Genomic DNA, 144,179 nt, shown 5'->3' with positions numbered 1-144,179 from the left:
TTAGTTAAACTACAATCTGAAATTAGAAAAAATAATGAAATAAAATTAGAAGAAGATATGGGAATACAAAAATCATTGGCTGATTTTCATGAGCCTTTAATCAATCAAATGGAAAAACTAGAAACCTCTAGAGAAAATCGTTTGCAGGGTATAAAAGAAGCTGTTGATGATTTGTCTCTAACCATGAATGATTTTTCTTTTAAAAATTTACCTCAGATAGAGAATAAGTCAGAAGAAGATTATACTGAAGATGCAGGAAGTATGTTTTTAAAAATAGATATAGACAGAGATGTTGATAAAACTGTTCTAGAAGAACTAGAATTTGAATTACCTTCAATAATGTGGAATAAAACTGATGAAGATATTGATGAAGTTATCGATAGGGCGAAAGAATACAGAGATAAATTTAAAAGAGAGAAAGGAAATGAAAGTAAAAATAAAAATTTTGCAACTAAAGAAAAGAAAGTAGAATATCAAAAAAAGATTGACATTGCTGATAATAAGATGAGTATGATGAAAATATATATAGATGCTTTATTAGCTATTAAAAAAGGTAGATATTACACAGGAAATGGTTTAGAAGATAAATTGAAAATTTTAGCTGATTTGACCGATAAAATTTGTAAAGGTTCTAAAAGTAAAAAATTGTATAATAAAACTGTTCACTTGTTGGATTTACTTTTAAGAGAGAAATCTTTAACAAATGAACAGGTTAAGGAATACTATGGAAAATTTCTTACTAAATAAATGAGTAATTATATTGTAAAAAAAGTATACTTGAGCGACAGTCAGATTTCTAAATTGAAATCAGCTTATAAAAATGGTGAAGAACTTAGCTTGCAAATAGATAAAAGTAAGACACCCAACTTTGATTTACATTTAACAGCTACACAAATTAACCAAATTGCTAAAGGTAAAAGAATTAAAATATCAAAGACTCAACTGAAAAAGAATGGTGGGTTTTTACCTTTTTTAATTCCGCTGCTTTCAACTTTAGCATTAGGAGCCGCTAGCGGAGCAGCTGGTTGGGGAACCAAAAAAGTGTTGGATAAAATTTCAGGATCAGGTACGACTAAAAAAAAAAAACCTTGTGGAAAGGGGGTATATCTTCCCTCGGAATATCCAACAAAGTAATACAAGAAAATATGAAAAACGAAAAAGGATTTAGAGGTATATTTACTATAGATATGTTACCTAAAAAGATAAGAAAATTTGAAAACGGAATAATAAATTTAGATATATCTACAGGAAGTGGAACTCATTGGGTTTGTTATTACAACGACCCAAAGTATGATTTTATAGAATATTTTGATCCTTTTGGAGAATATGAATATAACACTATAAAAATAAAAAATGATTTTCTTCCTAAAAATATACAAAATTATTTAAATACTTCTGGAAAAGAAATTAGATATAACGATAGTTTTTTACAACAACCAATTTCTGTAAAATGTGGTTTCTATTGTATGAAATATATAACTGAACGAAATAAGGGTAAATCACCTATCGATGTTTTATATTTGTTTACTCAAGAACCTAGTAATTTAAATGAAAAAATTGTTTCTACTAAATAAATGAAGTATCTTATTTTAGATTCTAAAAATGTAGATAAATCGGAAGATTTTACTATTGAATATTCGAAACCATTTCATTTCAAAGAGGTAGCTCTTCAGTCTTTTTCTATGTATATTTCATGGAATAATATTACAGAGAAAAATAATAAATTTTCATATTTTGACGGTGTGAAATGGGTAGATTTCATTATTCCAAATGGTCATTATAGTATCAGAGGTTTGAATCGTTATATGGTAAAATATTTTGGAAATGATCCACCTATATTATTTGGAATAATTGAAGAAAGGCAAAGATTTAGTATTAAACTCGAGAAGAATTATAAAATTGATTTATCTAAAAGTGAATTGTACAAAATTTTAGGCTTTGAACCTAAAATATATGAAGAAGAAGAGCAAGAAGGTAAATTTATTGCTGATATAGCTAACGGAAACGATAATATTTATATTCACTGTGATATAGTTGATGGTGCATATATAAATCAGTTTCAGTCTCAAGTTATTTATTCTTTTACATCATCAAATCCTCCTGGAAGTTTATATGCTAAAGAATTTGATAGACCAATATTTTTTCCTGTTAAATCTGATTCTACATACAGAATTAGAATGAGAATTACAAATCATAGAGGTGAACTGATTGATTTAAATAAACAAGAAGTGCAGTATAGATTTATTACTAAATAAATGAACAAACATAGATTATATAGAAAGAGTAAAAAAATACAAGGAAGAGGCTTCTTTTCAGACTTTATAAGTCCAATTGTAGAAGATAAATCTAAAGAATTTGTGAGAGAAAAATTGAATGAAATATTTTCCAAAAATAAAAAACATGGTGCTGGATTGAAAATTTTTATTCCTAAATAAATGGATAAAATTTACGATTTGAAAGACACTAGTTATTATTATAATAACGACATTGAAAGTTTTGAATATAGGGAAATAAAAAATGAAAATAGAGATAGAAATAATCTTCATGAAAATGCTACATATAATTTCTTTATCAATGATACAAATGCTAATATTTTATATTCTGCAGGATATCTGCAACAGGAATTAAAAATTGTAAAAGGAGATGGAGGTGCAATAAGTAATGAAAATGTTACTCTAGTGAATGGAGGAGGTCTCATAAATTCAAACAGGTTGACTATAGGAAATACTGAAGTTGAATCCACTATAAATTATAAAGCCATTATGAATCAAGTATTAGGGATGATACACTTCACCCCTGATTATTCAACATCGGAAGCTAGCAACATGTTCTTTTATGTAGACACAGCTGATTCTGCTGATAGAAAGGATTTCAAATATAACGGAACTCTGGTAGAAGCTACCAAAATAACTGATTTTTTTAAAAACCTTAAACTAAATGAAAGTTTTAATGAAGGATTTTCAAAAAGATGTAAATTTACTAAAAATAGTCAAAAAGTAAAAATATGGATTCCTTTAAAATATATATTTGATTTCTTTAACGAATATAAAAAAGTAATGACAGGTTTCCAAGTTAAAATAGAAATTCAAAGAAATGATAGTAAAAATATGCTGTATACAGATATTCAAAATCCAGATTTTAAGGTTCTTGTTGAAGATTTATCACTTTGGTTACCTTATGTTAGATTTAAAAATTCAGCATCTGTAAAATTCAATGAATTAAAATTATCAAATACTCCTATAGAAATAAATTGGGATCATTATAACATTATCAAATCGAATGTATTTTATAAAAATGCCAGTGGATCCTATTCTATTCCTGCTACATCTGATGAAGTTTTGAGTTTATATGTCATTCCACAATATGAAGAAAGAAATGAAAATATGAATCAAAATAACATGATGTTTGATCACTTGGATATGATAGAATGCTGGTTAATGATTAATAACATTAAAGTTCCCACAGTAAGTTATATGATGGACTTTGATAAAAATGATTATAATCGATTATATTATGCTCTTTTAGAATCAGGAATGAATAATATAAATTCTGAAACAGGTTGTATGATAAACTATTCAAATTTCAGTAAGTATCCTATAATTTGTTTCAACTTGGCAAACCATGAAAATTATACGAACTTAAGTAATTTAATGATTGAATTCAATTGGAGGTTGAGAAATAATGCTACTAAAAATTATGTTTTTTACTTCATTTTGAAAGAAAGAAACAAATGCTCTGTGAATATGTCAACTCAAGATATAAAAATAATTAAAACTCTAAAAACATAAAAGATTTTTATTATTTTAATAAATGGCTGCTTATTATCCTCTGGGTGATGAAATAAAAGAAGGTCCATCAGGTCCTCCTGGTATAGGATTTAAAATAACAAATGAGGGTCATTATGATATGGAAAGAAAACTTTTAAAAAATGTATTCGATCCTCGAGAAGATAGTGATTCCGCAACTAAAAGTTACGTTGATAGTAGCTACAAGGAAATAAAAGAAAAAATTAATACTTTAACAAATAAAAGTCTGATTCACGGGGAAGAATTTTTCAATGCTAAACAAAAATATATAAAACATTTAGGAGATCCTAGAGAAGAATCTGATGCTGCAACTAAGAAATATGTTGATGAATTAAGAGATAAATGTTTGATACATGATGAAAATAACTTTGATGCTAAAAATAAAATCATTTCAAATGTAAAAGCTCCTCTAAACAAAACAGATGTAGTTAACAGGGAGCATTTAGAGTATTACTGTATATTATGGGATGTGAGTAAAAGAAATTATCATGCTCATAATGAAAGAATTTCAAATGTAAAAGCTCCTGTAAACGATAAAGATTGTGTTAATAAACACTATGTTGATACTAAGACATTTTGTGCTACCACAAGTAGAGCAGTTCAATTTACGGGTGCGGGATACAAAATGTTTCAATTCGATGAATTTAGTTCAAAGCTTTTGGCTGCAAACTTAAAATTAACTCAAAATATGTATATGAAAATTACCATCTTTTTAGCCTGTGATAAAATGAATGAAAATCCAAGAATACGTTTAGAGAAAATGAAAGAAGTCCTTATTGATAAAGCAATATCTGTCAATGAAGAATCAATAATTGTCTTTGTCTACGGAAAATTAAATGAAAATTTAGTGTTATCGGTATTAACAGAAGGGAACTGTAAAATGAAACCCTATATACATATTGAGAAATTAGAATTTAAGAAAGTGTAAAAATTTTTTGTTAATAAATGGCAAATGAAATAAATTGGGATGACTTTTCTAGAAAGAAACTTTCAGAAGATGTAATTATAAGTTTATCAGATTATTTAAAATGGGAATATGTGTTTCAATATTCTGAATTATCTGAAAGGTTAATAGAACAGCATGCACAACCAGATGATTGGTTCATTATTTCTCAATATCAAAAACTCAATGAATCTTTTATTGAAAAACACACCTCTGATGTAGATTGGGAAAAAATATGTAGATACCAAACATTATCTATCCGTTTTATTGAGAGACATTTAGATAAAGTGACTTGGTATGAAATATCAAGATTCCAAAGATTGAATTTCAGATTTATAGAAAATTATTATGACCGTTTAAATATGAATGTTGCATCTAGATATCAAAAATTATCAATGGACCTTATAAGAAAATTTCAAGATTATGTAAATTGGGATTATATTATACAATATCAAGATATTGATAAAGATTTTGTAATAGAATTTGTTTCTAAAATAGATTTCTGTCTTTTAATAAAAAATAAAAGCAATATATTACCAGAAGAATTTTATAATTCAAACAAAGAAAAGATAGTTTGTATACTTCTTGCTGAAATTTGTCATAATACACGAGTACCGCTATATGAACCATTAAAAGAATAAATTATTTAAAATTAATAAATGGCTGCTTATTATCCAATGGAAGATGATTCATCTACTATTAAAAAAGCTTTGGAAACTTACATGCAAGAAAAAGGTTTATTTGAATCAGATGAGGGAAATTTTGATGCTAGAAATAAGAAAATCATAAATCTTTCGAATCCCTCTAAAAACACAGATGCTGTTCATAAACATTATGTGGATAGAAGAATAAAAATAAATGACAAAAAATCTGATAATATTTTAACAAGAGATAATGATGGATTATATGTACCTTCATTAATAAAAAATGGTACTTATAATTTCAGTAACCATAGAATTACAAACGTGGCAAATCCGATTATAAATAAAGATGTGGCAACAAAAGAGTACGTAGACTCTCAAAATTTCTATGCAACTATTCAAGAGAGACATGACACATATACAACGGGAGGTTTCAAACTTATAAATTTTAATGTAATGAGCTCTAAACTGTTGGAACCTAACTTAAAATTAACAACAAATATGTATATGAAAATAACGTTATACTTACACTCTGAAATATATTCATGGAAACCTTTGATAAAAATTGAAATAGGTAATCAAAGAATATTGTCTGTACCTATCACTGTTAATGCTGAATCTGTTACTTGTTTTGCTTATGGAAAAAGGAACGAAATTCTAAAAATATTAATATCAAGTGACGGAGATTCAAACGAAATAAAACCTTATTTGCATGTTGAGAAAATTGAATTTTTGTAATTTATTAAAAAAACTTAAATATTGGAGTTTATTCACATATCGAAAACAACTTTGTCAAAGTTATATGACTTGTTTTGTCAATTATCTGCTCACATTAGAATGTTCATTTTGATGCTTTTGTTTCAAAGCTTACTCAAAGTTGTTTTTCATAACATAATTTTTTAGTGCTTTTGATTTTCAAAAGTTGTTGTTTTCAAAGATTTTATGTTATTTTTCGATGTTAAAATTGCCAAAAAGGGCTTAAAATGATTATATATATAAGGAGTTTAGATGTGTCCTCTAGCCCCCCCTATATACTACTTGTATGAACTTTTAGTTCTTAATATTGCATTCAAAATAAATTTTCAATGAGTCGAAGTCAAATTAATATTTAACTTTTAAGTAGATTAAGAGACATACGTAGTGCGTTATATTTCCGTCAGTTTAATAGTGTTGAAAAAGAATTACGTATCTTGTTTTTTTTCTCTCTTCCCTCATTCTTTTTATTTTAAAAAAGAAGGAAAAAGAAGAAAAACTTTATTGCTAGTTCATGGCTTAACAGTCTCCTTACAGTACAATGTTATGGCTTTAAATAATATACGACCCAATCCCTTTCAACAGATCCCACGCTTTATAAAAGAACATCGATTTTTATTTACGAGTTATTGAAAAACATTTCTTAAATAACAAAACATCGTTGAAACGTGTTTCCTTCTCAAAGAGAAACAAGATTTAAGTGATGACCACAACAACTTAATTGTTGAAACAGCGACAAGAAACCATTTCTCTAAAAAATGTATTTGTTTCTGCTAAGCGATTTAAATAAATTATATTAGCAAATAAAGGCAGATTTTTATGTCTTTGCGAAACCAAATCGTATTTTATTTTTTAAATTAAGTGAAATGCGGTGTAACATTTTTTCAACGAAATTTATTTGTTGCACCGAGAAAAAATTTTTGTTCGAAACTACAAGATTACGGTAAAATTTACCGTGGCGCTATGGGAACACCAAAAAAGTTCGGTAATGTTTACATAAGTAGTCTGGTAATGATTTTGGTAAAATTAACAATAAAGCATGGTTTTATAGCATGCAATAAAATTTGTAAATATTGCAAATTTGGTAATTTTTATCATGATACTTTAGAGCGTGTCACAAACGCCATTTATTCGGTTAAATTTACTTTCTAGTTTTGTATTTTTCACTGAATGTGTGGTAATAAGAACTATAATTATGAAAATCAGAATTTCAGATAAACCGTTACCATATGGATGGAAGATTACCTATTGAATGGTTCAAATACCTTATATTTTGATTTTATTAACCAAGATTATGTTGTTGCTTTTTTTTTTATCAGAAATGTTATGACTATACACACACACACACACACACACACACACACCAAAATCGGGAATATTAATCAGAGAAATTTTACCAGTTGTCTCATTGAAACCAGTAGATTGGAATAGGCAGTCTTCTTTACGGAGCCCCTTTAAAGTGTATCTAAAACGCTTCTGCCTGTGGAGGCGCAGTGTGGGCAGCACTATAAACAACCAAAGCTAGAATTCCTCATAGCCTGGAAGAGATCTATCTAATAAGAATCTTAAGTTGAAATGGAAGGCAACCAACCTGATTCATTTTCTCGATGAAATCCTGAAGTAATTTTCATGAGAAAATAACAAGCGATGGTGACCACTACTAAACTTGACCCATTAGCCTCTGAATACTTTCTAATTCAAAATACCCTAACTAATAAAAAATTTTGAAAAATTTCTTCAGTTTTTTTTTCTTTTTTCTTTTTCTTTTTTTTAAATTTTGTGTTTGTATTATTTTTTTGTTTTGTTTTTTGTTGCTATATCTTGAAATCGTTTATCTATCTATCTTGTCTCCCCATAAGCGCGGATTTAAATGTTGTTGTGTGTGCATACAGAGCGGTAGTTATATCAAAAAATTTTTTCTCGTGTAACATTTCGTTTATAAATTATTTTCGCATCTTTTTTAGAGAATTTTTTTTAATTTTATTTTTTTATTGAATTGAATATATTACGAATCTTTAACAATATAGGGATGCCACGTGTGCCTAGAACTGTAAAAAAATGGAAACTAACAAAAAGCAAAAATCTGCTAAAAGTGATAAAAATTGACATCTTTATCTAGCATATTTCTTTCAGTTCACTATTGAAAGTGAATGCATGGAATATTTTCGCTTTAAATATAGATAATTTACATAGTAAGTCCTGGTGTTATTTACGCTTAAAACTTTAAATAGACTAAATAAATAAAATGGAATTAAGTTTCATCCACTTACTTCTTGTGATTGTAGGCTCTCGTGTAGTCCCTGTCTCAATAATCTAATATATTTGGATTAATCTATGCTGAATAAAACCGATTTTCTTAATTTGTCTTTAATTGAATTTAGATCTTGGATTGTTATAATGGCAGCAATTGCAAATGGAGTTTTATCTAACACGATTTTAGGCATGAATATACCTGTCATAATAAGGTTTAAACAGTGGTATCAAAAACTAACCAATCCAAATTATTTCAATTTAGGATGCTTTGCAAAAATATTATCCATTTAGATTTATTAAAAGCGTAACATTTTTCATTATAATTAGTACATGACATGAATATAATTTTAAGCTATTGGAACATTTTATATTCTCTCTCTCTCTTTGCTGTAAAATTTGTTCGTGTACTTTAACACCAAAAATGGTTGAAACAATTTTACATCAATCTGGTTAAACTACACCAAAAATAATCTTTTGGCACAACTTGGTGAAAGTGCCCGCTATCATTTTTTTTTTGTATTCAGTAGCACCAAAATAAATAATTGCATTAAGATAAGATACAGATAAGAGTCGCTTATTTTTCCGATACAATATGAAATTAGATTCATTAAATTTGTACACACTGATTCTTCAAATAAAATAGTTTGTAAATCAGACATAGCACAGAGAGAGCATTAAGATAAATTCGAAATACACTTAACAAAACAAAAGCAAAAAGAAATTGCACTTTTCAAACTCACTTAGAGCAGTTAAAAATTAAAATATAATTATATTTAATACATAACTAAAAACATAAATACCTATTTAGTCCCGCAGTGGATTGATCTAAAGAACACTGAAATCAAGCAGCAATGACTACTGTCAGTAAGTAGGTGTTTGACTACTTTGATCATCTTGCGTAGGGACTGAGGGTGCGCGTTATCGGTTCTCGTTAAACTGTTCTACTGTAAAGAGTAAAGTGTTCGACTTCATTCGCAGGTCGTCGAGCTACCAAAGCAGGGGTGCCATCCCCTCTACAGAGGATTAAAATTTCGATGGCATCATCCACAGGAATGTTTCCCAGACGGTCACCAATAGCACATTGAGCTGCTGTACTGCGGCGTAAATTAAGTACTTACCTACATACTGATTTAAACGATAATCTTTTGTTTTGGTTGATGCACAGCAGCGCCGAAGAGTTCCACTAACTCACGCAGCTTGTATTGAAATGTAAACAATCTACAGATGATATTCAAAGCTTACCAACATCTTGTTGGATGTGAAAGAACGAGTGGTTGGTGTAAGAATATTTCATTATAAGCGTTTGGATTTAAATTACACCCTTCAAATTGTACATGAAAGCTTGAATAAGCTCAAATAATTTGTTTCCTTACACAATTGTTAGAATCGTTCAACTTTAAAATGGGAGATAATATTATATCACAGTTTTAACAGTGCAAGGATTACTAAAGAATTAAAAGAAGGAACAGAATTTGCTATTTCATACGTGCCAACTTTCCCGAATTTTTCGGGAGATAATCGCTTTTTCAATTTAAAGCGCTTAAAAATTTAATGATTCAATATTTGATTCTTATTTTAATGAATTTGATTTAAAATGTAAATAATTTAAATAAATGCATAGAAGTCCAATAATTCTTGAGATGCAATTTTTGGTGTTTAGGTTTAAAGTAGTTAGTTGTAGGGTAAATGGTAAATGAAGTAGTAAGAATAAATGGTATCATTAGTAGTAGGGTAATCAATTGTAGGGTAAATGGTAAATGATGTTATAAGGTCCAATGATATCATTAGTAGTAAAAAAATTTGATGTAGGATTAATTTTAATTGAAGTTGAATGGATAAATAGTATCATTAGTAGTAGAGTAAAAGGTAAATGAAGATGAAGGGATAAATTGTATTATTATCAGTAAGGTAATTAGTTATAGGGTAAATAGTAAATGAAGTTCTAAGGTTAAATGGGTAAATGGCATTATTAGTAGGAGGGTCAATAGTAAATTAATTTTTAAGGGTAAAGAGTATCATTAGTTGGGTAATAAGTTATAGAGTTAACAGTGTTTGAAGTTGTGATAGTAAAGGTATCAGTTGGAAATTATATTATTTTCATACATAAAAACCTCATTGCTTCTAAACTATTTATTTTATTGCATTTAACATAAAAAAGAGTACATGAGAAACAATGCCTCTACGTATTTGTATGCTGCACGTTTTATTTTTGCATTTAAACTATAAGGTTTAGTAAGCTTTAAGGATATTTAACTTTTTCTAGTGGTTCAGTCTGCTTCCATGTTTAAAAAAAATATTTTGTAAAAATGCCTTTTCCTGACAGCGCACATCTTAATCTATTACAATGGTTATCGTGAATGAAATTTCGTATTTTCGATACTTGCCCAAGCCACATAAGAGCTAAAAAGAGGTGATTCTTTACAAAGCACCGTTTAAAAATTTCAAATCGGTGCTCTCGTTCTTACTGAGCATTCATCCAGACTTTTACTTTCATAGATAGAGGAGATATAAATGTTTTACTGTTACTCATGATTTGTAAGGATACTCTTACCTTAGTACTCTTTTATCTGTTTTGTAAAACTTAGTTATATTGATACTTACAGTTGATCTTATTCATGTTTCTGTACCATTTTGTTTACTTCATGTATTTTACGAAATTAAAAATGCACTATGTACTTAACCTTTTTATGTGTGTACGACGGAAAATAGGGTTGGATAGAATGGATAGAGATAAATGGACTCTAAAAGCACATTTAATTAAAAAGCGCATTTAAAACAAAAAAATGTTCATAAATTTTTAAGCACTCTTAAAAGTGCTTATTTTGCTTTTGGCAGCTCTCAAAAAGCCTCATTTTTCTTTTAAGAGATGCATTAGTTTACGAAGGAAATTTTATTCATTTAATACAGTCATTGTCAGTGCTTTTTAGTATATTTTTCTTATAATGAAATCGTATTTCATTTTAATTTTTAAAAAATCATGCATTTTTATGCCTTTCTTATAAATCTTTCAAAAGGAGTTAATTTTGATTAAAAATGGTTTAATGACAATTTTTCTTTGATTTACTTAAAACTATATATTCAAATGGTATTGTATTTTTTAAAAAATTACGTCTCCTGATATTTTAAATTGCTCATTATTTTGTTTGCTTTTCTAGAATAATGCCTGTTTAGTTTGAGAAATGTCTCTGAAAATTAATATGATTTGCTTTATCTTATTTTATAAAATAAAAATGTGTCTATTCCTTTAAACTAACTAATTTTGCAAGTATTTTCTTCCTTAAAGATATGTCTTTAACATTATTAACTCAAAATAAAAAAAATTATTAGCATCGTCTTTTATTTTATTTTAATTTATAATTATTAGAGAATTAAATTGATTACAATTTAAATATTTTCTTAATAATTCAGAAAAGTATATATTTATTTTGTCATTTTATATAAACAGCAGTTTCATTGTGTTTTATTGTCTTACTTTATCCAATTTAAAAATTAAAGTGCATATTTGAAAATTTTCAATATTATTACTGAAATAGATTGCATAAAATTGCAACTTTTTTTTGTGGAAAATATTAAAAATTTACCATGCAAATTACAAATATCCAACTAATATATTTCAATCATAATGAATCTATATAGATTAGATGACTTTAACTCTCATTTTTGCAATACCGATAAGATGATGATATGATAATACAAAAGCAAGAATATAGTGATTCATAAAAATAAAAGTTCTTCCAAAAATATTAATGATACTTAAATGAATCAATTGGTTCAATATTTACAACATATTTTATATTCTAACTGGCAAACGCACTTTTATTTTAAAAATTACTCAGAAATTTTAAAATATTTTTGAATTTTGATATTTGCGCTTTGAATTTTAATTAAGATTTAATTTTAAATTAAATTAATATAAATAAAGTTTTAGCAATTGTTTTTAATAAAAGAACAAACAACAGTAGTCATTGATTAAGAAGAAAAAGAATTGAAATAATGGAAAAAAACTTTTTCTGTTAATAATGTCCAAAATAATTTAAATCGCAAATCGTACCTCCCTTTGAACTTCATAAAAAATTGGCTACAAAAAATTTATTTTGCGCTTAAATTTGAAATCATTAGCCACCTTTGAAATTTTACCAATTTAATATTTAAACATTTTTGAACCTGAACAAAATGATCGATACATTTTTCAACTATTTAGATAAAATATTTTTGAAATTATGCAGTTATATTGTGTACTTCTTCAAAGGAAATATTTCATCCTGAATTGAATTACCCATAAATGAATGAACGATGAAAGTGAATTAATAATTTAAAGATCCTCAAAATAAATCTTATCCATTTGTTTTTATAGCATTCAAAACGAAACTTTATCTTTTTCAAATATAATTTAAGGTAATGACGCTTGTTAATTATAACATAAAATTTGAGTTTACCGTGAGTTTGGGTTTATTTTACTTGTTTTCTCTTCAAATTTATGTTTAATTCTATTTAGTCTATAGAGTTCATTGTAGACATCAAAATTTCAACTTATAATAATGTATTAAAGATGCGAATAACTTTTCTTTATCAAGCATGAATAAATTGATTTTTTCTAATAAGTTAAGCTGAATTTGACATTCATTTGTTTCATTCATTTGAAACTAATCTTATTTAATTGTGTTTAGTCCCTGGAAGGCGTTCTGTACGTCAAAGTAACAATTTTTAATAAGGTATTAAAAATACAAACAACTTTTTAGCCAACATGAATAAAATAGCAGCAGTTTTCCAATGAGCTAAAAAAGTCCAAATTCAAATACCTTCATCGCTAACTCTAATTATAGATACACATACATCAGTAAGAACATTTTAACCCTAAAAAAATGAAAAAAGAAGACAATTTTAACTAAAACGCAATGAAACACATTTAATAACTACCCTATTTTGAAGGAAAAAAAAACATTTAATGAAAGAATAATGCAATTAATAAAGAGAAATTTATCGAATATTTTACTTTTAATTAGCAAATGTCAGTTCACTGAGCGAGGAATCGAAAGTTTTCTCATGTATTTACAATTCAAAAAAAGACTCTCATAAGTTGAGTGTCTTTCTGTGCAAAAAAAATGAAGATATTAAATACGACGCACAAGTTTTATTCGTCGAAGCAGTGGAAATGTTGCAGCTTTCCAATTAATCCAGTTCTAAAGACACTTTTATCTCCGGCTCTTCTGAATTAAGTATTGCGCTTACGTCGTCCATTTTATTTTTTAATTATTGAATAAAAATGACCCAAAAAAAGTTTGAAAATAATTAATTGATTAAATAAGGTTAAAGGAAAAATTCATTCAATTTTTCAATGAAATGTTTAAGGAAAGAATATCGAATGTTTTCAACGAAGAATCGAGAAAACGTTGATTGTTCTGTTTTAGGGACATTAAATTCTTTGTTCACATTGTGCTTCTCAAAATGTTTCATTTAAACGATTCAATTTTTAAAAAAAAATTGTTTTTAAAATATTTTAATGCGTTTATAAAAGATGTAAAACAATACCTATATTTGAGTTTTAACGAAAAATCAGAAAAATTGTTCGTGTTCTATTTTGTGGAAATTAAATATTATTGTAAATGCATTGTTCGTACTGTGTTCTTCAAAATTATATTATGTTATGCTTCATTAAGATTGAGTTTATTTTTCAGTAACTGAATAAAAATGACTAAAAAAAGTGTGAAAATAATGAATTAATTAAATAAGGTTTAAAGAAAAAATTTGTTCACTTGTTTAATAAAATATTTAAAAAGGAATATAAATGATTTTAACGAAGAGTGACGAAAATATTAATTGTTCTGTTTTATGGAAATTAAATAATATTTGAAATTAGTAGTTCGTATTTTGCTTCTCAAAATATCTTCTTTAAAGGATTGAATTTTTTTAAATTTAATTTTCGGTATTTTGACTTTTCAAATATTTACAAAAGATGTTAAACAACACCAATAACTGAGTTTTAACGAAAAACCAGAAAACTGTTATTGTTCTATTTCGTGAAAATTAAATAATATTGTAAACGCATTTTTGTATTGTGTTTTTCAAGATTATATTATGTAATGTTTAATTCAGATTGAGTTTTTTTTCTTTTTCATTTACTTGCGGGAATTTGATTTTTAAACGTTTTAATACATTTAAAAAATATATATTATAATAATATAATTGAATATAATTGCTAATAATTGAATTTTGACGAAGAGTCAAAAAAACATTTAGTGTTCTTCTTTTTTGGAAATAAAACGGAATTAATACACTGTTCGTAATGTGCTTTCAAAAATGTTTCATTTAAAAACTAAGCTTATTTTATTTTACATACAGAATTTCGCATTTAAAAATTTTCAATGTGTTTGCAAAATATGTGAAACAATAGGGGACAGTGGGGTCAATTGTAACAGGGTACGATTGTAACAGAGCAAAAATTTCCAGTGTCGGGTTCTAGATTTGGTTCCTAGGTGGCGCACAAGGTGTAATTAATAAATCTACATGTACACCCCTGCTGGCAACCATTTTTATGTACTTTTGAAAGAGTTACATCACAAAAGATATTTTCACTCTACGTAAGTACTTTTTTTGGGCATTAGAATATTATATTGTAACAAAGTAATTTTGTTTAAACAAATAAAAATTATTAACCGAATATCTAAGTGGACACCTTAATTAACATTAAAAAAAGACTAGTTTTGTTAATTAACTAGCATTGTTTTTAACAAATGAAGCTGAAATGGCGTCTTGGGGACGATTGTAACAATAAGTAAAGGGACGATTGTAACAGCTGAAAATAAATAATCTTATGTTTACAAACCATTACTTAACTCTTTCAGAATCACCAATAGTTTCCTATATCATTTATATTATGTTGCATGTGCATTATTTTATTTGCCACCTTTCACAGCATAAATTGAAATTTTTAACCCCGTAAAGTTAAAAGTTTAACCCTTTAGGTCTCTGCTCATTATTATTTTTACTCCTAAAATATCACTACTATTTTGATCAATAAAAAATATATCACAACTATGATAATATGTATAATTAACTATGTTTCAGTTGAATTTATGAACTGTTACAATTGACCCCGTAAGTGGGGACAATTGTAACAAGTGCACGACTGTCAAAAATTTTTAATAACTAATATAAAAATATTTAAAATAAGGTATTTTTTTTTTCTAGTAGAGGATAGTCTACTTTACTCGTCTGTCAATTAATACTAATAATATATGGGATTTTTTGTTAGTTAAAAATAGTTAAGTAAAAAATGTTACAATTGACCCCACTCTCCCCTACTTATAATTCATTTGTAACAAAATGTCAAGAAAACAGCTATTGTCCTGTTTTTTTTTTTTTTTTTTTTTTTTTTTTTTTTTTTTTTTTTTTTTGAAAACTAAGCGATACTGAAAATGTTATGTTCGTTGTTTCCTTCTCAAAATTCTTTATTTATGGAATAGAGAATATTTTATTTTACTTACGGTAAAAAATTAAGTTAATTTTCTTCTAAATATAGAATTCTGCCTTTAAAATTTTTTAAAGTGCTTACAAAATATGTGAAGCAATACTTATAATTTAATTTTAACTAAAATTCGGGAAAGCAGCTATTGTTTTCTTTTTATGAAAATTAAGAAATATTGAAAATGCAATGCTCACGTTTCTTCTCAAAATTGTTTATTTAATGAATAGGAAATATTTTATTTTACAAGTGGTAATTCAGCTTTTGAAAGATTTTTTATACAAACTATGTAAAATCATGTTTACAATTGAATCTTAACAAAATAGGAAAATAAGTTATTGTTCTTTTTTTTGCAAACAAAAAAATATTGGAAATACTCATCATTTGCTTATAATGTGTTTATAAAAATGAGAAACGCTACTTATTAATGAAATTTAACAAACACAGGTTTATAAATGAATTTCAACGGAAAGTAAAAAACAGTAATTCTTCTGTTTTATGGAAGTTAAAAAATATTGAAAATGCATTGTTTAAAATCTGCTTCTCGAAATATTTCATTTAAGAGATAACTTAATTTTCCTGCTTTAGTTTGGCTTTTTCAAATCTTTTATGCTTGAAGCAACATCAATGGTTTACAAGAAACAAAAATACACATTAAGACGCAGAGAAAAAATCTATAAGCTCTGAATTTTTTTTAAAAAAATTGTGAAGTTGTTAATTTTTTTAATACTTTTATTTAGACTAATATGCCTGCAACGCAGTATACTAACATAAAATTTTCTGAGTTGAAAATATGCAAACTTATTTTTTGATAAATGTAAACTTTCATTTTACAATTTTTGAGTAAAATAATCCAACTAAGTGCGTAAAATACCCGATTAAGTTTAATTAAATTAAGAAATATATATGGAATTCATATTGAGAATTTATAAATCTTGTCAAAAAACGAATTTAGGAGAAAAACTTATTAATTAGAACTGCTTATTTTGTCGCGAAAATTGACGTCATTTAATTTCGACGTCATTTAAAAAAGAAAATAATTGAACCGGAAAAAATTGTGAAAAATGATGGTTTAGAAAATTTGAATCTCATTATTCATTTCTTTATTTTAAATTAAAAGAAATAAAAAAAAATGTTGGCAAAATTATTGCTCGAATAATTTTGCAATTAAAGTTTTACGTTTGCGTAGCTCGTACGTTTAATTGAGATATTATTTTCAAGAGGTAGTGAGAAATGCGAAAAAAAATCAATTAATTATAAGATACATTGCTTTGTTAATTATTTTATTGGAGACAAAAGGAAAATAATACATATTTCTTGATTATTTGAAAAAATCTTCATTTAACGTAATATTTTGAAAAGTTCAAAACAAAGAATCCGAAAGCATGAGAAAATACTTAAACAAACTTTAAATGAAGTGTTACTTTTTTTCAGCCATTCATTTAAAATTATTCCCGGAGATCAAGTTATGTAAACTTTAAAATGAAATGAAGTAAGGAAATATTATAAAAACAAATTTGGTGATGTTTTAATTACCTTTTTGATGTTAGTAAATTATTATTATTTTTTGTTCTTTCTCTCAGGCTATTTCCTAATCAGCAACGCCTTAATGCTTACAGGAATTGTAGTCATAGTTTTTAAAATTTATAATTAATTTCATACGAATTTCAATTTTAATGTTATTATTTCTACGAAGTTGAAGCAACTTGTTCTGAAGATGTTTATTCAAATGGAAAAGTTAGATAAAATTTTTAATAATCGCTGAAATTTTTTTTAATAATTTTGCTTTTTTCATAATAGCAATCTTTTAACATAAAATACCTTATTTTAAATTTTGAAGATGAATTAAAATCGAGACATTTTTTTTAATAAATTAGTGTAAAGGCTTTTTTTCAATAAATTGGTTAATAGAGCATTGAACAAAAACTGGAAAATTGGTAATTAAATTTAATAAATCAATAATTTTAAAAAAAATCATTAACTATTTCTCTAATCGATCTAACTTCTTGCGCATTCCAAAGACCGTCCCAAAATTGTTAGATAAACACTAATCCGGTTCATTAATTAACTCTGTTTTCCCACATCAACGTTCCTTAAAGTTTATTTAAATTATTTTAACTCAATTACGCCGGCACTAGTTCCTTGTATTTTTCTTTCCTTTCAATATAAATTTACTTAAATAGCTTCCTGATTGTATCAAAATGAAGACAACATTTCACAGAGAAAAATATTTTGTTTTAATTTAGTGGAATAATAATGGTGAGCCCCAGCAAAAATGAAACAATGACACAAACTGGAAAGTAATTATGTTTAGATTGATCTTCAAAATTGACACCAAATGGCATCATTGATAGTTTTATCTTTAAAGAGAGCTTCTCTTATAAATGAGAACAGAAGGTGGAAAATATTCTACTCATAATAATAGGAAAACATGTTTGGGAGAGAATCTGTCAAACAATGAGTTTTCTTTATCTATCAAATTTCTCGATAACTTCTAAATTAGATTTCACTTTTATTTGATCTACGAATATCTTAAAAATGTAATATAAATTTTTTTTCAAAAAAAAAAAATTCTCATTTTTTGAGTCTGTTGTTATAACTTTTTATCATTCTGTACATTTGTTGTTATGAACTATATAAGATAAACTCTTAAAACGTAATCGATTCATGCCAAACAAAAATTCAGTTTTAGACATACTTATTAAGTATAAATCTTGAGATTACATTACAGCAAAGTAAATGATTTTATAAATTTTGAAAAGAAATATTCTGAAAAAGATAACTGTATAATTTCAAATGTTTATTTACAATTTAAACAATACAAATTTTAATTTTGAAGCTCTTAATCGATATTTTCTTTTATTTTCAATTTGCCTTGCATGCTTCAGGTTGCAAGTGTGCTATAATGAAAAATATTTCAACGCTTCTTTTTGAAATATATTGTAGAGTATAAAAGGAAGGGAAAGTCAGGTTGTAATTATAAAAATAATTCAAACCACATAATAACCAAAAGATTATGACTGATTACATTTTTCTATTTGCATTACATTTTTCTGATGTAAGTTCGCTACTGTAAACAATACTTCTACGCTATTGTTAGTAGAGACACTGTAAAAAACTCCGGATTAATTTACGGTAAAAAGTATCGTCACTGAGGGTACTTAAACTTTCAATCAGTGTCTACAGCTAACTTGTGAGCCGCGACCCACGAGTTGAAAAGCGCTGCTCTTTATTGTTCAATTAATTTTTAACTTTTGTTTAATAAAAATATACTATTTTTCTACATTCGTAAGTAGTTTTAATTTAGTTTTATTAACAATCAATTATTGCCTATTCACAAATGAGGTCAGATATTGGCGGAAGTTTGAGAAATTGTGCCAGTTTGTGAAAAGGGAAGATAAATAGTTTTTAAAAAAAAATGGCAATTTTTCTCCTTGTGTTATTTATTATAGCAATTTTTCTCCTTTTTTTATCTGTATGTTTATAAATAATTATTGCAATTAATAATTCATAAGTGGCATTAAAACAGAATCAAAAAAAAATTTGATGACATAGCGCTTATTTTCTAAAATGCTTGTATATTTTTATGAAATACAGCGTGACATGTGACAAGAGGGGGGGAGGGGTAAAGTGAAGAGTGACGGAAGGGAGGTAAACAATTTGAAAAAGTGATGACACAATTTATGGAATGTTCCCTTATATATCAGACAGATTTTCTACACGTTTTTATGTCAGCGTAATGAACGTGAATGTTATTAAATTAGATATATTTAAGTAAATAAATAAGAATATATATAATATGCAAATGCCATAACTTTTATTGTATGAGCAAAAAATATTCCTGTTATGTTAGAATAATGCATATAATTTTTATTATTATATATATTTTTGAAAATATTCCTAATATATTATTATAATATATCTAATTAATAGTATTTATGTTATTTAAAATATTCTTATAGTTCTATAATAATATAAATAATTTATATTGTACTCAATTTAAACAAAAAAAGATTTAAGTTTATATTTCATTACCTTGATTTACTACATGTTAGATTTTTAAAAAAATTCGGACAAAATAGTAAAAAGATTATTTATGATGGTATCTTGTTATTTAGAATGAAATTTCAAAACTAACTTTTATTCCATAAATAAGGCTTTGTTTTCAATTTCTATTAATTCTCTAGAGAAATGGTTTGATGTCAAAACATTTCCATAACTTAAAAATGAACAGTTAAAAATAATTTAGGTTTATTTTCGAATAATTTAAAATGTTCTGCGTGATCTTTTAAAATATTCCTAACTTTCGATGAATTTCATCATAGATATTATCTCGTTAAATTTTTCGATAACAAGATTCTGATGAGAGATTTTGAAAGATCTTTTATAATTTAAGGTAATTTACGTTCCTCTGAGACAGTGAACTGGAAATTTAAATAGTTAACATGAATAAATAATGAAATAGCTTCATCGTAACTATACTGTTGCACTTTTTATCGAAAACAATTGAAATAAATAGCAATTGAAAATTTATTCGAATATGAAATGAGTTGAATTTACCAAACAAAAATATCGTTATAACTTAAAACAAACGTTCTGAGGCTTTTTTCTAATATGCTAAGTACAAAAATATGTTCGAAATTCAAACTGCAGAAAACATCTCTAGGCGATTATTTTTCAGGATATACATTGAGAAATCACGTATTTCATATGCTTCTTAAATTTTTCTTAAGATTTCATACAAATATAAGATACATTTAGAGAGAATAGATCATGAAAGATCTTCAAAAAGAATGGTTAAGTTAAAAATTAATTTTCTTTCCAAATGTAAAAAAACATAATTATATGAATGAAATTCCATAACTTTTTGTTTTTTGACAACTGGAAGATATTTCCAAAATATAAAAGTATCGTGTTAAAATAAAACTGACAATAATACGTGACTCCAAATAATTTATCTATTTTTTTACGAAAATCTGTTAACATGATTGAAAACATGATCTGTTAACATGATCTGTTAACATGACATGATTAAAATATTTTGTTTCAATTAGAATTAATTTAAACTATTCAATTTTAACTATTTCTAGAGAGAATTTTATTCGAAAGAGAATTTTAAGAGAGAGAGAGAGAGTGAGAGAGAGAGAGATCTAGAACACATTAACTACGCAAGATTTACCTCACCCACTTCCCTTATTTTTTGAATGATAACAAGCGAAATTTTTATCTGTTTATTTTTCTCTATTGTTTTATTACATAAAACTAATTCTGATATTTAATTATTAAATAAGTGCTTACATTAACTGTTAAAAGTAGATGTAGATAAGATTTTTCTTAGTATAAACATAACTTCAGAAAAGATTTCTTTTCATAATTTTTTTCATAAAAGTAAGTCATCTAAATAAATATTTTATGCACCAAACAAAAAAATTGTTATGTTCGAAGCGAATATTCATAAACGTAGTTAAGTTAAAGGGGAACAAAAGCGAGAAAAAAACTATTTCGTGTAAATTTATAAGAAAAAGCTTGCAAACAGATCTCTTTTATTTTACAATTTAGTGAGTTTAATCTTCCAAATTAAGACTGCAAGATATTTTCCAACAATCCTAATCATTACAAGGAAAAGTAAGGTATTCTTTAATAAATTAATGCAAATTCAAGATAATCTCTCTAAACTTTCTTGTCGCATTTAATCCCAGCATCCAAGGATCCATAATAATGCATAATCCTTGTAGTAAGTAATGCAATAAGCTTGTAATAACTATGAATTGCTATTCCTCGCAAGTAGTTCCATAAAAGGGTCAGCAACTCAAGGAACTGAAATCAACAATTTTCAACATTATTATTCAGTTCTTATCGGAGCATTTTAAAAGTCAATTAAAAATGAAGTGCATGAAGGCTGTTTTTTTCAAGCGATGCAGTAATAAAATATATATATTGCTTGTATAATATGTAATAAGTGTTACGTAAAAAATAACTGCCTGTATGCTATAAAGTATATCACAAGTCTCTAATAATTATGTATGTATGTATATCTACGTATATGTTGACCATGTAGTATGACTAAGTATGTATGTCTAAGTAGACTAGCGTAATACTTTGATTTTATGTTAGGAATTCCAAATTGAGATATTCACAACTTCATTAACATAATTGTCCATTATCTACATGAAAAGAATATTGAAGATGAAAGGGAGTGGGTAGGGCGTATACCAATAATACCAAAACTGATCATTTTCAGAAGTGTACCTCTTCTAAGAAACTACCTATGATATCACTTTAAAGTGTTTTGTCGATATTTGAGATTATATCTGTTGTATGCTGTGAAATGAGTTGTATACTGTTTTAGCGTTAACTTACTTTTTGAGTTATGAGAGGTTTTCGATGAAAGTGTTTATAAAAGTTCTTAGTTCATTATTTTTTTTAAAAAAAATTTTCTGCCAACGATATGCATTAACAGTTATCACAGTGTAAACCTGTAAATGTAAATATTTTATGAAAACAAAAACTGTAGCAATTTCTTGTTATGAGGCTGAGAAAAGGTACATCGAAAAATGTCAGTTTTAGCATTATTGGTGCCCCCTACTGACTCCCCTGAACGACGTTCTAAAGAGCGTGAGATTTAGTTTAACCCTCTTACAACCATCAATATTGCCAGACATGGGGGAATTTATACAAAATTTCAAAGTTTTTATTGTTTTTAATTTGTACGACTTTAAAGTGTTCTTAAGGATGGAGTTAAAAGCATTCACTTTTTTCCCCTCTTCTTTTATCTCTCTGCTTATTGTAAATGTATCAAAACATTTTTTTTTATTCACCCGTTTGCATTTTTTTTTCATTTAACACCTCAATTTCTTTTAAAATACATGTTTTAATAAACATATCAATAACACGATATTTTAAGCGAGAAATTATATTTCAGATTAAAATTCTTTTCTAATTACGAGAAATTTTATAAAAATTCTAAATGCATTTTTTGATGTATCTAAGTGAATGTCTTGTAATTTTTAAGACTTGTTTGAAAAATCCACAGTTCTATTTGTTTAGTTTATTAAATTGTTTAAGCATGCAAAATCTTACAATTCTGAGCGTATCTACTAAAACCAGAAGTGCATGAATTTTTTTTGCATCATCATCTGCCTTAATAGGTAAAGCATTTACGAAATATGATTTAAGTTCTTGACGTCTTCAACGCAAAAATTTTTAAATGAATGCATATCAATCTTTGTTCAAACTTAATTCGCCTTAAAGATAATCAAAATGTCTTCAAAAATTCTAAGATATTTTGGAGATAGAGTTAAATCTTAGGAAATTCTTCAGATATCTGAAGAATTTCTTTGGAAAATGATATTTCCTAAAGAAAATCTTAAGATTCTTTCTAATAGGGTGGTGTCAAAAAAAATCTGTTGATATCAGTTCATATATTGATAAGCAAGTAAAATACATAACTGATCAACATCTATTCATACAAGTACCCTACTGATGTCAGTAGACATCAGTTGAAGTGTGAAATACAGACAAGTATATACCAATAGAGTACCTACTGATCAATATCTATTGATACCAATGCACTGCTTATATCAGTTGAAATATCAATAGAAACAAATCCAGACCAATAAAATTCTATTGATCAATATATATTGATATCAGTACACTACTGATATCAGTTGAAATGTCAATAGGAACAAGTACAGACCAATAGAATACCCTACAGTTCAGCATCTATTGATACCAATACTCTACTGATATCAGTTGACATCAGTTGAGATGTCAATCGAAACGAGTACAGACCAATAGAAATCTATTGATATCAATAAATGTTTTTATTGATTTCTATTGATCATTTTTTCTAGGGAAAGCGTATTTTGTTTTAATGTTTTCTAAACACTTTTGGAAATAAAATTCTCACGTTTTGCAATTCAGCAATTCTTGAGCTGTTTTTCGTTCATTTTGAATCGAGTCATTTCGTCACAAAATCACGTGATTTGTGACGAAACGTGAACTCTCAAATATAGGCTGAAAATGTTTCTTCAACTCGAAACCTCATCGTAGTGCATTGTGGGAGATTGTTAACTAGAATGAAGACTAACGATCAAAAGTAACATGACAAAACTAGCTGATTGAGTTGGTCAATGAGTTGATCAGGAAGATTACGGGTTCGAAACAAGATTAGGTCATGAATTAAAATTTCTCTCTCTCTTTCATCTTTATGCTGCCAACGATAGATGAAATGTTTGATGCATTTGGTGCTGCGAGGTTGTGTTTTTCATTTTATTTTATTTAAAAAAATTGAGTGATGAAATATTTCTTTAATTTTGACGAAATTTGTTTCCTGGTTGAAATGTCGAAAGTTATTTCGTCACTTTGACAAAATGTTTGCTCGGAGCATATAGCGGGAAACGGTTTCGTCAAACGCGAAGAAAGTCTTGGGAATAAGTATCTATTTCTTGCAGTAAATAAGATCTCTCATGCAAATTTGAGTGGTCTTGCAGCAAATCTGCTTAGTCACTTTTTTCGATTACCTTATCACATCTACCAAACTTTATCACATTATATAAAAACATATTTTATTGTTAATTTTACCAAAATCACTAATTTTTGATGTTCTCATAGAGCTAGGAAAACGGTAAATTCGACCAAATTATGGTAGTTTTGACCCTATTTTTTTTCTCAGGGCAGTTAGTAGTCGAGGTGGTCATGGAGGTTAAGAATCCCCAAATTTCGTGACCAGCTACATGATAAAATCAATGTAGTCAACACTGCAACCTTTATTTCCCTCTTAAGTTCGTACCCATCTATCCGTGCAGGGCTCAAGTCACCACCGGAGATCAAAGCCCGGTCTTATAGAATGGCGGCCATGTGCTTCAATCACTGTCTCCCATAATTAGTTTTATGAAGAAACTAGATCATCTGTTTAAAAATAAAAAAACTGCAACTCTTCCACCTAAAGTCACAATTAATAAAGCAAAAGAGAAAAAAAAAAGAAAAAGAAAGAAAGTGAATTAAGCACAAATTGAAGTATATAAATGGACATACTGTAGTTTCAGTTCCATAAACAACAACCTTCCTTGGTGTCAAAATGTCAACTGAAGGTAGAGAAGTAAGGAGACAGATCTCTACCTTTATTTCTCTTTTAACACAGAGAAATTCTATTGTTTAAGGAACCGAAATTATAGTATGCTCCTCATAAACTTTCATTTGTACTTTATCCACGTTGTTAAACATTTAGTTTATTGTTTAGGTATTTTAGTAGCACAAAGTATATCCTATCTTTTGTTGATCCATAATAATAGTCACAACATTCTAATAATTGCTTTATTTTGTTACAGAGTATAGTGAAGTACGAATTAATACGAAATTCGGAAGAAAGTGGAATTCGAATTATTATATCATAACTCGAAGAGTTTTTTTTAAAAAAATACTTTCCACTCTCATTAATAATTTTATTCTAATAATTATTACTTAAAACTAATTCTAATGAATTCTACAGTCTAAAAAATAAAATAAATTAGAATTTCATTTTTTAGTTGTAATTATATTCAGAACCATTTTTTTTTAAAATAAACATTTATTCAGCTCATGTAAATCAGATGAAAATGGTATTGTTATTCAAAATGTAATGAATAGAAACGGCTTTTAAGAATAGCATTAGAATTTTCTGGAGTTAATTCCTATTTCGTTCAGAAATTGATGCCATTATTTGAATTTTTAATGACTTATTTTCGCAACGTCGAAGTTCAAATTGGCTTTAGAATACAGAAATTATTCACGGTATTATAAATTGCATTTAAAATGATGTTCTCAAACACATTAGCCGAAATTGAGATTTAGAAAGAATTATTCTTTCATAGCTGCTTGTGTCGTAATCTGAGGGAAAATTCCATGAAATTTGAAAGTACTCGTTACTGGTTTTATAATTTCTTAAACGATTTTTAATTAAAGTATTTTCAGTGTGTCGAGCTTGCCATGAAAAGTTGGGAAATGCATTTACTGACACGACCTTGGGTAATGTCTGACTAAAATTGAAATCTATCAAGTATGCGTATTTGAAAATGAATATGCAAATATAAGAATAATAATATTATTTTCAGTTTCTTTATATATGTTTTCTGAAAAGAAGTTTTATTTTTAATTTAATGCAGTTTAGTATTTAGTTGTAATATAATTTTTTATTTTCAATATTTTCTTTTTTACGGTGAAGCAAAAAAAAAAGCAAAAAAAAAAACTTAATTAAGATATGGAAGAAAAGAACTTCCTTTAAAAAATTTATTACCTATTGTTTCTTTCAATATTTGAAATATCAGTTTCAATTATTGATTTTTGCTTTATTGTTAGTTATTTCATTAATTATATATCTTAGTTCAATGTCGGTCGTTTTTAATAAAATTTTTTTTAAATAATTTGGTGCCTCACTTAACCATAGTCTTAGGTTAGTTAACCATTTATTAAAGTGTGAATCCTGAATTTGGTATTACATACAATAGAAATTATACAATGCAGAAAAAAAAATACTGTTAAAAATTATGAACGGGTCAAATCATAATATTTAATTTTTTGATTAGGCATTCAAATGGTTTTTCGTTTGTTTCGAGTACTTTATTCTAGTAATAAGATATAACTAGGTGGTGTCTATGTTTGATATATATATATATATGTATAACCGTCTTGTATAACACCAAATTTTTTGAGTTTTCGACTACTAATTCTCAGCTCCGTAGCCCTGTAATTTTAAACGCAATCCAGAAGACAAGGGACCTCCTGGATCAAGTATTGAGAGAAATTTGCCTTCGTTTAGGAGTTTTTTAATGGATCTGACCCATATTTACGTTACATGGTGAGGAAAACCACGAAAGCCGTATGCGTATGGGCCTCTCTGCCTAGGTCGTGTATTTTAACTCCTAATTTACTAAATTAGAAATATTGTATTCAATTTTTTTTTATTTCTGAGTGGTATAAATGAAGTTAATTACTTCTTTAAAACAGTTTTAATTCTCTCTTTGTTGTATTATTTTGTTTTTCGGATCAGATAAGACTCGTGACCCGAAAAACATGGTCGACATCAAAAAGGAATTCGTTGATCCACAAAACATAAAATAATTTTCTCAGCAAAGGATTAGCTAAACGGGAGGAGCAGAAATAAGTAGACATTTTTATGAATTTCAAAAATATTACTGGATAAAATCGGGATTTTCTCGTTAAAAGTGAAATATTCTCCAATGTACTTAAACATTGAATCCTCCAGACATTTCTGAATTCAGTGTTAAATCCGGACTCTCGTTAAATCGAATCTCGTTAAAAGCAATTTCGACTTAAGAAGATCATTTGTTAAGTAGTCTCAGTAATGAAAGATACATACTTACTCTGTGCCTATAGAAGCATATTATTCTGAAAATTGTTCCTAAATGAAATAAAGCTCCTTGCTCGGAAAAGATGAAAGAGAGTATTTATTTTAAACAAAAACCATTCATCAATCACAAAAGACGTATACATATTTTTTAAAGCTCCGTTATATGAAGAAATTCTACGAGTATATTGGTGCGGAGAAAAAAATTTTTTTTTTCAAGTTCAATGAAAATAAGTAAAGCGGGGATAATATTTGAACGGAATTTTTAAATTAACTAAACTTTTTTATCTGATAATATTTAATATTTTTACGATGTTCTATTTAAACAACTTGACGTCATTTCGTTAAGGAATTTTGTGAGCCTGCATACTGATGGATAAAAAACATCGATTTTCTTCATTTCTGAGTCTAATCCAGATCATTATGGATTTCTAATAAATGTCTATAAATTTCATAATAAGGGGTATAGTTTAGTTTACTGCAAAAAAGAAAATGAGTTCTTTCTGATCTTTTTAAATAAATGTTTGAGCAGTTTGTTAAAGGCCATTATTACACTGAAAATTAAATAGGGTCAAAACCACTAGAATAGGGTAAAATGTACCTTGTTTCTGGCACTAAAAATCTCGGAAATTTTTAAAAATGGAAACGCCAAAAATCTCGGTAATTTTTTAAGAAGCGCTCTAGTAACGATTTTGGTAAAATTGAGTATAAATATCATTTTTCAACGTGTCATAAATTTTGGTAAATGTAGTAAAATTTGATAATTTCATCGTGATATCTTAAAGCATGCATAAAAACTATTTATTCGGTTATATTTACTTTTCAGTTTTGTATTTCTTATAAGTAATAAGTGTGGTAATATGAACCTTAATTTTGAAAAACAGAAATCCCTGTAAACTGTTACCTGTATGCAAAAATTACTAGATAGTATTAAGCCGTACATTTTGGTTTCATAAACCAGAATTACGTTGTTGTTATTGCCCTATAGTACGATAATTTTACCCGAAATTTTTTCTCCTTTACACGACTTCAAAAGATAAGAAATAAATGCTACAAGAAGCGTATATTCTTAGCGTAACTAACAATGATATTTTAAACTGAAATATAAAAAAAAAATAATTTTTGTAACTTAATTTTTTTTTTGTACAATTGTTATAGAAATGGAAAAAAAAAGAATTTTTCCACTTCTTGTCCAACGCAAGTATTTCTGATTGCTCAAGGAAACACATATTAATTACTTCCACTGAGAAAGATCAATTAATTTTTCTCCATACAGAATTTTTAGTGCGTATATCAGTGGGAAATATCTTTAACTGATGGCGATTAATATATTTTTATGTATCATAATAGTAATCAGAGCATAAGAGCTAAAGAAGAGTTCTTAAGAGTTCTGCAAACATAATGCTAATCCACAGAACAAATTGCATCCGATGAAATTGAACTTACATCAAACAAATGAATCAATCAAAGAAATCAGTAAATGATGATTATTTTTACCAGCAGTATTATCAACAGAGCTAAAGAAAGAGAGAAAATATTGATAAACAATTTTATTGATTTAGTAGAAAGTATTCAAACAAAATTAGAAAAAAAGTTATAATGTTTTTTTTTTATTTATAGATTTTAGGTTGTAATGAACAATTCAATCCAAATTTGTTATGATGTACATCTTTTTAGATGACATCTTATTTGATGCTTATGGTAATTTTAAACCAAAACTTTCAGATGTATATTTTTGCGCACTTTCAGATAGCACTGTCTGAACAAAAAAAGGAAACAAAACTAAAGGTGAAACATCTGGCACCAAATTGGTGTGACACTATGGGGCACCATTTATGTTTAAAATTACTATAGCCAGTTTAGAAGTGATTAAAAAATCTGCATAATTATTTCGAAACTGAGATTTTATTTCCATAAAAAGACAAAATTATTCTAATTAAATATTTAATGTATAACTAACTATTCCACACTTCTTAAACTATCGCTAAGACTACCTTACCAAATAAATCTTAATACTTAACGCATAACTAATTATTTAACACTGCTTGACTTATTACCTGAGAGAACCTAACAAATCGATTTATTATCAATTTCAATATCTAAACTGTAGCGTTGACAGTTAAGATATTGAGAAATAAATATACAGACTAACTGTAAAAACAAGTATTGAGACAAACTTATAGGTGGCATTAATTGTGAAGTTGTCTCCCATTAAAATTTAACTTCATTTTCCAATGGTGACAGAATTTCAATCTTCGATTTGACTTCCATTGAGGATATATTTTGTCAGTAAGGTGGTTTAATGCAAATAATTTTTTTCATATGTGGTAGCAAATTTTTATTTTATAATAAAAAAACAAAAAGTGCAGATGCGTACTTGAATGAAACTATTTGCTACTTTTAGTAATAGAGTGCATCATCCTGGTAATTGCTTAACTTTTTTTATTATTTATAATTTCTGCATTTCGCAAAAAAAAAACAACATCTTATTTTTGTGAAACTTTTAAACTTGAGCCTGGCGAGTTATAAAATATTTCGGAAAATGAAAAATAATATTTTTTTTTTACAATCACAGTAAATTGTATAAACCCGCTAATGCATTCATTGACTAAGCCGTACAAGCATTTATATGCATAAAAAAAATTCTTCCTGCTTAAAATGTGCTTTTTACTAAATATTTAATTAACTCTTGAACTTTAATTCTCGATACAGTTGTTTTGAAAACGAATATCTCTATAATTTTTGTTTGGCAATGCAATGTGTTTTGTATAGTAATTACTATTCAAACCATTTTTTAAGAGAGTTAAAGATTAGTTAAAGATTGTTAGATAAGCAATCGTGTTATACTTTGATGATATTATGTCAAACCCTCTTATTTTATTTTTACTGAAATTTAGATCAGCTCAGAAAAAAAAGCAAAAGAAGACCGATTCTATAAATAAATAACTCGAACAATGAAAAAATTTTATTTCTTCTTTTCGTTTGAAAAAATCACAAAAAAACACTTAAAACTGCAATAACCTTTAAATAAATTGGAATTTAGACAAAAATTGACTGCAAAGAGGCCCAATTTGCATTTTTTACGACAAGTTTAACAGTAATAAATTCTCGAACTGCTTATCGAAATTAAAAATTCCATCGTACTCTTTGCTTATTTTTTAATACCTTCTCATTTTTTCAAGCTGAGAGTTTTATAATTGCACTGAGGGTTAGAATATAGTGCAGCGTTTAACACCCAAAGCAGCTATATTTAATGTATAGATAAGAATTATTATAAGAATTAAAAAATGAAATGAAATGATAAAAAGAAAAGACATCTTTAATGGAAGAGAGTAAACATTTCAAAGGATATACTTTGCTTAAATAATGCAATATTAGTTAGAGATTTGCTTTCAAATTTGGTTAATGGGATTTTTCCTTTGAGAATTAGCGTAAAAGGCCGCAAGATTTTACTAAAATCCCTCCCCTAAAAAATCTCCTAATAGCTGCACTAAAAGAAAGAATTATGATTCGATAAATTTAAGAAAAATACGAATTATTCATAATTCATTTTCTCTTTTCTATCCTTTAAAAACTAATTTTGTTAAAAAGGCTCACTAATAAGTTCTTTTCTTCTAGGTCCTTTTATTCATTAGTAGCAGTCCTCATCCCATGATTATTCAAATTGAAGGTTTAGTAATAGTCTTCATTTAATTATTATTGTATCATTTGCTTGTGAATTATTATGAATTGCATTTTGGCTTTGAAAAACTAGTTTTCAAAAATTGTGCTTAAAATTGAAGAATTACTGCTTTCCTAATTCACTTCTTATATTTAAAATATATTTATTTATTGCTTTTTTTGATTTTTTAAGGAATTTACGAAACTTAGGTACCATGTTTGAGTTTGCTAAATAATTTTATGCTATACCTCGGAGGATATTATTTTTTCTTTTTTGAAGATAAAAGTAAAATTTCTTAACAATTTTATTTGAAGTATTATTACCATTTGATGGATTTTAATAGTTAGCATAATTGCTATTAAGTTGCAAATTTAATATCGTAATAATCTAAAAATTTTATGACGTGATGGCACAAATGGCTTTGAGCTTTTATTGTGAAAGACTAGGGTTCAATCCCCAATCCTGTCAAATAACTTCCTCAAATTTAAGACCGGCGTGAGCCAGCTTAATTGGAAAATAACGGCGGTCAGGCCCATTTCCACTATCAGGCTATCGTTTACGAACCTTGGATGGAATTTTAATCTCCATAACTCTAATGGTCCACAACAAGATTTTGCGGGAATGTTTTAATTTTACTACTTATTCAATCTGGCAACGCTATATGTACTACACAATTTTTTTTGAAGAAGAAAATTATACTTTTGATTTATAATTTCTCCGCCTTCCTTTTTTACCTAAAAAAGGACTTAATAACAATAGTGTTAAGGATCGAGATGATTTTAAAAATCCCTTAATCAAACGCATTTTAATTTCAAACTTATTTAGTTTAAAGTTATTATTATTTTTATTAAATGAATAATCCCAGGACACTGCAGCGGAAAGATATGCTTGATGATATAAACTTAATTTTATTAAAAAAATATGAGAACAGTAATTAAAATTGATACTTTTCAAGCACTCTAAAATAAGCATTCATTCTCAAGACTCCGAAAACATAAATGAGCAAAACAAAACTGATTTGAAATAGAGAACGTAGAATTGCCGAAGAAAAAAAATCGATAATAAAGATGTAATAAAAAATACCTTAAAAAAAGCAGAGAAACAGGAAAAAATACCTACTTTGTCACCTTTATTTATTTATTATTTTCTGTTCCGCTCCTGGCTACCGCGGTTTTTCTAGTTTAGTATTACCACTCTGTTTTCCATTTTTTCATTAGCTTCTTATCGTTTCCTGTTTCAAATAATTTTCCTTTTCCCCATTCACGTCTGCACTATAAAAAATCGATTCTCCAATTTCAAGAAACTTTCTTTGCTTATGGCTAAACTGTTTCCTGGTATATGCTCCGAGCCAAAATTCATTTCGCCACTTTATTTAGAAAAGAAAAGAAATCCCTTATAGAGCCTATTTAGCTTTTCTAATTAGCACTTTATTGTGGGAACCATACAGGTTGATCATCGTATCTCAAACAACACAATAATGACAGGTGGAACAGAGAGATTATATTACACCCAAGTACGAAGCGGGAATTGAACCTGAGATCGTCTTGACGCGAGCCAACTCCTTGATCATCATAAAACCCAGTCGGCTTGTTACGGAACTTTATTTTTGATTTCCCAATCTTTATTTTAGTTAGCAATCTCTCACAATACTCAACTATAAAGCTTTGAGTTTAGGAAACATTTTCGTCATACAATTGAAAGTTCACGCTTCGACACAAATCACGTGATTTCGTGATGAAATGATTCTCAAAATTAGCGATATACGTCTCAAGGATTGCTGAATAGTATAAAGTAGAGTGTTTTATTGTCGAGAGAGGGCAGAATCTTGAGAATAAGTGCCTATTATGGAGCGTTTAAAATATGTCGACTTTTATTACCGTCTTCATATATTCAAAAAACATATGAAGTTTTTATATCATTAAGTGTAACTTTCCACCTCAGTTTTTTAACATAACCATAACTAAAAAAGACATTGATATAATATGCCATTGATAGTTATATTAACTTCTGCATAAATGAATGCTAATATTAAAATGCAGAAAACATTATAAATTGATATATCCGTAAGTTGTTATAAAGATATACTTTAAGAGAATCTGAATATAAATTATGTTTGCCTTGTTTGTGAATCAAATAGAAGCAGAACTTATGACTATCATCCTTACAAAAGGCGTAATAAATGGAAATTCTTTTATTTTAAGAAGCTTTTACGAGAATACATTTTAGAATGCGTCTTAAATTGGGAGTATTATCTTCATTATTGTGCCGAGTCAAATCCATTATCGAATGAAAATATTGCATTTTATTCAAGTTTATAAAAATTAAGTTTAAAAGTCTATATCATCTATAACTGTCCTCTTACAGCAATCAATTTTTTTAAAAATTAAAGGTCAGTTAATTTTTTTAAAGATTCAGACATTCTTGATTAAAGAAATTTATTAATAAAACAAATATGATATTTGATTTAAATTCAATAAAATTTTGTTATCATAAGAATTTGAAATATATATACTTTTATCGCTCTCAATTAATAGCATTTCAAGTAGTGCAATGCCTAAATCTTCAACAAGCATCGACTTTATTTACAGTTTGTCTAATTCAAATCATTCCATTTTATCAATATGAATCGAAAATATTTTTTTTATGAAACAAGTTCACGCTTTATAATTTTCCAGGCATCAAATTGTAATTTTAATCATTAATAATTAACCAAATTATTATTAAAAGATATGTTTCATTTCAAATATTTTAATCAAATCAGAAAGTGTATATCATATAACAAATTATTACATCTAATGTACTCAAATTTACAGCTATGCACTTTCGCATGAAAAAAAAATTTATTTGACTTAAAAACAAATATATTTTACAAATAATAAGAGTATTGTTATGCACTGTTATAAACATAAGTTGAGTTTTGAAAAAAAACTAGAGATACTTTGCATAGAGTTTGTAAACGTAACGCTAACCATATTTAACGCTAACCCTTAACGCGATTTGTAGGGAAATTTTCCAGCTTGTGCTAAAGTTATAAAAATCTCCACAATGTGCAAAATCTCTAAAATCGATCAGGCTTTTTGTAACCTTAACCCACAGGCAGTTTATCAAATGGGCAAAATTGGGAGGATGTTTCAGCCGTATACACTATTTACCCATCTAATATACTATTTACCCATCTAATATACTATTTACCCATCTAATGACATAAAAAAATCGGTTTTGCGATGCGGAAAAGGCATATTAAAATACGAATTTTCACGTCAGTGGGTAAATTTTGTGTTCAGTTAACTATATTATCTCACTCTTTTAAATTTTATTGCATACTGCTAAGTTTCAAATTGAGCAAAAACGTGTTTCTATTTAATAACTAACTAATATTGTAGTCAATTTGAATTGTATTATAGATTAAGGTAACAATACTATGATTAAACGTTGAAATGCTGTTTCCAAAAGTAAATACTAAAGCAAAAATTACATTTTCTAAGTTTTGATGTAAAAATGATTCAACGAGGAAAATATCGCTGTACGTACACGGAGAAAAAAAACTTCTTGTAATTCTAGTATTGTACTGTATAATAATACCATTTCTGGTTTAAAAAATCACTAATTCAAGCAATGAAACCAAAATGTACGTTATTTTTACTATTTAATTGGGGTTGCCCTTTAAGAAAAAGAAGAAGATCATGGAAACCCACACATGTGACCTATGGCGTCAGTGCCAGTTGGTCGTTTATAAGCAGAAAGGCGTGTTAAAGTGGAGCTAAGTTTCTCCACATAATTTCGAATGTTAATTAATGTGAAGTTAATTAAATACAGCACAGTATCGCTCATCTAATTTGTTGAAATATAATTCTTTCTCATATACGTCTTTTACTTAACTTAGATTAATTATTTGTTTATGCATTTTATTGTAACTGTAATATATTTTTGTTCTGTTTGCCTGGTAACTTGGATGCGCAATTAGTTTGCTAATATGTTCTATATGGCTTCGCTCTTGTCTTTGTGTTAAGTCAGAAATATGTAGTGAGAGAATTGAAATCTTAGAGAAAGAATATGTCACTTAAGATAATTGATACTTGATGGGCTTGGCTTACTTAAAAGGGAATGGAAAGAACAGTTGCTAATGTAAGCCACGTTCTAACAGTCAATCAGGATCTCCACACTACATCACTTGCAGATATCCCATTATAAATTTTTTGTTTTTGTTCATATAGTAACAGAAATTTTTGTTTCCAAAATTTGCGTTCTTATATTTAGTAAAAATATACAAAACAGAAAATTAAATTTATGCGAATAAATTGTATTTATGCCACGCTAAGATATCATCACAAAATTATCAAACTCTACCAAATTTCCCAAATTTTATCACATATTATATAAGACAATATTTTATTGTTAATTTTACCAAAATCATTATCAAAGCGCAAAATTATCGAGCTTTTTGGTGTTCCGGCGGAGACAGAAGCACGGTAAATTTTACCATATTCTTCAATATTTGAATATACTTTTTTTTTTTTAGTCTACAAAAAAATTATAAATCGAAAATTGTATTTATCATAAGTAGAAAAAATTATGAAAAAAAAAATTCATACATCAATAGTGCACTGTTAAAAACTTCAAGCCACGTTGCACTAAAAATTGGTATTTATTTGCTGGCTACATAAAGTGGAGTTCCATTTTACGCTATTTTGCTTTTATCACAGGTTACAGACATCAGTAGAAGGTTGCACCAAAAGTAAGTGTTTTTAAAGAGCTCAAATGCAAGCCAAGGTTGTTATTTACCGTAAGTAGGTTATTTTATGACGTACCTCTAACCATTTTATACCGCCAACCAAATTTACAGAGGCTGCATAAGCAAATGAACTTAAATTGATGCAAATAAGACATTCACCGACCTAAATAAGTTGATACTTGAAACAACATTCATTAGTCACCCCACTACACCAAAACCGAGTCTTAAAGAAAACTCGGCGTAGTTAACAAACATCATTCAGTTTAAAGTCATCGTCAAAGTTTTGTGTGTTTAACCAAATTCTGGTGCAGTCAGTTGCACCATGGATTTATTTCTCGTTCCTTCTTCACAATTTATGATGTAACAAAAATAATATTATCTTTTATTTAACCAAACTTTGGGATAATGAGAAACTTTGCACCAAATACTGGTCACATTTTTACCGCGTTATTCTACAGAGTATATGTCATATTCTTCAAATCGAAAAATTAAGTAGAATAAATACTTCACAGTAGTACTTTTCCTCTTCTATATATTTTCAAAATATCTTTCAGTATTCCTATGAAAGTAAAATTGCATCTTTTTCTTAATCTTTAAGCAGTAGTTAAAATCATAAGATGCAAACCATGTATCTAAACACATCTATAAAAATAAAGTTATTTCATACAACAGTAAAACTAATGAAGGTCATTTATCCCTTTGACCCAGAATTTTTATGAAACTTATTTTTCATAATTTTTCATTATTTTGTAATAATAAGTGAAAAATATTGTATTTAGCATTTTAATAATTTATGATTATGAAATACAGGATGAGACACCGGAGTTTTCTGTGTTAAAGGTAAATTTTTTCAAATATAGTTCAATTCCAAACAATAATTTTTCAAATTTGCACTTATTTGAAGTTATTTAGGTCTAAGAGAAACATACTTAATCAGTGAAGTATTTTTTTTTTAATTTACAGGATCAATTATTGATAAATTTTTGAAAAGGAATGAAAAAAAACTTAAAACTTCCTTTTTTTTGGATTTTATATTTTAGTGCAATTACAAATTAGATAATCTAACAGATTTTTTTAGTATCCATAAGTCTGTTTTTAATAATTAAAGAAATAACAAAATATGCTAGCAATTTGTGCACGTCATTAGAGTGCCAGAAAGACACCGTGTAAAAGACACACCGGTGTCTCATCTGCATCAAAAAGTAAATAAAATTCATGCCTTCAAATAACAAACTTGACCTTCTCTATAAAATTCTTCAGTTATGATCAAAATTCTGTAACAGTAATATCAATTTCCATGACATTTAATTACTCCTGCTGGTGCAGAAAAGGATTTTAAACACGTTTCTTTATTTGATTTTCACAATTTTTATTTGGATTCATTTCATTTTCACTTAGGTTTAAAGTAAAATATTTCAAAGAAAATTAATTCTAAACATTACTTGAAACAATGTTGCTGAAACAAATTAATGTAAACATATAAGTTTTATTTTATGCATTTTGCAATTAACTGTTATAAATATTATTATGCAAATTCCTGAACTGAGGAAATTCGTGAAACTAACAGTGACTTCCTTTTCGAGTAAATATTTTATTTCATTTCCCAAATTCAGTATATTGAACAAGCATGAAATAATCGCTGATCTTTGATACATCTTTTAAAGTTCATTGAAATCAAATTTGGGCACATATCTTTAACCTTTTGGGCCCGATGGCAAAACATATAAATTTGAAAAATCTCGAGGGTTTGTTAGTCAATACAGTTTAGAAAAATAAATTTTTAATAGTAAATTTTATCGTAGGTCACAAAACTTAATAATTTTTTAACATGTTCATATTTTTTAAAATAAATAATCCAATGAAACTGAAGCTGTAAAATATTATCTGATTAAAAAAGTTCTTTTGCTTCAAAATTATATAAATAGGAAATAACGGTTGGCATGTTTCTCAGCGCTTAAAAATAGGCACCCATTTTCAAGACTTACCAGACGTGAATGAGAAGATGCAAAAGTGATTTGAAACATAAAAAGTAAAGTTCTCAACGAAAAATTTAAAAATAAAGGTGAGAAACGAAACTTGAAAAACCACGGTAGCCACACTGGAAAAGACATTAGTTTCTCATCTTCTCTCCATACCGCGTGAAATTGTATTATACCCCGATTTGCCCCTCTCGTCCACTGCGGTTCCAGATAGAGTAACTTCGTGCGCGAAACAATCTGATTCGTTGTTATTTATTTTTTGGATGTTATAAAAAGGAACATTTCGGCTCTCTCTAAGCATACTTCTACAAGTGATCGAAACAAGATAGATGTCATCCGAAATAAATCCTTCTAAATTAGTTGGTGACTTTTCCAAAAACGTCACTCTATATACTGCATAGAGTTGGAAATATTGATAATAATTCCAACTTTAACTCTTTAATGAAATAAATATTTAATATTATGTTTGACTTATGTTCTTTTGATGTTTATTTTTATATTTTTCTCAGAACAGGATATGCTCTTTTTTTTAATATTATGAAAATTTCAAATAGAAGATGCGTAAAAGTATAATAATCTTTTACTATAATAGTATGATTTATTAAACAAGAGTTTGCTTTAAAACGTATAGTGTTATTTTTCATTTAAAAATAAAAATGTCAATCGCAATATTCCCTTACAGTTCAATATCTTTAAATAAGCTTTTTCTTTCCATTCTGAAGTCAACACTAACCGTCACTAAAAGTTTTCAGTGTGCCCAAGCAAAATATTTGCTTTTTGAAAACATATATCTTGTTTTATCTGAGATTTATTTATATATTTTACAAAAATACACCTACGGTTTTTTTATGTAAAAAGCAAAAACGTGAGACGTAACATGTTCCTGATTGAAAATTTAAATTTATTAAGTTTACGCACTTTATGCTTTTTTTTTCTAATCACTGTTGGATTAAATGACTAGACATTATGCATTCATTTTTTATTGTTTATCAGACGAAAATTATTTCAGATTCATGCTTTACCAACTTCAACTGTCATTCAAGTTTTTAAAAAAAGTCATTATAATCAAGAAAGAATTCAGATATATAAAATTCGATTTCTCAGTCACCTCAATCAATCTATTTTGTTCTTATTTTGTATCTTGTCGAATATAATTGCATTCTTTGAAATAACATAAAACTTTGTATACCTTGCTTAAAAATATGTTTAAAAATTTTTTTCGATTATCTTTAAATAAAGTAATAAAAATAATAATAAATAATTATTAAAAATTGTTTTTTATGTGGAAATATCTTTGGATGAACAAATTCTATAATTGAGTGCAGACATTTTTCCAAATCGCTTATAATATTCTCGAGATAGGGCGAAATAATCAAAAAGTGTTACGAACATTAAGAAATCCAAACTTTCAACCACTCCACTGACGAGATTATTGGGGCCATATTTACAAAATTTCGGTTTCCCCCCCCCCCCGGTATTTTGGGGATGAGGTTTCAAAATGCATCGAAAAAAAAGGTACGTTTATTCAGAAAAAACATATTTCTGTGTCTGATTTCGTAACTTTAATTATCATCGGCATTAACTAATTAGAATATTTGAGGTTATGCTCTCGAACCATTCATATTGAGTCGTGAAAATTCAGTCAAAAGTTAATCAGGGTGTTTCATTTTTTTTGTGTACACAATGCATTGAAGTTGAATGTAGAAAAATTTTAAAATAAAACTAACTGTAAATTATTATTTTAATAAATAGTGAAATAATAGAATGTGGAATATGATAATAATATCATTATAATTAATAATAAAATGACGTGATTGTAATTAGTAATAACAAATAATAATGATTAATGAACTGGTTAAGTCCTTCAAAAAATAATAAAAGGATAAATAATGAAACAATATTATCATTAACTTACACACAATAAATAAAAATAAAAACAAAAAGAATATGAACATATATATATATATATATATATATATATATATATATATATATATATATATATATATATATATATATATATATTTCAAAACGGCTTTTTATTTTCTCATCATTATTATTCCTTTCTATTTGTTCATTTCCTATGTTAGTTTAAAGTATAAATTCATTTTCATTTTGTATGTAATTTTTAATATGAACTCCAAACTTTCAAACTACCGTTGAATCATATTATTATTATTTTTACAGCAATTTTACGATAGTTTTATTATAACAAGGCTCAGAATTGAGCATTTTTATTGAAAGTATTTTACGGAGAAAAGTTTTCTCAAAAGCTTAGAGTTTTTACGTTTCATTTTATAGGACTTCCGTTGCGCAACAGTATTTACAATTTGTACTTCAAAACAGTATTCGAAGTAACCAAACAAAAGGAATAATAATGTCGAAAATTAAAAATTAAAAAAAGAAAAAAATGCTAAGTGCTGATATATAAGTGCTGATAAACGAAATGAAATGAATTCAACATTTATTGTTTTTACCTTAAATCATATACGGCTACCGATGTATTTACAAATTATACTTCAAAATATTATTCGAAATAACTAAACAAAGGAAAGAAGAATGATAAGAAAATAAAAAACCTTAAAGAATAATGCTATTTTAGGAAAAAGAAAGTAATAATGCTCAGAAAATTCGACGAAACATTTTTCACTTCTCTCAGTTTAAATCAAGACTCACCAAAAGCATGTGCTTCAAAGTTAAATATTTGTTGCCTAAAAATATACTGCTTACCTGATAAAAATAAAAATATTTTTCAAATTTGTGAATGTATTTTTTCGATCGTGAAATGGAATTAAATAATTGATTTTTCGCCTACCTATTTTTCATTTTTATAATCCAATATATTACGAGCAAAATTATATTGTTTCATTTCACTTCATGCAGTGAAAATAGTGCTTTATTTTACACGTTGTATTGGGAATTCTAATTCTAAGCGGATCGTCTGCAAAAATATTTGACATTTTACAATTTTATAGCTTTTTGTCCTTCGTAAATGTTTGCTCTCAACTTGTGTGAGCTGCTCGTCTATAAATATCTATAATAATATGAGGAATAGTGTGTGTGTCTGTATGTCTGTCTGTTTTTTAAATCCAGAACCATTTTTTCTAGCGTCTTGAAACTGAGAATTTAATCCTAACAATTGTTCTAGCATTTTAATTTGTCCATTCGAGAGAGACTATTGAAAAAAGGATTTTTCGGGGGGGGGGGGAATTTATTTGTCTATACGAACCTCTCAAAAAATTGCCACAGTATTATTAACGCCAATGATGCTTAATTATTATTGCAGTAGGTACTATTAGTATTGGGGTCCCTGTGGTGTTTTAATAGGTACAAAATATATTAATCTATGTACCAAGGTACCTGATAGGCACTGTGATAATAAGTTTTTATGGCATCCGGACGAGTACCAGAGAAAATTGCTTAATTGTAGCAAATTTAACTATCAAATTATGGAATGTAGTACAAAAAACGTGTTTTTCAAAATTTGATAAAATAAAGCAGCAGGGAAGGACAACAAATAATAAATAAACGAAATTAGAACAATTTTAGCTTTATTAATTGTGTCGATGGATGACTTTCAGTTTTGTGTGTGATTTCCGTAGTGTGGATAATTGCCAACTTATTGTTTACCAGCTAGCGTTAAATAAATTAAATATATAAACTATAGATTAGATCCGCGATGCAATCTTACTTTATGACGGCAAAAATTAAATATAATTTTATAACTCAAGCTAGTAAATAACCGTCTATTTTATCAAAGTAATTTTTAACTGAAAATGCGAGTTTAATGCTTTTAATTGTTTAAGATGTTTTCCAATCTTATTTTTTATTTGTACATTTGTTTGCCCTTTTCGTGACACATTTCTGGCCTTTATTATAAAACAGGGTATTCTGTAAGCACATCCCTTAGTATATTTTTTATAATTCTCTTCAAGAGTGAAGTCAAAAAATTATTCACAAGGTGTCGCAAATGATTCTTCAAGAAAAGAAAGAAAAAATATTATTGAAATTGGTCGAATCGTTTTTGAAGGAGGGGGGAAAAACTTCAAAATCAACATAGTTAATTACCTTAAGAGACTTGGAGGTATTTCTAATTCCTGTTTTTCAAATTATCTGTTTTCTTCAGCAGTCAAAAAGGTGTTGATGTAATTATTTCCATCTCTTTCTCTAAAAGTGATTCATAGCGTTTTTGTTAGCGTCGAGCTTAGATGTTAATTCTTTATTCGCGATGTGTATACTCTTTTTTAACTTTCTTTTTAACAAGCATTCTCTAAATATAAAGTTGGTTTAAATGCAGTGAGAAAAAAAGTAGGGTCAAAACTTCCAAAATATGGTAAAATTTACGAATTTCTGGCTCTATGGGAGAACCAAAAAGTACGGTAATTTTAACCGAAACGCTTTGGTAATGATTTTGATAAAACTAACAATAAAATATGGTTTTATAATATATAATCAAATTTGGTAAATGTGGTGCCAATGTGGTAATTTTATTATGATACCTTATAGCAAGGTATAAAAACCATTTACTCGGTTAAATTTACTTTTCAGTTCTGTATTTTTGCTAAATGTGTGGTAATAAGACTAATCATTTTGAAAAACTTAATTTCCGTTAAACTGTTACCATATGAATCGAAAAATTACTAAATGGTTAAATTCCGTATATTTTAGTTTTATTACCATAATTATGGTATATTTTTTAAACAGAACTGTACATACATTTTTAAAATCATATCGCCCTTTTCAAAAATAAAACTCTTTTAACATTGATGCTAAGGGAAGCCAATATTTTTTTAAAGTCAAATGCGTAAAAGAAACATTTATACAAAATTGAATGAATCATTATTATGGTTACTTTGAATATGAAATGATCACATTAGTTTTCATCAAAATTGGGGAAGTGGTATTAATTTCTGTTCTTTAAAATGATAAAGAAATCAAAGGCTCTGGGAGAAGTAATTTTTTTTCTAATAAGTGGTTATTTTACTCCGTTAACTACGATTAAAAATTAAGCGGATTATAATACCATCCTTTCAGGTCCATTTTAATTACATATTAATTTTTCTATAATTAATTAAAATTATGAATTAATTTTGCTATAACTAATTAAGAATACAAAATTTATTTATTATAAGTTAGTTTTGTATGCTGTTACTTTAAGTTTCACAGATATATTTTGCGCACAACTATAAAATATTTCTTTGAATGGCTTTAAAATAATGTTAACGGTTTAATAATGGGAGTTATACTCTTTTAAGTCCTGTACAAAGATTTAAGATATTACAGAAAACATTTTTTCGCACAGTTTTAAATAAACACACCCTATTTGTTATCAATACAAGTTGCCGAAACGATCAGTCGATTTTACGAGAGATGCGGGTCTAATTAAGGATTCATTTGCATAATTTTTTTTATTTTCTACTTAACTTAATTTTTAATCCAACACCTAAATACTTTCAGAAGTTTCTTTAACTTTTGGAGTGAACACACATTTAACTCTCTAGAAAACGATTCATAAGTTTTGATATATGAATTGAGTTGCAGTTAAAATAAGAAGCAGCGATTTTTTTAAATTTACCTAATTTATCATCCTGTTAACTCTCCTTCCCAAGATTTTTCATCTAATGTTATTTCCAGAATGTTATATTATATTTTATCAATGACGAATAACCACTTTCACCACTTAAATATGCATGCCTTGTTATTGTCGGGCAGCATTGCACTGAGAGCTTCTCCCTGATATGCCGAAAATCTCTTTTTAAATGAATCTACAGGAAGTGAGTGATGAAGGAAACCGATACATTTCCTTGATTAATTCCTTAATTAATACACTGTGCATTTATTGGGTGATGCATAGTTTTGAATGAATTAAAAACAGTTCGGGTGGATCCTAGAATAGACCAAGTCCAGAAGATCATGTCGCATCAGCAAGTCATAGACAGTCTCTTCATCACTCATCCGTTGCCTCACAGAGGCACCAGTGCAATCCAAGAGATGAGATTGGGGAAGCGATCGATCATCGTCATTCTTTAATTTTTTAACCGTTATTTAATTTATTACTGTTATTATTTAATTTTTTTTGGCGGAAACGGCTGAAAAAAATTTAAATTGTTTTTTTTTTTATTTTTATTAAGTTTTTTTTTAAACAATCGAAAATTAACGTTGACCCCAGTAATAATCGCCAACTGGTTAGATTTAAAAAACTCGCCTAGAGGTGGACTTTTTTAGGATTTTACCAAAATGTTCTGTTGCATCATGTAGGAAATGAGAACCTTTCATCGCCCCTCCCACCCCACAATAAGGAACTTTTTGGGATGCATCGTTATCCTGATATTATCAATTTTAAACAATTAAAAACTTTAAAGCTGCTTTCAAACTCAAACGATGGTCTTAGATATTTACAAACATGTCTAATCATATGTGAATAATTAACACCAAAATAACCTGCACTTAATTTCTAACAATTGTCTTCCATATTCACTATTCTAGAATTATTATATTTAAACAATAATGAACTAAATATCCAAAATTTAAATTGTCAATTAAAATTTAAATAACCTGCATTTAAATGCATACGATGATCTTTTATATTAAATATTCTGGAGTTATACTATATAGACAATTGAATACTAAATAACCAAAAATTAAATTCATAATCAAAACTTAAATAGCCTACATTTAAATTCCAACAATTGTCTTCTATATTATCTATCCTGAAATTGCTTTCGTAATTACTAATTTAAAAAATTAAAAACTAAATAATCAAAAATTTAATTCCAACAATGTTTTAGTATTTACTTATTATTTTTAAGAACCTCAAAACGAAATAACCTGCTTTTAAATTCTAAGAATTCTTCATGTTTACGATCTCGGTTTATGATTTTTAAACAAATAAAAACTTAAGAAATGCGCATTTGAAATCCAAATAGTATAATATTAGTTCAATAGAAAAAATCCAAAAACTGCTATAAAGAAATTTAATCAAAAATTCGAAAATCGGCACTCAAGGTACTTAAATTAGGGACGTTGCTTTATATTATAGCTGCATGTAACATCGTTTGTTCCGGAATTTACACACAAGAGTCAAGAAATGTTTTAAAAAGATTTGAAGGGGAAATAGCAGTTTGTGTCCATTTTTTACATAAATAATGATTAGACCATTTTGAAGATTACTGAATTTTGACAACGCATAGTGGGCCAGAAGACCATGATCTTTGGCCAAAAGTCAAAAATTAAATTTCAGTTAAAATATATTTAAGCAGCTTTAATATCGCCCAAATTAAGTATTCATAATCATTCCAGACATTATAATTTACTGTTTGGACTGACGAGAGTACAAAGTAGTGAAAAATAGGTTTAATTTTTTTTTTAAATGTAACTTTGAAAATTATATTTCATAAAAATATATATAGGAATTTCACCTTTCTGTTACATTTTTATCAGATTGGATTAGTTAATACTCTTGACAAATTTATAGTTTATATCTTATCATTTGACATTTTACAATGTTTGAATCACTTTCGAAACTTATCTCCAAAAAGTTCCACGAGATAATTAGCTAAACTTTTTTTTGTTGCCTTCTTTGATGTTTCTTCTTTCGAAAAAACCTGCCCCATTTTGCCCATATTGCAAAAGTGGACTAAATATACCGAAAAACAAAAATTATGTTTTTTTTTCATGTTTTCGCGTTATTTTGTAATATTAATTGGGAAATATAATTTGCTTTTCATTTTTAATATAAAATTACGAAAATTATTATATTTTCATTGCTGCATTTAATTATTTAAACGTACTATATATATATATATATATTTTTTTTTTTTGCTCGACATATTTCAACCGTCATCTTGTTTTTTTTTGTTGGTATTTTTAGTGTATTTCAAAATTTCAACTATGAATTCAATTTACCCGCGCATGAAAACCTTAAATAAAAACCCCCAAATTTTGAAACAAATTTTATCGAAATACTAATTTTGGCCACGAAACCTTGGATGCTGGCCCACTGTGCAACGTGGAAAACAAAAAAACAACGGTTCTCGCCCAGAGTCACTTTGAAGATTTGCCATGCTGGGGAAAAATTCTTTCTTTCCACACGCAAAATATCTATTTTTCTTTCTAAATCACCTTAAATGGGCATAACTCGTTCCCGCCCCCGTGATCTTCATTTATTATCATCATGTAAACGTGATGTTTGAAAAAGTTTACAAAGAATTTCAAGCTAAAAATATTTATGTATTTTTATGAAAAGTTTTTTTTTCGTTATCCGTTTGACTACTAGCAATCCGTTTATCCAGATCCGTTTATTACTAGCAATTAATTTATTCAGCTAAAAAATGTTTTTCCAATAACAGTTTCCAGGTATCTGACGAGTCCAAAAATATGTTTTTGAGCGAAATTTAGCAAATTTAGTTTATTATAAATTTAGAATTCCCGTACTCTTAGTTTTCTAAAAATACTTTACTTTTGTTTGTACACCAATTATTTACAAACATTGAATAAAATATTGATTTTAAGTCTTTAAATACGTTTATCTCAACAAAGGGTTTTTTCACACTTTACACCATACGATGCATCATACATCATACATACGATACTTCCCTAAATACGATACATCATGTTTTTTTTTTGTTTTTTTCTTTTTTAGATAATTTTCTACAATTTTCCATGAGTATTTATTTTTATAGCACACGTGTTTTGAACTACAGACTAAGAGAAAAAAAGACATTTTTTATGCATGCTTTTTCGTAAAGACAATTGCGGAAATTTTTAAAAATTTGCTTTTTTAACTATATTGATCCCTAAGTCAGTAGTATATGCATTTGCTTTTAAGTTAATAATTCAAAATATAGTTTATAGCTTCCTTAATAAAATCCTCGGAGGACTTTTTACTTCAGGCAATAGAAATTTTTTTACAGTGTTTAGCGTATATGCAAAAAATGCCACATTTTTATTTAAAAATGGCCCTTTGATGAGAAAATAATAATGATAATAATCATTTTACTAGTTTTATAAGTTTTTACATATAATAAACTAGTTTTTTAAAATTTTATATTAATATTTTTTTAAAACAAATTATTGAAACTAGTCGGATACCTTAGTAAAAAAATTAATATTTTCTTTTTATTGTTAAACATTTTTCCTAACTAATTATTTCTAATGGAAATAATAAATATGTTTTTATCTATTTTGAAAAAATATATATTATTGACTACTTATAAAAAATGAGCCAGACTTGCGAAAAAACACCTGCAAAATCCTTTAATAGTAGAGTTTCGAGACTGAGAGTTGAAATCAAAGTACTTAAAAAAAATCAAATATTGGTATACCTGTCATTTATGTTTCTAAAATCTGTATAATTAGGATAAAAAAGAAATAAACGAAATCGAATATTCGAAGTGTTTTCAACTCCTTGTAGAACTAAACTTATCAAAACTTGTGATAGTTTTACTATAAAAAGAATAACGATACCTAAAATCTCGTATTAAAAAGATCCTGTTTTATTTAAACCATTAGTTACAGCCATTAATAGCAAATCTTTTATTATAAGTTATGAAATGATGAAATCGTATTTATTTATTTAGATATTGTTAATGAAACTACAAATGAGTTTCAATATTTTTTAATTTCAGCTTTATTTCAGTATTTATATATAACTTTTCATATGACATTGAGTTAGATTTAATTATAAGATATAATGTAATAAAATTGTTTCATTAGTTTAAAAAAAATATTTAAATTTTATTAGACATGAATATTCGTAATGATTAATAAATGGAGGCATTTTTGAAATCATCTCAACTCTCCTCACTATATATTAAAACGAACAGTCTGGGGTCACCGATTTGGATCGCATTTTTTCTACAGTTTTCATGGGGTGGTTTGTAAACAATCACCGCTTTCCGGCGTCATTCAGTTCGGACTGAAAACGCCAAAAAACCATTGTTACAGTTTATCTTTTCTTAGTGACCGGGGTAGCCTGGTTATCAGGGAGCTGGACTCACATTCATGAGAATGGGAGTTCGAAACCAGCAGGCCGAAGGATCCCCGTGTAGTAAATGGTGGCTGGTGCACGTTAAAGCTACCAGGTCATTAAGTCTTCCATATTCCCTTAACAAATTACACCTCTGGGGCTCTATGTGGCAGATTTGACTTATTTTTATAGCAGTCGTTGAACAGCCGATCCAATTTTAGGTTTATGACCACCAATGTTCAACTCCGTAGTCTTGTAATTGAACTCCGTAGCTTTGTAACCTATTCCAAGAGACAAAGGAACTCATGTATCAAGTACTGGGAGAAATTTGCCTTCGTGGAGGACTTTTTGATGAATTTAACCGGCATTTGCATCACATAGAGAGAAAACCACGAAAAACTCTCTCGGTTAGACTGAACTGGAGATCGATCGTTCTCTGGTTCAGGTCAAAATTATGATTTGTGAAAGAATGAGATCCGATCCGTTCCTTAGATCAAAAGTTATTCAGGGTGATCCGTTCTTTTTTCTTTTTTTGCTCATTGTACACTGATTTTTCAACATGATTTTGCAGAGATGGTTATCAAAAAACCTTTGTATCTTTTGATCTATTCCTTTTTCAGACAAATTTGAATATCAAAAATTAAGTTAAAAACATTTTCTATAAAACAGGGTAAATTATGTGCTTTTACAACCACCTGTTATGATTTTACATATAAAAAAATAGCACTATTAGCACTATTATGTTAATAAAAAAAACTTAGTGTTAATTTTTCTACTTTATTTTTGACAAAGATTCCTAAGATATGTAATAAGGTTTGTTATTACGGATCACCACGTATATCCGTCCTAATCATAACAAAATCATAACTGATGTGTTTAAATGCGGGTAACATAATCGTAAGCTCATAAATTTTTTAGTTCATGCATTATACATAAATAATATGAACTATTTTGCTATGAACAATGGGGCTCCACCACCTAGTAAAACGAAAAAAATTTCCTCAAATATCTTAATTCTAATTAGGATTTAAATAAAAATTACCGCAAGAGATGTAATTTAATAATTAAACAAATAGTAGCAGATTTAACATGTCCATTAAACAACATAAAACCATTCTAAAATGTAAATTCGTACACTAGAAAAAGATTTAAAACGCAAGTTTTTTTCCCCCTCATTCGTATGTCTTCGTAATACATCAAAAACGCAAGACGTTATCGATTTAAGGATGTAAATAAATATTTTTTACTCGATAAATTTACTCTTTCAATTGTAAAAAATCAAATTCGACAATGTCGAAGCAACAAAAGGCATCAGAAATTTATAGCTGAATAAATCACTGTTTTTGTCGCTTTTTCGAATTGTAAAATTCAAATTCCCGCTAAAAATAATTCCAAGTATTCCTTTTTCACTATTTATCATTCTTATTTTTCAGTTTCTCGTCTCCGAATGTCCGAAACTTTATCTTTATTTCTCGAGTGGACATATGTTGCTTTAATTAAGTCCACCCACCTCCAAGGGAAGAAGTGTCCCATGAAATTTAATTCTATCTCTGATGCCCCTCCCTATTTCAACCCCCACTTTTCTGATAGGAAGATTCTCATTGGAGAGTATATAAGTCACGTGAATGCCATCAGAAGTTCACTTCATTCACCAACTCTAAAGAAAACGGTTCCACGGCTCGCACACACCATCGCTGGCTCATCATATCAGGTGAGTTACATTTCAATTTTTTCTATTTCAGTTCCTTTCTTCGAGACCTTAAAAATCGTCAAATTTTCAAAATAGTATTTGTGTCTAAAAAGTAGAGAAAATTTATGTTTTTATCTATAAAGTAATTTTTAAGATATTATTGCAATTATAATAACAATTTTGTGCTTATTTGTCCAAGAGTTCGATTTTTATTGCAATAAGGTAAATTCTATTCATTGTTTCCTACTTTCTTTATATTTTCCTGAAAGTTTGATAGTTCCTTTATATAATGATTTAAAAAGAATGCTAAGAATTTTTTAAATTAATCATTGAGGCAAAACATTTTTGTGATTTGAGAGCATCGAATATTTAGAAAAAAATTTTTTTGCCTAGAAAGTAAAGAAAATTCATGTTTGCCGATTGGTATTTCCCTTTTTAGCAATAGTTTTTGAAGCTATATTTTTACAATTATAAAAGCAATATAGCGAGAATTGGTCAAAGACTTCGATTTTTATTTCAAAAAAGTATATCTCAATTGTTTTACTTTCTTTTTATTTTCCTGAAATTTTGACACTTGCTTTATATGATTTAAAAAATTGCTATAGATTTTTTTAATGAATCATTGAAACAAAAAATTACTGTGATTTGAGAGTGTCGAATATTCCAAAAAGAATTTTTTTCTCCTAGAAAGTAAAACCAAATTACGTTTGTAGTTCGATATTTGCATTTTTAGCAATAAAATTGTTTTTGAAAATATTATTACAAGGGCAATTTTGTGAGAATTAAATTCCCGCCAAAGAGTTCTATTATACCAAAGAGTTCTATTATACCAAAGAGTTCTATTTTTATTGCAATAAAGTATATTCTTTTAATTGTTTTCCACTTTTCTTTGTATTTTCCTGGAATGTTTGTGATTTGATTTATATAATGATTCACAAGATTGCTCGGGATTTTACTTTTCAATTTGAAACGAAACATCTTCGTAATTTAAGAGCATCACATTTTCCAAAAATTTTTTTTTATAAAAAGTGATGAAAATTTATGTTTCGAGTTTGCTATTTATATTTTCATCAATTACATAGTTTTTAAAAAATATTATAACAATTATAAATGCAATTTTGTGTTGATTTGCGAAAGAGTTCATTTGATTTTTTTTACCATTATGTATACTTTTACTCGTATTCTAATTTTTTTGTACTTTCTCATATTTTCTGAAAGTTTGACGTCTGATTTAATGATTTAAAAGACGACTGAGAATTTTTTTTGTTCAAGTTAGCATTACAGAAAATGATGTGATTTGAGAGTACCGAAATGCATAGCTTTGCAAAGAAAGGCATCATTTTTCTTTTAATGTTTTAAACATTGCAAAGTTGAGATCGAAACTGATTTACATTTCGATTTATGATGCGTCCATAGTTTTTTATTTCAATCTTTTACATTTTTATTTAGATGCAAAGGATACTTTTTGGTACATTTTTATTGCTATCTATTTTTTATAAAATTTGCAAGTTGTATCGATTGAAATGTTTTAAAATTGTAATATATTTCTAAAACATGTCAAACAATTCCTAAAGTTTTTAAGGGAAACTCATACCAGTTTAAATAAAAGAAAAATTCTGAAATTTTCATTTTGAAGGTTCCTTCAAGTTCTCTTAATAACAATTTAAGTTAATTTATCAAGTTAATTGAAAATAAACATCACTGAATTTTATGTAATTCTAGACCAGATTTATTTGTGCAGGTTACGTTACTTGAATTTATCGAATTATTTTTCAAGACTTATTTACTTGTCAGTTTAACAAAATAGTTTGCAAAATTGAAGGTTGAAATTTGTATCGCTAAATATTACTGTTGTTGTTGTCGTCGATAGCCATTAAGGCAAGGGGTGCGATTGTTCTTGTTTTCCTGTGGCACTATGGTTCGACTTCGGCCACACCCATACGTCACACCCGTTTTAGGGTCTACCCATTCACACATCCATTCATTCATTCATCCACAGATAGTAATTTTGACCTTAACCAGAGAGGGACCAATCCCCAATTAAATACCCCTAGAGGTATAATTTGTTTTGGGAACATGGAGCACATTGTGACCCGACAGGTTTAACGTGCACCAGTCACACTGGGAGTCTTCGGTGGGTTTGATTCGAACTCCCGTTCTCGCGAACGTGAGTCCAACGCCCTGCCAACCAGACTATCCCAGCCGCTAAATATTACTGAGAACCATTTTTAAAATCTTTCATTAGTTCCTATAACTTAAGAGTTACTCCTGAAAATTCTCTTTTTAATTACTTCGTTCATTTTATTTGAAAACATCTTTTAAATTCAAAAATTAAAATATATAATTAATTTATAAATAATTCCATTCTGAAAAATTAATTTACGTGGTGTTTCATTTCTGAAAAGGGATTTAACAAATTAATTTTTTTTAAAGTAAGGAATAAAAATACGAAGTTTACTAATTATGATGTCTTGTTTGAGAATTTTACAACTGTAAAATTGTATTTTAATTTATTTTTCTAAAATCGCTATTTTTTTTCAAAAGAAATAAACGAACTTTTAACTTTTTGATGCTGATTTTTTAAAATCCGCGTAAGTTAACAAAATCATTCAATTTTGTAAAATGTTGATTTCTTTTCTACATAGGAGTTTTTTAGAGTTTACTTACTCAAAGTAATTCAAGGAATTGTTAAAAAAGGGAGATCTTACACGTTAAAGGAAAATTATTCTTTTTCAAATCAAGCATTCAAGTGAAATTTAGACTTTTTTCTTTAAAATTTCACAAAAGAGAAAAAAATCATAATTGGCAAGGGATTAGTTATATAAACATAATACATATCTTAATTAAAATTATTTCTTTTAGAAAAATTGCAAAATGTTTAAATATTTTCAGCTTTTAAGAGATTGACAAAATGTCTCTTCTGAATTAAAAATAATAAAGATAAAAATACACCAGATTTTGTAAATAAAAATGAATTAGTTTTAAAAGTTAAAATTTATAGGCATCTAGGTCAAAAAATATATAGATATGGGATTTGTTTGAAAGTTTAGTTGAACAAATACAAGTTTTACTTTTGTAAGAGCCATAACACATGGATTATCATTTTTGAAATTTCCTTTAAATAAATAAGTTGAAACAAAATTAGCTTTTTTTATTTATTTTTATTAATTTTAAATAAAATTTAGCTTTAAGCTTGCATAAGTTTTCATTCTGTAAACTGTACTATCTCATCCCAGTTCAAAACTATAAGAAGAAACAGAGTAACATTGCTAACAGCTTTATATTAAACATTGACTATTTTTAAAACATTTATTCCTAAATAAAATCGATACCAAGTTAAAAAATAAAAGATATTCCGGGAGGAGAAAAATTTCTATACTATTTTATGCGATCATATTTTCTATCCTATGCAAGGTGTGACTAAAGCTCACATTTAATGTGTATTTTTAGAAACTTTTCATCAAAAATGAAACCTAGTATTCACATTGGGGGTCTCAAACTAATATTTTACGGGCAAAAACGCTGTAGAAATCAAGCAAAGTTTTGATTGCAGGAAGAATTGAAAGACGATTGCTAGAAACACCTTCAAGTTTCTACTTCCAATTAAAACTGTTTTGATGTTTATTACACTCGCCTTCCTATTCTGTGATATGTCGGATTTCATTAGAAATTTGTTCTTTACTGGTTAAAATAGTAATTTGTTACCCCTATGTGGTGACTTTTGTGTTATCAATCTTGATAAGGATTCTAAAGATGCACATTAAGAGTGATCTTTGCTGATCACCTTATTTATATAGTTACTATATATTGTTATTATATAGTATAAGTATGTGTGTGAGAAAATAAGCTCAATAAATTGAGCAAGTACTTACGTCATAAATAAAAAATAAAAAAGTTACAAATAATTATAATTTAAAGTGCTACTTTGACCTGAGATTTGTGCTATTTGAATAAAACTAAATCATGCATTGAGAGTGTGACATCACAAAAGCGCAGTTAATAGTTACGTAAAAAAAGTTACAATAAATTTTAGAAAAAAGTATTATTTTTAATTCATATTGGTTAACTCGTTCAATAGAAATAACACTGGGAAGATAAAAAGTATTTACCGTTTGAAACATATGTAATACACCGATATGTTTCAAAAAGTTTAACAGCGTCCCAGATTACACCGAGTTAACTCGGGTATGTATATATTGCAAATATTTACTATCCCGAGAAAACTCGGGCGTAGCAGAATTTTTCAGTACGTTTTGTTTTATCACATTTCTACTTGACTGGAAGGATTCTTCTGATTACGAAGATGCGAACATACATAAAGACCAATACTTAACTTTTTTTATTTGCCCTAGATAATCGGAATAGTAAAGTGAGGTTAAATTAAATGCTTTTAACACATTAAAAAATCAAAATTTCAACTTAAAACTTGTGCATCATGTTTTTTTCCAGTTCCTTGTATTTATTAATAAAATAAAAAAATAGGTTGATTTTTTTGCATTTTTTTCTCAAAAAAATTGGAAAGGGAAGCGGTTAAGAAACGTTTTTATTTACTCCTTAAAAGGAAAGTAGAAATATCCTATTTTATGCAACTATTTTTAAAACCTTTCATTTACGTTTCTGTAAAATATTATAATCATTCATTATTAAACCTTCGTACAATGTTTTTTAACTTAGAAATGTCTAAATAAGTACTTTTTTTGTTTAATGGGTATTTTTATCACAACAAATCAGCACTGCTGTAAAAAACCATATGAGAGCAGGAAAGTTTCAATAAAAACATCCCCAAAATGCTTCATTGATGAACCAGATGTTTAATTTATATCCACTACTTCTACCAAATTAAACAAAAAATATCGTTTTTTTCCCCATTGATAATAATAAGAAACGACACATTTTGTTTAGGCTTCAATCTCCTCCAACACTCAGTTTAGGATTACTTATTTTAACATTACTCAGAATTACTTAGTAATACACAAACCACCATAGAAATGTAAGACTTCCATGTATTGCTTAGAAATGTAATGCTTTAAAAAGTTCCATTCTTTTTTTAGCTATTCTACTTTAAGCAACACGGAGCTGAGATTTATTTCTTTATTTTGATTGTATAGTGGCAGTTTCTAACGTAATACTTGAAATTCGAAAACATTTGTAGGTTCGGACGAACTTCAAATTTTTTTTTAAATCTAAATCGGTTGAAATTTAATCCGTTATCTAAATCTAAATCGGAACTAAACTCGGTTCACCATTGTCCAGTTTTGCCATGCAAAGACGGAATATTTCTTTTTACGATCAAAGACGAGATAAAACATGTAATATTTAAAAGTTTTGCACTGATCGAGTTTTCTCGGATAAGAAAAATTTATTGCAATATGTACGAATCCTATCTAACTCGGGACACTCAGATAATGGGTTCAGACACGTTTTCCGAATATATAAAGATTTATTTTTAAATGTTTCTAAAACGTTTCTGATTGACTTCATTTAAAAGATTAAACCATTGAAGCTTTTGTGCTACTGGGGAATGTGTATACGTAGTAACAAATAGGATCGAAATTCAGACTCATACGAGCATCATCTTTTAAAAATGTGTAATCATTTACTTTTTTCCGATTCAAAACCATTATTGCGTCTGAACTCATCCTAATACCCAGTTATTTATTTCGTGATAATCAATTTAAATTTTATTTCTTTATCGTGAGATAAAGTATTGTTAAACTTTCAGATTTTCTTTAAAAAAGTTTTGTTCAACTTCATTCTTAACATTTTCGAAATCATTAAATTTACAACAAAAGGATTAAACTTACTTTGAAATTTTGTTTTGATTTTCTTCATAAAAATTTATATTTTATTGTCTTGTTTTATTTTCTCTAAAAATAATGAGAGAAAGAATAACAAGTTTGAGCTAAGCAATTTTAAAAGACAGCAGATTTTTTAGATTAGTTTTTCGAAGTTCAAATTTTAAACTATACTGCTTGAAAGAAATAAGGAATTTAAAATCATATTTTCCTGATTAATAATTCTACTTGACATGTTGTATTATACATGTTGTATTAAATGTGAAAGCCCATTTAAGTTTTTTTTACAGAAAATATAAATATAGAATTTTCTTGTAATTTTAGCATCAAGAGACAATAGCCATGAACAAAACTTTTCTAATAACTAAATTCATTTGTAATTTAAAATAAAAAATAAAATAAAAATATATATATACTCTTTGATAGTCTTTGTTGTCTAAATTCGATATTTTATAATTTAAAATGATTTATTGTTCTCGAAATTTGATGCTTCACTATTAAAAACTTCAAATTGGCTAACCAACTTATTTAATTGTCATTTTACAATATTCAGACAAATAATCAAATAACCATAAAAAAGATGATATTAGAACTATTAACTGTGAGTAAAATTGTTTATTGACTGTTTTAACCTAATACTCCTAACAAAATCAGAAATATATCGAAACTAGTCCCACCTTATGAAGCCATACGCACCCGACTCGCACCGACCACAGGGCTGTCGTGTAATGTCCTCAGTGGTAAATGGATCGTAGGTTAGAATACCCTTACATTCAGGCTAACAGTAGGAGGTTCTAGTGGTTTTTCGTGGAACACAAATGCCGGTTAGTTCCATAAAAAAATCCTCCACGAAGGCAAATTTCTTCCAATACTTGATCCACGAGAGTTCCCTTGTCTTCTGGATCGGGTTCAAAATTACTAGGCTACGGGGTTGACCATTAGTAGTCGTAAGCACAAAAAAATGGGTCAGCTGCTCAACGACGGTTGTAAAATAAAATCTCATGACCGGCTGAACCCCGGGGTTCTCAAACCAGCTTTGAAATAACAATATTTCTTCCATTCCTTCAACGCATGAAGATTTTCCAATGTCCTGTATATCTCAATTGGCGACTATTGGAATATGGCTTCTAACTTTTGGGGGAAAATTTCTTCCAGTGGTAAATAAGTTTATGTTTTAATGCATGATTCTTTGTTTTGAAATTTCATTTTAAGTTATTTTTCGCACCACTACATGTGATTTAAAAGTTTACATGAAATACCACTTTCTTCCAGCTCTTCAAACTTTTAAAATGTTGGCAAAATTATCAAACATTCTTAGAGCACACTCTATCGCTCAATAAAATATCTTTCAAAAAGAGAGAAACCCTGTTAGAATGCAATAATCTCATTTATGTAAAGATGGCAGCCCCACATAGCTGCTTAGCCCAAAAAGTCTGTTAATGTCTCATTTCTCATAATAGATGGCACTACCAGATAAACTACTTAATCACATTTGATGGTTCATTTGACAAAATACAGCTCAACTCCAATATCCGATGTCACGTTAAAATTCATTTTCACGATTTTGAAACCATGCTAGCTGTAAATGTTTTGAAAAAACGGTGCAGTTTGGTATTCATAGTATTATAGTGATAGCATTGTATTTATAGTTGTAATTGGTTCCGAACCCATAATGGTAAAGCTCCAAACCGCTAACCGTAAACTTTACTGTTAACTGGATATGGAAACTGTTGCTCGTTATTCTACCAAAATTTTAGAAAGAAAATTCTAATCGTGCTCATGAATAAATATATTTAAAGATAAGTAATTGATTTAAATGTCTGCAATGCGTTAAAATGAATAGTCTTATTTATTTTTGCTCTATGTGCTAATCTTATATTTAGTAATAGTGGAATAATATCTGTATAGATATCATTGAATAGATTAACGTCGCGTAGTTCATTTATGGTTCTCAATCAAGATCTTGTTCTAGCGAGGACTAAATGGATTAATTACGCTATTGTTTAGGACAATACATGAATATTCCAGTACATATACATTTATTCAGTACACCTTCAATACGCGATAAGGTCGCCAACTAAATAAGACACTTGCAGCCAAGCATTTTATATTTTGAAATTTAATTTCAAAAACACTGATTAAGAAGCTTCCATTTTATTCCCGGAACCCACACTTCTGAAACCCAAATTTTGAATAATGGTGTAAACTGTTATTTTTACCTGGAAACGTACATCTTAAAGAAATTAACTCATAAATGCCATAAAATATTTTTTTTAAAATAAATTAATTAACTTTTGTAAGGAACTAAACAATTCTCAACAATGACAGTTTTTTAATAATAAGTATTTTTTTGCGTATTTTACGATTTTTATTTGCGTATTTCTTCGTGTTTTTGTCACAAATGGTAATCCTCTAAAAGTGTTAATTTTTTTATTATTAAATATAGAAGACAGCATAATTTCTTAGGTGTTTTGAAAAATGAGCAAAATTGAAAAATTATTTTATCTATATTTTGTTCTCATCATTTATTTGGAACTAATAATAAACATAAAAAAATATCACTAACACAAAAACGCTAATAATCATACATACATTCATTCAGTCAATTTCATTCATTCAAAAGTTTTTCAAAACTGATTGTAAACTTTTGAACACTCAACACTCATTAAGGGCATTTTAAGAAATACTTCCAGTTAAATAATAGTAAAAAAAGAGCCATAAAAAATGTGTGCTTTTGACTCCGCTTAAAAAAAAAAGTAGTTTTTGGAGTGTGATAAAAACTTCATTTACATTGTAACTTTGCATAAAAAAGAATCTATACCTCCAAGGAATATCTCCCCCTCAATTTCTAGAAAAACACTTGCCGATGACTTTGTTGGCGTAATAAAGCAGTTCAATAAAATCATAATAGCTAAGCATTGTAGATACTTTTTTGAAGTACTCTCCTCTCGATGATTAAAAAAATTGTAGTTAACAGTGCAGCGGCATCTTCAAAGATGCCTGAAGGTGTAGTGGGGAAATACGTATTATGCATTTAAAACAAATTTGAGGCGAAACAAGCGCGAGCGTGACATTTAGGAATGTTTAAAGATCTTCATTTTTCTTGAAGTTAAAATGAATCATGATAAAATTGCATTTATGTCACGCAACGTCACACAAATGCATTTGGAATTCATGATCCTCTTTTTTTTTTAGAAACAAATTGATAGTTCTTTGATTTAAAGAAAATAAAAATCCTTTCATTCTAAAGATTTAGGTAATGAAATTAGTATAAGGTTGGTAAAAAAGTAATATTCATTATTTTATATAATTTTCCTGCCTACAAATTGTTTATTCATACGAGGGAATAAGGATTGCAATATATGTTTTTAAAATATATTAAAGAACCATAATTAAAAATTCATGACGATATGGATACAGTTTATGTCTATTATTTCTTCCACAAAGAGAGATATCTCTTAACATTTTATTACTATACATTTTGAGCTCATTATTAGACTCAGAATATCTCATTGACTAGTTTAAATTGATTTATTATTTTTGTATTCAAAATGTAATCCTCATTGAAAAAAAGGATCATCTTATCGATATACAGTCAGTCACAAAAGTCTACATACACCCGCTAATATTCGCAGATCTAGCATTTTACTCATATTTTTGAATATACAACTTTATTTTCGTTAACATCTTTTTTTTTTTCTTTTCTCCAAGCTTTGGACATGTACCTAGGTCATTATGGACCCTTTACCATATAGCCCAAAGCTTGGCTACTGGTCCGGCTCCACTCCAGCCTAGGAACGAGCCCATTCAGCAAGAATTTATTAAGAATTTAGATCAGTACAAAGTCACAATATTTTAAAAAAATACAAAGATTAAATATGGTGCAAGTTAATAACACATAATAACAAAAATAATAAAAGAAGTATAAAAGGAAAAAAAACTTAAAGGCCATAAACTATTTGTTATTGCCTTAACTAAATAAACAATTTTGAAAAAGATCCCCCCCCCCCTTCTCTTTTTCTTTGATTTTTTGTATACAGAAACTGAGGTTGAATACTATATCAAAAAAGTTTAAGAGGTTATAAACACTATCAAGATTACTTAAAAAGTCCGATTTGATTAAAATTTTAATAAGGAGTCATTTTCTGCTAGAAAGTTCATTACGTTAATTAATTTAGATTTTAATGTTTTATTTGTAAGAAAGTTTTTTTGCCAAATATATAAATTATTAATGTTTGGAAGGCGTGTATGCCAAGATATTGTGTAAAGACAAGTTGATAAGTAATGCTCTGGTGTACCTGGATGACCACAGGTACAAAGGTTTGTATCCGAGATTTGCAGGTAATGAAAAAAAGAAGGGAAGGGACCGTGACCTGTTAGGAACCAGATGACTTGTTTAATTGGAATTGATTTGAAGAAGTTGACATTATTGATGATGCTAAACAGACGTCGTCCTCTATCGGAATTATTCCATTGGTTTTGCCAATTACTTGATAAAGATTTTTTAAGAGATTGTTTTAGGTGTGAAACAGGGAGAGGAAAGGAGTAATTTTTAATGTTTTCTGTTGCTTTTTTGACCAATTCATCCGCTCTCTCATTACCTTTTCTATTGTTATGCGCTTTAATCCAAGAGATTTGAATGGCGGTGTCCATTAGTGCATGTTGAATGTCTTTGGTTATGAGGTTGGTTGATCCTGCGTCTTTAATTGATGTTATTGAGGCTTTAGAATCTGACCAGATTATGTATTTTATTTGTCTATTAAAGTTTAAGTTATTTTTGATGTGTTTTACACATTCTAATATTGCCAATTGTTCGGCTTGGAAAATAGAATTGTTAATATCCAAGGTGAAAGTTTTTGAATGAGCTTTGTTAAGAAATGCGAATGCAGTGCCTGTTTTAGTTTTGGAACCGTCAGTGAAGTAGTTAGTTTCTTTTCTAAAATCGTAGTTACCTTGTTCAGTTAAAGAGATTTTGTTTTTAATATAATAAGATGGGTGATAAATTGGCCTTTTTAATTTATTTTCATAGTCCTGATGATTATAACTTATATGATTGAAGATTGCATTTTCTTTTATTTGAGTTAATGTTGTTGAGCATGACAAGAGCATAATCTGGTCTGGAAGAGGGGGAATATTTGTTAAAACATGAAGAGCTGCGGTGGGGGTAGAGTGATAAGCTCTGGTAATATTCAAAAGGAATTTGCGTTGAATCGAAATTAATGTTCTAGATATACGAGGTGAGATGTTTTTTGCCCAAATATTGCAACCGTGTGCCAGAGAAGGGACTATTACTGTGTTATAAATGAGTTTTCTTGCTTTTTGATTTATTCCCCAAGATTTATTATTGATTTTGTAAAGAGATTTGAGAAGAGAGTTTGCTTTTTCTTTGAGGATATTGACATGAGGACCCCAATTTAATTTCTTATCGATTACAACTCCAAGGTACCTAAAATGATTTGTTTGCTTAATTTTTTCGTTGTTAATTTTGAAGATTGCTCCCCTTTTGGTGTTGTAAAAATGTTCGTTAACATCTTCGATAATAACTCATATCTAACGAAACAAATTATGAACAAATTCGTTAAAATATAACAAAAATTAACAACATATTAAATTATATAGCCACAAAAGTCTACATACAGAGACAGAACAATACAAACTTTCAGAATTAAATGCTAAAAAATATAACATTAATACTTTGTAGGACCTCCCTTTGAAGTAACAACTGCCTGAATTCGGTTTGGCATCGACATAACCAGATTTTTGTCGTCTCAGATGTAATTTGAGACCATGCAAGCTCTATTGCCTTCTTTAGGGCTTCCTTGCTTGTTACCGATTGCTCCCGAACTCTCCTATCAACTTCCTCCCAAAGGTGCTCGATGAGATTAAGATCTGGGGACTGTGGCGGCGAATGGAGCTGTTTAGGCGTTTTATAGAGTAGCCATTCCTTAACAATCTTAGCTGTATGTTTTGGGTTGTTGTCTTGCTAGAAAACAAAGTTGTTCCCAAGTCCCAATTTACGAATCGATGGAAGTAGATTGTTTTTCAAAATCTTCAGGTATTCAAATCGATTAATTAGGCCATCGATAAACACTAAATTGCCAACTCCAGCGGCCGCCATTGCTCCCCAAACCATAACACTGCTTCCACCGTGTTTCACAGTCGGAGTCAAATTCTCGGGATTCATTTCTGTGTTTTTTTTTTCCTCCAGATTTTTCAGCGACCATCACTCCCGAACGCGCTGAACTTACTCTCGTCTGTAAAAACAACTGTTTTCCAAAAATAAAAATCTTGGTCAATATGTGCAGAAGCAAAATCAAGTCTCCTTTGTTTGTTAGTACATGAAATGAACGGCTTTCGTCTAGAAGCTCTACCATTGTAGCCGGCTGATCGAACAATTCTACGAACAGTTTCTGGATGCACTTTCTTTCCACTAGCTGTTGCAATTTGATTCGCTAATTTTGGAGCACTAATTTTCAGATTTTTCTCCACTTTTCTTACTATGGTTCTTGCATCACGATCATTAAGTTTCCTTAAACGACCACATCGATATTTGTTAAGCACATTTGCACGCATAACATAGTTTCTGTAGATTGTGTCAACAGTTGACTGACTTTTTTTCACAATTTTTGCGTAAGATTTCTTTTCACATTTCATTCTTACTACCATATGTCGAAGTTCTAAAGATGTTTCCTTTCTCTGACTCATTTTGTTGAAGTTACAATGTCAAAAAAAATCTCGGGAAATGAAGATTAGAATAGATAACGAAACATGTAACCTCAAACTAATACTATCTTCCAAAATAACTTCGTATGCAAATTGTTTTCCGTCCGCCAATCAGGTGTATGCAGACTTTTGCGACTTGATAATTACTATACAAATCACAAAATTACCTAGAAATTATTATTTCTGAATATTTTTATTACAGAAAAAAATTTTTTTAGAGAAAACTGAAGGAGTGATATGATTTTTAAAATTGAAATTTAATTGCTTTTTGAGAAACCTTTATTTTGATCAGTGTATGTAGATTTTTGTGACTGACTGTATGTATTATCATTCACTCCTGAAAATTTTCTTTGACATCCTGAATATTAATTTCACTTTGCATAAAATTTGTCTGGGAATCAATCATATGCTTTTTCCAATCAGAGTCAGCTTCATATGAAAGCCTCATCGCATTCCATTTTTTTTTTTCTTTTTTGCTAAACCAAATTTTTTCTTACAGACAGAAATATTTCACTAAGTATTGTTTCTATAAATTACTTTTCATAATTCAAAGTTAAGCAAATTATTTCAAGTGAAAACACATATACTGCCTACAGCATAAAAAAATTCCGGATCGAATGGAACGGTAAAATGCTAAAATGACTGTACTATTTGATAATGAAATTTTTAAGGAAAAATAAAATGAAATGAAATAAAAACATAATTCTGGTTAATGAAATCCAAAATATACGGTACTTAAACGGTATTTTTCAGCTCATATGGCTTAAATTTTTGCCGAAAATTTTGATTTTCGAAATTTTACTATAATTTTGAAAATCAAAATGAATTATTTATTACAAATCAAAATGATTTATTTTTTACATTTAGTAAAAAAATACAAAACCGAGAAGTAAATTTTACCAAATAAATGGCTTTTATGCCGTGCTCTAAAGTATCATAATAAGATGGGAATAATAGGTAATAAAATAAATTTAAATAGGTAATAAAATAAATTTAAATAGGTAAGTAAAATTAAAGGTAAATTAAAATAGGATATAAGGTATCATAATTAAATTTCACCACATTTACAAGATTTTATTACGTATTATAAAAACATATTTTACTTTTAATTTCATCAAAACCATTACCAAAGCATTTTTGAGATTTTTGGTGTTCCAATGAAGCCACAAACACGGTAAATTGCACCCTATTCTGGAAATTTGGACCATACTTTTTTCCCAGTGAACGGTAAAAAGTATTGGATTATTGAATACAGTTCATTTTACCAAAAATCCATTTTTACCATTTTACATTATATCAAAATTACATAAAACAAATTTTGAAGTATTTGCTGAACATTTGCATAAATTGATTAGTTAACGGAATGAAATTATAAGACATCGTAGTTGATTATTTAATTCTTATACTGATATGTCTTCGTGTTAATTAAAACAAGTATGAAACTACTTACCACTGATTTTTACTTGTATTTTTTACATGTATATTGTATTTTACTTGTACTTGTATTTTAATTGTACAGGTATTTTTTTTGAATACTCAAATATTTAAGAAAATACCTATAATATATGCAAGCATAAATTGATCCATTTTGTAAAAAATTATTTTAGTAAATTTAAATAGTTTTTAAAGGAGCTATGTTCCAAGCCTTCAACAGTTAAAGAAATTTTTTCTTCAAAAAGTTAATTTATAAATTACGTCTCGTGGATCATATTCTGATTGTAGATTTGCAGACCACATGTTAAGGACAGAGGCATTAAAGTTTGAAGCTATTAAATATTATTTTGATTGGCAATTTCATTATTTTTAACTAACACAATTATGCAGTTTCCAAAGAAATCAATTGCAAAACAGTGAAACCTGTATAAATTGTGGGACAATGGGACACCTGCAAGAGATGTCCTGTGGTTATCTCGATTCTGATTGGTTGTTAAAACGTAACATTTCCTTACGTTAGCAACTGTTCTTTCCATTCTATTTCGAGTAAGCCAAGCCCGTTAAGTGGCAATTCTCTTAACTGACACATTCTGAATTCTTTCACAATGATTATTTCTCAAAGATTTCAAATCTTTCACTATATATTTACACAGAGACTTAACACAAAGACAGTATCTAAGACACGTGGAACATAAACAAAATAATTATGCATCGCAGTTGTTAGGTACATAAATCAAAACCATATCATGGTTACAATAAAATACATAAGCAAATAATAAATCTAAGTTAATTGAAAGATGTAGACGAGAAAGAATTATGCTTCAACTAGTGCGATTTGGCTCTGTATTTAACTTATCGTTAATTAACATTCCAACCTATGTGGAAAAACTCTTAGCTCAACTGTAATACGCCATTTTGCTGATAATGATTAGCTGGAGCTGATGTCATAGGTCACATGTGTGGGTATGAGAGGTTTTCTTCTTCTTGAAGTGCAAGTGCCAAATTATTTCATTACCAACTTAGATAAGAGGTCAACTTATAAAGGACGAATTGAATTTACTCTAGATTGAATTGATATTCTTGATTATTAAGATCAACTTAACAAGTTTCACTAAGATTACTATAAAAAATGTAAATGTGTGAAAAATCAGCCTCGAATAGTAGTTGCTATCTAAATAACAAAATTTTCCCAAGCTCTTTACAAATTTAAATTGCTAACTAAAACTCTTGGATCATATACCGAATTCTCTGGGGATACTTGTGCAAAATGCAGATTGAGAATATGGGATCTAAAACTTGGAGTTTATTAATTATTGTTTTGGAGTATTAAATATTGTTTTGATTAAAGCACCGAACATCTGTAGGCAGTTAGCAAAGCAATAAATTATAAAGAGGACAGGCATTGTCATTGTCCCATGACAATTACGAAATTTTATTTATGGTGTTTTGTGGTATTTTAGTAATAACCACTGCTTTCTTTATTTCCTTTTAGAGTAAAGTATTGCATTGACTTATTATTTAGGGCGATAAGGTGTCCCCTGACAACTACAAAATTTGAGTTACGACTTTATGTGTGATTTTTTTAAAGTTTTATTTTTTAAAGTAGTTTATTAATATTTTATTTCTCAGTGGAGCTTAGGGAAATATTTTAATTAATTTTCCACAGAGATAAGCAGTGAAATGGTGTCTACTGTGGTTGGAATCATTTTGTAAAATAGTTTTTGGAAATAATTGTGAAATGTTTTTAATAAAGTTATTAAAGTACATGAAGAAAAAAAACTAGTTTTAAATGCAATAAAAAAATTGAATCAATTGGGATTTAACTTTTTCTAACGATAAATAATCTAATTGCATTGCTTTAATGTGCATTTTTAAAACTCTAGCAAGACTAATGTTTTTTTGCAGAAAATTTCAATATATATATTTTTAATTTTAAGTTCTCAATTTCAAAAAATAATGAAAATGTTTTTGATTATTTAAATCTTATGATTAAGAAATAGCTCAGTGGAGCAATTTCTTAACATAGACTTGTAAATTAATGAAAGCCTCCGTTTCAGTTATATATTTTCAGAATACTAATGGAAGTGAAAGAGAATTTGCAGGTAAGGATTTCTCTCATCATATGGCGTCCTCTTAAGTTAAAACATGTTTCCGTTCAACTTACACCACGGTTAACCATGGTATGATAATATAGTTCAACTTCTTAATAAAGTTACAACAAAATTGAATAATATAGAATTCCTCACACTCATGTTTCCATTGAACTTTCACCATGGTTAACTATAGTGTGATAATAGGGTTCAACTTGAAACTTATTATAGTTACGACACATTTAAATAATCAACACAACACATTTAATAGTTCAACACAATTCCATCTTCCTAACACACTTCCTAATTTTGAAAATCAAATATTACTTTTCATACATTTTACGCAATAATCAGTATTTAGTAAGTGAATTTCAAAATATATTCGTGTTATTTGTCACGTATTCAACTCTCAACAGATCTTCCTCTATGGTCCGAGCGAAAATGGACGTTCTATAATAAAATCACTATATCGTGTTTACACAAAACTAAAGCAAATATTGAGTCATGAATACTGGATTTGTTTCTTCAAGAATATTATCCTGCTTCCTTCAAATTTTTTAATTTCTGTTTTAAACCTACGAGGTTAATGCATAGTTAAGTAAGACGTTAAGCATGTGATAACGCGGATAGCCATTTTCGCTAAACAACAAACGTCCAGTCTAGACGACTACGAAGTCAAAGCAAAAATAAAATCAAGAAGAATCAATGATAAGAATATCATCATATCTGGCTAGACAGCCCAGGGTGGGCCAGTGCCTTCCTTTGAATTCGAATTCACTTCTCTCTACTTTTGACACTTGTTCGCCAGTTTTTCTCCTTTAGAGTAACGAAATCAGTCTCAACTAAATTCAGTCATCTCAGCCTGGGTCGACCTCTTTTCCTGTTCGTTAGGGGTTTGTGTAATAGGATTTTCTTTCAATTTGAGTCATCATTCCTTCTGAAAATGTGAGCTGCCCAGTTCATTCGATTTATTTTTATGAATTTCACAATATCTGGCTCTCTGTAGATTTTATGCAGTTTAGTATTATATCGTCTTCTCCAGGAATTATTTATTTTTATCCCACCAAGGATGGCCCTCAAAACTTTTCTCTCAAAAATGGCAATTTTATTTTCACCAGCTTGAGTTAGGTTCCAGGTCTCAGAGCAATAGGTAAGTATTTTATAGAGTAAAAGTTTTGCATTTTTTTTATAAAAGAGAGGATTTGAAAAAACGTTTTAAACCATAAAAAGCTTTATTTGAACAAATTAGACGACTCCGAATCTCATTGTCTATGTTATTGTCGGCAGTAACTATTGAACCAAGGTAAGTATGATTTCGAGAATGATAAGAATAAGCGGTCCTTTTTCTTTCTGCATAAAAAATTCAAGGTATTTCACGTTTATTGAGCGGTAGCATAGTGGTTCGAATCATTTCCTGAACGTTTTTGCGATATATCGATTCACTGTCCATGAAAAATGTTCAACACCTGTTTCGGGAATGATTTTCTTGGAATGAAGCCTTGTATCGAGCGTTATACTGAAATGAATGGCGTTGACATAACATTGCATCTACTGACTGGAACTTCATGCATCGGTCGGTGTAACGGAAGGATCGCAGTAATGAGTGTCGCCCTGTAGAGTGTAGACTATAACGGCGCTTGTCATCATCGAGAACGCTTGACTCAGAGGACTGGCAGATCTCGTTTGATACGCGTGACTCTGGTTCAAACCCCATCATGGGCTTTGGCTAGTATAATGCACCACAGACATCCCAAGAGATAAATGGTTTAAATGAAATCAGAAAATTCTGCTCGGTTTTGAATTTATCCCTACAAGATTTAGTACCATCCTTGTCTTCTGAGTTATATTCAAAAGTACAAGATTTGGAATTTCAACGGCTAACGTGAAAGCAAGACTTATTTTAATTTTAAGCGTCAAAATGTACAGAGTTAATTAGACAAGTGTGGATTAGTTTATAGAAAACACCTAATTTTTTGTCATGTGATGCTATTGCATTGATAGCATTCTTGCATAGCTATTTATTTATGAACAACTTTTCTTATTTTGGAAATCCAAAATTATTTGAATTTATCCCATGGTTTCCCTCATTTTGGAGTTCCAAAACTACTGTTCGTTCATTTCACGCAATAGCGAATTAAACAATGTAAACAATGCTAGTTTTTAAATGGATCCTTGTTTTGCGATTCTGTACTGGTCTTTGATTTTGGATCGCAGATGTAAAGTTTCGAAACTCCAGATTCAGAGGATGGAATACTTTCTGCTGATATAGATGTCCTAGTTTCGAATCATAGGAAAGGCTAGTGTGCTGCGTCCCAAGTACCTTAAGTTGTACACACTCATCATAAATATGAGGATTAATTTCTATTAAAAAATTCAACCAGAAAGTTTTTCTCAACGCTGAGAGAAAAGTATGGTCTAAACTACCAGAATACGGTTAAATCTATCCTGTTTCTGGCTATATGAGAACACCAAAAAAAAAAAAAAAGAATTTTAAATTTTACCGAACCATTCTGGTAATGACTTTTAGGTAAAATTAAAAATAAAACATGACTTTTATTACCATGTTGTTTGGTAGATAAAAGAAGTGTTTTGAAAAGCAGAATTTCTGGAAACAGCGAATGGTAAAATTACCATATCAATGGTTTAAATACCGTATATTTTGATTTAATTCTTAGAATTATGATTTCTTTTTACAAGAAATGTCTTTGCCCTTCAAGTATTTTGCCAGAATATTTTTCCTTCGTAAGGCAAGTTCTTCCCAACTCTTCTTTAAGAAAGTTCCTCGTCCCGTGTGTCAGATTCAAATCAATGGGTCTTGGAGTTAGACATCAAATTCAGAATTATGCACTGTACAAAATCTTTTTATTCATAATTTTTTAACTGTAAAAATCTATTACTTATACTAACGAACATTTGCAGGTTAGTAACATGTATTTGCAAGTAGGTTTATAGATAAAATGTTTTAATTTCTTTTTCCCCAAACGGGAAAGAATAAACTTCCATATTTCCAGAAAATTATTTCGACAGTTTTTGATTTTAATGGTAATGAAAAGGATAAAGTTTTATTGTAACCGAAGAAAAATTGAAATGAAAAAGATAAAAATAAATCATTTCTCAAAATGCTTTATACATTATTTTAACCACATAATTATGGAAATTTTTCAAATTCTTATTTTTCCCGATCCATGCATTTTGATTTCTATAAGAGTTCAATCTTTTGAACTGCTATAGCAAACAATCTTCTGAAAATTACGAAACAGTTTTTGATTCTAAAAAGATAACAGTAAAAATTTTTAGATTTCGAATAAAACTAAAGTAGTCATCAAGAAAATGTGAAATGCGAATACTTGTATTTATTCAGTCAGCCCACATGCATTTTAAATTCAAATTTTGTTGAGTTTAAAAATAAGAATTCTCTCGATAAAAATTTAAAACTTTTGTGAAACTATCAAGTTTTGTGTCCTGTCATTAGTAAAATTAAAAACCTCGAGAATCTGTAATAATTCTGCAACAGTGAATAAATAACTTCCTAACCGAAACTACATGAAAATGTATTAAAATTGATATATTTAAAAAAATAATATTTTTTTTAGAATACAAACTAAATTTTTATAACTAAACTAACTTTTCTAAAACTATTTATATAACTAAATTTCTATAGATAAATTAAAGTTTTAATGCATCAAAACTGTTACGCATCGAAGCCAAATATTTTAGGATTGACACACCATTAATAGAATATTAATAGTTGCTTAATATTGTTTATAAATTATTAACAGAGAAATAATATTAGTAATAGAATAGTGGTTACAAATTAATAATATTGAAGTAATATTAATAGTATTGGACATTTCTCTGCATTGGGAACAATTTTTTTTCTTCTGATGCTTGAAATTTTATAACTATTTTCGCATCGCTGATTTTAAATCTGCAATTGATTTCTATATACAAGATACAGTTTTCATGCTATTAATTCCCAACGAGGAAATTTTTTAAATTCATTATATTAAATACTAAGTGTTTTCACTCTTCTGCTACGTAAAGCATGGTAGAAGGAAGGCGATAATGTATTTCAGTTTATGATGCAAGACGTTAAGGTCACGTGTTTTGTGTCTTAAGTGTTATGTTCAAAGGAGCAGACAAGTGTATATGTTACTGTATATGAATGTAGTAGGTGGTTGTTAACTTCCGCTGGTGATTGTTGACAATCACAAAGTCGCTTTGGTAAATGTGCAAAATATATACCAGGTCTAGTTGAGAGCTACTGTCCGGTATACACTTGCCCGGTATGCCCTACATCTATGTTTTTTTAAGGCATAATGCATTTAACCGGTACTCCGAGCTCCAATATTTCTCCCGATCTATTCTCATCACATATTAAAATATCGAATAAATATAATGATATCAACGAATAAATTAATATCCAATCGGATCTAGCAAATAATTCGGACATTCACCAAAGCGACTATGTGATTGTCGACATTCACCGGTGAAAGTCGACATTCTCTTGATTTCGGTCATTCACGGTAACATATGTATGTGTTTATAAGCCTATGTGTTCCTTGTACAATTCAGAGAAAAAATAAACTAAACTACAAATACCATTTTGAAAAAAAATCTGTAGCTTTCCGAACAAAATTAATTTCAGATATTAATTCCCAAAACCAGAATCAGGCAAGATAAAGTGCCGATGTAAATGCAGCAAAAAATTGTTCCCTTGTGTTATCAATGCTGAAATTGTATTAATAGTAATACTATATTTCTAATAAATTAGTTACAAATTATTAATCTTGAAATAATATTAATAATAATAATAGAATTGCTGCGATGACTATGAGATGCGGTTCAGGTACTGAGACTTCATTGTGGTGTCATCAGTTCTATCCTCACTGGGGACTTACGTAGCTTCAAATCAATGATTACCAGCTTGTTTGGGAAGCGCAGCACTGACCACAGGGGGTTCGGATACAAAATGAAATGACCCATGTAGCATAGTACGTAAATTAAACGTAAAGTTTTGGGAAATTGGTAAAATCAATACGTTTTATGCATAAATTTTACACAATATTGACGGAATGATATTAACATTGAGATATTTGGTTAAAAAAAAATCAGTATATTTTGTGTCATATTAACAGAATATATTTTACCTACTACCCTTCGGTAAGATTATCGTATAATTTACGTATTATTGACGAAGCAAATTTACCATTTAAATTTCGGTACGAAAGTTGTGTACATTTTTCGCACAAATGTAGACGTATATTTTACCATTTAGAGTTTGGCAAAAAGCTTCCGTATAGTGTACATAATATTGAGAAAATAGATTTACCATTTTATTTCGGTAAAAATATTTTTGTATGTCTTACGTAATATTGACGAAGTAAATTTACTATTTTGATTTAGTAAAAATGCTTTTGTGTATTTTGCGTATTATTGACGAAGCAAATTTACCATTAAAATATGTAAAAATAACGTATTCATTCCTACCTAGTATATATAAAGAGGTTGATAAAATATTTGCAAAATAAACGAATTTGTTTTCTTTTAATTTTGCGTGAATTTTACATATTTTTGGATATCCATTTTATGCTAAAATACGAAGTTTCAGTATTACGTAAATTTTAAGCATGCTTAGTAAAAATTAAGGGTGAAATATACGTATTTTTGACGTTAAATGGATGGTTCTATGTGTTGTGACATTCTCGATCCTTATTCATTGTTTGTCAATATTTCTAAAGATTAATAATGTTGTGCAAATATTATTTTTGTTAGTTACTTCAGTTAGTTAGATTAGTTAGATCTTCTCTTTGAGGTATTTTTACTTATTATGTATTTCTATTAACTATATTCTACAAAAGCTTTATTACGTCTCCAACTGTACTTCTTAAAAATTACATATTAACTCATGTCCGAAAATGACGTTGTAGATAGCTGGAAGCACTTTTTTAATGATGACCCGGACAGAAGTACAGCGCAGAAAGGCTTGATCGTTTCATTCAAAATGAGTTGATCAAAATCAACTTAATTCCTCAAAAACTTTTTCTGTCGAGTTATTATGGAGAAAGTCCATGAAATTGAACCGTCAGAGTATTGCAATTATTTATTTATCCGAACTAAAAGCAATATTGAAGTTTTTACCCATGTGTGAGGCTTCTAGCCAAAATCATAAATATTAGAATTAGAGCAAATATTATTTCAGGATTTTAAGATCTTTTAAAGTTATGAACTGTTTCAGAGAGTAATAAATTTATTTTGGACTATTTGGTTCATAATTTCATTAGTATAGTGTATTGATGTTTAAATTTATTTATAGCATTGTATTATGCTTCAAAATTTGTCTTATGTAAATAAATAAAAAAATATATTAATCGTATTTAAAATAATAATTTTATTATGCATTTACATTCGTGTAGAAAATGCTGTTACTTTTTCAACATTTAAAGATATATAGGTTAGACTGACGGTTTTTAAAAATGAGTAGTATCTAGATGGTAAAGATTAAAGAAAAAATTCGATCAAATTCATGTGACAGCTCATGAATTGTTTTACCCAGAGTTCTTGCTTTTTAGTTCAAAATGTTTTCAACAGATGGTGCTGAAAGTGCTGCACCAGCAAGCAAATCAAAGAAAAATCATTTAAAATCACATAATAAATTTTCGAATGAATAAAAACCCCTTTTACTTTGAATTCGAAATATCCAATATCAGCCACAATTGCGTGTCGTAAACGAAATAAGTAATTTGATCTCATCAAAACGCAACAAAAGAAGGGACTTCTAACACTGCAGTGCTATCTGTCAGACAGTTTTTGAACTAAATTAAGGAACTAATGTGAAAACGAGAACTAATGTGTAAAAAATTATTCCTAGTTCGATGAATTTTATGGAAGAATTTACTTAAATGTTTCGTTTTTTTTTGTTATAAATATTGGAGAATCGGCAACCTAATTTCGGACACCTTAGAAGTAAATAATGTGAAAAGTAAGTAATAGTAAAATTAATTGAAAAGTAAGTAAAGATAACTCGACAGGAAGTAGCCCTAATTTTAATCAACTTTCCAGTAACAGTTAAATGAAGTTATAGTAATACATACCAACTATGAAAAACTTTCTTCTTACAAAGAAGAAAGTTTTCAAGAAATTTGAAGATTTCATGTCAAGTTATACAAGATGTCGCGAAGTTTAAGAATAAAGTAGCATTGATTAAGAAACGCAAGCTTTTAGTTGAAAACTGAGAATATTTTATTGATTTATTAATACAATATAGATTATTATATGAAATAGTATAACTCAATCAATGCTACTTTATTCTTAAACTTCGCGACATCTTGTATAACTTGACATGAAATCTTCAAATTTCTTGAAAACTTTCTTCTTTGTAAGAAGAAAGTTTTTCATAGTATAATCTTGGGTTACATAGTATCTTGGGTTACATAGTTGGGTTTCATAGTATAATCTTGGGTTGGGTTTTCATAGTATAATCTTGGGCTTATGCTAATTTCATAGTATATCTTGGGGAATGTTTTCTGCAAAGAAGCACTCTTCTGTCGAAATTTTCGTTGTTTTTGTTGCATATATGTGGCTAAATTTTAACTGATGAGACACTCAGTTTCATCTTTCTAAATCTGACTGATCATGAGTTTGTTGGCATAAACATTAATATTCCAAAAACTAAATAAATCAATTAATAAATAGAAAACAAAATTCCCGCGGCGTAAATCGTATGACATGAGCTGATAATTCAGATAATCAAAATGGAAAAATACGCGTCCAAAAAATTACAAAACAATTTGTTTTTTTCCAGTAGTGCTCCATTTTTATTAACTATCAGCTGTCGTCGCAAATTTTGTTTTTTTCTTTGGCAACATTTTATATCACAAATAATGGGGAATTTAAGTCTTGCGAATGTTTCGGATCATCCTTTGCGGGGCTTTTGCTAACAATAAGAATTCTTTCAATTTCATATAAGTTTAATTTTGCTATCTAGCGAAAAATTTCAGTAATCACATAGGTAAATATAAAAAAATCATATTAAAAGTACCGAAATCTATGCATTCTAATAAATACAACTATAAAAAGATTACAAAACTATAAAAAAGACCTGCCTTTGCAGGTATTTTAGATTCGATATAAGAATATTTAACCCGATATCCACTGTATGTTGATTTAATAATAAAAATATAGGCTACTGACTTTGAGTTGACTCAATAATATAACACATTCAATTCGCTTATGGCTATATTATTCGAAGGATATGTCATTTTTTTGGGGATAATCAGGCTATTTTTTATAACTTTTGTAACAGTTATTCATGATTGTCAGGGTATGTTTTTTCCGTCTTCAGACAGTTTCCTTCAGGCTAATTATGGCACTAATGCAAAATGTCAGTATAAAGATAAGCCATGGTTTAGGTAAAAGGAAAAGCGTCTGTGAACCAACACATTTGAGGAAATATTTTTCTACCAAAAATAGTTGAAAAATTACTAAAACGCTATATTGTTAGGGCTAAATAAAATTACACATAAATTGAAAAATATTCATCGAGGTAAAGAATTCAATCAAAGTGAAAAAGAAATCTAACGGAATCATCATTTTATAAGGATGAAGTCTATTAATTTTTTTGAGCATTTCAAATTCCGTACCTGCAGCGTAAGTACTTAAAAGAATTTCTTTAAAAGATAGTTTGGCAAGGTAAAGTTGTGTTTGTACCTTGTTAATTAAAGCAAAATGTACACAAAATTTTAAAAAATCTCTAAAATTCATCAATTTTAAAGCGATAAACTAAGAAAATGCTATGTATTTTACAGAAGAACTTTCCCGCACCACGGCTGACAGCAACATTGATTTTGAGTAACGCTATTAAGTAGACTGTTGTAAATCCCATACCATTACTGTTACTGCCACGAATAATCCGTGCTGCACAGCTGCACTTCCCATGAACTTGCCTTCCAACTCCGGTAGGTATCGGAGACACGTAGAAAAAGAAGAAGAAAGAAGGAAAAACACAAAAAGAAAAAAAAAGAATATAAAGAGAAAATAAAAAAGCTTTCAGTGCACTGTCAGTCAGTAACAGTATCAGAAACATCAACACACGAATTGACAGCAATATGCTGCTCGATTCAAATCACTGTTATAAACAGTATATTGTGTTATTGACACAATTACTGTTTATTACCTCTGTAATATTAACAGTACTTTGTGAAATTGCAATCAAGCTTCTGCAATATTTGAAACAGAAACTTATTTGCAATATTTACAGCCGTTTGCTAAAATATTCAAAACAGCATTTTTGTTGTAAATTTTACAATAATCTCTGACAGTCACACTACCAGAAACTTTTATTATAAAATGTAGACGTCCTTTTATTTCTCAAAATGTTGTTGAAAATTCCTTCCTTTCCTCAATTTAATTATTATAATTGTTTTCACATCATGATGAATTATTTTCTAGTCCTTAATAAACCGAAATCAAATAACATTGTTGGTCAAACACAATCCACATTCTTTAAAAATCGAAAAGAAAATTATTAAATCTTGACATATTAAAAACTGAATATTTTTTTCATACATACTAAAAAAAAACATTCTTGCAAGCAAGCAATAAACGTACATTTAATATGTTCATCGTGGTTTTACCTTTCATTATCTAACCGAGCACGACGCGCTGCATTTTTGATGTGATAAGCAAAAATAATTTTGAATAACATGTCGCTAGATTATTTTTCAGTGGAAAAAATAAATTGGTACCTGTAGTACTTACCAAAACAAAAACTGTGCATTCAAAACAAAAGGGATTTGAAAAAAATAATAAATTTCCTGAATAATTTAGATATATTTTTTTCAATATTGACAATTCTTTCTCGCTGCGAGGTTTGAATATTCTTGTTTTTATTCTATTCTTTTTCCTTCCTCTGTATTCTTATTTCCAAACAAATGATTTTAGAGAATATTTTCTTATCCTGATTTGTAGCTTCCGTAGTATTTATTTATTCTGACTTATCATTTGCTGACTGTACTCGCCTTTTATTTTGAAACAATAAATCTGAGATTCGGAGGAATTTAGATTAAATTTACATTTTGAATAAAAATAATAATATTTTTTTAAAATTAATAAAAATCATGTTCATTAGAGGAAACTTTTACATATAGAGCATTGCAAGATAAATTTTTTTATTTTGCTCACTGGTCAGTCCGGAAGCTGCTTAACAAAAAAAAAAAATGGATATATAAAGAAGATAACAAAAGATATGATTCAAATATCCTCTTCTTAATATATATCTTCTTAATCCTCTTCTATATCTTAATAATTGGAATAGGTATATTTAAAATTGCGAACATTTATGTGTAGTTAAGTTGTTTGACGCTGATACTTTCATTACATCTTCCTTTGAAGCATTATAGCATCTATTTACATTAATAAAAAATTTTATTAATCACATAAATCTTCTTCTTATTATTTTCAAACGTTTCAAAAAAAATTTTAGTGCTATTCAATTTTTTAAAAAAAATTAAAAAAAGAATTAAAGGTAAGAAGATGAAAAAATTAAGATTAAAAAATATAAGTTAAGATGAAAAAAATTTCAGTTCAAAAAATTAAAATATTAAAACTTATAATGCTTCAAGTACTACCTATAAAACACGTTTCATACGATATTGTGATATGTTAAATGGATGGAGGTTATGCAATTATATATTGATGATTTCAACTCCTAACAGGTGTATTTACAGTTAAGTTGTATTTACGAATCAAATTTTAAAAAAAACCTAATTAATTCTTAAGCCAATTCCTTTCAACTTCGCATTAATATTCTCCAATAATAATTGAGAAATGAGTTATTCATAACTTTCCCTAGAATATGTGGGCTTTACGTTTAATGCTTTAAACATAAGGGTTGTTAACTAGATTGGTATGGCCATACATTTATTTTCTGTGAGCTTTACATTTCTATTTTTCTTATTCATACCAGGAGCATCAAAATTAAACACAGAAAGTTTTTTTAAATAAAACTTAAGCTTATTATGTTACAAATGTTAATATTACATAAGAAATTGAAATGAGAGTGTTATTTAAAGTTTCCAATGTGACTTAGAACTGTATTTACTACCATTTGAGGTCTTGACAAAATTACATAAATCGGAATAAGTGGTACATGAAAATGTTTTGAAACGCATTTCAATTAGTCACTTCAATGAATTCAAAAATTTTTTTTTTCTATAAGGAAGAAAAATTATGGCATTTCAAGTATATAAAGAAATATTATGTAAGGCTCTCAAATTCTTATACTATGTATTGTTGTTGTTTCTAATGCCACTTGCCAACCGGCAAGCCTGTTTGATGAAACCAAGGGAATTTCAGGCAGAGGGTGCATTTCTTGCGTTTCAGTGACTCCATCTATGGGCGAAGAATACAACTTCAGCCATTCATACATCACAGCTCGTTTATAGGGCGGATCCATTGATGCACCTTTTCATTCATCCCCAGATCATAATGCAATTCAATACTCTCCGTGGTATGATTTGTTGCGGAAACATGGAGGACTTTGTAACCCTACAGATTTGACGTGCACTATTCACCATTTAAATCACGGGGGATTTTGGTCCCGGGGATCGAACTCATAACCACTTGGGCATGGGCCCAACTCCTTACCAACTGGACTATTTTGGCCACAGAAATATTATGTAAGGATTTCAAGTTTGTAAGGAAACATTATGCAAAGCTTTCAAATTTATAGAGAAATATTATGTAAGGCTTTTAAGTTTATAAAGAAATACTTTGTAAAGCTTATAAAGAATTTTGGCACAGTGGAAATGTTTTATAACGGGCAACAGAATCACCAATCAATGGTGTCTTTTATTGTTTCATTCGAGAATCTGAAGGGATGGCAGAAATTAGATTTAAAAATCAAATAAATCTTCCCTGGTTTGCGATTAGTAATTATCACTACTATATTCCCATTGAATAAGGATCTTTTTTATTTCGGCCTGGTGTCCATATACATTTCCCTGGTATGTGACTAAATATAGTAATCTTGTGTGAGTACTATTCCAACATTTTCATACATGTAAACCAACAGCTATAATACGCGAATATTTATTGTTTAGATATTGAAACAATAAAGACCCTTATTCTTTCAATAACACAAAATTTTGTTGCATTTGCACAAATCTTGCCTTATTCGGGTGTAGAGATTTCTAATCTGAATATAAATTTTTTTTGTAGAAATGTACAAATGTTATCTATAAGAAGGGTCGCGTAAATATTGCCAGAAACTTCTAGGGGAGTTAAGGCACAGGATTGAAACTACATAGGAACCCACAAATGAAGTTGTCTTATTATGACCTGAACAGAAGTGCAGTGAGCAAAAGAAAGAAGAAAAAAGGACTATTCTGAATTACTTTTGATCGAATCATCGGATCTTCGCGTTCTAGGACTCAATCTTAATGAATCGAAGGGGTGACCTCAAATATGCTAATGAATTAGTGCAGACGATATTTTAAAATACGAAATAAGACACAAAAAAGTACTTTCTCTGAGTAAACATACTTTTTCTTCTACGGATTCACATTTCTGACCCCCAAAATACAGGAGATAGCAGCAACCTGGGAATCCATAGTTTGGTCAGAATGGAGCAACTAAAGTTTGAACCTCTAAATGTTCATTTCTTTCTTTGCGTATTTCGCCAGATCTCGAAAACTTTTTAAGCGAATTGAAAAATGTTTGCACACAATTATAATAAATTGAAAAATAATTCGATGCCAAAAAAGTTCAAATATAATTCGATGCTGAAAATATTTTTTAGTAAACATTTATTATTTTTTATTATTATCTTCAATTTTAGTTGAGAAATTTTGAACAATAAAGTCTACAATTTTTTTAATAATTTAAAATATGTAATTTTACATGACAAAATACAAATTTTGTGCAAAATTGGTGGAATAGTTTCTGAGAAATTGAATTTTAAAAAGTCATGTATTTAAAATTTGATTTTTCAGAACGATAATGAGTGATTTAAAACTGTAGGGACCCACTCTATTAAAATGGGGGAACAGCTTACCTTTCCAAAAAAGAAGCGTAATAATCAGGTGGAGTATCATTTTGACAATAAAGTTGATTAACAGTTCAGAACCATATCATAAGTGTTGAAAGGTAAGAGTAAGTATAAAAAAAAAAAAAAATCGAAAAATGAGTTTAAAAAAAAGTTGTTGCTTATCCTCACTGTCTGACGGGAGTCCGACAAGATCCACGAATTCGTTGACTGAAAGGAAGTCGAAGACTTGGAGAGGATTGCTAAAGAGATCCTCCTTAGAGAGTCTCATGCAATCCAAGAGGTGCTCAGGAGAAGCCTGATGAATTTGGCACTTGGTGACGAAGGTTTTCTAGCCCTCGTTGAAAGTGAGGCACTTGATGTGACCGTTAGAAAGCCGTGATAGAACAAGTCCGGGTAAGTCTGTCACACTGGAGGTCAAGGGACAAACCCGGTTTTGATCTCTTGTACCAATTATGGGTTGGGGTGTTTTCCACTCCTTCGAGATTTTTGATTTTTCTGGAGAGTATAAGAGTATAACTCCAAAAAAGTAGAAAAAGGAAGAAAAAGTTAAGTTGCCATATTGGTAAACAACAATGAATGACAAAAAAATTTGATGTTACAGTTTTACTCCGTTTATGATTAGAGTAAAAAAAGAGAAAACCCGTTTCGTCAAAAAAAAAAAAAAAAAAAAAAAAAAAGAAAAAAAAAAAAAAAAAAAACAGTTTTAAATTGTTAAGTATACAGAGAAAGTAGGTGGGGGAAAAAAACGGGAAATCATTACATTTTGCGGATAACGGTTAAAATCAGAGAACATCTGTATTTTTCTTAAGGAAGTTTTTTTCCCTATGCAAAATATGTTTTTTTATGTGAACTTTGGAGTTATTTTTAGTTTTATAGTGTACAGTAGAGTCTAAATTTCAAAGTGTACAGTACAATTATAAAATACTCTATTGTTTGGAAAATTTAGCGATTAATATTCCATTGTCAAACAATAATCTAAAAATATTTATATCTAATTTTTTAATATAAGTAATTAGATTTGTGTTTTATTTCATTTAAGTAATGTTACGTTACCTAATATGGATATAGTTTTGGTATTGTTGAGTTATACTAATCTAAGAAATGAGCTGAAGATTAAAATAACTAATTAATTCCTGCTTTAACTTTTAATATTAACGATATATTCTCATCGAGATGTGTTTGCTTTATGCTCGTAGAATAACATTTATACAGTCCTTACTCATTCAAGAATTTGAAACTTATGGATAAAACTTAAAAATTGAAGTTTGTGTAACCTGTTGTTTTAGTAAAACTCTCACGCTGTCTCCTTGAATAATGAGAAACTAATATTTTATGCAATGAAACGTGTAGTATATATATATATATATATATATATATATATATATATATATATATATATATATATATATATATATATATATATATATATATATATATATATATATATATATATATATATATATATACATATACATGCATGTAAAGAAGAATGCTAGAAATGTGTATATTTTTTCCTCACACAAAATACTCTACTGTCTTTTAAGAAAAAGAACGTTGTTTGAAAAGCATGTACTGTAAAAAAAAAAAAATCTGGATTCAATTACGGTAAAAAGTACCGTCACTCAAGTACCAGTACTTTTTATCGTAAAATTTATTGTTGCCGCAAACTTGTACGGATTAAAAATTTGATGTACCGTAATTTTTATAGTAATATACAATGATTTTTACAGTAATATTTACTGCACAAATCACTAACAATTAGAAAAAATTTCAAAATTTGTGTTGTCAAAGTTTTTACTGTAAATTTATACCGTAATTTATACTTCAATTTTTATAGTAATTCATACCGTGAAAATTACGGTGTAAATTTTCAAGCTAAAAATGGTTTTGTTTAGATATTTGTATTTAGATATTTGTTAGATATTTAGATTTTTGTTATGCAAGTTTTCAAGTAAATAATTTTTATCTTAATTTGATTCAGGACTTTTAACAGTGTATTTATAGAACTTTAATTGGTTTGTATACATATTTAAAAATATTAATAAGAAATGTTTTTATATAGTAGATATATAGTAAAGGATTAGAGTTCTTATCCTGATACCAGAGCTATGTAAAAAAAACTTTTATCAGAAGAAAAATTAATGAACTAATGAATAAAAAAATTCAATCATTTTCATTAAAAAAAAAAGCCTAATAAGAATAACTTCTTTAAATAAGTCGAAGTCTTTAAAGCCTTAAATACTATTTGTAACTATAAAGTCTGTTTATATCGGGGGAGGGGGTGCTTCGGAAATACGGTAATTATTCAAATTTTAATGAACTGTCACTAAGAATTAAGTATTGTACTTAATAGTTTTTTTACTCTACCTCTTCATAAATGTAAGAAAAAATAATTCTAATATAATTTCAGGTTATGAAATTATAAAACAATATGCTTATTATGGCAGGGAGATAAAACGTAAATTAAGTTAATTTAGGTCCATTACAGTTTTCTCAGCTGCAGTTTTTTTTATTATTATTTATGTAAAAATGTTGTTTTCTTTTATATTCAACATTTCCTAATTACTTCCGTAGTTAAGAATGTAAATGGTATTTTTTTATCGCTAATTACCCGAAATAATAAAGTGTGTTTTTCTGTTCCGTGCATAAACTTTTGTAAAGTGTTATTATTAAATCGTTTAAAGGTCATTTTTCTTTTATTTTGTCAGAATGCGAGAATTCCTCGCGCAGCTTTTAATTGTAATTAAATTCAAAAAAATTAAAAGCTAGGTTCATTGTTAAAATTTCCTTTTCATTTGTGTATAATATAAGGAACCTGATCTTATTTACAAGAACTGGTTTAAACGTTGCTTATTTTATAATCTATTTATATCAAAACGAATTTTTGAGAATTAAATTATAAACATTTTACTTAATACTAAAGAGATTTATAAGTTAAGTGATTAAAATAGCAATGTAATTTATATTTAATACGAAAAAAATTTTCTCAATGCTTACCTGGAGAATGACCTTTCGTCATACAAGCATCTGAAGGGCTGATTTGTTGGCCACTCTTTCAGGGGCACCCTATTAGGTGGGCCAACGTTGCTCCCACAGTTAGGACAGGTAATATAGAGCATTCATGACTTGCCCGGGATTCGAACACAGAACCTTTCTGATGCAATCCCAGTTCCCTGACCCCTACACACTTAATAGAATAAAAAACACATAAAATAACAAAGCTAGTACCCTCAAGTACTCATTTTGAATCTTGCCCAATCTTTCAGATTATACTTATTGCATCTATGTTTTGGATGTAATTCACATTTAATTATGTAAATTATTTATAAGATAATAGATTTAAAATATTTATAGTCCATTTTCTTATATAAATGCATCTATAAGCATTATTTCCGAAATTTTTCGTTCATGATAAGAAAATTATTAATGCCTCTCCGTTTATCAACTGTAACTTTAACGTGCATATTCTGCTGCATTTGAAACTTATTTGGTGTCAATCTCTGGTATGCGTATCTGGTACATATTCGCAAATCCAACTTTCTTTAGTTTTTTCTTGTTTATTGACTGTTTAAAATACATTAACTTCGTGTTTGAAATCTATAAACCTATAATTTATAAACTTTTTTTTGCATACATACCTATTATAAAGGTTTAGAAATTTGTAAAATTTGGAAACAAAATTTCATGTCTAATTTATTGTATCATTTAAAATTATTTCTATAAACTAATTATTTCATTTTTTAATTCAAAAACAAGCTTGTAAAATTAGTATTTTTTCCGTAATAAATAAAAGTATTCAAACTTAATACTCTCCCCACTTCAAGGAAAAAGATTAGTGTTATAATATATAAGATTAGTGTGCAGAAAAAGGACTTCAAAAATTATTTAACATAATCCAAGCATAATTCGACTGGAATCCTTTCATATTTCACCTTTTTCAATATATACTAGAATAGATGAAGAATAGAATCTAATTTATGATGCAGCTTTCATTTATTGTGTTTTTCCCCTTAAAAGAAAACGCCTCAGCAAAAATTAGCTCTAGCAAACATTGATTTTTAAAAAAAAAATTATCCATGAGCTCAAGTAGACGTAAAAAGGAATACACTTTACGGACAACACTCTTATTTCTCTTGCGAAATTTTTTTTATCTCTCAAATAGCTATGACAGTAGACAAAATTTCTCCACCTTGTTGTAAAATGAACCACTATGTCGGACTTCTCTAAAATGAAAGGAAAGTTACGATTTCCCCTAAGATTTTAAATAAAATTTAATTTGACCCAAGCATGAGAAATATCCTTTTTTTTATATTAAACCTCTCTATTTGAGTGAAATTTCAAAAAGAACCTCAATTTCAGAAACTTTTTCTTATTCTTTTAGTTTTCCAGATGTTGTGGTGACTAAAGTATAATTTTGTAAGTGAACATTAAGTTCCTGTCGAGATGTTTCCAGAAAATTGCGATCCTAGATTTTTAAAAAAATTATTAGCACAAATAGTCTGAAAACTTCTGTATAAAATTTCATATCGTCGCAATATCGACTAATTTCCTATAGTTACAAAAATATGTAGATATAGCTTTGACCTACTCAAATGTTTATTTATTTCTTTTCACGAATAAGTTGTAATAATTTTTTTTATTACTCAGCAGATGTTTTACTTCAAACAATGTCCCTACAAAATATGTTTAATAATGAACTAGACGCTTTACTTCTAACAATGAAATTAGAAGCATTTTCTAAAGAAAGAGACATTTAACTTACAACAATACGACTGGAAAAAAAGAGAATTTTTTTTTTAATGAATGTGTCGTTTTACTTCTAACAATGCGATTGGAGAAAGTGTCTTTTAATGAATGAGACGCCTTATTTCTAACAATGCGACTGGAATTTTTTTTTTAATGAATGAGACATTTTACTTCTAAAATGCGACTGAAAAAAGTATATATATTTTTAATGACTAGGATGTTTTACGTCTAATAATGAGACTGGAAGGGAGTATTTTTCAATGAATATGACTTTTTACATCTAACAATGCGATTGGAAAAAAATTTATTTTTTACTAAATAAGACGTTTTACTTCTAACAATGCATTTGAAATTTTTTTTTTAATGAATGAGACGTTTTACTTCTAACAATGCGACTGACGAAAAGTATTTTTTAATGAAAAAGACATTTTACTTTTAAAAAAGGGACGGGAAATTTTTTTAATGAATAAGGAGCTGGAAAAAAGCATTTTTTAATAGACGAAATTCTTTGTTTTTAACAATACGCCTGAAAATAAAGTATTATGTTCAAAAATGCTTAATAAAAAACTTAACTTTAATAAGTTTATTTTTAAATCTTATTGCTTATTTACAAAACTCTAGAATATTATGTTACGTTTAAAACATATTATGCGATAGGTTATAAGAATAAAACATTTAGTTTTTTATGCAAAATTCTCTAATTGTTTCAATAAACTTTAAAGTTGATTTTATCAAATATCATTCGGCATGCACATTCACTAAGCTTTTTAATGTTTGCCATACTATTTTTAAAGTTATTAAATGTCTAATTTGTTCAGCCATGTGCAAAGCATATATGGCAGCGGTGATCATTATTTCAAAATTTTAGTGATAGTTCAAGTACCATCAATGACTTTTGGCAGTTACAGATACATCTTCATTTGGATGTAATATAATGAAAGTTATCTCAGAGAAATTAATGAGATCGTTTAAGAAAAATTGATTTATTAAGTATTTAAAATGGCCATAATACAAAATTTAAAAATGAAGAAAATCCTTCAAAGGGATCAAGAAAAATCATTCTTTTCATATTGAGAATTTCTTTTAAGATTGATATTCAACGGTTGGGACTGGGAGGCTCAAAAACGACCCCCAGTCGCCAAAAATTGGAAATTGAAAGTGAATGATTTATTCCCAACTGACAATTAGGAGCATGGGAAGAGATCCAAGATTGGCGAATTATACATAGCCAAAAATAAAGCCAACCCTCCAAAATCAATATCAGATTTTGAAATGCTTTGGTGATTGCGAATCGTCAAAAATTAATATAACCATGTAACTGAAATATATTTGTGGTAAGAAATAAAGAATAAATTGTTTTAAATAGATTTTTGTTTTCGATGAGTCGCGACAGTGAGTGAATGAGTCTTACAATAGTATTGAAATAAAAAGTTTTGCCGTTACATTGATCGATAAGAAAAGAATAAAATATTTTTTAATCTCTTTTTATAAATTTTAATAAAAATTTAATAATTGATTTAATTTAATTCAAATTCGATTAAGAATGATTAAAAAAAATAAGTTTTAGAAATTAAATAAATCTTAAAAGCAAAGAAATATGTATAATGCCTATTGTAGCATCACAAGATGTATAGTTAAAAAAAAAAAAAAGGCGAGAAGAGTCTTTAGATCGGATTTTTAACAAAGAATACAGAAAGGGGAAGAAGTCCAGCTCTAAGGCGGGGAAACATTCGGTGAGGTATGCTGTAATAGAAAAACAACTTACAGGGTGAGCAACATGCTCAGATTTAGCAGGGTGTCATTTGAACTTTGTTCCGGCGCATATGCATTAGAAGCAAAGTGACTGTCAGGAGTAGGACTGAGCGATATAAGAAATTTTATATCGTGATGCATCGTCAGTTTTGCATCGCGATATAGTATTTTTGAAATTAATTTACTTGTAAGGCGCAGAAAGTCGGATTTCTATCAAAACTTCATACTCAGATTGATTTAAATCAATTTATGAATTTGATGTATATGTTTTGCTTAAGAAAGATATTAATGTCATATTTTCTAAAAATGATCGCGCAAATAACGAGAGATTTCTTAGTTTAAAAAATAAATAATAAAAAAATAAATAATATTGAAATTTATCAATATATTTACCTAACAATATAGAAAGAAAATTTAAAAAATAAGTTCGTTAAAAACTATTTGTATGCTTAAAACAAAGTGCTAAATAAATTAAACAAAAAAAACACTTTCAAAACAACACTATTTTTTATCATTAATATTTCACATAAATAATGCAGTTAAATTGAATAATTACCGAATTCTGAACGAAAAAACAAAGTAAGGTTTAATTTCTTAAGAATAAAAACAAAATAATTATGATATTCGATAATATATTCAACTGACAATATTGAAAGAAAATTAAAAAACACGATTATACTCTTTAATAAAACAAAGTGCTAAATGATTTTAAAAAAAGAAGTTGCAATCGCAAACATTACTAATTTTTTTGAATAAACAAAGTTGATTGACTTATGTCCAAATCCAAAAGAGGAAAAATAAGTTTTGTTATAATTTTATTTATGAAAATGAAAACAACTAAAGATTAATAAATTTAAAATCAGTAATAAAAATCCATTAAATTATTATTTTATCCAAAAAGTTTTTAATAAATTAAAATAAAGTAAAAAATAGTCTAACAAATTTAATTACTTTTTAATTTAATTCTTTATGGGCACCTTAAAAATAGATTTCCGTTTGTAATAAATTCAATAATGTAAAATAATACTTAAACATGTAATATCAAAATTAATTTTCACATTTAAAAATAAAAATGAAAGTTTGTTTCAAAAAAAAATTTACCTAAATAATTAAGAAACACTTCTCTATATATTCTTTTCATTAATAGATTACGTTCAGAACACGGTAACGACGGCGATCAGTTCCACTGAAAATAATCTACAAGAAACGATATCGTCGCGACAAAGCAGAAAGAAAAAAACTAAGAGGTGAGGAAACGAACATGTGAGATCACGATATATGTTCTCAAAACTGATTCTAATTCTACCGCTTATCCATCAAGACCGTTTCAATATAACGATACGTACATCGTCTTCCCCAGCGCTAGTTGGCATCGGAACGTAAGAGTCTCCTTGTCTTGTATCGCTATATCGTATATCGCTATATCGTTCGTCTTCTTTACTCGACGGCTTAAATCAGATTTCTGATGCATCGCTTGGAACGAAAGTCGCTGTATCGGCCTGCCGATACAGTCGTTAAATCGATATGTCGCGATATATCGATTTATAGCCCAGTCCTAGTCAGGAGGCATGTCACCTGTGTGCCGGTTGTTGGACAACTCGGCATGCATTTCCCTCCAATCGTCATTTTATTCTTTCTTTCTACATCAAAATATGTTAACAGATTTAATTGACATGGATGATATGAATGTATTCTCACAGAAAAGTCTTAATGAATAGTACTGTTTATCAATAGTGTAAAAATACAAAACAACGCAACGATAAAAAAAAAGAAGAGAAAATAGAGAGAACAGAGCGTAGCCCATTGTGCATCTCTAGTGCGACGTAAATGAAATACCTACCCAATAATACCTAATACATACTGTTGTTTGAATGTGGCCCACCCTATAAACGGGTATCTGGAGCAGTGTGGAGTGGGTCATGTTGCTCGGCTCCGTGACTTAGGTTCACAGGTGCCCACCAGATTACGTTAAATGAGCATCTTCCGATGGGAAGAACCTGTTCAGTACCTGTAGTACAAATTTTTTCCCCACCAGCTCTGTTGTCTTTGAGCACTGCATAAGTATTTTATTTCAAAGAGATATAATATTGACCATTTTTTTAAATTTTTCTCATAATTAAGAAATTCAATAAACTTTTTAAGTAAAAGCAGAATTCCCTTTTAAATGGGTGTTCCCAAAATCCATTTTTTTGATCGGCTGAAAATTAAATATATTTCATTGTTTATAAAAAAGCAATTATTTTGATAACAAAATTGTGTTAAAGGTTAAAAAATGCATAATTATTAGGGTTTCAGTTTATGTAAAATGTTTAATTACAGCAAAACGGAAGTGGCAAAAAGTAGTTTCCTGTTTAAGGAATCAATATATTTATTTCCGTAAATAGATGGCAACGATAAATATCATTTTATGTTTCCTGACAGTCGACCATGATTTCTTTAAATTTAATACTTTTGATAAGACAGAAAGAAAAAAATTCTTTTTCAAAGATAAGGGATTACTTTTTAACAAATAATTTTGTAAATAAAAACAATAAAATGGAAACCAGTTTCCCGTAACTGTCATTTCTAGACAGCGAGTATCTCGATTTTACCAAAGAATTATTTTTGAAGGAACCCATCCTTTGTTATTTTATATTTACCAATTTTTTTCTCTCAACAATCAAACCTTTCTCCCGCTACGAAAGAAGCAGTTAACTTACTGTTGGCAATTTATTTTGGTTTATGTGCGAATGATTTTTAATTTACTTCCTTTGCAAATATTCGCCAATTAAAATTAATTTCTTTTTACTTTTAATTGAAAGTTACTAAAAAGTTTTCCATTACAATGAAATTATATAAATAATAATTGTTTTGGATATTTGGCTTTTTAATGAATGCGTTCGATAAAGTGTTAAGTAATTGCTATATGTGAGTACTTACTGAGAGAAAAGCGCTTCATTATTTTAAAAGAAAAACTTGAACAATGTTCAGTGAAAGGATTATGACGCAATTTTAATGATAATTATATGCATTATATCTCCTTTTGAAATAGAAAGAAAAATGTTTAATTAATATTTTAGCAATTAACGAAACATTTTTAATTTCTAAGTCCATATTTGTGTTTCGTAGTGAAATAAAAATTAATCTAATTATAAGTTCTTCGGAAATTTTGTTTTATCTGAACTTAACTGTTAATTGTAAATGACAATTTTCACGTAGGTTTTCAATTTACTTATTTCTTACTCAATATATGAATTATTTATAAATTAATGTATTTTGAAATTGCCATAAAAACATTATTAATACTATTAAGCTTTTATTTAAATATTTGAAAATACTTTGTTAGAACAAATTTCTAAACAAAACTAAAGAAAATGTATTGTAATATTTTGTTACAAATTATTTAAAATAACTTTTACTAACGATTTTTCTGATTGTTGAATGAAATGGACAGTACTCAAACTAAAAACAAAACACGTTAATGGTACGAGATGTTGACTTCAGATAGTTTAATTAATTTGTGCTGATGACATTGAATTAAGAAATAAGATATAAAAACGTACTTATCTAAAAAAAATATATCTTTTTTACAGCCATTTTCGATTCTGAGCTCTCAACATGTGGAGAATAGTCACAGTTTGAAAAATATATAGTCACAATAGTTTAGACTTGATATCGGTCAAAATTTAGACCCTTAATGTTACTTTCATCTTTTGTATATCTCACCATATCTCGAAAAAAATTAAGCAATTACAAAATATTTTGAACGCAATATTAAACTTTTCCCCAATAATTCCATGCAAAATGTAATTTTTGTATTAATATTTCTTTTGATGCAAAACTGCTCTTTTGAACAATTTGAAAATATGGCTAATCATTATATTGTCTTTAGCACTTTATTTAATCATTTCATACAACAATGAATATAACTGAAGGTTTAAATAAATAAATGGGGTTCGAATCCCAGTAATGGCTTGTCGATACTTATCCGCATCCGGCTTGCACCCACCACAGTGCTGACGTAAAATACCCTCAGTGGTAGACGGATCATGAGTTGGAGTCCCCTTGCCGTCAGGACTTGCTAACCGTGGAAGGTACTCGTGGTCTTCCTCTCCATGTAACGCAAATGCGGGTTAGTTCCATTAAAAAGTCCTCCACGAAGGCAAATTTCTCCCAATACTTGATCCAGGAGTTCCCTTGTCTTCTGGATTGGGCTCAAAATTACAAGGATACGGAGTTGAATATTAGTAGTCGTAAACCCCAAACAAATTGAGTCGGCTGTTCAACGACGGTTATAAAATAAAATAAAATAAAATAAAATAAAATAAAATAAAATAAAATAAAATAAAATAAAATAAAATAAAATAAAATAAAATAAAATAAAATAAAATAAAATAAAATAAAATAAAATAAAATAAAATAAAATAAAATAAAATAAAATAAAATAAAATAAAATAAAATAAAATACATATTAGCTGAAAGTATAAAAATTTCAGCTAGTCAATTAGAAATATATAGTAAATATAATACTATAGATATACAGTAAATATAACAGTAAATATTTACTGTAGATGTACATTAAATATAAAATGATAAATTAATAATAAATTATTAGTCTGTATATATATTGTAACGTATAATGATTACAATCATATAAAGAAAATAATCTTATACTTTCTATCTAAATTTTTAAACTAGTTTCAGAACATTTCGTTTCTAAAATAATTCTGATAAGTTTCTCCCTTTAAACAATTTTAAGTGGATTTCGCCAACTTTAACCAACTTAAAAGCAGACAAAAATTAATCTTATAAACTTATGAAAATAAGGCTTTTATTTTATGCGACAAAAAGTTTTCTTATAAACTAATAGCTGCTTCTATCAGTTCTTTTTCTTTCATCAAGAAAGTGGCTTTAATGATTCGCCAACTTTAATTTATTTTAACATTTCATCACCTGCACAGAAAGAAGTTTTTTTTTTCTTCTTATTTTGTTTAACCGAATGCCGCAATAATAAATCACAGAAGGTAAATGGTTTTGTTGCATGGTACTCTTACTATTAATTATAAGGATGGCACTTTCACGCAAATTGTGCCGAGATCTTCTGCGATTCGGATAATTATTTTGTTTTTGCGTTTTAGGATAAATAAGAATAAAATGGTAATTTCGAAGAAAAAATTAAGAAAGTTTAAACAAAGTGTTTAAATAAGAATAGAAATTGAAAAAAAAATTTCATAACATTCATTTATTTTTGTATTAGAATTTAATTATTTTATCTTTGTATTTTTTTAATCTCCAAATGAATCTCTTTTTTTTTTATTCTTAGCAGTGAATTTATATAATTATGTCTGTAATCTATTGATCTTTAGGGAGAGTATTCACTTTTTTCTCTGTTTCATGATTTGTGTTCACTTCATTTTTAAAAATAAAATTAGAATGATAGCTCTATTATATTATCAAAGATGACAACGATTTTTTTTCCTTCAAAAGACTGTCATATTACTCATTGGATTAAAATAAAAAATAATAAAGGATATGTAAAATTAATTCATTGCCTTCTTTTATTTATCAAAAGAAAAATTATAAGCAATTAGTTTCCTCCAACAAAAATTAAATTATTAAATCACTTAATTAACATCATAATAAAACTGCATTATAGGATTATTAAGAAACGAAATTCGAATAAATAAATTCATTTAATTAGCTTCATAGAGTGTTCAAAAAAGTGATGGGAATAATTGCTGACTACCCTTCTATGATTCATTTTATTTCAAAAACATGCGTGGATGTCAAATTTATTTCTCGGGGGGAGTCGACACTTCATCTAAACAAGGACACAAACCTCGATACCATGTTTTCGTACAAGAGTTATTTAATTAACGTTGCGTCACATAAAAATATGCTCATTGCTTTGACACACCATAACAGATTTCAATCATGAGCTCAACACAAGGTTTTTTGACTTTAAATGATCAAAAATTTAAGACAAATGCATTTATTTTAGTCAAATCTGTGTATTGATAATGATTACAAGTGGAAGAAATTAAGAATGATATAAAATTCAGTATAATGTAATTATATTCTGTATCTAATGTTGCATATAAACTATGTGTACCCTGTAATCTGTGTACCTTTACGTAATCTCGGAAAAAGAGCTGAATTTGTTCATCTTTTAAAAAATGGCACACGGAGAAAAAAATTCGGGAAAACTATTTATTGTACAGTTATTACATTTCTAGTTATTAAAATAAAAATAAATTAGCATAGTTCTAGTAAATATAACTAAAACATTCAATATTTAAACCATTCATTTTGTATTTTTTTCTATTATCGTAATGGTTTACCGGAAATTCCAGTTTTCAAAATGACAGTTCCTATTACCACACAATTAGTGAAAAATACAAAACTGAAAAATAAATTTAACCAAATAAATGGTATTGATGCCGTTCTCAAAGGTATCGTGATACGTTGACCGAATTTTATCACGGAATTTAAAAACAATTTTTATGGTTGATTTTACCAAAATCAATAACAAAGCGATTTCGTAAAAATTACCGAGCTTTTTGATGTTTTCATAGAGCCAGAAAAACGGTAAATTTTAACATAATTTTTTCTCAGTGCATTAAAAAAGCAAACATAAATAAAAGTAGAAGTTAGACAGCAATGATCCAATAAATGAAGTCCTAAAGTTTATTCCAGTTGGAATTGAAACGGGTGAACATATCAAGTAAAATCAACAGAATAAGTCTTTCATCCACGATCCGATTGAAAGCAACTTAAGACATGAAGATTAAAGAAAAGGAGTCCCGATGATGGTATTTGTTGAACCGAAACGATCGCCTCTATTTCTTTTTTATTACATTATTCATACTGTTATACATTGTTGTCAAACTTTATTTAATACAAACATTCGTTCATTCTTTTTCGTGTAACGGAAATATTCTTTTATAAAAGTGAATAAGAAAATGCTAATAATAGAGGCAGTTTATGATTAATTGTCGTCGGTGAGTTTTTACATCTGGACGAAGCTCAAAATGCGTGTTTGAGGAAATGGACATAGCAACTGAACGAGGAGTTATGCCCTTACTTTTCCTTAAACTGACAAAAAAAGATAGATAGAAAATGGTAAAATCAGTAGAATATGGTAAAATCTACAGTGTTCCTTGCTCTATGGGAAAACCAAAAGTTTCATAAATTTTTACTGAAGCATTTTGGTAAAATTAACAATAAAATATCGCTTTATAATCTGAGCCTAATAAAACCAAAGGAAAGAAGAGTTTATGTCCACTTTTTAAAAAAAGGACGAAATGATTGCCATCTGCTGCATTTTGAGCATTACTAAATTTTAGCAAATCAATAACTTGAAAAATCGGTTCTCCCCGAGAGTCATTTCACAGTGTGGATGAGCCGTGCTGTGAGAAAACCCTTCCTATCCACACACAAAATCGTTTTGTCTCCTAATAAACGTCTATTGAGACAAACCGTTTTTTTTTTCGTGGTCTTCGTATCTTAATTTTATGATAAAATTTAAAATTTAAGAAAAGTGACTCCTCGAGAGATCGTACGAGATAAAAAACAAATTATAAGTACCAACATAAACATTAAATAACATTCATTTATTAAATATATTTTCGACGTATTTTTGCTAATGCGTATTCATAAGTTTCAAAAATCAATCAATTATATATCCTGTAAAATTTAATTTATTAATATTTTTCTAAACTATTCTATTATATGCACTATTCTGATCATTTTCAAACGAAACATCAATTTATCAGTGAAAATAATATATTTTTTTTATAAAATTCAAATAAAATTGTAAGTCAAGTTATTTTAACATTTAAGAAAAACCATTTGCTTTTAGAAATCAAAACTTTTCCTTCGAAATCCTCCCGCACTCTTTTTATCCTTCTGAAAGTATATCATCATCATTTGCTTCAGGAAATAACGAGGCTCCAGCAAACAAAATGCAATATTAAAGTTCGAAAATGTTATGAAAACGGAAAATGTTACGCGTTGCATATTTTATTCGTGTTCTTGCATTTTTATTTGTTATTTTTTAGGTAAAAAAATAATTTTAGAAACATAATCTCAATTATTATCTGATTATAAACGAAGTGAATATATTCCTTAAAAAAATATATTTTTGAAATTTAAGCTGATTTTTGTGACGTTAAATTCCAAATCTAGTTACTGATTTTCGCAATTTTTTTTCTTAGAAGAGCTCCTTTAATAAGATAAGAAAGTCGAGGCAAAAAAAAAATTAAAAGAACCAGAATAAGAACATATTACATGCTGAATGAGAAATTTTTGTTAAATGATTTGTTGTACAATTTCAGTATTATTCTACGATATCTTTGGCGTATAAAAGTAATGTTTATTTTATTTTTTATAAATTTTGTGTCTTTATACATTTTTGCATTATTTCAAAAACTGAATACAAATTAGATCTGAAAACAACATTTAAAAGATGTTCACGCGCCTTCAAAAGGGAAAAAAATTCCTTACTGTGTAATAAAGGCATTTCTAGTAAAAAGAAGAAAACATAATTTTGGTTAATGAAGCTATAATATATTGTATGTAAGCCATTCATTTGGTAATTGTAATTTCAACAAAATAAATGATTTTATGCCATGTTTTAAGGTATCATGATAAAATAACTGAATTTTACTACAGTTAACAAATTTTATCACTTAGCATTGCTTATAGTTAATTTTTACCCAAATAATTGCCAGACCGCTTCAGTAGAAATAACCAGCTTTTTAGTGTTTTTGTAGAGCCAGAAACAAGGTACATTTTGCCATCATATTCTGATAGTTTTAACAATAGTTTTTTGTCAGTGTTTAACCCCTTAACGATCGGTTAATTTTCAAGAAAACGGTCATGAAAGTGACTATTTTTTTGGCTTTTGTATTTGTATTACGTATTTGATTAATGCTGATATCAAGTTTAAAATAAACTTACTATATTTACCTCAAAAATATCCTGGTACTGCCATCTGGTGGGTAAAATGAGAAATAAAATGTTTTGCGGGCAAAGGAAATGAATTAGTTTTATTCTTATTGGCGCGTTACTACAGAACACTCCAGCCCGTCAATATCACGGGAGCGAGAAATAGAGGGCGAAACTTCACCCCGTCATTTTCACGGGACCGAGAAGGAAGGGGTTAATTTATCTATTTTTTGCTTCGTTATGGAAACGTTAACAGGCAATATCAATTGGCAAATAATATCAAGTAGTTCATCTAATTTATGTTGTTGGGGTAAAATATTTGTATTAAAATATTTTCAAAATGAAAAATTCTTTTCGTGTATATCCGTCGTGTCGTGTTTCAAAAATATTTCTGTGTTGTAAAAATAAAGTTTTACCACAGCATCCCGATATAGGCCAGGGAGATTAAGGCTCCACAGGTTCATGACAAGTTCATAGTCTTGTTGAAATTACAATTACATGATGGTTACAATATAGTTAGCATTGCACACTAACCGCTTTTACTTTTCCGAAAAGCTAGTTCCCATCGACCTAAGGCTAGGTGAGCTTCCTGCCGCTACCACAAAATTGATCGTGAATCAAATTTGTGGTGTAATCTTAGGAATATAAGATCTCGGGAGAAAATGAAATGGTACAGTTTAATGAGGCTTTAAGAACTAAAAATATTTATAAATTGACTCAAAACGGAACAGAGGTACACACGCACCAACATTTATCCCCTCGCCTCTTATGTTCCTAAAAGGGTATTTATCGGTTAATGGTTAAGGTTTGATGACAAGATAGATAGAAAAAAGAGAAAATAGTAACTAACAAAAAAATACAAAATTTAAAAAAAAACAAACACAAAAACTGGAAAAGTTTTTTTTTTTTTAGTTAGGGTATTTTGAATTCGAAAGTATTCAGAAGCTAATGGGTCAAGTTTAGTAGTGGTTGGAAGATCACCATTGCTTTTCATTTTTTCATGAAAATAACAGCGGGATTTCCTCATATTCTTCTAGAAAATGGATCAGGTTAGTTGCCTTTTGTTTCAACTTAAGATTCACATTAGATAGATCTCCTTCAGGCTATGAGGAATTCTAGCATTGGTTGTTTAAAGTAGTAGGATGTGGTAATTGCGTTGCCACACAATGTGTCTACTCCACCACAGGCACATGCGTTGTCAGTAGACATGCCGAAGCATTTTAGATAGGCTATAAAAGGGCCGTGCTCTTTAAAGAAGAACATTAGCTGCCTATTCCAATATACTGGTTTGTGAATGAGACATCTTGTAAAATATCTCTGGTTAATATTCCCGATCGGATTGTGTAGGGGTCAAGAAACTGACCTTGCATCAGAAAGATTCTGCGTTCGAATCCCGGTCAAAGCATGGATGTTCTTTCATTCTCTGTACTATCTGTCCTTACTGTGGGAGCAGCGTTGACCCACCTAATAGGGTGCCCCTGAAGGAGTGGCCAACACATCTGCCCTTCAGATGCCTGTATTGACAGAAGGCCATTCCCCAGGTGGGCATTGGAAAAAAATATTACCGATTTCGGTTCGTGAATGAAACATGGAAACATTTCTATTATGTTTTATACTTGTGGCGTAACTACCACTATGATTATTAAACACCAACACACTGGTATATAAGACATGCTAACTTGATTCAATCAAGAGGTACCTTTTGATAGATGAAGGTTGGAATGATCGATAGCTCCGTCCCCACATTGGTGACCCGGACGTGATCTGTGAAGGTAGAAAAAGATTTTCCTTCGACTGAATCTCTGAAGTGTCGTATGGCAGAGTAGATGGCTAATAATTCCCTATCGTAGGTACTATACTTCTTTTCAGCTGGAGTTAATTTCCGTGAAAAGAAAGTAATAGGTCATGAACCATCTGGCGTGTGCATTTGTAAGACTGCGACATGATGGAACTAATGACATGACTAATGACACATACTCATGTCATTAGTACTGCTCGAAAAGTACATTATTCTTTTGCGTATTTAGATTGTAAAAGCAATACGTATGAAAAAGATTCTATAACTGACATTTCAATTTGAATCGGAAACGAATTGGAAACCTCGAAATATTCGGTTTGCTATTGCAAACTTCACATCCGTAGTTGAAACTTAATTTATTTCTTGAAGAATATTCACGCGAGAGTGAATTTATAGCCATTGAATAAATATTGCTTTTGTTTTTCTGATGGAAAAATAAAAAAAATTAACTATCTAAGGCTTCCATGCAATATTTTCAAGACTCAAAAAACAAATAGTTTTCGAAACAAAATGCAAAAAGCATTTTTTTTTTGCTTAATCTGCTCAATGAAAAAGAAACTTTAAAAAAAATTGTCGTATCGAAACAGAAGCAAATCTTTGCGAAGGTAAATTTTAATTAACTCATATGCATAAAATATGCAATAGTCTTACTTTCATGCCATGCAAATCCAGTTGAATCTGATTTAAAAATAAAATAATTTAGAATAAAGTCGAGTTATTTGCTTTTAAGATATGTTTTATAATAATATTACCATTTTATCTTGAATTATTATAGTATCGCTAAAGCTAATATTTAAATTTTCACAAAGCGTACAGTAAGACAATACTTTTCGATGGCTTTATATTCTACGAAAAAATAAATTTATCAAGTTTTCTTCATAAATAAATCACCTTTTGTCATGAAACTTTAGAATAATTTCATGCTTCCAAAGAGAAAAATATTACATTTATAAAAGTTTTGCTTTGAACTGTGCAATTGAAATTAAAGTTTAATGCAAAAAATAGAAAGTAATATCCACGCAAATTATTAATATCTAAGATTAAGAAAGTTTCATTTCGTGTAGAAATAACCTAAAAATTTATTAGAAAATAATGACGAATCAAACTTTGATTCATAAAAATAAAACTGTGTTTTATAACAAATAATAGAATTTAATCTAAAACATATCTTGAAGGATTCATTTGAAAAAAGAAAATATTTCATACAGTAAAAATGTTTTAATTTTTCATTCAGTTGTATTTTGGACATATACAGCCTTAAAAAAAGTTATTTAAGAAACATTTCAAATGTATCCCTTTCATAACATTTGCATTGTGCAAAAACGTTTAAAAAACATTTTTAGTCCCTAAAATGCAGACATAAATTTTTGAAGCATCCATCATCAGAACCTTATACTTGCTCTCATGAAACTTAAAATGTTTTAAATATTGCAATTAAGCTTCCAGCAATAACGTAAAATAATTATAGGGCCACACTCTCAGAAATAAAACTCTCATTTTTGAAGATTCAGCAATCCTTGAGCTGTATTTCGTTCATTTTGATAATCATTTAGTCACGAAATCTTGTGATTTCTAATAAAACGCGAACTCTTAAATGTATGACGGAAACAATTTCCTCATCTTGGAAATCTCATCGTAGTGCATTGTGGGAGATTCTTAACTAGAATGACGAAACTGGTATGAAGACTATATGATCGAAGATAAGTAACGAAAAAACATGACCGACTTGTATGGTGGACAAAGTGTTGGCCTCGCACCGAGAAGATCTTCGAACTACGAATACTGCTTCGGGCATTTATCTCCCTATTCTATCTGTCCTTCTTGGGTTGAAGTGGCGACCACTTATATGGTGCCCACGTTAAAGTAATTATTACAGGGTACTACAAGTTTTTTTCCGAAAAAAATAAAATGGCAAAATATTTCTTTCATTTTGATGAAATTCACGTCCTCGAAGAAGTGAAATTTTGAAGAAATTTTTTTACCAGAAAGGGTAAACCAAGAAATGGTTTCGTCAAAAAAGATGAAAGTTTCGTGATATATGAGTATTCATTTTTTTTACAATCTTTTAATGAATTGAAAGTTAATTTATTAAATGGCTAGGACAAAACGAGATTATACCAAAAGCTATTATGGCTTATTAATTAATTATACAGTGTATTTCGCTTCCAAAAATCAAGCCCTGGTCATTCTGATTGCAGCCCTTAACCTCTTCAGGATCACACATATGGGATCACGTGAGTCTCCTTACACTGCCTACAATATCATAATATGAAACGAGACTTTCTAATTCTAGCCGACCAAGGTCACACGGACTTGATCTCAATACCCATACACCCTGTATTGAATACGTACTTTTTAGTACGTATAAACTCAGAGTTGGCGGATTTGGGAAAGTTATCTTTTTTTCCATCTTCAAGTAATGAAGGACTTAAGTAAAACTGGTGTGCTCCAAAAAGGATCAATTATTTTATAAAATGATGAAATATGTGTTTTTCTGAGTTTTGCTTAGGAATCTAACTTTTCAACCTAACAAATTTAGTTATATGTCTGATTTTAATAGTCATAATAGATAGAGAATAAAAGATAGAAATTTAGACATTAAATTATATCAGAAGGTGGCGCTGCTGAGAAATAATCTATATTTGACGTCCCGTCATGATACTGCGTAAATATTCTTGTTCGAGTGGTTTGATAAGCAGCAGAAAACATTATTTTATAGTTTTCCAGCCAGCAGAACTATCGATTGGCAAAATTTGTAACTAATTTTGAATTCGCATAAGAATAATTTTTCTTGTTTTCGTTCGAAGAGTAACATAAATCGTATATTTCCATTTTCTTTCAAATTTTTTTTTAATCGTCGATCAGTTCAGTTTTGTCACCCCTAGAAGAAAAAAAAGAAAAAAGTAACTTCAATTTTTCATGTTGTTGTTGTCGTAGACCATTAAAGCAAAAGGTGTGATTGTTCTTATTTTCCAGTGGCACCATCTATGGCCGAGAATTTGACTTCTGCCACACCCGTTTATAGGGGGACCCATTCATGCGTCCACTCATTCATCCAGAGATCGAAATTTTGACCTGTACCAGAGAACGTTCTGTCTCAAATTGATTAGCCCCAGAGGTATAATTTGTCATGGTAACATGGAGGACTTTGTGACCCGACAGGTTCGCGCAACAGTCACCATTTACTTCCCTCTTCTTTACTACCTGAAGTCTTCGGTCGGCTGGATTCGAACTGCCGTTCTCACGAACATGGGTCCAGCATCCTTCCAACCATAATCTCCCTGCCCCAAATTTTTCATATGTTTTCAGATTATTATGGCTCAACCAGTTGGAAAAGCAAATTCTGAAAAATATCAAAACAATTAATAATTGACATTCCAAACATATTTCACTTAGCAATATGTTACATTCACACTTTAGAAACATTTCCAAAAACATCGAAATTATATTTTTGGAGAAAAAAAATATTTTTTTTGATATATTTTGTGCTCTGTGGGTATCACAATTCAATTCATACATCTTTTTAATTAAATTATAATTCAGGTTAAAGAAATATTTATTTATTAATTAGGATATGAAAACAAATATTTGGTCAAATTTCGCTTATTTGTACTTACTAAATATGAAGAATTTATATTTGTATGTAAAATGTACTTAATTAAATAAGTTGTTTTCTGAAACTTATTTAAAATTTTATTACATATTGCACATGCACTTGCAATTTTTTCATTTAGCAAAGGCGGATTTGTTTTTAATCAAATCAACTTTATTTCTTATAAAAATGCAAAATAATTTAATTTAAAAACAACAAGACGTATTATTTTACAGTTTCAAAAATAAACTTATTACATTTTATAAATATTTTTTAACCAATGCGAAATTATATTTGATATGGAAATATTTTATTGGAAGTTAGATTTCATTAAGGAAACAAGATTCGTCGAATTATTTACAGTATTATAAGATCCAAGATGAGTTTGTCTTTTCTACATTTTAATAACTTCATATAGAAAATTAAAATTCTTTTCATTATTATTCTAATATACGAAAACAATTGTCACAATTAATTATTGTCAATGGCTTTGATTTCAAAATGAGAAAATATATCTTCTCTCACAAAATAAATAGGCCTATTCAGGTATTGAAATATTAAAGTTTTCCAATTACCTTGCACTATCATTATAGCAAACATCCGTGTATGTTTTCAGCGTAATATTATGTTTTGGACGTGACTATAATTCAATAACAGTTTAAATTTTTCAAAGCAAATATAACGTATGCCTTTAATGTTTTGTATTTAATTTAAAAAAGAAAACGTCTGTATTCAAGGACTAAGAAAAAAGTAAAAAACTACTAAAAGTAAAAACTATAAAACTATTATTTGTTTAAAAAACTGTTGCAAAATGTTTTTAAGCGATTCAATAAACATGAGCACGTTCAATCCAACATTCAATTCGACTACAATTTGATAAGTATGGTGTTTTAGAAATATTTTTTATCGAATTGTTGTTGTTTCGATATTTTTTATTTAGTAATTCTTATACAAGGCTAATTGCTCTTCATGAATATATTTTATAAATATATTCCTGATAAACTGTTTTAGATCAAAGTGAAGGCGACGGCTCCACAATTTCGAGATTAACGGTATGATTGTAGCAGTGTTGCCGGTATGACTCACTGACAGCGTCTACTTCACAGAGAAGCTAGAACTCAACTATATGAAGCTGCGTGGGCAGGGGATCAAACCCCAGAACTTCCAAATGTCAACTATATGGAGCCGTGGTGTTTCAGGGGATAGAGCGTCCGCCTTCTAATGAGGTGAACCGGGTTCGAATCTCTGCGGTGGCTGGTCGATACGAATTCCGCTCCCGGCTCGCACTGACCACAGTGCTGATTTAAAAATATCCTCAGTGGTAGACGGATCATGGGTTAGAATCCCCTTGCTGTCAGGCTAACTGTGGGAAGTTTTCGTGGTTTGCCTCTTCACGTAACGCAAATGCAAGTTACTTCCATCAAAAAAGTCCTCCACAAAAGCAAATTTCTTCCAATACTTGATCCAAGAGTACCCTTTTTTTTTAATAGGTTTCAAAATTACAATGCTACGGAATTCAACAATAGTAGTCATAAACTCAAAATTGGATGGTCTGTTCAACGACGGTTATAAAATAAAAAATAAAATATCAACTATATGCTCCAACCACTATTTGTGGACCACTGAGTAATCGCGAATAACTCAGTGGTTCTTCATAAGAAGTGTTTTATAGTCACAGTTTTCTTATAAAAGATGTACTTTATTTTTTGGTACGTTCTTAAACGTGCGACTTTTTAAACCATATAGCATAGTAAGTCTCTTTAATGAAGTGAGTAATCTAACATGGGAAGACCCAACATTAGATCAAGGATAATTGGAAAAAAAAAGAAAAAAAAATGCTGAAAAACTATATATTGGTTTATGTCGATTTGGAAAAAAATGTCATCTCAAATCCAAGTCTTTTTTTTTCCTCGTGCAAGGAGATTCTGTAAAGAATTCCGCCATATTTCCTACACATCTTACGTTACATAATTTCACGGATAATAAATTGCGACAACAGTGCAACATTTTTGATGCAACTGTGAGGAAACACTGTTTTACTGAAAGAAATGTACATATGCAATTTTTCATTTATTCCTGAAATAAATCTACATAACTTGCCTTCAATCAAAAGCGTAAAAAATAACATTTTCGGGATTATTTGTTTGAATTGGACCAAATTTGTTTAGAGAAGAAGCTTTTAAATGGGTTGTGAAATCAAACTGACTGTATATGCTGAAAAAATATTGTAAAACAAATCTTAAAGAGTACAATGCATTTTTGTTTTATACTGTGATGAGTTTTGTTTACTATCTACACGATTCATTGATTTATTGAAACTTTTTACAGCCGTATTCTAAAAAAAAGAGCGTTGTATTTTATTTTTAAAATTAAATTATTTGTGTAGAACAGAAAATGGCTACTTACAAGAATGTAAAATTTTGAAAAGCTTAAAAGCTATTTTTCATATCAGTCTTTTAGCAGAAACCAAAAAGATGCTTTTAATGCCACATTAAATTCGTAACAAAAACGAAGTATTTCTAAATACGATTAAACCTTCACATTTCAGAGTGGGGCTCCCCATGTACCACGATACATAAACTAAACGCACATTTTTGGGAAATCAGTCATGTCAATGCGTTCTAAATTTTACTTAATATTAACGGAATGATGTTACCATGGAGAATATGTAGTATAAAAGTTTTGGTATATTTTACGTAAAATGTAAAGAAAGGATTTTCCCAACTATCCCTCAATAAGATTGCTTTCGTATATTTTACGAAAGATTGACGAAAAGATATTTACTATATAGATTTAGTGAAAATTATTTCGTGTATTTTACGTGTTATTGTCAAAGCAAATTTACCATTTAAATTTCGGTTTGAATTTATTGACGCAAATTTTCTGCTTTTTTTTTTTTTTTTTTTTTTTTTTTTTTTTTTTTTTTTTTGATGGACACTTTTTTGCGGAATTTGACGTTTCAACTTACGTACATTTTGACGTATCGCTGACGTAAATAATATGTAAAATTAATGTACGCATTCCCACCAGCAAGAAGTGGTTGGAAAAACAGTCGTAAAAGAAAACAGTTTTTTTGCGCAAAGTTTTACATAAATTTTCCGCTTTTTGGATAACCATTTTTTGTTATAATTTGACGTTTCAACTTTGTCTTTTACGACTTTGTATTTTACATGCATCGACAGATACTGCCAACAGAGTTAATATCCATCATTAGTATATTTGTGAAAATTAAATAAAAAGGATTAAAATCATATTTAGAATTTTTTCTTCCCGTATCCACCCTTCGACAGTTAAGTTCCGTCGAGAGAGAAACGGCCTCTCAACACCCAATCGAGCATTCATATAGAATTTAAAGGGTGTGAGGAAGATTAAAAAAAAAAAAAAAAAAAAAAACTCCGAAAATGCACCAAGTTACGTTATATGCTTTCGCTTCCTTTCCTGGCTCGTTTTCATTTCCGTCTGTAATATTGTTTTCATTCCATAACGAGTTAGGAAATGTTTGCAGCTGCCTTCAATGTTGTTTTTCAGTTGCAGAAACTAAAATTCGTCATTAGGAATATAAATGTATGTTTTTAGTTGTGTCAAGTAAAGACAACCCAGAATTTATGAGACAAATGGCTCTTGAAACTATTAGCCAAACACCAACAGATGCTTTACAACTATACACAGATGGCAGCAAGAGCGATGAAGGTCATTCAGGTAGTGGGGTTTTTATTAAAACACCCACGTACACATTCAGTCTCAAAGTTAGAAATTCTGAATTTTGCTCGGTTTTCAGATCTGAGCTTATTGCGATTGAAAATGGCCTCAGACATGTTGAGAATATTGCTGAGCCTGACTTTAAGCATATATGGATACTGACGGATAGCAAATCTTCAATCCAACACCTTAGCAACTGGATGAATGTTGGAGACAGGGCTGCGGATCACACGTTGGAATCGAAGGTAACGAGATGGCGGACTCACTGGCTAAAGATGCTTCCTTAGAACCTTTACAGCCAGATTTACCTTACACTTTCAATGAGGTCTTTGCAGAGTGCAAAAAAATGTTTATGGACCTCTGGAGGGTTCCTCCTCCGCATAATTGGTATTTCAGAAAACGACCTGGAAGTGCCTTGCTTTTTGGGGGACCTAGAAGCCAGCAGACTTGTTTGTCTCGCTTTGCAAGTGGTCACTTGAGGTCTCTCTCGTATGTTCAGGGGCAAAAGACTTTTGGACTTTGCACTAAATGTAAGACTGCTTAGGCTTCGCCCGAGCATATTCTAAACTGCATCGATTTTAAGATCGACGAGGTTTTTTCAAAACCTCATCTGTTTTTAGACTTTCTGGACATTTTTGGACTTATGGAATTGGTCTAATTAGGTTGGACCTCTTGGGGATTAGAAACAACAACAGTTGTGTCATAAGGATGTTTATATTTTAACGTTCAAGTTTCTGTTCATTGTATTAAATAATTTTAAAATCTATCCACTCCTACTCTCTTAAGCTTATTTCGAATTCGAAGAAGCTTAGTATAAATTCGAATATGTTGGTATTAATTAAGCTTATAATAAACTTATTTTCTTAGAGCTTATAAAGCTTATATAGAGCTTACAATGGATTATATGCGCTTAATAACCTTCGAATAAACTCATTTTTTTCAATGCTACGCGTATGTTTGATTTGCAAACTCAATTTATTTCAAGAATGAGTGTTTGCATGCAACCTAAAACTCGGATTCTTGCTTTATAGTGTCTCTTAAAAGTAACTTTACTCATTCTTATGTGTATCATTTTTTACTGTCATTATAAATTTTAGTGTTAGCCTGAGTAACAAACATGGCTGCTGTTGGTGGCTACTTTACAACAAGTTAGTATTAAAAAAAAACATTCTAAGAATTTCACACCATTTTGTACGTATTTGGGTTTTGGCATAGTGGAACACCACTTTGGTATAAAGTAGTTCCCCCCATTTTTGATGCCCTGACACACGAACGTTGTTTACAGAGCAGAGTAGGAAAATAATAAGATAAAGATAATTTTTTATGAATCGCTGAGTAGGATCCAATATGAAAACGTGTTACGGAGAAAAAAAACATTGCTTTAAAGTTTGAAGTATTTTTTGGGCTATAATGATATTTCTCGGAGTAATAAAAATAAGGGTACTAACCCATATTTGGAAAGTCAACAAAGCAAAATAAAATAATTATAAGGGAATATGAATGGTGGATGAATCCCACTTCACCGTGCGAATGATATAATGACTTGCATTCTTGAGCATATTTATTATGTATATGTTACGGTTAAAGTGATGAATCTGATTATTATGAATACTAACCGGTCCGTATTAATAATAACCGCTCCTTTTGGTCAAAGTGAGAAACATCGAAAATGATTCACTTTCACTGATTGTTATTAACAATAACCAATAAAGTTAGGTCAATGTGATTAAACTGTTTATCCGGACAAAATTAATAATAACCTCTTCTTTTGGTCAAAGGGAGAAATAAAAACGCCAAAGAAATCACACTGAAAGAAATTCCAAAACACTATTTTTTTTCTTCTTTTTTACAAACGTTATTGCTTTTGAAAGGCGCAAGAACGATCCCAAACGAAAGGAAGATTTATTCAAAATCAACACTCATCGGGGTTCTGATACTATTCCTAACAAGAGAAATAAAATGAACGTGTATTAACGATTAACATGTTTTTGCGACTTCCTCATTAATGTCTAGTTTTTCGAAGAAATTTTTTGTCCTTTGTGTGCACAACATCAAAATTTTGATGCCACTCATCTTGATTCGTGTTCTGCACTTGTGTTTTTAAATTGTAATGTACAGAGATATTGGAAGGCCAGAGAACTAATGGAGTCTTCTGGGCATTTCTAATAAATAAATAAACAATTAAAAGTTTCTCAAAGAAATTATGAAAACTGATTTATATGCTTGAACTTCTAGATAAAGCTACTTTTAATCCAAGCATAACTGTTGCAAGATATTTCTTTGCTACTTTCATTGCATTTATGAAATATTGGATTCAAGATTCTCCACAAAATGAAAGAATCGTAAATATTATGCAACTTTTAGTATTATTTAGGAATGAATTTTAATACATTGCGCTGAATGTCACTTCGTCAAAATGACATGTTGCATGTCTCGATAAGCTCAGTAATGATTGAATTATTTACAAAATATCAAATTGTTCATAAAGCAACAAATAAATATTAACCGTTTTTGTCGTATGTCTACTCTAGGCCACCACATCAAACAATCACGCTTATCTTATAGCGTTGATCAATGATACGATAGGCTTCGGAGATTTATAAAATTAAAAATATAATAGAAATTAAAAGGCCAATTTACCTTTCAAAAAAAATTGTGACAATTTTATGCTCGTAGTTGCTTGAGAGGAAAAAAAGAATACTCGAGGAGCTGTTATTATCAAACTCTCCCATGCATTGAAAAAATATTTTTTGTCATAAAATACCTACAAATTCATCCAAAATTTTTATTCATACATTTTTCATGCTCAGTTCAAAATCAGATAACAGCATTTTAGAAAAAAAAGGAGTAAAACATATCACAGCATTTTTTTTTCTCTAATTCTATAGGAACAGATAATTGTTTCAATTTTCATCAGCTTAATAATTCAGATATTTAATTCAATTCAATTTTGTTATCACAAAATCTCAATTTCCGAATAGGTTTTGTATCAGAGGTAAATCACAGCCACAACTGTCGGGCATTTTACTTAGTTGATATTCATCAAAACATCGATTCCTCAACTAAGACAAATCGATAAAGATTAAAACCAAATGAAAAAAATCTAGAACTTGTGAAATTATTTTTCTATTTTAAGGTCTAGAAAGGTAATTCTTTTGCTGCCGATACATTTTTATTTAAACAGTATTCTAGAAGTAAAAATATTTATTTAGAGAATAATGTGTCGCTTCAAAGTTTTTTACTGGTGTTGCTTTGTTTCCCATCAAATTCATTTGTAGTGCTGAGTAAGTGAAAAAACTTGTTTGAAATATTTTTTGTTTGTTTGTAAATGTTTGCCATTAAAAGATTTCAAGCGAAATAAAAATACGCATGTTTCAAAGACATTAAACGACATTTTAAAGATAGTGTTTTACGGTAAAACTCAGCATTTAATATTTTCTAAAAATGAGTTGTATGCAAATATTGGTGTTGTGATGTCATTTTGAAGTGCAGAAAATTTGAAAATTTAATATTTTTTAATTTAATTTAACGACACATTTTTAGCTATTGCATCATGAATATTTTAAAACTTAGTGAAAAATTTAACATTTTCTAGTTGTATTGTTATATAAAATTAAAATGAATAAATGGTGAAAATAAAATGAATAAATTTTTACTTGAGGATTAGGATTATAAGAATGAGTACTTAAATTCGAATGCAATATAATTTAGCTCATGGTTCACCCACTGTACTTTTTGTATTTTGTACTTCTTATTCCAGAGACATCACAAAATGTGTGTTTAAGAAAATGGACTTTTGATTAGGTTTTTGAAACTTTTTTTTTTTTAAATCGGGATTCAAAGAGATCCGAATAAACTAAGCCTAAATCATTTAGCACTTTTTCTTCTAAATTGTTCTTTTTAGAAAATATAGTAAAAGTCAACAGTTCTTTTAACACGATTTTCATGGATCTTTACGTATAAAATAGACGTTAAGACGTTCTTAAAATTTTTTACAACCACAAAATTTTTTATCAAAGAGATGCCTGAACAGTACAAAGTACAGTAAGTACTGAAAAGTACCCAATAAAAGTAACTTATCCAGCCATACTGACATAGAAGTTTGAGACATTGCCCCGCATTGATTACGCTGTGAAAAGTTTAAAAAAATGTAAAGAAAAATAAGTACTAAATTCTTCATTTAGTTTTTATATTTAAGTTGAACATTGAAAATTCGCATTTTTTCTGTTTCTTACGTACACATTTTGTGATGTGTCTTCTTTCTTAAACACGCATTTCGAGCTGAGGGTGTTCTGTAAAGATTACCAATAATATTTTTTTATATTCATTATAGTGCGGGTTTCCTTATATTTCGTTGTTCATCACGTTGATGACTTCACTTATAATGATGTAAGAAACAAATCTTCAGCTGCAACTTCTCATTAAGTGATTAAGCAGCACAGAACAATCACACACATAATGGACAAATAAAATTGCACCCGACAAAACTACCAGACATTCATGTCTCTTCTACCGAAAAATCCAAAGTGGAAGTGAAAAAATCCAGTTTTCTGTTCTAAAAGTGTATTCTTTTTTAGAGGGTATGCGTCATCTATCGGCAACGATTCTTACAATTATTAAGACTAAAAACAATTACAAATTGGGTGTCGCAACTGAATATTTAATCGAGTAAGAAGCAAAACCGCTTTCGATTTTTGTCAAATCGTGTTAATCAAGAGGCCAATACGATTCATGTGTAAAGATTGAGTCATTCGGTGTTTTAATAAAGTTGGTACTATAGTAGCAATTCAAAAAAATTTTCAACAATAATTTTTTTCTTCTGATCTAAAATATCATTTTTGTCATTTAACACTTTTCTAGGGGCCAAGATAGCCTGGTTGGCAGGGCGCTGAACTCACGTTCGTCAGAACGAGAGTCAAGCCGGCTGAAGACTCATTATGTAGTAAATGGTGACTGATGCGTATCGTACACAGTTCTTATAGGGCAACATATCTGTCCACTTTTTTAAATCATTTTTATATAAATTTAAAATATGAAAGAAAAATTAAATATTTGAGAGTATTTTTTTTAAGAAACTGCGTACTAGAAAATTGCAATCGTGTTTCGTTATTTAATATTTTATTCTAGAGAAATCAATAAAGTTTTTTTTAAATAAAAAAATAATAATTTATCTGAAATTAAAATATTTACTCACATCATTTACAAAAAATGCATTTTACATGAAATGAAGATTTTATTTTAATTAAATTTTATCCCATTAAGTAAATAAACTTAATTTCTTAATAATTTTGACGAAAAGGTTTTTTTACAGATTTTAAAAAAATGCCTGGATAATTTCACACCCTATCTTTCACACGAGTTTGTAAATACCAGGAGCCTTATAAATCATTTTTGAGAGCTGATTTAAAAGATTAATTTTACGTTGTAACTTCTTAGTCTGCGACGTGGCTCAAGAATCAACACTTCACTAAAGAATTATAGCTTTAATCTATTTTCTTTTTGACAACAATGTGTTTTTAAAGTATCGTGTTTGTTGTTTACATCCCCTTTTTCAAAAAATATTAAATTTTTTTAACCATTATTAGGGAATTACAATTATGTATACATTAAAGCTTGTTAAGCCTCTGGGTATAAAAATGGAAGTTTTTAAAAAGATAGCGCGAAAATGTATAATTAAATAAAAATGTCCGTAAAATAAAAATAAAACCTCGATCATATCCTGTTATTTACTAAATCTCCCTAGGAATATTTAAAGTTCTAAGATCTAAGAAAAGTTCTAAGATTTTCAAAAACGCAAATGCTAATTAACATAAAGGAAATAATTGATTCACAAAATTTTAATAAATTTTAAAAAGAGTATTCATCAACAAGAGTTCAAATATTTTTTGCCTAACAATTCAACTTGCTTAATTAGTTAGCATTATATGTCTCAGTGCTGTGTATTCTTAATTTTTTATTAAGAGATTTGTTTAAAAAAAACTATCTGTTAACTAATTCATTTCTTAATAGATTAGTGAATTATTTAGTTTTTAATTTTGGAGCAATCGTTATTGTAAGAAAGAGTATAAGAAATATTGGACATTTTAACATAACATGTTCTTAAAAATATTTTCATTGCTATGAATCATGCTTGTTTTGTCAACAGATTAATTCCCAAATTTTAATTAATGTGAGCTTCATTTTGGAATAAGTAATAATTATTATTAAATTTATTTTCTGAGCATTATATTTTTTTATTTTTTAAGAATTAGCTAAGGCAGTACTTTAAAAATTATTTTAGTTGCATAAATTTGTTTTTATATTACATCAACATTTTTGACTTATGTTTATTTAAAATATATAATTCTTTATGACTCATTTAGTTTTAACAGAAGACATTATTAATACAATATTAGATAATTAAAAGTGATGTTTGATATAATTTTTACTATTATTCAATTATATTAATATATGACTCAAATAGAAATATTGAATGGTTAAGAAACTTGTAGCATTTCTATCTTATCAGCAACATTTACGACTTACATTTTCTCATTTTCTGCCTGATATTGTGCAAGAAATTTATGATCTTGTTATGCTATACAAAAGGTATTCAGGAATTATTTCCCCAAAATCTTGTTAAACTGATTGTACGACTACGACTTTTGTGCTAGACATTTTTAGACAGTACTTCTTTCCATAATTTTTCCGTCATTGCTGAGTATTGTCGAGTATTTTTATCACAAATGAAATAAATAGTAATCAATGAAATTCTTTTCTTTTTAGTTTTGAAACAAACGAAGTACGGTGTGTATAGAATTGAAATCGAAATAAATTTTTAAAAAAACAATAACATTTAAGGTAAATTTTCAGTTTTTTTTTTCTTTTTCCAATTTTCATGATAATTTTAATCATGAACTCTCATTAATTTTCGAGCTTGCTAAACCACAATACTTTATACCAAATGAAAAAAAAATACCAATTAATAAAATTCCCTTTCCTTATCATTAATCAGACGGTATATTGAAAGTACAAAATTAACAGTTCCAATTAGTATTGCATAATTAATAATCTAAGTTTAAAATAATAACTAAATAAACATGAAGGAAAATTATTGCCCTTTTCATTTCGAAATATGAATTGTACTGCAAATTTAACGCATTACGCTTACAAAGAAGAAAAAAAATAAATAAATAAACTTATAAAAATAATTTCTAATATTTGTTAATTCTATGCTTCAATCGTAAGTGGTAAGCATCAGCATGATATTACTTACAACTGAGATGATTTTTCTTCATCTAAATTCCATTAGTTAAAAAAAGTAATAGGTTTAAGTTCTGTTTACTTGGATAAGTCAAATGCCTTTTTATATCAATGATATTGATATTAATATTAGGATTTCAGCTACACCATTAGAAATTTTTCAAAATTTTTTTTAATAACAATTTATTTATTTGTAATTTTACAACATTCAAGCACACCAGTAATATAACTATAAAAAGGAAGGTATTCAAACTGTAATGTGAGAGAAATCGTTTATTCAATCTTTTCACTCTTTCGTTAAACAACAAAAATTTTATCCGCGTCACTATGCCAACATTATAAAAACACTAAGTTACTTGCAGCTAGGTACATACTTTAGCCGACGGGACTAATCTGTCAATTCCATGACCGGCTGAACAGGATTAAAATCCCAGCATTGAAATTACAATATTCTTCAAATTTCTTCAACACGTGAAGATTTTCCAATGTCCTGCATGTCTCAATTGGTGATCTTGGAATATTGCAATAACGGAATTCTCATTCCCGCGTAGATACCAGCCACACAGAGCTGTTCAACACAAAAAAAAATTTTATTTCCCAACTCTCACGACAGAGGGCATCACCAGATAAACCAATCAAACCACATTCCGCGTTCATTTAACCAAACGGAACCTAACCACTACTTAACTTCAATCTCTATTATCTATCACAAAAAAAGCTTAAATCCAGGGTCCAGTTAATTTTCATTTTTACGGTTTTGAAGCAATGCTACGTGTAACAAAACCCTATACTTTTGTAATCACAGTTTTTCAACAGCCACATCAGTTGTAAATGGTTTTTAAACAGTAAGGATGAAGAAATGTTTCTAACCTTAAATGTTAAGGTAAAATGGATGGACATAATGCTTGTGGTTATATTACCGTAATTTCAGTATAAAATTTTTTACAGTGTATTGTTTGTATTACTTTTTCAATAACTTAGGACTCATAAGTTTGAGGTCCGAGTTCTGTCAAAATGCTGGACAATTTTGGCTTATGTACCAGCATGAATACTATCTAACATATAATAACAGCATTAATGCTTAAGCAGAAATACTATCGAACTACTACGAATACTAGACTACTCAGTTTTAGTATCTGACGAGCAAGCTCAGATAGCTATTATAAATAGCTGCGAAATCTGTTTCTGGGGGTGGTTGTGTGATAGGGAGCAAATAAGGGGGTAGATCCCATGCTTCTAATTACTTTCATTTCTATTTTTTTTTTTAAGTTAACATCTAATGTAATAAAGGTTTATTTGAGCCGTGATGGCTCAGGGGATAGAGAGGTTCGACTTCCAATGCGGCGAACCGGATTCGAATCCCAGTCGATACGAATTCCGCATCCGGCTTGCATCGACCACAGTGCTGACGTGAAATATCCTCAGTGGTAGATGGATCATGGGTTAGAGTCCTCTTGCCGTCAGGCTAACCGTAGTAGGTTCACGTGGTCTTCCTCTCCACGTAACGCAAATGCGAGTTAGCTCCACGAAAAAGTCCTCCACGAAGGCAAATTTCTCCCAATACTCGATCCAGGAGTTCCCTTGACTTCTGAATTGGGTTCAAAATTACGAGGCTACGGAGTTGAACATTAGTAGTCGTAAACCCATAAAATTGGGTCGGCTATTCAACGACGGTTATATTAAAAAAATAAAACTGAAGGTTTCGTTAATAATCTAATGAGAACAGAATTTAACAACATTAACAATACTTGAAAGCTGGTTTGAGTTTTGTGGCATTGGTTTTTTGTTTATATGACATACTTCGCCAAAACCAGGTACTTATTTAAATAAACAGAAAGTTCTTTAAATTTAACAGTAACTTTAACAGCATTTGTAATTCGAAAATTTTTCTTCATTTGTTTAAACATAAAATAAATTGCACTGTAATGCAAAATGTGTAAATGTGTTTGATAAACATAACTAATGATTATGCTGTCAATCCTTTATATATTTATTTGCTTATTTAACTATTTTGGCATATGTGTTCTTATTTTGTTCAGGTATATACTAAAAGGAGGAAAGGAATATAATTTTGTCTAGAATAATATAATACACTTTAAAAAAAAAAAATAATTTTCAGTTTCAAACTTTTTTTATAAAAGTTTTTATACAAGTAAAGTATTTGGGCAGTTATTTTTGAAAGTGAAATAAGTTAAGTGAAATAAGTGAATCCAAGTTTTTAAAAGTCTGAATTTTAAAAGACTTTAATCTGTTTGAAATACCTTAGAAAAGTTAACATAGGTTAATCAATTTGGATGACGTTTTCAACTATAAAGCATCAAAATGCAACAATGATTAATAAAATTGAATAAGATAAGTAAAGGAATAAATAAATAAAGAACTTTTTAACTCCAAATGGACTTATTTCTATATACAATGATATATATAAATATATATTCAATAGAACTGCTCATATATCACATTCTGTGTTACAGTTTTGTTTATAAATTTTTTAGCAGCAATATTTTAGAAAATTAATTTTGAACATAAGTCTTATAGAAAGTATGAATTCAGCGTCTATATCTAAAGAAACTATATCCATTGACTCTATTAAAAAATATCTCTAAGACAACAATTAAATGTAAATTAAAAGCATTATTTTGGGAATAATTAAACGGAATGGTAACACCCAATACAATCATATTATCGATGCGTATTCATGGAAAAAAATAGTCTCTTTACCCAGTTTAATTTTAGAACAGAATGAATACTTTTTTGCTACAAATGTAAACACGCTATATTTAACTTGACCCACACACTACCCACAATATTTACATTTTGAGAGCGAAACCCCATACAGTCAAAACAGAAAAGGAATTGAAAATTTACTATCAGAAGTATGCGTACTCCTTCAAATAGTATTTCTGGTGCAAGAAACCTGTCAAGTCGGCTTTCCCCCCCAATTTCAGGAAATAGATTTCTCCTCACCCCGGGATCATTTGTTTTCGTTCCCGACTCTCACTTAGCGTCACCTTTCAGACAGAGTGGCTACACACAGTGTCACTCACCTTCATTCTCTCATTTCTATTTATATTTGTCAATGAATCTTTCACACAACAATCGTTCTTTAAAATTTGGGAGTATTTCTTTTTCTTTATAAAAATTTCTTTGTTATCTGCTCTTTTTATGAAAAATTGAAATTTCCAAATTATTATTATTATTTAGGTATTTGCATATTTCATTTAATTTAATAATCATGACAAAATCACGAAAAATATCTCACTGAATTTGCATCATCTTTCATACATTTCCGATTACATTTGTCAAAGAAAGAGTCTAAGCATTGTTTATTTCAAGAATTATGCAGACAATGTTTTAAACTTTGGAGTATATGAAAATTAATTAATTTCTGTGTTTTTTTTCTATTATAAATATGGGTTTGGTTTATCTAAATTATTTAAAACAGAATAATGAAAGTGGCTCTGCTACGTAATTCGTCTCTCATTTATTTTTATCTGTGTTTGTCAACAAAAAAAAGTTTAAGCATTGTTTCTTTTCAAAATAGCAAATGCAATCGATGTTGGAAAATCGGAAGTATATAAAAATTAATGAATGTTGCTGTTTTTATATGAATACGGATATTGTAAATTATTATAATTAATGATAATAAAAGTGGCCACAATGTCATTAACTTCAATACTTCTTTCCTTTGCCTTTTATATATGTTTGTCAAGAAAAAAGTATAATTGTTTCATTTAAAAGTGCAGAGACAATCATTGTTTGACACTTGGAAGTATATTAAAATAATGAATTTCACTGTTTTCTTTTTGAAAAGGTAGAATTGGTTTATCAAAATTATTATTATAATTGAGGAATAAACATATTTTTTTGTTTCATAACTACGCCGACGACGTCAAATTTTCACTTCAATTTATTTTCCATTTATTTCTATTTATATATAGTACTCTGAATTATGAAAATTCCTATAATCTATGAAGAAAGACACGAAAATTATATCGAAAACACCAAACTTGCAAAGAACATAGTTGCTACAGTTTCTAGCTGAACTCAATATAATTTTTCAAATTCATATTTATCTACTACTTATTACCAAATGATTTCAATACGGCAATAAAGACAGAACTTTTAAAAAGTACATTTTCTTCATCTCAAAATATCGGAACTCTTAATTCAATGAGAAAGAGGACGTGTATTTCCTCATTTGAATGCATGCAGAAAAGTTTTGAATCGATAATATATGAATATACGGCGAAAACAAATTCTCAATGATACGTGACTGCCTTAAAATTGTTCTTTTAAAAATGTCGGTGTTTTGGAAGATGTTGAAAATGTGCGCTACATCATTTATTGGAGGAAAATTCAGAGAGCTCAATTGAAGAATATATCAATCAATAAATATAATTTCACAAAAAAGGAATAAATTCAGATTTTCCCTATTTTTAAATACTATAATATCATTAAGTAGATCAAAATATTTTTAATCATTTACAATGAAAAAATACAGATATGTGTATGAAGTTTACAATTTTAAGTTTTTACGCTTAAAGTATTTAATTTTTTTTTCATCGAAGGCTGCATCTTATGTTACATAAAGAATTTCTGCATTCAAATTTTCCAGAAAACATGTGGCAATATTAGTGTTTAAATTTTGCCGACTGGACCATTTAAAATTACCGGCACTGTATATGCAATTAACCGTTAAGTTTACGGTAGGAAACATTTCTTTACCTTTACGGTTTTGAAACAGTTTAAAACTGTCGGAGCTAAAAAAAAAACTGCGAATGCAAAAGTATACGGTTTTGTGACCATTTACAACCATTGTTTCAAAACCATTAAAATCAAATTTACTTTGGCAATAAAGTAAGATTGTGGTTTAGTTGTGTTTTGTCAAGTGAACAGTGGAATATGGCTTAATTAGTTTATCTGATGGTGCTTTCTAACGTGAGAGACTTTAAATGTTTGACATTTTGTATAAAGCAGCTCTGTGGAGCTGCCATCTATTCGTATCCTGTGTTTCGTATCCCAATAGCTCATTGTCTCCAAGTGATGAGGACAAGACACTAGAAATTATTCAATGAAGGAATGGAGGAAATTTCACGGTGTCAGCGCTTGGATTCGAACCCTCTTTTAGTCGTTCATGAGCTTGACAGACTAGCTCTCTCGGCTAGAGTGTCTACCCCCCCCCCCCCTCCCCACCTGCAAGGAGCAAAGTATAATCATAAGGTGGGCATAGTTTACTCGGATTAAACTCTTTTGTTTAATCATATTAGGGGAAAACAGTCAACCAACGATTTTTCTTATAGTTAACAATTTGTAACATTTTTTTATGGTTATTTGACTGGTTTGGTTGAATATAGTAAAATAACAATTGAATTGATCGTTATTTAACCAATTTATTTACTTTCTTGTTATTTTACTTATTTTCAAAATTTTCGAACAATATTTAAAGAAATTTTAAATGAAATATTTTTTTCTTATTCTCCTCAGAACGAAACTTTTGATGTGTCAGACGTTTCAAAATTTGAAAATGTATCGGAAAAATAAAAAACAAGACACTCCAATCCGCAGTGATGGCCGGATTCGAGTACTCGTTTTGTTCAGCTAATTTATGATTTCCCTCTTCACTTAACACAAATCCAGATGAGGTTAATTTAAATAGAAAATCCAACCTGAAATGAGTTTTATAACAATTATCAATTAGGTAGTTTCCTTTTCTTCTAAGATGGATTAAAAATTAAAAGACTCAAGGTTAATTGATATCACCAAAATTATGTGAGGGATTTGTTGTTCAATGTCGATGATAAATTGAGAAAAAAATTTGTGACAAAATGATGAAGATCTTCGTATGAACTTTACATCTTTGATATCTTTGCTAACTTGTTTTCAATTTACAATTTTAAATTTCTCAATTTGTCAAAAAGAAAAGGTATTCACGCTTATTATGTTTTGCGTACACTGATTATTCCACTTCAACAATTTACAATTGGTCTCAAGTTTTCAAAGCTAATTTTGATTTTTTTCCCTTGGAAGACTACGTTTTAATATCTATAGAAAACAGTCTTAATTTATGTAATTGTGATATGGTAATTAAATATGTCTTTACCAACAGAATTTCAGATTTATTTGTACCTTCATCTAAAACAAACAGCAACAGAAAATTAAGGATTTAGGCGGATGTTCTATTTAATTATAATCTCGCAGCAATACCTTCAACAATTTTCTTATTGATAATATTTTTTTCTTAACAATAGCTTATTTTATTTAATTGTAACATTGTAACTAAATTGAAGCTTTATCATAAAAAACAAAAGAACTACATTCATAGATATATTTTGAGAATTGATGCTTAGATTAGATGTTTCAAAAAGAAGATTCAGCGGGAAATAATTAAAAACATATGTCACGCATTAAAAAAAATTAAAACTTTAAGACATCTGTTATTTGAAATTAAAAGAAATTATTTCAATAAAGAATACTAGAAGCTTTCTGCAGAAGACATAATATATTTGACATAAGCTAATTCTTTAAATTAAATAATAAGACAAGGATTATTTTTTTCAATAATACATATCTACAAAAAAAAAGAAATTTGAAATAATTATTTTAAAAGGTATTAACTAGAAAAAATTGAAATATGCTATCAAACATTTAAAATCCATGTCCTGAGCTGTGTAAAAATTCAAGATTATAATCTGCTATGGAACTATTTTAAATACTTTACGCTTAAAAAGAAACATTTGAAATGTTTAAGACGTTTAAATGCAAAATATGTTCCATGTCTTTTTTTTTTCGAAGTAACTAATCTTTTAAATTGGGATTTTTAATTTGTGAGAAGAATCAAGTTTTAAAAAGCTGTATTTTCATTTGTAATATAAAGTAAAATAAGTTTCTAGTGATTTTTGCTCTCTTTAAAAAAATTTTGGTTGCTTTAAATATATTTTCTAATATCATTTCACATTTTGGACTTATAGTAAATTCATTGAAAATAATAACTATTTTTTGAATAGCAGCTCTAATTTGTATGAGTAAAAATTTAAATACAGAAAGTAAGTTCACCTGCTAAGATAACGAGTAAACGTTTCCTAACATTTATTTTTCTTTTTTTATTAATTTTTTTTTTGTAATTTAATATCTTTATTCCTTTTTCTGATTCAGATATAGACAGTTATTTACATTATTCATGATTCGAATTTATATTTTGATATAGATAGATGGATATTTAAAATAGAAGCAAAGTAGAACAGCAAATTGAATAAGGACAAACGATAAATTTTTTCTCTACACAAATCTTATAGAATTTTGTTTTTACTCAGTCAGAGTTTAAATGTTCAGGAAATCGTCAGCCACACTATATATATGTGTTATCGATATCGTTTGAATATTTATTTTTCTTTTTATTAACAAAATTAAATTTTGAACTGTTCAAATATTATAAAATTCGATTTGTACGTTTAACCCATATTCCATTATGTGGATGCGTTGTATTGAAAACAATGATTTAGTCATCCTGAACAATTTTTAAATAAAGATAAGTTCTTTATTCAGGTATTAAATTAATCTGTTCATGAAACAGTTAAAAGACATTGAGAATTCTCCTGCATCACATCATGCGATATTTAACTTCATATTATATCGTTATTTTCGTATTTTTAAATCCGCTTCATCATTAACTGTGTATTATGCTATCAAACTTGACAATTTTTATTTATAAACATTTCCTCGATATAATCCTAGTAAATATATTGCACAAGAATAAATATCTTCCACTTTCGTACCTTTACATCTAGGATTAAAAAAATCGCTTGCAGATCATAATTCACAAAACGATATTTTATACACTTAATTTCTAGTTTCACTTTTGTAGATTTCGCCGAAAATAGAAATTTTTGATGCGACATTATTAATTTGAACGCCTGTAGCTATAATTTATAAGCAACTGGAGCAAGATTAAAAGAAATTTTATATTGAGAAATCTTAAAATTCATATAGTGTGAATAGATTAGCCTATGATACCGTGATTAAAATAAACTCCTTAAGTTTTTAAGGGATTAAAATGAAACAAAGAATAAAAAAAAACAGTATGGTGACCAAAGTTGTGAGTTTAAAAACGAATGTACCAAACATCAACCTAAACAATCATAACATCAGGAATTTTCTTGAATCATATAGAGCTAAAATTAACTTCTTATAATAACAGTATTTTCATATGTTTAAATGTGTTTATTACTATCTACAGTTCCGAAACTTAAAAATATTTATTTATAAATATTTACTTGACATACATTTAACACAAAATGTTAAAAAGAGATTTCTTAAAAATTTCATTACGAAAATAAAAATAAAATTTTTAAAGAAAAGAGGTATATTACTGACATGTTTTCAATATGTATAATATTTTTAAGTTATATTGAACATTGAAATCTACTATATTGACGTAAGGATTAAATTTACATTCAAATGTGCTTTTTAATAGAAAAAATTCTCAATTACTTACTAAATCTTCTCGAAATGAATACAATTCACAATGAGTTATAGTTACAAGTTATATTGTAACTTATTGTTATGGTAAGGTGGCTTTAAATCATGGATGGTTGAAATCGCTTCATCATCACTCTGAACCAGTTGAAGAGCACCGATTAGAATAATCTTGATTAGAATAAACTTGAAGGGAATCTCAATATTGGAACTAGTTAATAGAGAATGTATAAGAGGTCTTTATAGAACGGTTCCACAGTTAGAGCACCAACACAACACAGCCCCGCACCTGACCAAATAATAATATTCTTCGTTGTTAAATGATCCATATCTTCAACTGCCTTCGTAAAATATCGAATATTATGCTAGCTGCAATTTAAACAGCATTGAATTTAAATTTAATTAAAGGGAGAAGATTCCTCAAATCTTAATACATTTTTATATTTCTGTATGCATGAATAGGGGTACTTTGGACATAAAAACTTTTCTATTATTCACAATTAAAACTTCTAAAACTGATTAAATTAACATTATTATTTATAAAGGCAATGGATATGTCAAAAAATATTCAATCCTCTTCAACGTGCAATTTTACATTATTCTTTCTGCTCTTTTTAGATTCGATTAGAATTCAAAATTCTAGAAATTTTAGAATAAAAAAAAAATTACTAGGTTTACTATTTCTCTAACTATTCGCATAAATGAATATTTTGTACTAAGATTTCTTTCCTAATCACTCTACTTCCATCACAAATAATATTTAATAATTCATTTTTATTAATTTATATCGTTAAGATGAAATACTTTAAAACCGAAAAACTGGCAGCAAAATATTCAATTCACACACACAAAAAAAACGTCTGAAAAGTCTATTTTTTACCTTTCAAATAATTTTTATTTCTAAAATTATTTTTTCCTTTTAAAAATTCTTTGCTATTAATTTCTGTTTTCAGAATAACAAATTAAGAAGGTTTTTTATTGAGTTGTATTGAGTTTTTTGAAGTTGTTTTGAAAATTTTGATGTAGTCTCTAGAGACGAAAGAGCTCTACTGTAACTCCATACAAATCAGTATTTGTCCGAAAAAAGTATTTATTTACTTATAGGATGAATTTTTTAATTAGAGACGTATAAATTTCTTTATTTATGATGAGTTACTTTTATTTCTTAACTAAAATGAAATGAGTTTTTTTGTTTCCATTTTAGATTCAAAATGGCATCCGAGAGTTATCCCTCTTACTTTATATTTCTCGGTGTGATTTTGATGGTGGCAACGATTGCGCAGTGTGAAGACTACGGTTTGGAAGAGTAAGTATAAAGGGTTTAACTTACTATAAGAGCTTTTTTTTTATTGTAAGAGCCTTTTGATAAGTTTTTCACTATAAGAGTTTCTTACTACAAAATTCATATCATAAGATTTCAAAATACTAATGCAAGCGATAAAGCGAAGTAGTATTTTTTTTCCTAAAACGATGGAAAAATGACAATATTTCTAGTCCTAATTTATACAGCGATCCTCTGCGTTAGAAAGCTTCAAGCCATCGACACAACAAACGATTGAAATTTTTGCCACGCAATGACTTAAATTTTTTTCCATGAAATTTTCGCATTTCGCTTGCAAGATCATGGCTCTTTCAATTTGAATGTTTTGTTTAATTTCCATTGCAGTTTTTTCATCAAAACAACGTCATGCTTAGAAACATCAGTTCGCGCACGATTAGCGTACTAGTTGTTTTGAAACTCCTTTAAAGTTAGTGACGCGTGGTCAATTTAACTGTAAGGCATCACTTAATATGGCAAATGGGCTTAAAATAATGCCTGCTAGTTGCCCACTACTTTCAATTGCTACTTTTTTCATCGGAAATGCACCTTATGGACATTTTATTATTTTTTTTAATAAATTTGGATTTATTAAATATTTTATAATATTTTGAAAACTCTTTATTTCACGCTTGTTTCACACTCTTTTTTATTATTTTAGAAATGAACCCTTTTAATGTTTACCCTATTTTCAGAAATGCTTCAAAAGAAATGCTTTATGTTAATAGTGTCAAAAAATTTTTCAATTAGTCAAAATTTGCCAATTTTTGAAGAAAAAAAGGGCTATTATTTAAAATGCTACAACTGTCCACTGACCAGTAGCAAAATTTTCTAATTTTGTCCTATAAATGGAAACTTATTTTCCCAGTGGATCATGGAATAATCATACCCAACAATATTAAGATACAAAAATTCAAAAAACACGAATAAAAATAATATGTATGACTGACGGATCAAAGTTGCTATTGTATACAAATGACTTGTTCACAGAAATCATTTCACAAACTAATTGATTTCTCATTGCTGGAATGAAATTAAATGAAAACATTTCTGCCTCAATCTTGCCAATAATAAACAGCCCAGCTTATTTACGGAGCACTTAAAAGCCAGAAAATAACATCACTTTATAGCCCTAACCTCTTTTCTTCAGAATGGGTAATAACCACAATTGATGCTTCTTTAATTCAGGGCAGGAAATTTCAATGGGATACCTGCAAGTGACGTAGTATAGTTGATCCTGATGGGTTGTTGAAACGTGGCATTTATTTACATTGGCAACTGTTCTTTCCATTCTATTTAGAGTAAGCCCTTCGAGTATCTATTCTCTTAAGTGACTCATTCTAAATTCTTTCACAAAGATTCTTTCACTATATATTTACACAAAGACTTAACTCAAAAACAGGCACGAAGCCATATGCGGAACATATACAAACTAATTATGCATCGAAGTTGCCAGGTACACGAAACAAAAATATATCATGGTTACAATAAAATACATAAACAATTAATAAATCTAGGTTAAGTAAAAGAAGTAGACAAGAAAGAATTTTATTTCAACTCATTCTATTCGCGATACGGCTCTTAACTTATCGTTATTTACATTCTAACTTACGTAGAGAAACTTAGCTCAACTTTAATACGCCAGTTTGCTGATAAGGAATAGCTGACGTCATGGGTCACGTGTTTTGGAATGGGAGGTTTTTTTCTTCTTGAAGTGCAAGTGCCCAATTCTAAAAGTTCTAGCCAGGCTAAAACTTTTGCTCTCCTCTATTTTTACAAAAAGTATGAATATTTTTTAAAATATTGATAAATGTAGTAGAAAGATCTTTTTACTGTCCAAACTCCTAAAATAATGTAGAAACTGAAAAATGGGAATATATTTATTGCTGAGTAACAACAATAGTAACTTAAAATAAGGTTCCCGTAAGATCTCAATGGTTTCAATGTCATCCACTTAAGTCATTAAAATAAGAAATCTATCAGAAAATTAAAATATCAGAAACACAATCTGTCAATTGCAGCCCTGATATCACAGTCTGTAACTCTCACAGTTATTTTCGAATTAAACTCAGTTTAATTAGAGTCAAACTCTGTAGCGAATCCTAAATATCAGTCGCCAATAGTGAGCGGACGAATGAAAAATTCGTGTCTCGCTTTAGATACTAAACTTTTTTTTAAAAATATATTGTGGAGCACAGCACCTTGCAGTCTGACCCTGCTTCCAATTCCATTCCGGAAGCCAAAAATAAGAACAAAAAACAAGGACGGGGAACTAAAATTTCTATGTTAAGTTTGGTATTTATCATCGTCACGAGGCTACTGTAACATAATTTTATTTTCAGTCATCATCACCATTTGGCACGACATTCCCAGGTAAGCCTTGGCCTTCTCTAGAACATTTTTCCATGTCGTGCTCCTTATTGCAGATCTTACTTGTCCAATAGACAAATTGTCGTATAATCTGCATTAATACAGTTCAACCAATGAAACTTAGATGCTAGGCTAGTAGTATTTAAGCAGAAAATGTATCTTGTAAATGCTATTCTGTTCAAATTTAAAACTTTCAATGTTTAAATTTAAAACCTCAATGCTCCTGTGTTTCAGTTTTATTTCTTTTTTATTTCTTTATTTTGGTTTTATTCTTCTTTCAATTACACCTTTCACTAAAAAGAGTACGTTTCATCAAAATACCTTCATTACGTACCCATAACCACAATAAGAGTAGTACCTATTACCACAATTAACAAACCATCATGACGTCAATAATAGTAAAGTGATTTTTAGCCCCTCCCCAGGAACGGAATAATATCCAGAAATGTAATTTCTACCTCACGTTTTGAGATTAATTGATTTTTAAAACATTGAGTTCATAGAAACAAAGTATTAGCAATTTCCCATTCCATATCTTAAATATTATAAAGTCAAAAATTTTATTTAAATTATTCATGCATTGATTTTTCAGTAATGTGAAAGAGCTTTTAGCCAGAAGAAAAAATTTGGATTATGTCCGACAACTGGTAGAAGACATGGGTAATCAACTGAATAAATTACAGTAAGTAAAAAATTTTATTTCATTTTTAAAGCTCTTTCTATCTACACTCATTCATTGTTATTTCAAATAGGTGACAACAATGCGTAAAATATTATTCAAAAAATTAGTACTAATTCGCCCAAGACTATAAAAAATAAATTTGATTTCGCTACATCTCGAGAGCTTTATAAGTGAATTTGAAAAAAAATTTCACACACTTATAAAATTCTATTATCCAAAGATAATTCCATGCAAAAAATAACTTCTAGTAAGTATTTATTAATTTTTATTATTTTATTTAATAATAGTGGAAAAAATGTTGAATTGTAAGGCATACATTTTCTTGCATTATTTTGAAGAATATAATTTTACATGGAAAATAAAAAATTTGAACAAAATCGGTTAAATTGCTCCTGAGAAATTGAATTTCGAAAGAATCAGATATTTAAAATACCATACCCCTCGAACCATTAAGATTGAATCCTAGACCATGAAAATCCGATTATTAGATCAAAAGTTTTTTAGAGTGGTCCTTATTTGAGGGGGGGGGGGGTGCACTGTGCATTTTCAAAGAAAACATGGACCATTATTTATTTATTTTGGAAATTTAACGTTATGACTAAACTAGTAATATCAAATACATCCTTTACAAATATTAAATGAAATACATATCATCTTAGTAATAATTATTTTTTAACATTTAATTTTTAATTGCCGGATTTTCGCAAGATTTTTATTATTGACAATACATAATCAAAATGTTGCTTTATAATTGATAATAGTGACTTTTATATACTTTGAACACTTTTAGTCTTTTGTTCAACATACTTTAGAGCGATGTGACAAACTTAAGTGAAGAAAACTCGTTCATCAACTTCAAAATAAAAAATAAAATATTAAGTTTAAACTGATAGGACAACATAAAGTTATTAAAGGATAAATATTATTGTCATTTTTAAGTTATTCTTGAAATGTTTGAAAATGTTATGAATAAATTATTTAAAATTATTCTAATTTTTGTAGCCATTTACTTTCAAAAGGAAATTTTGACAGGAAAATGACTCTCCTATAAAAAGCAGCAGTAAAGTTATTGACAGTTTTTTTTTTTTCAAATCTTTCTTATTATTAAATAAAATTGCATCCTAAAATACTAAAGTAAAATTCTAAAGATGGGATATTTAAATTAAATTAATTAAGGCATGAAAAAAATATTAAAGGTAATTATTGAAGTCCTAAACGATAAATTTTGGTAGGCCATTAATAATTATTTTGTCGACGCAATAATAAAAATTACATATTTATTTAAAGCTCCTTTAACGAAGAATTAAATTTTGCTATTTATTTAAAGATAAAAAGCCTTTCTTACATAATTAAAATTTAAGATAAATAATTATCTGATAAAAAATAATTCAAAAATTAATTAATTATACCATTTAATTACGTTTGCCTAAAATTAATTATATTTGTCTTAAAAACATAATTTAATGAAATAAACAAAGATTAAAATACTCAAAGCATAACAAAAATAATTTTAGTTTCGTTACCGGTTTCAGGTTCGTCTGTTAGCATGCGAAAGAACAACAATAATTGGAGATCAAAAATTTAAGGGATTTGCAAAGCTATACTGTTGCAAGTTAAGAAAAAACCATTATCCCCATACGCCAAATGGGTGCCAAGCTCCCAGGTCCCAGCGCAAACTTATAACAACATCGCCAACTCTTGAAACGATGTTGCACAGCCTTCTTTTTACATGCTTTATTATATCGCGTAAAATGTGGAAAGCAAAACTTGAATAATCAATTAACAAGTAATAAGAATTAATAAAAATTATATTAAAAATCGTAATAAATATACGTTTTTCTATTCGCATTTGAAGAAACTGATGAAAGAATAATAAATATTATTTCTTGTAAACTGTTTTCTTCAATAGTGAAACAAAAGTTATGATTTGTTAAGAGCATGTCAGCATAAGAAGCGTCATTTTTACTGATCCAATCAAACCAAATTCTCTTGCAACGTCATATAGTTGTTTCTTTTCAAGAAAGAATATTCTCCTTATTTATCGAAATATTTCGCCTCATCTAGGATTCCAGTAAAACTCCGAAACTATAATCCTTTTATAATAATTCTTTGATTTATATCATAAAATTTTGCACGATTTAAATCTCTAACTGACTTTTAAAAGTTTTAATTTGCTTTGAAAGCATATTTGTATAATTTAAAAACAAAACTAAGCAGAACTATATACAGTTGCTGATGATTACCTAATTCTATCATCTTTTCTCAACTTGCAACGCAGTACAATGAACTAAAATTCAAATATGGATAGTATAGTAAATTCAAATATCGAAATGTTCTTAGAAATTACCGATTTTCATCTTGTCGGATACCCTAAATTGTCTGAGACAAATTTTTTCAAAAATAGTTTTATATTTCTTAGCCACAATTTAAGTACCTTAAATTCAAAGTAGAAATTTTATTGCTTTCATGAAAAGCATTAATTATATTAAAAAAAAGACTTATCATTTAAATTTTTAAAAACACAATCGCTGATTTGGTGAGTTTTTTTCTGATTCCAAGGAAAAACATTTTAATCAGTGAGTAACTCTAAACTTAATTTTGTAAGCAAAATGTAAAGAAACAACTAGTGATTTACTTGTTTTTTAATTATCATTTGTTTGTTTTTTTGTTTTTTTGCAAGTGATAAAACTTAAAACACGAATGCTTTTTATTGTTATTAGCACAGAAGGAGTTGAATTTGCTTAAAAACTACAGTAGCTTAAAATAAAATAAGGATGGTAATAAAATTCGACATGTTTCAAACGTTCAAAAATAGGTATCATTTAACGCAAAGTTACCAACAAAAAAAGAAAAATGAAGGTGAAAAACAAAATGAGAAAAACTGCCCTAGCCAAGAGTGAAATAGTACAATATAAAAAACCAAGAAAAAACCTTGTGGCCAAGAAAGAGAAATCAGGGCGAAATGAATTTTCATACTTCTTTTACGTTTTTCCTCATTATTTTCAATTCTTGAAAATGGGCGCCTATGTTTGAGAGCTTGAAACGTATCGAATTTCATTACCTTCTTCTAAGCCAATGAAGTTTTCAATCAAGTTTATCTGTTCGATTCAGTTTTCGCGTGTTTTAGTATTCCTCACAAAAGTAAAAAGTTAACTCTTAGTTTCCATCCGCCAATGTGTAGTAGTTGAATAACAAACGATAATATATTTTTTTAAAAAGAATCACCAATATTTAAAAGTTTTTATCTCATATATTTCACAGCAAATGCTTTACACATTTTGTTTATATTTACAAAATCCCAGAAGTACAATCATAAATCACTTTAATTAATTTCTAATGAAGCTGTCTTCAAACTGAGGCTTTGTTGAAGACTCTTACTAATGTATTAACAGATTTTCCCATTTTGCTTTTAATAGATATTTTCAAAGAAACGGTTCCACTTTTCAAACCAAAAAAAAATCTCTTTCGTATCTGAAAACGAACCGAAACTGATAATGGCAATCATAAAGTTTTGAAATTCCGGAATTGAGTGCATCAACCATTTCAGTTTGAAAAACATTAAAAAGCACTTATTTTTTCCAATACCAATTTCACTGGCATCAGCGAGAGTGATAGAATTCCTAAAATAAAAGTAAATATTAGTTTTATTCCTGAAATAATATTTACTGTTTCACGTTTATAATTTTATACATTTGAAATGATTTAATTACTTTAAAGGAATGTTTCATGAAATCGATTTGAAAATAAATCTATAAGTATATTGATAATAATCATTTTATTAAGATTAAAGATTTATTATTTCAATGAACACAAATTTTCTCTACAATTTCAGACTAATGATGAGTGTGCGTAATCGTATGATTAAATTCTGGAAATGTTTGTTACAATAAACATGTTTATAAGCGATGTAAGTGTCTGAGACAGAATTACTTAATTATTCATTACTTAACTTCTTATTACAAATAAAAAATTTATAAGTTTTAAATTGTTAGAAAAATAAAGAATTTTTGTGGTGATATTTTTATTATACTATTTATCACTCATTGCTGCTTAATCATTGGTTTAGTCATTGCTGTTTCTAATTTTGTTCAACTTCACAAACATCAATGCTAGTTTTACATTGTAAATGCAATTATGAATTATTATGAGCTATCTTATTATTAGATATTATAAATAATTGAATTTATGATTCATTCCTTTCCTCCACAAGCATTTATAAATTCAATTAGGAAATTTTTAAGTATTATCGTTAGTATTATTACAAATAATTGTATTTATGATTCATTCCTTTCTTAAATAAACATTTTAGCAACTCTTTAGCATATATGGCAACGTTACTTTTAAAAAGTAACGAGTAAAAGTACAAGTATTTTTAAAAAAAGTAACGAGTAGAAAGTAAAAAGTTCTTATTTTAAAAAGTAACGAGTAAAAAGTACAAGTAAAAGTACAAGTACTAAACAAAAAAAGTAACGATTTAAAAGTACATTTCTAGGAAATCGAAAATTCAAAGTTACCTGAAATTTCATTGAATAATATTCTTATGTTCTTTAATGTTTTTGCGAAATTGTTGTTATTTATTTAATTATTTTTGATTTTGAAAGTTATGGATATTAATTTATTTTTAAATTCGCAAGAATATTATAATATAATTTTATAATGTAATCGTATAATATAATTTTAAAATCAAATATAATTTTAATATCAAACTTTTTATGGATTTGCACGAAAAAGAAATTTTATCTATTGACTTTAATTTTTAGTTTATTATTTTTATTTAATTAAATTACCATTGATTTAAAATTGTTTTACTCTTTAGAAACGCGTTTTAAAAACACAAACATAAACAAAGCAAACAGATAGCTTTGTGATCTTTGAGCTGGTAAAAAATAATTGAATGTGTAGTATAAGTTGAAACAGAAGGTATTTAAACACGAAGTTAGCTGTGAATGCATATATATAGCATTCACAGATTCTTTTCTTTTTTTTTTTTTAAGAAAGCTTACCGAGTTTTAGAAAAAAGTAACGATTTCATTCGATATTTCCGTTACAAATACTTTTACTATTTCCCTAAAAAAGTAACGAAAGTACAAGTAAAAGTACTAAATTTAAAAAGTAACGAAGTACAAGTAAAAGTACGTACTTTTTACTTGTACCGGCGGTACAAGTAACGAAAGTAAAAGTACTGCCATGTATGCTCTTTAGATTGTTTTCTTAAAAAATGCTTAACTATTGCTTTATTTTACATCTCAATTTAAAACTTCATAATACAGAATTATTACATCAAAGTGAAATATCTATAAAGCGAATTTAATATTTTTATGACGATAACGATGAATTTAAATTGCTAGATTTAGTAGAGTTTCTGAACGAAATCAAATTTAGAGTGACTAGTGAAATTTAGTGACTATTGAAATTCCTGACTTAAAATAGACCTAAAAATTTGTCAAGTAGACTCCTGACGTTTGGAAGTTATGCGAAGTTGGGATATTATCGCAACACTTCAACATATTCAAATATTGCAAATGCTAAATCTTATGACTCATGTGAAAATTAATTAAGTAAATTTCCGACCTGGGGCCACACGAAAGTTTAGATAATTCTTGGAGTAATGGCGATGACCGTGGGCTATATAAGTTTACAAAATAATGTTTAACAAATTAATTAATTTAAAAAATACTATAATTCATTGCACATTGCGATGTTTCACATTAACATATTTTTTAGTATTATAATTGACTATATTTAAAGTAAACTTTTAAAGTATTTTTTTTGCACTACTTTGTTTAAGATAAGTAAAGTATAACATGAAAATGGAGTTTAACCTCGCTATAATGAACATGATATGGAATGAACACTCGGATAGTGTGAACATTTTTGAAGGTCCCTTTTGAACTATTCATTAAATAATGTTATTTTATTCGCTTACAGCGAACATCTAAGAAATGGAGAGTTCGATTACAGTGAATTCAATTTTGAAGGTATTTGAATAATACGAAATGCTTAGGTCGGTGTTATAAGTTCAAAAGAATGTAATTATGACTTTGAACCAAATATGAAGTAATACACATCATAAAGGAGTGTTTATAATGAGATATTTTGATGAAATAAATGATGTTCCAAAAAACAGTTATATGGGAGAGAGAATCCGGTTGCACAGAAATTCCAACTTTCCTCAAAAATGGAGGAAATAAAAATTTCTAAAAAATTCGCTTAGAGAGACTTCAGGTTATATTAAGAGTTTCATTGATTTTAAGTTTCTGATTAAAAATTTTATTGTAGAAAGAAACTCGCTGTAAGGAAACTATGTTATAGAAAGACTATATATTTAATTAGCTAATAATTCATAAAGCAAATTATGCACTATTGCATTCACTATTTCCAATAATACTACTGCAATATGCTAAAAAATTAGTTTTTCAAAAATATTGGATACAGTAAACCATCGTTTATAGCGGAATTATCGCTGTTTCGGGGTTTGACAGTAATAACCAGTTTAGTTCACAGTCTATGAGACAAATGGATTCAAGTTTAGTTATCTGTGACAAAAGTTCATTTATCTAGGATATAATAACGTTAAATTGATTTTTAATAATTTAAATCAGCTCTGTCAAATCTATTTAATGAAAATACACATTTGAGATATTCTTCCAATAAAAATGAATATCCCAAACTATTATGACAGTATTTAAACAGAATTTATGGCAGCAACTGATGCTTCGGATAATCAGTTTCTAGAAACAAAAATAAAGAAGCATCTCCTGATATAAATAATTTAAATAATCCTTGTTTTATACATTTAATTTTAAAAAAATGACTAGAATAAATAAAATTATAGAAAACGAGATTTAATTCTTTATTCTTCCACTCAGTGACTAAATGTAACAAATGGCGATTAAAAATTGTCTGCCAGTAGCCACCGGATCCCCACTTTTTTTTTTGCCTAAAGTGCACCTCAAGTGCATAGTGTTATTACAATTTTTTAATCAATATGGTATTATTATAAATATTTTATAATCTTCTGAAAATTACTTTTTTTTAACGATTGATTCTTAAAATGTTTCTTCAGTTTAGAAATCAACCTTGCAATGTTTACCTTATTTTAAGAAATAATTCTAAAAAAATGCCTTACTTTATTAATGCCACAAAAATTTTTTTATTGTTTTAAATTTTTGAACGAGTGGCCACATGTTTTAAAACCGACCATTGTCAAAAATGCTACAGCCTGTCAGTAACAAAACGTCCTAATTTTGACCTATACTCGTGCATCAGAATAATCTATAAAATATGTTCTGCAATCTACATAGCTTACGGGAGCGAGAGCGAGTCGATCTTTTAAAGGCAACTCTTACGAATTTTAAATTTTCTTATAATAAAAACAATTATTCTAAACTTTTATTACAATTTTACAGTTATGGAAGCAGTTGAAGTGATGGAAAAGCAGTTCCTAAAACTAAAATTTTACAAAAGTAATTACCCTTTAAGTCAGGTTGCCAAATAGGTAATTTAAATCTTTCAAATCGAACTCGCCCCCCGGGAAATTACGAAGCACACAGTGTTAATGAAAATGAGTTTTGAATTGTTCTATGTTGTCTTCAATTGTTCTATGTTGTCTTCAATGCTCTTTGTACGCTTGCAACCTTTTCCTGTGTATAATGTTTGTCCATGTGAGTCCTGTGTTTGTTATTCTAGAAAACGAAATTGCGCCTTCATGCGGCATGAACGACGAATGTTCGATTAACAACATGAATAAGGATCTTGCTAACGACATGCATTGGTTAGGAAATGATTTACCAGGAAAGCGCAAGAGGGCTCAAAACCCATCTTACAAGGATGGCCAATCAGACATTGGCAGCTTTCTGAGGTCTATGAGAGTTCTAGCGGCCAATCACAAGCGCCGATAGAAGCAAGAAAAGTTATAACGAATCATTTACTGTTGTTTCATTCTGTTCTGTTGTGTTTGTGGTAAGACTATTAATTGTATTATCCAATTAAAATTTATTAACTTTCAGTCAATTTTTGAATAGGGTGTTTGCTTCTGAAAATTATACAAAATGTTCTAAATTTTTTTAAACTCACATTATGGTTGGAAACATAAACGTTGAAGTTAGCAAGATTCAATTCAATGTAAATAGACAAAAATAGAAATTACCACTTATAGTGGTAGTAAGTGGAGAGTTATAGAGAGAAGATTTAAGTTTCAAATTAAATAAATAGATTGAAATTAGTGCTATTCATTGTCAGTGTCAACATCCCGACTTAAAAGGATTCTAGGATTCTTCATGATTATTCATATCATTAAAAGAGCTCTATTCTCTTCTACTATTTTCATTTGAACTATTTACATTATTTTGTAGTTTCAAATATAACAACTCAAACTTATATTTATACTTATACATAAAATTATCGCAGGATTGTTTATTTGTGAGTCCACTAAAAACAATCTATTCGTGTAGCTATAGCGCAAAGTTAACAAACATAGAAAACTAATTAAACTAGTCACGGGAACATCCATATTCTACTGCAACAAATTTTATTTGGCGGAGAAAAATTTTCATTCCACGCATTTTCTTTTTTTTTTTGTGTCATATTTTGATGACGTACACCAGTTAATTTTCAGTGTTAGGATTATTCTCATTTTCTTACGTGCAGGTGCAACTTGATACGAGGATTCCATATATGAATTGTTGATATCCTCTGTTCTTGGGCATTTATTACTGTTTCGATATCATGAATAAACCCTGTTACAGTTAGACTTATATTCAGCATTCGAGCTAATGATTCATTAAAAATCTAAAATAGTTAATAGATTCACAGATAAGCTGTAATTTATTTACGGTTGCACTAGAGCTGCATAATGGGTTATAGATGAGGACATCCCTGAGGAGGATCCGAAGATTTACAGATGAATAAGCTGAAAACGCATTTGTCTTTTTAAAGACTGTATTTTAAAGACATGTAAAAATGAAATAGGGATATCTTTAACGTTTCTTACTACATTCTAGTTACTTTTTGTACTCCTCAAAAATTGTGTTCGTTATGTCTTGTGGAAGTCTCTTGTATACTTTCCTATCGTCGCTTTGTATGCCGTCAACAATACGTGTCAAATAAGATACAATTTTAACTTTCATTCTTCCAACTAGCAAACGTGCATGCATTTTGAGAATACCTGGCGTGGAATGTGAACTTGGTGATCTCATCGGTGCCCAAAGCTACTGGAATGATTCTCCAGGAAAGAATCGAAGATCTCAGTACAGTTGCGAATTCAAAGTGGGAAATCCGGAAGGCTGTCTTGGTAAAATGGTAGAGGATGACAAGAAGGATAACTCCCATTGGGGTAATCCCGATGGACCTGGAAAGAAATAGGCTTCAATCATTTGATCAATGCACATTTAACAACTATTTTTGGTTAGCATATTTCTGTGGTGATGGGTTTTTAAATTTCAATTAAGTAAAATTGTTTGTCATATGGTAAAAAGACATGATAGCCCCCACTAAAAATAAGTTAGCGAATTCTAATCTAAAGATTTTATTTAAGAAATCTGAAGATTAAAAGATTTTATTTAAAAAAAAGTTTTTCAATTAAATTCGAAGGTACTGACCCACTTTTTAAACTAACTTTCTTTGCATTGTCTGCAGAATTTATTTTCTAGAGATCATTCATGAAAATCTTAATTCTACGAAATTTAGGATTAAAAAGTTATTTACTTTCTAAGAATCTCCATCTTTCCAATATCTTAGATGACTCAAAATTTTGCTTCCTAGACAATCTGGCACTATCGACCTGAAAGCTTCAAGTCGCAACGGAGAATCAAACTCCGGTCTTTCATAATTCATTCGTACACACTGCTACACATTTTGAAAGATATTGAGCCATAATAACATTCAAATTTTGTGTAACCTTAATATAGTGTCAAATTCAATGATATTCATTTTCATTTTAATTATAAATCTCACATTGAGCCTTAATAGGGCTCAAATTAATAGCAAATTTAGTATTGTATCAATTTGAAAGGTATCATTTTGTTTTAATTTATAAGCGACGTTGAACAGGTGACCCAATTTTGAATTTACGATTATCAATGTTCAACTGCTTAGTCTTGTAATTTTGAATCAACTCAGAAGACAAAGAAATTCCTATATCAAGCATTGAGGTAAACTAGTTCTCGTGGAGGTCTTTTAGATCGAAGTACCCGCAATCGCGTTACACGGAGAGGTAGTCACGAACCTCTCACAGTTAGTCTGACGGAAAGGGAATTCTAACTCATGAACCGTCTGCCTCTAAGGATGTTTTAGATCATTCCTTTGGTCGATGTCAGCTGGTTGCAGAATTCATATTAATCAGTCGTCACTGGAATTAAAACCTGAGTCAACTCATTGAGAGGTCCACGCTGTATCTCCGGAGCTACAGCGGCTCGAGCATTATCATTTTATTTTATAACCGTTATTGAACAACTGGTCCAAATTTGAGTTTACGGCTACAAATCATTTACGGCTATCTTATCATTTTTAACCCAATCAAAAAGACAAGGAAACACCGCTTATCACGTATTGTGAGAAATTAGCCTACGTGGAGGACGTTGTAATGAAGCTAACACACATATACGGTACACGGAAAAAAGAAAATGAAAACCTCCCGTGGTTAGTCTGACGACAAGTGGACTGTAACTAATGATCCGTCTACCACTGAGGATATTTTACGCCATCTCGGTGGTCGATACGAACCTGAAGCAAAATTGGTCTCAACGCACCATCGCTGGAATTCGAACCTAGCAACCTTATTGAGAGGCGAACGCGCAATAATTTGAGATACCACGGCTCAAGAGCGATACCATTTTTTAAATTTATAACCGTCATTCAACAGCAGATCCAATTCTGGGCTTAACTCCGCGGTCTTGTAGTTTTGAACCCAATCTAAAAGACAATTGAACTCCTGGATCAAGTATTGGGAGAAAATTTCCATCTTGGAGGACTTTTTTGATGGAACTTACCTACATTTGCGTTACCCGATGAGGAAAACTACGAAAACCTCCCACGGTTAGTCTGACTGCAAAAGAAGTCTAACCTATGATCCATCCACCACTGAAGATATTAGAGCGATATCATTGTTTAGATTATTTCTAAAATTATGGAGCTTCCTGAGCCTTACTAGCATTCTAATTTTATGTAAAATCAATGCGATGCCAAGTTGTACCAAACTATTACTCAAATTCATCCTTGCTAATTTATTACATGATACTACTGTTCAGCTGGAACGGAAATATGGTTCAATTTAACACATCATAAAGATTACAGAGATTTCATTTCACATTATAGTTAAAGTTTGTTACAGTGATTTATCGTAGCCTCTATTTATTTATTTATTTATTTATTTATTTTTTTTTAAGAATCTGTGATTAAGTTAAATTTTTAGTGCTTATAATTTAGTTCACTTAGCAATATTTTTTATAGGAATGCTTTCATTAAAAAGAAATAAGGCAATATCTTTATCATCTTTTATTTTTCAATTTGTGTAAAAATAATCAAGTCAAATCACACAGTTTAATAAATCAGAATAAGGTATTAAAATGGCAAGTTTAAATTGTTATTGCATTATTATATTTGAAAAGATTTTTTGCTCTAATCTTGTTTGCAAATATTAAATTGTTATTTAATTCGTGGACCTCATTAAAATAAAAAGATTTCAAGGAAACTTAATACACCTTTATATTTACTTACTTACTGAAACAATACAAGGGAGAAAAATAACAAATAAAACCCCATTTTTACAAACTGTTGACTTTATTCACTATATTTGCAGTTCAAAATAAATTTATTGCTTTATTTAAACAGATAAAAGGTATTATTTTTTTCCAAAACTAAAATATTTGCAATGGTTACTCAATAAAGAAATATTTAATTAATTAAGTGTTCTTTTTAAAAAGAAAATAAATGTTAATAAACCAAAAGAATTCGTATGTAGAATTGATTTTTTGAATAAAGAATTCAAATCTACTTTTTTTAAAACAATACCGAATAATTTTCTTTTCAGTTGATAAGTATTCTATTTTTATGAAAATATTATGATCTAATGAATATATCTTCAAATAAACTGTTGATTTTAAAATTTTGAATAATTGTTAAAGTTGGACTTTTATGATACAAAAGAATGCTTTAATGTAATTTAATTAAATTCGGCTGACTTTTTTTAAATTTAATATTTCAAACTTTTATTTTTCTATTCCGGGATTAATCAGAACATTCTTAATGTATGCTCAAATGATATAAAATGCACTGTTAGAAATTTCTCGGAAAATAATGGTTAAATAATAAGTACTGGTTACTAAATTCAATCAAAACAATCAAATAACCAAACAAAAAGTTGTGCACTTTAATAATGAAGGAAATTTTGTTGACATTCAAATATCCATTTTTACAATGCTTAAAGTTGTTTGAATTATAACCCAAATAAGTAACACATGAATTACGATACATTTTTACGTCGATTATAAAGTACTATAGCAAACTTATGCATGAATTACGACATACTTTTGCGTTGTTTATGACGTACTATTGCGTATTTGTAATGAATTACGAGATACTTTTTACGTTGTTTATCACGTACTATTACAAACTTATACAAGAATTATGACACATTTTTATGCTGATTATAAAGTAATATTAAAACTTAAACATGAATAACGAATTATTTTTACGTTATTTATGGTGTACTATAAGAAAATTGCGCATGAATTACGACGTACTTTTACGTTGTTTATGACGTATTATTGCAAACTTAGACATGAATTGTGGTAAATTTTTACGTTATGATATATTTGCATGCTTATACATGAATTATGACTTGCTTTCACGCTCATTATGACATACTATTACATTCTTTATACTTGAAATATGACAAGTTTTTACATTCTCATGCATAAATTATGGCATACTTTATGCAAGAACTATAACATACTTGAAATGTCCAAACAAATGAATGAAAACTTCATATTACTATAAACTGAAAATTTTGTACTAAATATTTTTTCTTCTTCTTTGTTTCAGTTTTGTTCCTTTGCTTCGTAGATTGCAGTTGGTTATCCTCTTCACATAGAAAACCAGTGTTCATATCAAATCTGTTGTAATCACATGACAATGAATTGATTTGAGTTTTTTAATTTCCTTATTGATATAAAGGCATATTGTCAAGTGTTGATCTCAATTATCAAGACTGGATCATTCTTATTTAATTATATTTTCATAAATGGATTTGTTGATATGACACAGCTTTTAGAATGTAAATACTGTTTTCTTTAAGTAATTGGCGAAAATAAACAAAAATTATTTAAAAGTAGAGTGTTTAAAATGTAGAAGATTAATACCACGAGAAATAGCAGTGATCACAATAATCAGCATGTCTCTGCTTGAAAATGCATACTTCCAACAGTTCTTTTTTTATATGAATTAGGGGGATAAACCCCTGTTCGCCGACGCTCACCAACCCCGATGATTGCGTGTTGATGATCGGGGCAGAAATAATTGCTGTTTCTTGCCGTAAAACAGTTCAACTAAAAATACATGTACTGAAAAGAACACTTGTCCCACAACTTCCCATCTCCAAATATTTCTTTCCTTTATGATACTATTAATATCTATGAGTGAACATAAATCATTTTTCTAAGTAATCATTTTTTGAAATAATATTTAACATTAAAAGTATATTGATGCAACAACAAGTTTGGTGAGTTCACAGCCGTCATTTAATATTTTTGCCTATCTCACGAACGGATGTATATCGTAAATACAATTTTTGCATTCATCACTTTGTGCATGAAGCTGAAAGTTTAGTTCTAAATTATTTAACGAATCTCTTTAACTGTCATTCATAATAGTTTATTAATGTCATTCGCACCGAATAATAATAATCGTAAAACGGTAAATAAGACCAGACACCGATTCAAATAACTTTATCTTAAAATGTAACGTAGAATTACGTTATGCTAACAATAATAATAATAAAAATAATTCTCTTTAATTCTTAATTTAGAAAACAAAATCAAATACGCAATAACAACAGTACAGGTAAATACCTTTAAGTTAAGGATACAAAACAATTCGTGATAGCAAAGAACTATAGGGGGCGCTGTTGTATGAGACGAATTCCTGCAATTTCTATATGAACAGTCAATTTTAATTGTAGTTAATTCCACAAATTGAAATAAAAAATTTTCATGTTTTCTTTATTATTAATCGGAATTAGAAAACCATTCTATAGAGAACTATCATCAAATTAGAAAAAAAAATACTTACAAGTAAATTTTTATTATAAAAATCATAACACTTACCTGATTTATAAATCCGGAGAATTCCAAAATAATATGTCCTTCATTTGAAAACTTTATTCTCAAATAATAGATACATAGATTATCCCTTCATTACTTTAAGATAACATACCACACAATAAAATTTTATAAGTGCAAGATCTCGATATGAATTTCAGTATGTAACTTAAAAACATAATACCTGAATTCTAGTTGAAATTCATCATTCAAAATTAAAAAATACTCACCAAGAAAAAGATAAAAATGTATTAATAATCAACATAAATGATATTATTTCAAGTAATTCGTATGATTCTTTATTGTTGTTTTCCGAATTATATAGATTCAGAAATATATACTATTCTATAACTATTACAGTTCTGCACGTTCTGAAATTACATTTATTCATTGGAATGAAGTAAGCAATGTTGACTTCACTTTAATCTGTAATGAATTGAAGACAAAAAATGTATTTTACCGTAATACACACATTTGTAACGGAATGCGATCACGAAATCAGAAATTATCGGTTGCAAGCTTGTTAATGAAAGGTAAAAATTATTGAGAAATTGCTCTTTAAATGTTTGGCGTCTACTGTTTCAAAAAGATTTACCAGTGTTCTGGTTAGTTTTTTCAAGTTCTTCTGCCTTTTCCTTAGGGAAATTTTGCTTCTTATTTGGTACTAAGAAAATGGTGTCCGACTCTGCCAATGATTATGATGGAACTAAATGAAAACCTTATAAGCAAATGCCTGATATTTTCAGGCTCAGCTAGAGGGCGTACTCAAGCGTTGCGATCGCGAATACCTTTATGACTTACGTCAATCTCGTGCTGATGGCAACCAAACCAATATGAAAATTAATGGGAAAACTGGATCTACCATGTGAGTTCCTGACCAATAAAAATGCACCGTCAACAATGAAAAACTGCGACCCCATCATTAGATTTTTGCGTATGGTAAGAAACAAATTACAATCAGTTTTAAAAACATATAAATTGAGATATCACTTATAAGTAACACTGTACTGACATGGAAACGAATATATAACATCCAACGCTCCTCTCTTAAACTTCTACATAGCTGCTAGCAGATTTCAAATTGTACTTGTTCCCACCTTGGTGTCTAATAAATATAATTTTCTTATTCTGGAATTTATTTTTCAGAAAAATTAATTTTTACACGCATTTGTAAAATATACAAGTACGTTATGCATGTATGAATCAATTATACTAGGCAACTACAATCACCGAGAACAACGAGTCTTACTTTTTACATGCCTTGTCTTCACTCGGTACTAAACTATTTATTGGCGTGTATCGTTTACAGTTGTGAAAACTATTGCAGTCGTTACTTTTTTTTGCAGTTTGTAGTGCAGTATGCTACATTTTAAAAAAAATTAGTGCGACACAAAAAAAGAAAAAAGCAGTAGTTTGTAGCTATTCCTGGCGATTACTTTTTACGTAAATTTAGTAAAGAAACAGAGTTCTAACACAACTAATTCTTCGAATTTGATTGGTGCAAATCTTCACGGGTCTATCAATGGATGTAGTTTAAAATGCCCCTTTCACTATGAGTTAACTAGAATTGCGTATTTAGAGTCACGTATGTAACTAATATTTAAGTTGCGAATAATAGATAATTGATCACTTTGGTCACACTTTCACCTGTAAATGCACCAAAAAAATTAACCACCCCCCTGAATAGCTTTTGTTTTCGGCCGAGTTACGGAAAGCCGAAAATCGAATTTTCTGTTTTCTATTTCAATTATCGGCCAGAGAAATCGAAATTTTAAAAAAAAAAGAAGAAAAGAAAAAAAAACGTATTTTTATTTCGATTCTTCAGGAACTATTGGACCAATTTCCCACAAATTTTGTATTTTGCCATGTAAGCTTAGATACTGTAAAATGATGTAAAAAATTGACGACTATTATCATAAAATTGACGAATATGTCGACTATTATTATAAAATGGACGATTATGTCGACTATTATTAAATAAAATTAAAAAAAAAGTAATAAGTATTTATTAAAATGTATTTTTAGCGTGGAATTGTCTTTAAATAAACGAATTTTATAATTTTGTGAAAAAAAATTTCGATTCGCATAAAAAAAGTTCTCAAAATATGGCGAAATACGTAAAAAAAAAATTTACACTAACTTTTGATCGTTTTTTTTTTGAGGCACAAACTTTGGATCGTTCTCCTGACCTAACTATTAGGACCCTATTTTCCCCTCGTTTCTTTATAGTTTGTGGGTCAGAAATCCAAATCCGCCGAAATAATGGTATGTTTATTCAGGAAAAGTACGTTTTTGTGTCTGATTTCGTAAAATATCGTCTCATCATCTGCACCAATAAATTAGCATATTTGAGGTCTTCGAACCCTTAAGATTAAGTCCTAAAGCATAAAGATCCATTCATTAGATCAAAAGTTATTCAGGGTTCGTTTTTTTTAACGCAAGAGTGTACACTGGTGAAACATTGATGTTATTTTAAAAGAAGGGAACATAAATTTCTGAGAGGAAATAAAAGAGCATTAAACACTTGACAAAATTACAAGTATTTCATAATTTTCTAGCGTTTCTTAAATAAAATATTCGCTGTCATGAAAGGCATAAAATGTTGAAGACTAAATGAACAAATTCGAAAAAAATATTTCAGAATAAGAAACTGGCTCACGTAAACACGATTAAATATTCAAAAATTCCTTGCGTTTAATATAAGCCAATTTTCAATACAAAACCATTTTTAACCTAGGTGTAAATTAAATTCTTCAACGAAGTTTGGTTCCTTAAAGTAGTGAAGTAGTCATTACATTTCGAAAGTACTTTCTAATCACTACATTTGTAAAAAAGTAGTTGTAGTTAATTACATTTGTAACAAATTAGTTGTAGTTTTAGCAAACTACAAAAATAATGTAGTTTATCCGACTATCTAAATAAATAATCAAATTAATGGATGATAGCATATCTAGTGGCCTTAAAAAATGTTGATATTTTTCGACGATAGTCAGTTCTACGAAAAACTACTCTGAATAACTTTTGATCTAATGATAGGATCTTCAAGTTCTAGAATTCAAACTTACTATGGATTATTTCAATCTTTCTAGGATTCCTCAATTATGCTTAATAATAAGTGCAGATGATATATTTTAAGTTACGTAATCAGACACAAACATGCTTTGTGTCTGAATAAACATACTTTTTTCATTCCGACGGATTTGAATTTTTGACCCTCAAAATATAGGGTAGTGGTAATTAACTAGTGTTACGAAATCCGATACAAAAATGCACTGAATAAACTTCTTTTTTTTTGTTGATGGATTCAGATTTCGGACCCCTAAAATATATGGGGTCGCCGCATTCGGGGAAAGAGGGTACCCATAGTTCTGTCAGGAAAATGGTCTAAAACTTGAATCCTTTAATGCTAATTTCCTTTTCTACGTATTTCGCCATTTCTGAAAAACTTTCTATGCTGATTGAAAAATTTTTGCACGCAATTATGAAATTCGCTTGTCCTAAAATAATTTCATGCAAAATAGGTCTTTTAGTAAACATGATTATTTTTTATTATTTTATTTAATAACAGTCGAACCAATTTGAATCATAAAGTAAAATCATGAGTCATTTGAGCGAAATTGACCAAATAATTCCTGAGAAATCGATTTTTAAATAAGCCGTATTTTAAAAATTCGATTTCCCACAAATTATGTATTTTCCCATGTAAAATTACTTTCGTTAAAATGATGTAAAATATTACATGTCTTTCAATTCAGAATTTTTTCTGACCATTATTAAATAAAGTAATTAATACTTACAAAAGTTGTATTTTCTGTGGAATTATCTTTGGGAAAACGAATTTTTGTAATTGTGTGGAAAAATGTTTTCAATTTGCTTAGAAAGTTCTCGAGATATGGCAAAATACGCAAAAAATATAATTAACATTAAGGGTTCAAACTTTAGATCGCTCTCCTGACCAAATAATGGGAACCCTTTTTCCCAGATTGCGGTTATCCCCTATATATTTGTGGAGTCCGAAATCTAAATCCGCCGAAAAATAAATATGTTTATTCAGAGAAAGTGCGTTTTGTGTCTGAATATCGTCTGCGCTCATTAATAAGCCTATTTGAGATCACCCTCTCGAATCATTAAGATTGTGTCGTACAACGTGAAGATCCGATTATTAGATCAAAAGCTCTTCATGATGGCCCGTTTTTAATTTTGCACGCTGTATTTATTATTATCTTTATTCTGCAATTAATTTTTACTTTTTCAAAACAATTTGCTTCAGTTCGGAATCCATGCTATGTGAAATCAATCACCTTCAATGCTCTATTGTAAACAAAAAAAAAAAAAAAATATGGATCGTCTAATGATTTCTAAATGTTAGCCTAAATTGATCAAAATTATCATGAATGGAGTGAAAGCATCTGATCTCGGTGAAAGCTCCATCAATTGTTGTTCTTAATTCTTAACTATGTTACTTTGAAAGGAGTGGTTGTTGACTTCCACAAATGAATGTTTACAATCACTTAGTCGCTTCAGTAAATGTCCAAAATATAGTCTGTTCAACGAGAACTGATTGTAGAAGTAAGCATAAGGGTTGCTGTTTAATTGCCAACATTTGCCACTTCAACGGCAATTTGCCACGTCAACCTTTTAAAAAAAAGCAGTTCGTAAACCTCGAATTCAATAGGTTTTTGAAAATAGAATAAAGTAACAAAATTATTTAATTTTACGTAACATTTGAACTTCTGTAATTAATTCACAACTGTACCGAAAACAAAAATAATTATATTAAGCTACGCAAAAAAGAACAAAATTTTAAGAACTAAGAATTTCATCTTTTTCAATGAGTGAGCTGTTCCGTCCGTCCTCGTTGTTGATGTTTGAAGCCTAATTTTTTTTAACACGGAATAAAATGTCGTTCTTTTAAAGTTTGGTAAATCAGAACTATCGTTCACAGCTTTGAGTACTTTGTTTATTGTCGGAATTTCGTTACGACGGAAAAAATCATAAACTTTTCTTCTTCAGCACTTTTGTCGAAATCGTCAATGTCATCCAAAAAAGTTTTACGAGATTTAGTCCTCTTCGATGAATGCAATATCCCTTTTATATTTTTTAATAATTCTGTAAACAGAAGCTGTGCCAACTCCCGATGCAGAAGCGGCATGGTCATTCACATCAATGATTGGAACAACTGGTTTTGAATGCACTTCTGTTTTATAAATGCTCAATATTATTTACTTTTCAGCTTTACTTATGTAAGATTTCTTCTGCCGTTTTTAGGAGGACTTAAAACCATCACTTTATTTTCCATATTGCTCATGAAACACCTGCAAAAAGACACCACGGCGCGAAAGAAACAACCCTCTTAAAAATAAGATTTTTTGCTTGACTGATAGGCGCTATTTGTCATTATTCCGGCGCCAAGCAGACAACGGTATTGCGCCAAATAGCACAGCGCTTTGTTTGCTTTCACTATCAGTTCTCGTTGAACAGACTATAGGTCTAGTGAAGTGCCACTGCTCTTTGTAAAAATTGCCTGGTGTGCCCTACATCAATGTTTACTTAAGGTCGAGTGCCACTGCCCAGTCTGTATTTCACCGGTACATTGATGTTTCTCCTAATCTATCCTCAGTAGATATTAAAATAACGAATAAGTATAATAATATCAATGAATAAATTAATATCAAGTCGGATATTACAAATATTTCGGACATTCATCAAAGCGATTATGTGATTCTTGACCGGTGAAAGTCGACATTCTCTTGATTTCGGTCATTCACGGTAACAACTACACTCTTTAGGGTGAACGCTTTACTCAGTATTAATTTGAATGAACGTTCAATTTTTCGAGCTTTACAACACCTCATTCGGATAGGTATTTCACTTATGCAGTTTTTACAATGTATATAGCATTTTAGTTCCGAAATGAATCTAGAATAAGTAATTTTACAAAGAATGTGTAACTAGTAGTCATTTCTAAATTTTATTAATATCCTAACGGAAAAAAAAACGAAGTAAAATATTAAATTGTTTTAAAACAACTTTTTTAAAAACAAAGCTGAAAATTAAATGAATTGAACTTAGAAATATTTCAGATATAGAATCAAGCACATGGCAGGGAATGTTCAAAGCTTTTATTACATCCATTGCGATTGTTTTTGAGTTGTTTTAAGGCTATAAAAAAATTGATAAAACTAAGTGAATAGCACTCTGTCGTATGAGATTTCACGTGCGACGAAATCAATTGCTTTCCTCTTCAAGTTTAATAAAATGTCAGTCACTTACTATGTCATCATATCAGTCAGCTTCCATTTAAAGTCAACATGTCTGTCAGTTTCACACATACTTATAAAATTCGTTTATCAAATTCTAATTAATTAATGCAGACGATATTTTAAGTTACGAAATTAGACACAAGAACGTACCTTTTTTCCCGATGGAATCGGATTTCTGACCCCCATTATATGGGGGATCCCCCATAGTTTAGTATATTTCTTCATCATAAAAAATGTATATTCATTCAGGGAAAGTACATTTTTGTGTCTAATTTTAACTGAAAATATCATCTGCATTAATTAAGTAGCATATTTGAAATCACCCCCTCGAACCATTAAGAATGAGTCTTAGAACGTGAAGATCTGATCATTAGATCAAAAGTAATTTAGGGTAGTCCGTTTTTTTTCTCTTTTTTGGACGCACTGCACACTAAATCATAAAACAAAATTTGTCTGCCAATTAAACATACACAAAGAGAATATTGAGACAAATTCGCACTAGTCAAAATATAACAGAAGAGGCTAGAATTTTTACGTTATAAAATGAATGAATACAGTTTTCGGAGATTAAAAAACTAAAATATAATTATCCATGTCGCCCAATTAGAAACGTACGTACATATTTTAACGGCGAATTTTCGTTTCTGTTGATGAATATAAGCATTGAAAATAGCAAAC

At 28.6% G+C, this 144,179-nt stretch overlaps 1 protein-coding gene across 1 annotated transcript; it reads left to right on the top strand.

Moving 5' to 3' along the window:
* Positions 1-49,116: 49,116 nt before the first annotated feature.
* On the top strand, positions 49,117-136,250 carry LOC107436961 (uncharacterized). Its single transcript, XM_016048801.4, has 5 exons — positions 49,117-49,252; positions 119,758-119,859; positions 122,834-122,923; positions 132,064-132,328; positions 135,965-136,250. The coding sequence occupies exons 2-4, from the start codon at positions 119,765-119,767 to the stop codon at positions 132,284-132,286; spliced, it is 408 nt and encodes a 135-aa protein (XP_015904287.1). The 5' UTR covers positions 49,117-49,252; positions 119,758-119,764; the 3' UTR covers positions 132,287-132,328; positions 135,965-136,250.
* Positions 136,251-144,179: the final 7,929 nt, after the last annotated feature.

The sequence above is a fragment of the Parasteatoda tepidariorum genome, chromosome 9, assembly GCF_982258835.1.
Source record: "Parasteatoda tepidariorum strain Cologne lab strain chromosome 9, Ptep-v5.0, whole genome shotgun sequence".
Taxonomy (NCBI): domain Eukaryota; kingdom Metazoa; phylum Arthropoda; class Arachnida; order Araneae; family Theridiidae; genus Parasteatoda; species Parasteatoda tepidariorum.
Note: the sequence above shows the minus strand (reverse complement) of the source record. Positions and strands in the feature narration are given on the sequence as shown.

Excerpts from the sequence above, each read along its gene's own strand:
- LOC107436961 (XM_016048801.4), top strand. The coding sequence starts at position 119,765 with ATGGCATCCGAGAGTTATCCCTCTTACTTTATATTTCTCGGTGTGATT. Across the intron at positions 119,860-122,833 it reads GAAGACTACGGTTTGGAAGA|TAATGTGAAAGAGCTTTTAG; the intron begins GTAAGTATAAAG and ends TTGATTTTTCAG. Across the intron at positions 122,924-132,063 it reads AATCAACTGAATAAATTACA|CAAACGTGCATGCATTTTGA; the intron begins GTAAGTAAAAAA and ends TCTTCCAACTAG.